This window comes from Lissotriton vulgaris, chromosome 6 (genome assembly GCF_964263255.1).
Source record: "Lissotriton vulgaris chromosome 6, aLisVul1.2, whole genome shotgun sequence".
Taxonomy (NCBI): domain Eukaryota; kingdom Metazoa; phylum Chordata; class Amphibia; order Caudata; family Salamandridae; genus Lissotriton; species Lissotriton vulgaris.
Window position 1 is genome coordinate 1,244,087,136 of NC_141694.1, and position 144,179 is coordinate 1,244,231,314.

Sequence of the window (144,179 nt, forward strand, 5' to 3'; positions counted from 1 at the left end):
TAACCCGTATATTAATGAGGCCCAAAAGTGTTTTCACTCCACTCTTGCTCACAGTTACAAGAGCAAGACATATAGTATAGCTGCTTAGCATTAGTGACACCTTTTAGAAATATGTTGACTATAACATCGTGTTCACCCAGCTCCAATTCCCATGTTCTATAATTTATAAGAACACCAAAAGCTTATTAAAGCTGCGTATATTAAATGATGACAGAGACTTTTATGAATCCTGTTTTCGAATAACTGTGATAATTTCTTTCATATTACTGACTAGCCATTGTTCACACATCAAACTCATGGTGCATCTTTTAGCTTAGGTAAGAGGGTTCCCATTAGAATATTCCCTCATATAAAAAGTGCTGTAGTAATCGTATTGGACATGGCGACGTGAGTACAGACTGTGGAAATCAACAGAAGAGGCATTGTACGACTGATGACACCACCTTGTGACCCATTCTCATTGGATCTCGACAGAAGATGCCTTCAAAATTGTTTCGAAAGTATGAACCTATATTAATGAGCTTCCCTAGCTAGTTAGTACTCATCATTTTTCAATCATCTCATGACCTCTTTATTCCCTTGACTTTGGCTTTGGTACTGCTGGTGGATCTTTCCCTGCCCTGAGACTCTTTTTTATGGAGAGTTGATTTCCTTAGATAAATCCTTGAGGTGACTGATTCTGCTTAATTTAGGATCTTTTTGGATTATTAGTGATCAATGCTATTGTGAGGATCGCAATTTTATTTACAGTTGGTACTGCAGCTGTACGGAACTCAGTTGAGATTCTAGAACTACTCTTTATGAGAAGTTGATCTCTTACTCGCTCTTCTCCAGAGGAACACTTTAGATGGGTTCTATTTAGAAAAGGTCCCTCAGTTAGCTTACTGGGTTTCTTTATAGAACACTTTGTATTTCCTTTTAATGCTTTCTTCTAACTAAATCTATTTTATATTTATGTAACCTGGCTAAATAAAGACTTTTGAAACCTTCACCAACCTCTTATCATTGGCTAACCATCAAATCTGAATGGCTTTGATGTTTTAATTGTTTTGAAAGAGCTTTAATTTGCCTATGGTGGAAAAGGTCCGTCGAGCTCTCCGGAGCCACAAGGATTCTCCACGACTATATTTGTAAATGGGTGTATATAAAGACTGAACGATCTTGGTAAGTCCTTAGGCTCCCACAATGGTTTAAAATCAGAAGCAAATGGAGCCATCCAAACCAATTGACTTCGTTCTGACAAAAAGGAATGGTGCCAGATCAATGCTGATCCACCCACAGTGATATTTTGCAAAGGGTGCTAGAGAATGGAATGGGAGGCCATATCGAAAGCTGCTGATAGATCAAAGAGAATCAATGCAACTTGTTTCCCCTGTTCCACCCCCAATTTGATTTTATCAGTGGTCTCCACCAGACTGTCTCTGTACTGAAGCATAGAGGAAACCTGATTAGGATGGGTGTAATAGCTGCCCATGCTCCAAATAACTTATCTGTTGGTGATTAATGAGCCTTTCCAAGATCTTAGAAAAGGCAGGCAGTAGGGAGATAGGCCTAAAATTATACAGATTGCACCGATCATTGTATGACTTTTTCAGTAACTGTATTAGTTTGACTTGTTTCCAGCAACTTGCAACCATTGTTGTCTGAAGAGAGCTATTTAATAGTGAATTTAGAATGGGATTGATGACCTTAAGACTTATACTAAAGATGCGGGCGGACAAGGGTCATCAGGTGAGCCTGATTTGCATCCTGTCAAGGCCTGTTCAGTCTTGTCTAGAGTTATCGGACACATTCCAGAAAAGAGCAAAACTCCATCTTAGATGGGCTAGTACTTACAACAGCCACATCACAACTGTCTTAAACATCACCGGGGGCAGAAAGGACAGTAAGTGCCCTTAATTTTATTACTGAAGATGTTCAATAGTTGCTCACCCAAATTGAGGGAAGCCACTAATGGCTGGGAGAGGGTATCCGGATGGGAAAACGGCTTCACTGTTTTAAAGATAGCTTTCATTGTATTACTAGACAAAGCAATTTGGTTGGAGAAGAAGGCAGCTTGGGCTTTTCTGGATGGAATGTTCCTAGTCATTCAATCCTTTTTTTAAATAGACTTTGTAAGATAGGAGGTAATCCCTTTCCCAGACACTTTCTAATTTCTTACAATACTTGCACAGCGGCATAAGTTCTTCATGAAACCAGGGTGCAGAAAAGAGTCTATTCGTCGAGTTAGCCAATTTCTGAAGTTTAATGGGCGCAACAGTGTTTGCCATTTAAAATAGCAATGAGTTAACAGTTTTAGAGTCAATCTCAATGTCACCTCTCAGCCGTGGCGTGGCATCATGAAGGATAGACACCAAGTCAAAACTCAAGGCTTTATACCAATTCCTATAGGGAGCAGGAGGTATAACCCCAGTTGCGGCCCGTGGAGTGTGTTGCGTGGGGCAGAAAGGCGGGGCGGGTCAGGGTGGGGGCTGCTAAGCACTGGAATGTGGATAATGTGAGGTAAGTAAACAATTTAATCAATAAAACAAATTTTGTAGCGCGCCCTGCATCTCAAAATGTGCTGCAGGGCGCTCTATGAAATTCGTTTTATTTATAAAATTGTTTACTTACCTCACATGATCCATATTCCGGTGTTTAGCACCCCCCGCCCCACCTTTCTGCTCCATGGAACTCCCTCCACGGGCCGCGGCTGTATAAGCCGTCTACTAATAGGGGCAGAAGCAATCTTTAAAGTGACAAAAATGATGACGTCTGAGTCCACACAATAGTTTTCGAATCATTATCCAACACCTTGCCATTTGAGAAAATGGGGTCAAGAACATGCCCAGGGTAGGTTGAAGTGTCGCAAATTCACACCGATGTACCATATGTTTTCGAAATACTTACAATGTATTGCACAATGGTATCTTAAAACAAGTCTGTACACTGAGTACTAGTAAACAGACCGCCTTATTCGCTCTTGCCTAAATAATTGTTGTTTTGTCTTGCTCTCTTTGGGTCACAGGCTGTGCCCCCTTGACATTACTCCTGATTCTTTGTTATTTGTCACATTTTGTAAAATAAATTCCTGTCCGGCTGGACAAAGAAAAATTGGCTATTTAGCGTATGTTGATTCTTAACCTGATTTCTCATGTTCTAGCGACCCCTGTCTTTAGTAACAATCTAACGCCCAAGGTCCCTAGTGTATTACCTTCGGGTTCCCTTGTTTCTCTAAACAGCAAATTCCAGGAGGTCATAGTGTGTGGTAGTAGTTCGCTTTGGGGGTCAGAAATATTATCAAGATGGAGATTAAGATCACCGAGTACTGTAAAGTTAGAGAATTTCAGGAGGTATTTGGATAAAGTCTCATCTAGAGAAGATAGGGGCAGATTATCAAGGACCGGTGTTAAAATTATCGCTGTTTTATCGGCAGGAAGCTGCCGATAAAACTGCGATAATGGGCTTGATAAAAACGCCCTTGTTAATTCCCGTAGAAGCCCATGTTAACATCAGAACACGGGCTTCCATGGGAATTAACAAGGGCGTATTATCAAGCCCATAGTTTTAACACCGGTCCTTGATAATATGCCCCAGAGTCTATTTCATTTCCCCGATTCATATTTGAAAGCTTTCCTCCCTATTTTTTGGTTTCCCCTTCGTACTACATTTCTTCTTTACTATGTTCTGTTTTGACAATTTGTGTCCTCTCACTGCTTGCATTCAGGGAAATTATTTTTACAAATCTTTTAATACACATCATGTGAATGCCTGCATTTTCTTGCTGTTTGCCTAATATGCTCCTTCCTTCTTTAAATTACCCTCGCTCTTCCTGTTGCTCCACTCTCTCCTCACATCTATTACATTCCCTACTTCTCTCCATCTGGATTTCTTTTTTAGATTTAACCCCCACTGCTATTCATTTTCTCCTCCCGAAGCTGCTCCAGCACTCCTGTTTGTCCTGCGGATCAATGTTGACATCTTACACTAGGGGCCCGATGTAGGTAGGGCTTTACCGATCGGTATCGGCCGAAAATACCGATTTTTGGCCCTTACCGATCGGTAAACAGCCATCGAGATGTAGGGGACCAAAAACAGAACGAATCGGACAGAAAACCGAATCGGAATGTGTACCGAATGTGAAAGAATCCGATACGTACATACCGAAAATCGGATATGTAACGAATCGGAAAAACACCGATTCGGTTACAAAGACCGAATCGGTCCATGTACCGAATCGTTAGTGACACCGAATCGGAAAATCACCGATTCGGTCCCACTACCGATTCGTTAGCGACACCGAATCGGAAAATCACCGATTCGGTCCCACTACCGAATCGTTAGTGACACAGAATCGGAAAATCACCGATTCGGTCCCACTACCGAATCGTTAGTGACACCGAATCGGAAAATCACCGATTCGGTCCCACTACCGATTCGTTAGCGACACCGAATCGGAAAATCACCGATTCGGTCCATGTACCGATTCGGAAAAAATACCGATTCGGACATGATCCGATTCGGAAAACATGCCGATTCGTATAAATCTCCGATCGGGAAATTCCCCGATTCCGACAGTTGGGGAGATGTAGGGAGGCACAGAAACACCGAAATCGGCTCAAAATCGGTAGAATTCACTCGGTATTTACCATGGATTGCAATCAGGTGGTAACCAACTCCAACCCATATAAACAGTCCCAAAATGCATTGCAACTTGCAGGATGGCAGCTTTCTATGTCATTGCGAGGCGGCTACGGCTACAGCAGGAAGGACTGAGGGAATGGCTAAGAAATGAACAGGTCTACAGACAGAGGATAACCCTGTTCATGCTCACTGAGGCTGAGATCCTACAGAGATACAGGCTGGACTCTGACACCATACTTGAGCTCATCAGGGACCTTAAGCCATACTTGGACCACCACACCCCAAGGGCACACGCCATCCCTGCGCACGTCCAGGTGCTATGCAGCCTACACCTGGTAGCGTCTGGCAGCTATCAAAGTGGAGTAGCAGCAGCAGGAGGGGTGAGCCAGAGCAGCCTGTCAAGGTTCTTCCACATATTCCTTGACGCCATGATAGACAGGATGGACCAATACATCTCATTCCCTGCAACCCACGCAGAACTGCTACAAACCAAAGCGGACTTCTACCAGATGGCACACTTTCCCCAAGTCATCGGTTGCATAGATGGCACGCATATTCCGATTTGCCCACCAGCGGACACCGAATACATATACCGCAATCGGAAATCGACACACACCATCAACGTGCAGGTGATCTGCAATGCCAAGTGCACCATCACAGACCTGGTAGCAAAATTTCCAGGGAGTACCCATGACTCCTATATATTCCAACAGAGCGGCATATATGCACGGCTGATGGCTGGCGATTTTGGAGAAGGATACCTCCTAGGTGAGCCACATCATCAGACCCCCATAACACATAGTAGGTAGGTGTAATACATGTATGCATGTGTCTAATGTGACCCCTTTCTCTTCCAGGCGACAGTGCATATGCCCTCCGCTCATTCATACTCACCCCCTACCTCAACCCCTCCACACCCAGCCAAAGGAGGTATAACCGGGCCCACATACGCACAAGGAATGTTGTTGAACGGACCTTTGGCATCTGGAAAAGTAGATTCAGATGCCTGCACAAGAGTGGAGGTGCAAGGCAGTATACCCCCATCACCTGCTGCAAGATCATAGCTGTATGTGCAATGTTACACAACCTTGCGGTCAAGAAGGGCACTGAGGTGGAGTTGTCTGACTACGAGGACTATGACGACGACGAAGCTGTGCCACTGACACAGCCAGCTGGGGTGTGTACGCCATGTGATGGCAGATACAGACGTGAGGAGATCACTGAGAACTATTTCTGACTGAGTACAGATGCAAAGACAGCTAAATGTTGCTTGGAAAATAAACTTTTTAATAGTGATGCACCACAGTTACATCACTGAAGTGCATAGAAAAATGGAGTCTGTCAAAACAAATAAAGTCCAGGGTTCTGGTATGATCATCCCCCCTTGCCAGCCTATTTTTTGGCCCGCTTTCCAGACCCACTGGGGTGTCCCTCGGCCCCCTCCGAATGGCCAGCAGCATCAGCGGAGCGCCTGGTGCTCCTCCTTGGCTCTGATGCAGCGCTGGCCGGGCTGCTGCGGCTGCTGCTGTCACCAGCATCACCCAGGTCCAGGGCAGGATTGGAGGCGGCGTTTGAAATTAACATGGCCTCCATGGCCGTGGTGATCCTGGCCATCCCCCTGGTCAGCTCAGCAGTATGCTGACTCTGCACCGACTCCTGATTTGCGCTACGATGGCACAGCTGTGCAGTCGCCGCTGCAAGGCGGGCCATGGCCCGGTTGAGCACCCGGGCATCCCTCCTGCGCGCAACCTCATGCTCCTCCTGCCTGGCAGAGGAGTGGGTGATGGCAGTGGTCAGCCTGCCCAACCCTGCTGCCACCTCCTTGTTGCTGTCCACAACAGCCTGGAACCCCTTCACCAACTCCCCCATCTGCAGGTTGTGCTGCAGGAGCTGGCGTTGGCAGGCCATGGTGGATCTGGCCTGTTGGCGCTGGATCTTGACCATCTGGCCCTCCAGGCCCAGGAACACACTGCCCTCCCGTGCTGGTGCAGCAGTGGTGGTGGTGGTGGTGGTGGTGGCACGGCGTCTGGCACTGCTGCCTCCGGCCTGCTGAGTGGGCTGGGGTGCCACTGGTGGTGGTGTGGTGCTGGCCGGTCCCGGAGCCCCTGCTCCCAGGACAGGTAGGACGGGTGGCAAGGCCACGGTTGTGGCAGGAGATGTTGTCGGCGGAATGGTCTGCCTTGTTGGGGAGTTGTATGGGGAAAATTGCAAGGGGGGTGAGCTGGGCAGTACTGGGGAGTGCACTGCCTGGAAATCAATCACCAGGACTCCCTCCATTCCAAGCCCTGGGGTGTCTCCTTCCTCATCCTCTTCCTCCTCCTCCTGGCCAGGCTGGCTGGTGCTCGGCCCTGCCACTGCAGTATGTGAAGTCGAAGCTCCCTCTGCTGCCACAGTGGTGCCGCCTGATGGTGCCCCTAGGTACAAAGAAGCATTTGTAAACTGAGTGCCGATGTATTACAGTCAGTACAATTATGGCATTCCACATGTCCTTGCATCTCCTTACACCGTGTCACACTGTTTCCTGTCTTGTGATTCTGCACTGACATATTTGGCTAACTCCTGCTGACTACATGTACCATGATGCTTGTCTCTTGTATGTTGGTGACAGTACAGTGCTGGTGTTTGCCTATGCATTGTGTATAATGGGGAGGTGTCTGGTAGGGTGTGTCATGATGCGCATGCTTCTTACCTGTAGCTGTGGCCATCGCAGTGCTGTCCAGGGTCCCGATCCCTACAATGCTCTCCCTCTCGATGGTGCTGGAGACAATTTCCTCCAGCTCGGTGAGGGGTGGCGCCGGGTTCTTGCCTCCTCCGGTGAGTCCTGCCTGCCTTTGGAGGTCGGCCAGCTTCCTCTTGGTGAGGCTGCGGAGGTCATAGAACCTTTTCTTAAGTTCCTCAATGGACCTGGGGGTGACTCCAGCAGCATTTACCTTCTGGGCGATGTCTGCCCACAATCGCCTCTTGGTGCTGTCTGGCACGTTGAGGGACAGCTTGCCAAAGAGCTGGCGGTGCACCCTCACCACCTCCTCAACCAGCACCTGTAGTTCTGTGGTGGTGAATTTGGGCTTCCTCTTTTGGGAGGACTTCTGGCTTCCTGCCTGATCTGCCATAATCTCTTGCTCCTGCTCAGTCTGCAACCTCCTTCTCCCACTGCTGCTAACTGTGTGTTGGGCTCAGGCAGGCTTTCCAGAAACTTCTAGAAACTTCTTAATTGGCTGCACCTGCCAGGGTTGCCACTCCCTGTTTGGGTGGGGGAGGGGGAGCCACCTCATTGGCTGAATCGCCTATTGCCGAGTCTGGTTTTACCGATTCGGTAAAATCCGATTCGGTAAAATCCGATTCGGTAAAATCCGATTCGGTAAAATCCGATTCGGTAAAATCCGAATCGGTAAAAGCCGAATCGGGTCATGCAATGCATTCCTATGGGCTTTTTCGCCATGGGTCTATGATTGCCGAATCGGTTTTTACCGAATCGGCTTTTACCGATTCGGTATTCGCCGAATCGGAAATATCCGAATCGGTGGTAGCCGATTCGGTATTATCCGATTCGTTGTTGGCCGATTCGGTAATTTCCGATTCGGACCGAGCTGAATCGGAACGTACCGAATCTCATTACCGATGCCGACCGAATCGGTCTTCAGTCGGTATTTTTTTCCTACATCTCGTTTTCCGATTTCAGAATACCGATTCGGCCCGCCTCGGTATTTTGAAATCGGAAAATCCCGTTTACCTACATCGGGCCCCTAGTGCTCTAACTTGTATAAGAATAAGTGCAACCACCAAAGTTTTGTTCAGAAGCCTGTAGCCAGGGCTATCAAATTTCATGGGCACTAAATGCTAAGGCAACGTAGTCCAGATTCCACCTCTTGCCTCTTTTATGCACCACCTCACACTTCTTGCCCCTTAATCTCACTTTTTCAGGTTCCTTTTAATTCCTTCTTTCTTTATTTGTAATTCTTCTTCCATTATTCTCTTCCTCCTTCTTTTCCCGAGTTGTGTTTTTCTGTATCTTGCTCTCAAAGTATGATTAGGAAAAATACTTTCTCGTCCACCGAAATGAGTGCCAGTGGGTGGCACCTGTTGCCACCAGCTCAAATTAAGCACTTCTTCCCCCAACAATCTGCCACTTATTCATTGCTACCGTAACACTCCCGTTATGTTCTTTAAAAATAAAGGTTTTATGCACGGCTTGGCAGCTGCAATTTGCTACTGGGACGTTCCTTTAGCACATATTTTTTTAAATGTACCACTTTAAGATTGGCGTCCACTACCTTGGAACAATAAATAAAAACAAAGTTGTGACTGCATAATAATGTGTGCATGAATATACACCATCACAGTATAGATGCTAGAGGGTCACGTCTTGTCCATGCACGATGACGCATGAGCACATGTACATCAGCGCCCCTTTCATGCCCAACATTAACCATTTTGAGCCTCATTTATGAAAAATGACGCATCGCTGAGCGAAAACAGCGATGCGTCACTTTTCATTGCGCCCTCCTTGCAACACCAATGATGCTTCATATTTACAGTATGAAGCATCATGTCGCACGGAGTTACAGATGCGTCAGTATTTCTGAAGTATCTGTAGGCGCAAAAATGACGCATTGCTGGAGTGTGCCACAAGAGTGACGCAAATCCAGCAATGGGTCATTACACATGGGCAAGTCCCATGTGAAATGTTCATGCGTCAGTCTAATGACTGTAATGAGGCATGCGTAAGATATTGACGCATTTGCATCCTAGAAGTGGTGCAGTGAAATCTTATAGATTTTACTGTGTCACTTCTATGACCTTTTCTTGCGTCAGAACGATCAGAATGCTCCCCCCCTGCATACATTATACCTGGCACAGGTATAATGTGGCGCAGGGGTTTACAAAGTGACGCATATACCTAGATGCGTCACTTTGTAAAAAAGGGGGAACAAGGCTAATTTTTTATGCTGATAGGGCGTCACAAAAAGTGACACACCGGCGGCACAAAAGTGACGCAAAGGCTCATAAATAAGTCAGTTTATTTCCTTCTGCCGATGCGAAAAGGCCAGAATGATTGACTTTGCTAATGTTTGTTTTAAACCTGTGACTACGACATAGGTTCTATTGACAGTGTAGCAGTTTCTCAATGTCCATTGCGCACAGAAAGTTTACTTTATTTGCTGTGTTGTGGATCTTTAGCAGGATTAAAATAGATGAAAACATTAGTTTTTATTAGTTTTGCTGGAGAGATGTTTTTGATTATGAAAATACTTTTTATTAGGAAAATGCAATTTATTTTGTGGCTGCAAAACGATACTGCAATCCCACTTTCACATAGCGATGTCAAAGTGATGCCCATTAACTTTGAAAATAAATATTCTATGAAGATTTGAACTCATCGGGGAATATAGAGGATATAAACTGTTCAGGCAGCCTACTTCCATCCACATTTTCATCAGGAATATACCTTTTCACAGACTTTGTCTGATTAAAGAGATTGCACAGGGGCTGCTGCATTTTAGACTGAAGTTTGTTCAGCCTTACGAGTACAAACATAGGGGGTCATTAGGATGGCGGACAGACTTGTGTCCGTCCGCCACCCCCGAGGTAGAGGGACCGTCCGCATGGGCAGCGGCGGTCCCTCCATGCAAATTAGGATTTGACCGCCACCCTGGCGGTCACATTCCATATCTTTAACCTTGCGGCGGTGCTGCTTGAAGCAGCACCCGTCGCAAGGTTAAAAATGCATGTATTGCATTTACATGCACAAAGCGGCAGGCACCGCGCGGTGCCTGCCGCTTTGTTCATGTAAATGCAGGGGGGTACCATAGGTACCCCCCATGTGCACCCCCCCACCCCCTGACACTCTGGGGGCCCGCAACAGGCCCCCAAACTGAAAAGACCACATGCTTTTCCACGGCGAAAAAGTCGCAGTGGAAAAGCATGTTTCCTGCCCCATCCTAATATGGCTGGCGGTGTCTGATATATATATATAAGAAGTAATGATAAGTAATTTTTTTTAAAAGAAGGTAAAATGAAATAAAATCTGTATTTTTGAAAGAATAATAGAGATCATTGTGCCTTTGTCACCATCATCTTATTAAGTAGAGACATATTTGCATTCATGTGGCTTTGAAGGGAAATCTGTTCTTCGCATTGATAGACCCTACCACCATATCAGAGCTTTTCCGCCACGGTCGGAAGGTGACCGTGGCGGAAAAGCGGCGGACGGTTTTCCCGTCCGCCGATGACCCCCCCAGCCATCCTAATCTGGCGGGGGGTCTTTGGAGGCACTCCTGGGGTGATTCCGCATCCTCCGGCCCGGTGGCGGCTTCCGCCGGCCTGGAGGATGCGGAATCACCGCAATCCTAATCGGCCCCTTAATGTTTGCATCAGTTTATCAGTGCAAACAATGGCTGCTCCAAATGTTACTGCAAATACTGGTCCAAAAGTGCATTGTCACTCGTGGAGTCGCTGCATTTCGGAAATGTCACTGAGATATTGCAGTGATGCAGTGAGGGAACGAACCCCCTCCATTGCACAAAACCAGACTATCTTCTCACTGATATTAGCTGTAGTTCACAAGAACACGGAGTGACTCACTTTTAAAGGGTCAATTCACTAGGGGCGAGAGGTAGGTAATAAAACAAGCATTTGTAATGCAATTGGTCTTGCCTTTGGGACCTTATATGTATTTAGCTATGCAGCACATTAGCCTGGGTGCTGAAACATCTACTTTTCTTTAATAAGCTGTAAAGTAAGCACCAAACTACATAACACGCCAGGTATGGGAACACCTGGAGAGAAATATTGTCTTTCAGCTGGAAATGGTATAGTCCAAAGCTCTGTTTTTTATATAAAATCAGGGACGTCGGTGGTCATATCACTGAAAATACAAGATTCAAAACAAATATTATTGTCTATGATGATCATGGAAGACAATTTGGACTGGAATCTAGAGAATGCTAAAGTGATTCTGGTATTTTACTGACCTCTGCTGGTCATTTTCTATCAAGAAAGTTAAATAAAGGCAGTTGAACAGAAAAAAAAAAGTCCCGAAGCAGAAGCAGACAAGTCCTAGGGCTGATCTCCAGAGCCTACAAAGTATATACACATATAAGTATAGTATGTACTAATATATAAGTATATACTAAAGTATATATAAGAGTTCTTGAATGCTCGACCTAAAAAGGAGGATGCTATTTCTAGTAATAATGGCCCTTTAATCCACACCCCAAGCTTCTATTACTTAATGGACTGATTCGGTTTCTAAAATATAACATCCTTTATATACATTGTAAAGGGCCAATAAAGTTAAGACATGTATGTTGAAGAAATCATCCTCTACAAAAGAAAACATCATTTGTTAAACAAAAATAAGTTGTGGGGACAAGTAATTAATGGCCATGCAAGAATTCATTATTGCATTTTCACAATAGACATAGACGCATATTCTCAAGGCGATATCGCCGCATTAGCAGCACTTTTCTGCCGTAAAGCAGCGATATTTTTATTGCTGTATTCTCAAGCTGTCGCTAACAGCTGTTAGTGACAGCTTTCAGGTGATATCGGCCACTAATAACATCGCCAACAATGTTAGCGACATCTAACGCTAATCATATGCAATGTAGGTGTTCCTGTGTTAAATCACAGACTAACCCCACTTTGCGATATTCTCAACAATCGCCCGGACCGGCGATGTGATAAAAAAAACACATGCTAAGGTCAGTTAGCTGCTGGAACTTAAGATCAGAAAAAAATAGGTCTTAAAAATGGTGATAAAAAGCACTATATAAGGGAGACTAGCCCAGAGTCTCATCTGAAGATCAACTGATGGCATGAAGGTACTGATCATGCAGCTTGGAGTAACAAGAAGGCCACTACCACTGCCACCTCCCCCAGGACCACCACCAAGGCTGCTCCAAATAAGACAGCGGGTCCATCGCCGACGCCTCAGCTCACAAACCTAATGCCAGAGGATGTCATTGCCCACTACAGGCTCAAAAGGACATCCATCTGCCGCATCCTGACCCACATAGCCCACAGGCTGACGGCACCAACAAAGTGGATAACAAGCAACTCTTTGAAAACAAAGCTGCTGGCTGTGCTGCACATGCTGGCCTCAGGTCCCTTCCAACCAACAACTGCCAGAATGGTAGGAATCTCACAGCCAGTCCTATCAAAGTTCCTCACAACTGTCTTGGATGGCATCATCAGCCTGATACCCCAGCACCTTTACTTCCCCAACACTGCGCAGGGACAGCTGGAGAGCAAGCAAGGGTCGTACACCATAGCTGGCTTCCCCCAAGTGTTGGGGACAATTGACTGCACCCATGTCCTACTTGTGCCTCCTGCTGACACTGCACACATATACTGCAACAGAAAGCACACACATTTCATCAATGTGCAGGTAATAGTGGACCACCTGGGCCTGTTCACCAATGTCGTAGCCAAATTCCCAGGCAGTGTGCATGATTCATACATATTCCACCAGTCCATCATCAACCAGTGCTTTCAGAATGGCACATATGGAAATGCACCAGCAAGAGTCGGAACGTCCGTGGGATAATCTGAGTAATAAGATACCACATTATTAGTAAACAAGGAAAAGAGGGTGGGGGCTAGGACACACCCCTGCCGCACTCCCTTGTTAACCAAAAAACGCTCTGTTGTCTCCCCTTGTTGTCCCCACCTTACTCGGGCATAAGTAGAGTTGTGCAATTTAATGATGAATGATGAATGAAAGGATCTCTGTGGGCATCCCAGCTTTATTAAGAGTGTCCTAGAGTTTACTACAGGGCACTAAGTCGAATGCAGACTTAAGATCTATAAATGCTGCATAAAGGGTGCCCCCAGCTAAGATCACTGTGTTGCAATATAACATCATAAATCTAAAGACTTGGTCTATAGTGCAGACATGGGAGCAAAAACCTGCTTGATAGGTGGACAGAATCTCGTTATCAACAATCCACCTGTTTACCCTGCCGAACACTAATCTAGCCACCAATTTTTGCATAGTATCAATAAAACTGATGTAGTTGGATGGGGAGGCTCGGTCCCCTTTTTTGTATATGGGGATTATCTCCGCCCCATGCCATGATTCTGGAATGGGAGCACCTCTAGCCAAACCATTGGCAAGAATGAAGATGTATTTCAGCCAATTCTCCCTGTCAGATTTAAATATGTCTATCGGAATGCCATCCGGCCCCGGGGCTCTGCCTGCAGCCACCCCAACAAGAGCACATTCTATTTCTAGCGGGATAAATGATAATATCGCCTCTGAGGCACTACACTTAAACTGATCTGAGTCGTGTATGTGAGAGGAGAATTGGGACTGAAAATATGTAAGCCAAGCTTCTGGTAAAACATTATTAGCAGGGACCGGGCCCGCGTTGTCACCTCTCCACTTAATTAAATGCCACAAACAACACAATTTTTACCGTTGCATGCTACTAGCAGATCCTTCCATCGGTTCTCATCATGGGCCTTTTTTGCCCGTTGTACTTTGGGCATTTTTGCATTTTTTTCCCCCTGGGGGCCCCCTCCCTGCTTCCTCTTTGAAGCCGGCTCCGGTAAACTTTCCAGCGATAATGTTTTTGGTTGGGGCACAGACCTAGTGGTCACTCTGTGAACCATTGGGATTGCTGAACTTGATAGCACCGGGTCATGCGGGGTAGGGCTAGGTGGTTGCTCCATTGTGGGTGGATTATCCAACGGTAATGAGGGTATTTGGCTACAACCCCCACCAAGTTCAGTGAATCTGAGCCTATGTCCAGGCAGCCCTCTGGAGAGCGTACATAACCACCATTCGGTCATGGCGATTTCATGGGCAAGTACCAAGGTACCTCTCACAATGAACTGGTCCAAGGTCCCAACAACACTCCCACCCGTAAAAATTGGCTGCCCCTTCCCATCTCGTGAGTTCATTGTGAACAAGACTCAATTGCACTTAGAACGTTTTGAGAACAGCCCCAGTCCACAAACGTAAGAAACTAACCTTGAGGAGTTGGCCGACTAGGAAGGGGGGCCCAGCCCAGCCTCTTCCGGTCTCAAATGGGCCCGCCCTTGGCCCTTAGCCCGGGTTTTGGGAAGGTGATACACTAAATAGGCAGCGGGCAATGTGACTCAGGTGCGGACGTGTCCGGTGGCCCCCTGGGACATGGAGTCCCTCTGCAATGCGATAATGCAGCATTAGGTTCCTCTCTCCTGCCTCCAACAACAACAGCGCCCAATTCTCTATCTGCAGGGCCCAGTCCGGGCAGGCCCGGGCAGCCCTCTGTCAGGTGATCAGATCTCTTGTTTTAAAGTAGAGTAATTGAAGCTGGAGAGATTAGATGTAAAAAGCAAACCCCAGGGTGTAATAATCGCTTGTGCTCTTGTGGGGGCGACTATAAACTTAAAATAATTGGATGGCTATTATTTGAGAAGATGTACCCGAATGATTCAGAAAAGAAAATGGCTTCCTATTAATTCCTGTTGATTGCGGGCTTGATTGCAGGCAGTATGGCACAGTAGCAGTTCGCTGTCCTCCGCCCACTGTATTGAGGTGATCATGGCGTCTCCTTCAGTGCTCACGTTCTTGCTCGTGGCTCACTCACCGCAGCTGCACGTGCCGGCCCCGCCCGTGACTGGCACTGTCACTGCCCCCTCCTGTGGCACCAGCGCGGGACCAACGCGGTTTCAACGCAGCAACACGGCAACACAGCCACGGCTTAGATTTGGACCTTTTTTAAGGCTCAGATTCTAGCACGGTTTCCATGAAGCTACCGCTGCCGCTGCTCTCCTATTCTCCCGCTCTCACTGCGGGTATCGCACAAACTCCAGACTGGCCTCCCAGCCAATGCTCAGTTTTTTGGGATCTTTTTGAGGCCTTCAAGGGCCTTAATGGGCCTTCAGAGGTGTAGCCACGGCCCCTTTTTTTTCTCAAAAAGAAAAGCAATGCCTGGCCTTCAGCGCGCAAAGCCGGGCTTATTGAGCACAGAGGACGCTGTGCGCATTGCAGACCCGAGGGGAACTACATACGTTGGAGACTTACTTGCGCTCCTCACCTTGGCGCATCAGTGGTTCCCACCGGTGATTTTCCAGCCCTCACGGCCCGACAGCTGCTCCCTTGGCTCACCTTGCCTCGGGTCATCAGCTCCTCTCCAGCGCGCAGATCCTTGATGAGGCGGGCTGCGCAGGGTCGCGCTGGAAGGTCCCGCACCTCGCCGGCTGCTATACCTGCCCTTTCAGCTGTCACTCGTGCTCTGGGCTCCGGGGGTCCGGGAGCGCTAGTGCTTGGGGCTCCGGCTCAGGCTCGGGCTCATGCTCGCGCTTCCAGCTGTGCCTCGCCGCCGCCACACAAAAAATTCTGGGCCTTTTTTATGAAGGACTTGCGCCGCCGATGCGTCACTTTTTCCCATGTTAAAAGTGACGCACCGGCGGCGCAAGTTCTTCATAAATAAGGCCCTCTGTATTCTGGACAACTCCTCGCACTCACATCGACTTCCGGCTAATGGTCAGTCTTTTGTTATATATAAATGATCTGTAAAGACACATCAGTATGGGGAAAGTAGACACACCCACAATAGGCCGTAGGGCCCTACCTGCCTTGTTATATGCTGACAATTGTGTCCTAATGTCGAGAACTGGGGTGGGACTACAAAGGCTTTTAACTCGTTTTCACGAATTTATGAGTAATCTCGGGTTAAGAAGAAACGTTGCAAAATCACGTTATGGTAGCTGGTAAAGCCCCATCTTAAATGAAAACCTTTTTTATAAAGAACGAAACATTATGTCAAGTACCAATTTTCTCTTATTTAGGAATTCTTTTTAATGAGAAAGATTCTTGGTCTCACCTAGTCAATGCCAGGATTGGGGGTTTTAACAAGAACATGGAGGCCATTTTTAGATTCACAAACAAATTAGGTTCACACCCAATAAAAGCAATTATTGAAATCTATAAAGCATGAACCTGCGCAGTTACTCTTTATGGGGCTGGAGTTTGGGGATGTACCAATGCATCAGACCTCCAGAGATCACAGAGCATAATGCTAAAACGTGTGCTGACATTACCCAAAAGCACGCCGGTCACAATGTGTCATAAGGAATTAGGTGTAACACCATTGTCCTTTCGTTTCCAACTGGCACCCTTGATGCTTTGGCGTAGCATCTGGGTAAAAGAGGAACCAGTTCTGAACCGAGATATAATTTCAGACTGTTTGAAATTGGACCATGTAAATACAATTCTCTGGCTCTCTTACTTGCAAGACAAACTGGAGAAAATGGGACTCCGGGATTGTTTTAGTAGTCCTGGAAACATAACTACAATTCCTAAAGCTAAGTTGAAAAATGATTTCCTTTCACTCTTAAAGCTTGCAAGAGATAGTGGAGATGGCCAAAAAAAGGCTTGTTCAGCATTCGTTGTTGATTATCTCCCAGCGAATTGAATCTTATCTCCCTTTTTATTTTAATCAAACAAAAATGTTTTATTTGATTAGGTTCAGAATGGGTATTGTTCATTTAGTGGTTTCGTATCCATGTGATGTATACTGCGATGCCAAACTAGACCTGTGTCCATGTAACTCAACTTCTGTACAGAGCACTTTGGGCCATATGTATCAAGCTCCCCTTTTGAGATTTTTCATGAATCACAATTTGAGAATCGTAAAACGGTATGAAAAAAAAAAATCTCAAACAAATTGTGATTCAGTAAAAATTGCTATTTTCATTGCAACACCCCAAATAGCGCTTCATTCACAGTAAAAATCGCAATTTTGCGAATTTCGCAAATCTGAGAGTCAGAAACTCAGGTGCAGCTTGATGATATCACAACCAGGAAGTGTGACTACCCATTTTTTTTTTTAAATATCCTTTATTGAATACACAGGAGAAAAGAACACTTGTCAGATACATCTTACTCATTTCCACATCTCAGGGATGTCTGTCATGGTCGCGGGGCACATCACATTACATAGCAGTGCACTGCTTCATACATCACGTTAGTGGTTCATTACAAATGTCCCAGCCATGTTGGCGCAACAAATGAGAAGGCATAACAATATAAACAGCGAAGGAGATAAAAACTAGGGAAGTAAGGAAAAGGGGGGTTATGGTCATTCATTTCGAAAATGTGGTGCGTGTGTCGGGTGGAGGGTGCATCGATGCTTAGGGGGCTCGTGGATGTTATGAAATCGCGGTTGTGGGCGTGGGTCTTGTGTTAGGGAGGGTAATGTGTCGGCGGGGGTGGGTGTCAGGCGTGTGGAAAGCGCTGGGTGGGACATCACCAAGGCGGTCAGTGTGGGATGCCGGCAGCCAACGCATCGACTGTGTCTTCGGGGCGATCGTGCATGGTCCTGTCGGTGGTGCCCAGGTTGTGGCCTATGTGTCCTCCGCCCCGCCCAGTGCCTCTTGGTCTCTCCTAGAGGGGGAATCATTTTGGGGGTCCCTCACTAGTTGGCATTCCTTGTGAAAGGAGCTTAGAGTCGCATCCCACAGCGCCGCGATCGGGAACTGTCTCAGTCCCGCCGTTTCCTCACTGTGTAGGGTGTTGCTTTCCACTTTCGCCCAGTTGTCTAGGGAGGTACTCCAGTGTTCCGTCAGGGGTGGAGTGGCCCGCTTCCAGTGTTTCGTGATCAGCCTTTTGGCCGTGAGGAGGCCAAGGTCCCAGAAATGAGAAGGTACTTTGTTTTGTTTGGTCCGCTGGTATAGGCCTAGGAGGCATGCCTCCCATGTGTGCTGTATCGGCATGGCTGTGCATCTTTCTAGAATCTGTAGCACAGTCTGCCAGTATGCCTGAATCTGTGGGCATTGCCACAGCATATGTAACAAGTCTGCTCCCACCAATGCACATCTGGGGAAGTACTGGTTAATTTTGTCAGGCGAGAGGTACGCCCTATGTAGTATGTAGAACTGAATCAGTTTGAAGCGCGCGTTGCGGGGAATGTTTCTGGGGCCCATGTGTACCATTGTCCACTCCTTATCCGTCCAGTCTCGACCCCTGTCAAGTGCCCATTTGTCACGTAGTGGCTGTATAGTAGGTTGCGTGTGCGACAAAAGCGCCTGAGTCAGCCAGTGTACGACATGTGTGCCGTTTCCCATGACATGTAGGTGTTTTATCAGTTGATGTGTAGGTAATTCCTCGGTAATGTTACCCCACCGTTCCGTGTATGCCATGATTATTCAGGCGTGCTGTAGGAACTGTCCCGCTGGGAGGCCTGTCTCATTGGCCAGTGTCCCGAAAGGTATCAGGGTACCCTCGGCGTACAAGTCCGCCATGGTGTCCACTCCCGTGCGTGTCCAGTGTTCCAGTGCCGCTTCCGTGACAACGGAAGTGGTCTTTGGGGTGCCTAGGATTGGGAGTGCTGGGGCATATGGCTTGGCGTGTTTCGTGAGCCGTAAGCTTCTGGTGTAGCATCTCGCCGCAACTTCTACACGTGGTTGTGACAATTTCCTCGAGTGTGCCAGGGGGTGGAACAAGGCATGTATCTGTGCGGAGGACAGCACGTCCGTTGCCGTGGCCGTCTCCTCCAGGTTCTTTCCCGCAAGCCAAGCAGTCACCCATTGTAGCTGTGCGGCTAAATAGTAGAGTTCTAAGTTCGGTACTGCGAGTCCGCCATCACTGACTGGCGCGTACAGTTTCTGTAGGGCCACTCTAGGTCTCCCAGTGTTCCATATCAGGTCCCTGATCATGGATGCCAGGTCTCTGAAGGTGCGGACCTTTACGTATACCGGGATGTTGGTGAAGTAGAATAGGAGTCTGGGTAGGACAATCATTTTCTTCAACGTTACTCTGCTCGGAACATTGAGTGGTAGGGTCTTCCAGAAGGCAATTTGGGACCTTATGGATGTTATGGCGCGTGTTAGGTTACCGTCCAGAATATCCGGGGGTGTTCTGTAAATATATATTCCCAGATATCTGAATGTGGTTTGATGCCATGGCAATCGTTCGCCATTAATCCTAATGTCAGGATCTAGAATGCCGGGATTGAAGGAATATGCCCCAGATTTGGCCCAGTTCACTTTAAGGCCTGACATGGTCTCGAAGGACCAGAAGATTTCGGAAAGTTCCGGCGGTATGCGGGTGAGGTCCCTGACATACAAGAGCAGGTCGTCCGCATACAGCGAGACAATGTGCACGCCGTCCGCCAGCGGGATGCCCCAGTGCGCGCCCCATGTTGCGCAATATCTCAGCAAGGGGTTCTATCGCGAGTGAAAAGAGCAGTGGGGACAGCGGGCAGCCCTGTCTGGTGCCGCGACGTACCCTGATGGCGTCTGATAGCAGCTTACCCATGCGGACTCTCACTACGGGGTGTCTGTACAACAGTCCAACCAGCTAATTGTAGTCATCCCCTAACTCGAACTTGCGCAGTACTGACAGCAGATAGGGCCATTCGACCGAGTCGAATGCCTTCTCTAGGTCCAGAACCAGGCAACCCGATCTCGGCCAATCCCGTGTTGCATATGTTTGCACCCGGAAGAGTCTCCGTATGTTGTGGGTGGTGTTCCTAGTGGGCACGAAGCCGTTCTGGTCACCGTGTATTAAGGTGGACACTAGGGCTGCCAGGCGACGGGCCAGGGTCGACGCCAGTATCTTATAATCTGTGTTCAGCAGCGCTAGAGGTCTATACGAACCCAGGAGCGTGCCATCTCGACCGGGTTTAAGAAGGGACACTAGGGTCGCCTCATTCATCGACAGGGGCAAGGCCGAGTCTTCCACTGCTGCTGCGTATACCCTGAGGAGCTCCGGGATCAGGATATATAATATTCCGCAGGCAGCCCATCGGGGCCGGGGGCTTTGCCATTCGAGAGGGCAAAGATGGCCTCACGTAGCTCGTCCGCTGCCAACGGCGACCCCAGGTCGTCTCGTTGGTCATCTGTTAGGGTCGGCAGCGCAACGTCATCTAAATACGCATCTATGGTGGGTTGTGTGGTTAGAAGGCGGGACTCATATAGCGCCCCATATTGCGCCACAAAGGTCTCGTGGATTTTCGTTTGGGTGTACACCTTCGGGCCGACTACAGGTTGTATCGCCGTCACAGGCGTTGTGCGCTCCTCACGCTGTATCAACCAGACCATTAGCTTACCTGGTTTGTCTCTAGTGTGATTTGTGCGGGCTGAGTGGGCCGTGTAATTAATATTCTTCAGCCTGTCAATCAGTCTGTCATGCTCCGCCCGCGCCTCTAATAAGTCAGTGTCTGCGCCCGTAGCTGCTGCCTGTTCCGCTTGTAGCAAGCGCGATTCTAAGCGTCTGAGGTCAGCTTCTAATTGTCGCAGGGAATGGGCCTGAGTGCCTAGACATTGTCCCCTGAGGACCACTTTAAAAGCGTCCCATTCTATCTGTGGTGTCGATGCCATGCCAGAGTTGTCCTCAAAGTATTGTGCAGTTTGTGCACTTATAGAGCCTCGAAATTGGCCGTCCAGTAGTAGGTCGGGTTGTAACCTCCATGTTGGTATCGGGGCCCGTGGTTGCTCCCATAACAGCTCTAATAGATGTGGGTTGTGATCAGAGTGTGTGCGGCCCATATAGGTGGTGTCCGCGACATGTGGCAGGATATCACAGGTGACCATGTACCTATCTAGGCGTACATGTAGGGCGTGTGCTCCCAAATAATATGAGTAGACTCTGGAGTACGGGTTGCGAGTACGCCACGCGTCATGGAGACCCCATTGTGTGGACCATGCCTGGAGTGTGTTTGCAGTGTGTTGTGCCTGTGAGTTGGGTGGTGGAGGGTGGGAACGGTCCAGGGCCAGGTCCAATGAGCTGTTGTAATCCCCTCCGAGCACCCAGGGGACACCATGCCAGGGGGCCAATGTGTGTGACAGTTGGGCAAGGAAATCTGACAGTCCTGCGTTGGGCGCATACACTGATGCCAGTACCAGTGGGTTCCCATCTAACCTGCCGTGGACTACTACGTATCTCCCCCGTGATCTATGTGTACGTCCAGCGTGGTCCACGGAGTGCCCGGCCTGACCCACACCAATGTCCCTTTAGCATAAGACGAGAAGCCTGTTGCGTATAATTGCGCGCGCCATCTGCGGCGTAGCGTGGGTGTCTCCGTGGCGCTAAGGTGTGTTTCTTGCAGGAGGGCGATTTGTATGTGGTGGCGTTTGAGGTACGAGTAGATTTGGTAACGTCGGGACGGTGTATGTATACCCCTCACATTCCACGTACAAATCTTAATGGCCGACATTACATTAGTTTAATAGCATCTCCCTCCCAGGGCGCCTACCACCCCCCCGCACAACCCACTCCCGCCATCGAGCAAATATTCCTGTAATCAAACAGACACTTAAGTTGGCACACCACTTCGCTGAGACCAGAGGGGGGGAAGGGAGCATGGCTACAGGAACAACGAGCCAGTGAACTTTATGAACAGTCAAAATACCAAAAGGTCGGATGCGAAACGTGCTCCCGTCCATACTCTCTAAGAGAGCAACCAAATTTAAGTCTAAGGGGTGGTTATGCTATGCGCACTTAAGCAGTTGTTGCAAGTCAGTAAAGTTAATGCAGGAAGGCCCACTGACTTCCCGGGAAGAATGTGCCAGTCTATACCGCCCTTGCATACAGGGGGTCCCATTTGTACATGCATTAAACATTATACGTTACGTGTTCTAATCGAACTGCTACCAGGCGAAGTGTCTCTGCAGCTGCACCCCGGTCGGAGGCGGGCATCCAGTGCTGGTCAATGGCCTCCTGCCCATCGGGGAGGCTCCTGGTGTGTGTTCGCCGCTTTTCCGACCTTCAGGGGTAAGGGGGCTTATCGCTGCTGCGTGTGCTCCCTGTAGTCGCTACGTCTCAGTCCCAGCAATGTGTTGCTCCAGAGCCGTTGTGGTGTCGTTGGGCAATTGTCTCTGAGGATCGCCAAGCACGTCGTATGGTTAGCTGATGTAGTCCGCCGTTTGGGGAGTGACATCCGGTCGTTCTTCCGATGCTGGGGAGTCCGGTACACCATAAATGGCTTCGTCGTCGCTGGGAAATTCCTGCGTGCTGCCGCCCGCCATGTCGCTCTGCGCAGGGGATCTGCTGAGTTCCATTACCAGGCGGAGGGCATCCTGTTTCTCCTGTCGCGCGGCGTCCGCTGGGGGGGAAGTCCTTGTCTCGGTGCTCGTCCCAGCCCGCGACCTCCGGCGGGGTCCACGTCTTCTTCTGTTGCCTCCGGATTGTCGTCGGGGTGCAGGTCCCGCAGTCTTCATGGGGTCCATATCTACTCCACTGTACAGCCATGATTCCACATCCACGGGCTCCGTGAAGAAATGAGTTTGTTCTCCGGCCACGACCCTCAGTTTCGCAGGAAACAGCAGAGAGTATTGTAGGCCTAACTGTCTCAGGCGCTTTTTCACCGCCATGAAGGAATGTCTTTGCCGCTGTACCTGTATGGTAAAGTCCGGGAAGAACATTACTGACGCATTTTCAATCCAGATCTCCTGGAGTTTTCGCGTTTCGCGTAGTATGGAGTCCCTGTCTCGGTAGTTCATCACGCGGAGCAGCATGGGCCTCGGGTTGGAGCCTGTTGCCAGAGGTTTGGTAGGGACTCTGTGAGCTCGTTCTATTACGAAGTGTGGGGAGAGAGATCCCTCCGGCAGTATGTCCTTCAGCCACTGTTCCATGTGTTCCTCTGGGGATCTCCCCTCCCATTTCTCCGGGACCCCGACTAAGCGTACGTTATTCCTGCGTGTCCTGCCTTCCGCATCCTCGGCTCTGTCTTCCAGGAATTCCACCCTGTTCAATAAGTCCTGTATTTGCTTGTGTGACTGGTAGGCCTGAGGTTGTAGCGCCTGCATAGTGCCTTCTAGAGCCGTGGTGCGTTCCGCCAGTTTCTTATGGTCCGCCCTTAGGTGCGTCAGGTCCACGACCACGCTATCAATTTTGGTGGCTAGGGAGGTGCGGGTCAGTTGTATGGATTCTTCCAGCCTCTCCATTGCTGCCAGCATGGTGTCTAGCTTCGCCGTTGTTTGGTCTGGATCGTTGCCTTTCCCGGACTTGTCCATTTTGCCCTTTGAGTTCGTGCCTCCGGTCCCAGTTCGTGTTCTAGGCCCGTTAGACATCTGTACCACGGTGTTGCTCCCGCTTCAGTGGGCAGGCGTCCGTGTCTGTGTCCTCGTGGCAGCGGCTCACAGCGTCCGGCTTCAGATAGGCCGCCGCGTCTCTGTCTGCATGTGGCGTGGGGCCTGGGCGTGCTTCCTCGTGGTGAGTTAGGTGCAACGGCGGGTCGTGCGGGTCACTGCGCCGCTTATGTGGTGCGGGTGGCGCTGTGGGCGCCGTGTTTCCACAGCCGAAGGTGCCTGTGAGTCCCCGCCGCGTTTCGTCTGTAGACGATTGATCTATCTTGTAGGTGGAGCTGTACAGGTCGCCCCGCAGGTGCTTCGTCAGGGCCAGCCGTGTCCGCCACTCAGTCGCGTGCCACCCGCCACTCGTGGCCGTGCTGCTCCTGTCCCACTGATCGCCGAGTGGAGGGGTAAGGTCCCCGGTCCCCCCGGAGGGTATGGGTAGGCCCCCGCAGCTGGTGGAGCAGCCCTCCCCTTCCTACCTCCGGTGCGCGTCGGTCTGGCCAGCTCCCTCCAGCTACTCTCAGTCTGTTGTCCGGTCGGGTATTGAGGCAGCTAGCACATGATGCGTGGGCCCCTCGGCCGGGCTAGGTCTGATCCCGGGCGTCGCCTCCACACCACAGCTCCGTGTGGCCGCCTCGTGCGTAGGCCACAGCCTCAGGCCTTCCGCGTTTGTCGAAGCCTCGGGTTTTCCTGAGCGCCTTCCCAGGTCGGGTGCTTCGTGCGCGGCCTCTGAGTCGCGGAATCCCAGGTGCTCCGTGTGTGCACCGATCCCTCTCGTAATCGGCAGGGTGGTGAAGGGAGATGTCGCTCTGCAGCGCTGGCGGTTTTCGGCCGGCTGCGAGCGGTGGATCCCCGGATAAATGCGCCGGGAAGGGGAGCTCAGAGCGGAGCTCTACCCAAAGGCGGCCATTCCCATTGCACGCTTAGCCACGCCCCCGGAAGTGTGACTACCCATGCTGCACCTGAGTTTCTGAAGCACAGTCAGAGAGAAGGAGTGGTGGAGAGGGAACTCTGCAGTGCTGCAAATAATGGAAGACACTGAAGACATGGACAGCTAGGACACACAGCAGCAGCAGCAGGGGGAAACACAGAGGAAAAGAAAACAAAAGTTCTCTAAAGCTGATTTGGAGGTCCTGATCAAGAAATGGTGATAAGCCATGAGCACCTATTTGGGAAAAAATCACTCTGGGTGCCTGAGACACGCAAGCGGTATATATGGTCTGAAATCCAGTGCAAAGTGAACGCTATTGGTGTCACACACAGGAGTGTGGAAGATTTAACCCCTTCGATGCTGATGATGAGCTCAGCTCGTCATCAGCCACGGGGGGGCATGTGCGGATGACGAGCTGAGCTCGTCATCAAACGCGGCTTTTAGAAAAAAGCCGCGTAGGGGAAAAATAACCGCCACAGCGATGCGGTTAAGAAAGCGCTGGTACGATATGCGCCAGCGCTCCAAGGAGAAGTTGGCTGCCAGGTTGGAGCAGGCCAGGAAGACTGATGGAGGGACCTCCACTGCCACTGACTCCACACCTCTAGAGGAACTGGTCGAGGGGACCCTGCTTCCAGAAAGTGTAATGGGCTTGGCCGACCTTGACAGCTCCGACCCCCCGGTAGCAGGACAAGGTAAGAAGCATGCCATCACATCCCTGATATCCCCCAACTACCCACACACACAGCAGCGACCCAGGGGCAGGACAAAACTAGAAGTCCAGTGTAGGTACACAAGCACACACAGCAATGCATTGTGGGTGATGTAGTCACATGCACATTACAGTGGTGCATTTACACCCAGCCAGTCCCCAATAGCATGTGCACAGCAGGAAAGGCAAATACAAGACACATGTAATCCCAAACAGTGATATTTAATACATCACAAGTGCAAGTCATAACAGGACATTAATTTGTGCTTTTACGTCCACAGCACCATCTGGAACATAGGCAACAGGCAGTAGAAGACAGGACGATTCCCCTAACACACAAGCAGCAGGGCAAGAGGAGGAAACAGAGGTGCAGGACAGCCCAGTAAACCCTCCAAAGCGCAGCGGGAGGAATGTAGTACCACCACTGCCCCCATTGGAGGATAAGGGCCAGGACACCGATGGCGATGTCCAACCTGTCCCAACACAGCCAGAGCCACAACACCGTGCACGTGCTAATCTGATCCAAACAGTTCCAAACAGGCGCAGGGCTCGTGCATCCACCAGTGCTGCAGACCCAGGAGATGGCACAGTGTTCGGCGGACTGGAGATGCACATGTTGCAAGTACGGCGCCTGCAGGCCAAAAACATAAAATTACTATAGAGGGAAGCCAGGGTAGGCTTCAGGGGCATGACAGGTGCCCTGGAGGCATTGTGTGGGGAACTTAAGGCCGATCGCGCTGCTAGGCGCAGGGAGATGCAGCGCCTAGATCTGTACACACGGGCGGTGAACCGCCTGTCCTCTGCAACAAATGTGCTATCAAGGCACAGCATCTGCATGCAGCATGAGGTGGCACACAGCAGCCAGGACGTGGCAAGGGCCCTGGTACAAATCACATCTGCTGTAGATGAGCTGCGGGCAGCTCGCATTACTGGGCCAGGAGTCCTAACTCTCACTGATGAGGACGCACAATTAGGAAGGAGCAGCATCACCCCCCTCCCCACCCCCCATGGATCGGCGCCGTAGTGGGCGTACCATTAGGCACGGTGGGCCAAGTGAGGAGGACACTGTGCAACCCCAAACAGGGGCTTCGTCCCGACAGCGCCGCATTTGAGGTGCACTAAATAGGACCACAGGATGGGTGCAGCTATGCACTTTACATGGACACTTGCTCCTGATTACACAAATGCACTGTGACTGTAACATGTGCTGGACATTGGGAGATACATTGTATGACACTCAGGCTGTGTGCTGTCTTTCTTCCTGAAGTTAAGGAAATAAAACACAGTCTCACAAATTAAATCTAGCATTGTGTCATATTTTCCTACCTAGAAATAGTTGCGTGTAATCTCATCTCGCCTCTGGCAACCAGTAGCTGCGCCAACTATACCGGCTGGCATGCATCCTGGAGATGGCCCCTCCACATCTGATGAATCCAATTCACTGAGCTCCACCTGTGTGCCTTTTCTAGTGGCGATGTTGTGCAGCATGGCACATGCTACTACTATCTTGCAACAGGTCTGGGGTCTGTATTGTAGTGCCCCTCCGCTCTTATTTAGGCATCTGAATCTGCTCTTGCGTATCCCAAAGGTACGCTCAATGGTGCCTCTGGTTGCTATGTTTGCACTGTTGTACCGCCGCTCCCCTGCTTTGGCTGGATTCAGGTAGGGAATCAGTATGAACTTACGGACCGCATACGCACTGTCACCTGTGGGGTGGGAGGAATATGGTTAAACACTGTCCTGCACATGCTATCCTTGACTAGTGTGTCCTCTGTACACAATGGATCACCCACAGCGCTGATGAATTAGCACCCTTGAAAAACCATCAAAACAAGCCAGGTAGCAAAAAAGCCCCATGGTTCAATGACGACCTTAAGAACTCCAAAAAGAACTGCGCACCCTCGAGAAGGCCTGGCGAAAAAACCCAACCACAGACAACATGACCGCCCTCAAGAACGCCACCCCCAAACACCACCAGCTGATCAGATCCACCAAGAAATCAACTTTTAAGGATTGACTCGACAACAACGCCCACAACAGCAAGGAACTGTTCAACATCGTCAAAGAGCTTACCGATCCCAGCGCCGGCACCAATGACATCACTCCCTCTCAAGACCTCTGCGACTCTCTAGCATCGTTCTTCCACAGCAAAATCGCTGACATACATAACAGCTTCGGTGACCAGTCCACCCCCCTTACCTGCGAACCGAAGCCCCCCACCACCATCCTTTGCGCCTGGAACCCAATCAGCACTGAAAGCACCATCCACTTGATGAACTCCATCGACCCCGGATCACCAACTGACCCATGTCCCCACCACATCTTCAACAAAGCCGACTCCATCATCGCACCCCATCTCCGGGATATCATCAACTGCTCCCTCAACACCGCTACCTTCCCGGAAAGCTGGAAACATGCCGAACTCAGCGCCCTCCTGAAGAAACCCACAGCAGACCCCACCGAACTTAAGAACTACCGCCCCATTTCGCTCCTACCATTCCCTGCCAAAGTCATCGAGAAAACCGTCAACAGTCAGCTTGCCGCCTTCCTCAAGTCCAACGGCTCCCTTGACCCTTCACAGTCCGGCTTCCGAGCCAAACACAGCACCGAGACCGCCCTCATCGCAGCCACAGACGACATTCGAACACTACTTGACAAAGGAGAATCAGCTGCCCTCATCCTACTTGACCTCTCTGCAGCGTTCGACACAGTCTGTCATAGCACCCTTATACAAAGCCTCAGCAACGTCAGGATATAAGGAAAAGCATTGGACTGGATCATCTCGTTCCTCGCCGGAAGAACCCAGAGGGTCCGCCTCCCCCCTTTGAGATCAGAGGCCACCGAAGTCATCTGCGGCGTACCACAAGGATCATCGCTCAGCCCCACCCTCTTCAACGTCTACATGAGCCCCCTCGCATCAATCGCGCGCCAACACAACCTCAACATCATTTCCTACGCAGACGACACTCAGCTGATCCTCTCCCTCACCAAAGACCCAAACACCGCCAAAACCAACCTACACGAAGGACTGAAAGACGTAGCCGAGTGGATGAAGAATAGTCGTCTAAAACTGAACTCAGACAAGACGGAAGTCCTCATCCTAGGGTCATCCCCCTCCGCTTGGGATGACTCATGGTGGCCTCCGGCCTTGGGCAGCGCACCCAAACCAATGGACCACGCACGCAACCTGGGCTTCATCCTGGACTCCTCCCTCTCGATGACCAGACAAGTCAACGCCATCTCATCATCATGCTTTAACATCCTACGTATGCTCAAAAAGATCTTCCGCTGGATCCCCACCGAAACAAGAAAGACGGTCACCCAAGCACTTGTCACTAGCCGACTGGACTACGGAAACACCCTCTACGCCGGAACCACAGCCAAATGACAGAAAAAACTCCAACGCATTCAAAACGCCTCCGCCAGACTCATTCTAGACATCCCCCGCCACAATCACATATCCAGTCACCTGAGAGACCTCCACTGGCTCCAAGTCAACAAGAGAATAACGTTCCGTCTCCTCACCCACGCACACAAAGCCCTCTACGACCTAGGACCTAAATACCTCAACACGCGCCTGACCTTTTACACTCCCACACGCCAACTACGATCGTCCAATCAAGCCCTCGCCGCAATTCCACGCATCCAAAGATCCACCATGGGAGGAAGATCTTTCTTCTACTTAGCAGCCAAAACCTAGAATTCTCTCCCCACCCACCTCCGCCTCACACAGAACAACCTCTCCTTCAGAAAACAACTCAAAACATGGTTATTTGATAAGTAACGAACACCCCCTCCCCCAAGCGCCTTGAGACCCTCTGGGTGAGTAGCGCGGTATATAAATTTTGACTTGACTTGACTTGACCTAGTAGATATCCCTCACCAAACTCCCCACTTGTGAGTCAAAGGTGTATCCCACTGTGGTGGAAGATGAAAGCGTTGTGTGTGCTTTCTGGGTTTTTAGCCACAATGTCGGTGATGATGTGTTTGGCGTCACACACCACCTGTATATTCAGGGAATAGTAGGATTTGTGATTCCTGAACACATACTCATTCTGGTAGGGGGGATATGGCGACATATGTCCCATCTATGCATCCAATGACTTGGGGGAACTGTGCTATTTGATAGAACTCCTGCTTGGTCTGATCTAGTGCCTGTGGGGTGTTTGGAAAGTCGATGTGGTGATGCAGCCCCTGTACCATGGCATCAAGGAACGTGTGGAAAAGCGCAACAATGCACTCTGTGACACCCCTACTGCATAGGCTATCACCCCCCTGAAAACTACCTGATGCCAAGAGGTACAGTGACCACAGGACCCTGATATGGGTGGGGATGGTGTGCCCTGCGAATGGGGTGTTTAAGAATAGGTTTGAGTTCCTCAATTAAATCAAGGATGCTCTCTTCATCCAGCCTGTAGTATGTGTGGATGTCCTCCTCAGTCCGCTGGAACAGGGTAATGCGCGCACGGTATATCCTCTCCTAGCGTCTCCTCCTCTGTGCATCTCTGAGTCGCAGCCTCCTGGCTATCACATACAGCCCAGTCATTGTGGAAAAATGTGTTGCATTGTGGGACTCCTTAAATAGTTTGTACCTGGTTACCACCTGCTCATACTTGGTGGTAATTGCGATTCTCTAATTAGCAAATTTTGTGAAATCGCTATTTGCAATTTTTTCATACATTGCATAGCGATTTCTTAATTTGCGATATTCCGTTTGCGAATTTCGCCAACTGAGGAAATCGCAAAATAAGAAATTACTAAGGAATTCGCAGAATTCTGGTTCTCGCAACGTAAGGTATCGCTATATTTGCGATTTCTACTTTTGCGATGCGATTGTGCCTCATACATAGGAAATAGCGAATTTTTAATCGCAAGCGCTGTTTTTTTGTGAATCGCAGCGTTTGCGCCTAAAAATTAGGTTGATACATATGGCCCTTAGCACTTTATGTTTTTTGTACATTGTATCTTAATCCGAGACACACTTTTTAAAAACCATTATTAAGATTATTAAATATTAGAAAGTGTAAACCTGCATTATGCCATCTACTTCTTTTAAACAATGAATTCACCTGTCTTACGGTTTATAAGTTTATCTTCTCTGCAGTGCGACTTTGTAATATTGTTGGAAAATGAACTCTCTGGAATTAATTTGGTTGCCTGAAATTTTATTATTTTCTCATTGTTAAATAATGTTTTTATTTGTTCTTTTGTGGCTGTCATTTAAGCCGAATAAAGATCTTCTGACTGACTGTTTAGGGTGACATTTGTCATAAACTAGACCTGTTAGGGTGTCAAATGTTGTCTGATATTCTAATGTTCAGCGTGTCACATGTTGATAACAAATTCATATAGGGTGTCAATAGTGGTAAACTATGAATATCAGGTTGTCATTTGGGGTCTATTATGAAAAAAGGGTGTCATTTGGGGTCAATTATGAAATTAAGGGTGTCATTTGGGGTCCATTTTGACATTAAGGGTGTCAATTGGGGCCAATTATGAAATTAAGGGTGTCATTTGGGGTCAATTATGAAAATAAGGGTGTCAATTATGAAAATAAGTGTGTCTTTTGGGGTCAATTATAAAATTAAGGGTGTCATTTGGGGTCAATTATGAAAATGAGGGTGTCATTTGGGGTCAATTATGAAATTAAGGGTGTCATTTGGTTTCAAATCAAGGTTTTCATTGTGTTCTCTGGGACAAGAAATTAAATGTCATCCAAGACTGTACATTTGTGTAGGAACTTAAACTTAGCGTTAAAAACTGCCTGCAATTCTAAAAATGCGATGAATTTTTCATACTAGTGATGGAAAAAACATCACCAAACACATTAAACTATATGAAATGTTACCCCAAAGCCTTTTGCTTGAAGAATTTCATCACTAAGTCAAAAAATGGGCCGCAAAGACACAGGAAGTGATGTCTGCATGCTTCCTGTTTACTGGAGGAGTGCTGTGCACTTTCACTTTCTTTTTTGAGCACATTGCTGGTGATTGTGGAGAGTGCTGGAGGTGTTTGGTGGTTTGTGCTGCAGATTGGTTATTTGGAGAGTGTTGCTGTGTCCTGTGTCCTTTCGATTGTGTCCCTGTGAAGCGTGTTGCAGTTGTTTTTACTTGTTTTATAGTTTCTTGTCCTCAATCTTGTCGGGTGTTTATCTTGGGGTAGTTAACTTACTTTGTAGTTGTTGGGTCTGTTATATTGGGTTTTGATTTGTTGTAGTGTGTGCAGGGAGATGGTCGGTGTGGGCAGGGAGAGCAGGATGTCTGAGGGAACATTGGGGCTTCTTCTTGCTGATTAATGTTTTCCTGCCACGGATGGTGGAGATGGGAGGCCGTATCCTCTCCGGATATGACGTAAAGGTGCAGAAGATCAGGTAGGAGTGTTTGCGGGACAGATGCTGCGTGTCTTTGGGGTAGACAGAACTTTGCACCAATGGAAGCACCACTGCCTACAGTGTGACGATGTTTTATTGAAGTCATAAGTGTGTATGAATCAGTAGGTTAAGGTGGAGCTGTGCATTTGTCTTCCAATCGTAACTTTGCACATCCACAGTCAGTGATATACACATGTGAATTAGGTCTATGGGTTCTGTCACTACAGCACATGCATGTGGATGACAGAGCGCACTGATAGGATAGGAGACATGTAAGTGGTGTAGCTGATAAGTAATAGCACACATGGAATGCATGTTCATCCTTGACTGAGATGACTGTGCAAGTGTGACTGATCATGCACAAGGAGGCTGTGGCTTTCAGGCCGTGGGTGCTCAGACACAGGTTGTCAAAGGTATTTCGTAGGTAAGCTGCATACCAGTTTCACAGATGTAGCAATGCGTAGTTCTGAGCCAAGCATATCAATGGCATGTTCCACAAACACCTAGCAAAGATGGCCCAAAGAATCACACAGGCATGTTTGGCCACTGCAATGGTGTTGTCATGCATCCTCCTTGGGGTAATGCCCTGGTTGACTCTGACTTAGGTGAATGAGCTCCTCTGTACAATTTGGTGACATCACTCCGCATGCATTTACCCCACATGCTTCAGTCTTGCAGTTATTGCTGTGCCATATATTTAACAATGCAGGCCTCTACAATGCTATCTGTGAGAATGAATTGCCCATTATAACACAATAACCATTATGACTCCTGGTTGATGTTACAATGGGGAATACCTTGAAACAGTTTGCGTTGTGAAGGACTGCATAGCGAAATTTACTCCAGAGTGACAATAGTGGATCCAAGACATGCATGATTGACAATTCATATGAAACAATGTTTACCCCTCTGGGCTGCTACATGTCACCTATTGTGTAGTAATGGTGGAGAGAGGCCTAGTGCCTCATGTCCAAGTCAGTGTTCAACCAGCTGACGTTTTCCCATGTGTGCTGTATGATGCAGCACAGATGAAAGTGTGAGTTGGGCTCTCCCAGTATTGCTCTTGTGCCAATAGGGTAACCTTCCTACACATTAACAAGCCCCCCTACACACAGACACCCTTGCACTCTTGCACAAGAGTGTCTATGTTTGCACAGACTTGATGCACTGCACACAATCGCTGGGGGGCACGCAGGGCTGCACAAGAGCAACATACATATGATGCTGCACTGTGTTGCAGGAGATGATAAGGGTGGCACTACACACGACGGGAGAATGCCTCCCTCCTCCGATTCCTTGCATATGTCATCCTCAGTCAGGGTATGTCACAGCACCATCATTTTACACTGCCAGCCTCATTTGTTTCTGACTATATATGTCCCATGCCATGCACTGGCATGTCAGTCTCCCCAGCATTTAGTCACTGATCCAGGATTCAAGACTTTGTTGTGCATTAACTCTCTGAATACACATAGTTACGCCATAGTGTAGGCTCCCATTTTTGAGTGATCATGTATGCCAGATTTGTATGGAGAACATTGACATAGTCCAAAGGACTCACAAATTTCCATTGTTCATATTTTACAGACAACATGACGCCAGAGGAGTCCCACGCCTTCCAGGTGAGGAAGGACAGGTACCTCCACATAAAGAAGGTCGCAAAAGGGTACATCAACATGGAACGGAGGTACCAGGAAGACAAGGAAGCTGGTACTTGGAAGTCGGTGCCCAAGGTAGCAACACATGGGCAAAAAAGTGGCACACAGGCCATCCTAGGAACCTCTGTGGTGGGTCCCAGTATGGACAGGCAGTGTCCCATCCCCCTACAACCTCACACACACAGGAGACAATGGCACCTGTACCTGCTGATCAGGTTGTGACTTTCACTTTGCGGGACAGGAGGACTTTGATGGACAACAATGTGATGCTGGCAGGGCTTAGGAGGGAGATTTCCGAGCAGACCAGGCTCATGGAGGACATGAGGAAAGCCCAGGGACTCCCATGATACCTGCCCATGTAGAGCCCCTCTTCTCCCTTCCCTCAATGTTTTAACTAGTATTTTAGGTATTGTTAGGTAAATATTTTAAGTGTTAAGTAGTGTAGTTTTAGTGTAGGCATAGGTAGTGTTAGATTTTAAGGTAGTTTTAGAATATTACTGTTATATGGTATGTGGGGATAAGTTTCCTTCTTGTTTGGGTGGGGGGTGATGTCTTTGTTGTTTACATTTTTTTCTCATCCCAGGAAACTGAGATACGGTCCCGGTTTCCTAACTGTACGATTGATATAACAATCTACTACAGGGCAGAGAATTGTCCTGACCAGCTGGTATGAATGGACATAGCTGGTTGAGGTTTCCTATCTAAAGATGTCCAACATTGGTGCGGTGACAAAGTGGTGAACCCTGATGAACGTGCCATAAAGTCTACCGGGCAGTGAAACATGTTGGTTACAGGTAGTGGTATGCGACAGTAAGCTACCAGCCTTTTTTAACTCACCAGTACACACCTGAGGTAGTAATAAAAGTTGTACAATTGGTGTGTCTGTTGATTTTAATCTTCACTTTTCAGCACCTTCATTTATGCTTTGACACTTTTCTTGGAAAAGGAATGGCAACCAATGATGAGAAAGGGGGCTGAGTATTGGTAACATCTGCCAAGATCCCGAGGGTTGTTTGCCCGTGAGGTGCCTTCCTCTCCGCCACACATTTTTTTCATCTTTTTATGGTTTGAGTGTGGATGGATGGACTGTTTCAGGAATCCTACCTGGAGTCTCCTACTTACATTTACAAACAGTGGTTTGGTATGGATAGTATGGCATTAGAGAACGTACACCGAATCCTAAATTGAAAGGAGGTGTGGTTGGAATCTAAGCAATGGTCCATCAGTTTTTGTTCTCATGTCGATTAGACAGTTGCTAACTTAAATCCAGGGTACAGGGATTTTTTGTTATTGAATCTCGTTGAGTGGAGGGCTATCCTGTAGGTACCCTACTTTTCCCTCTGAGCTCCTGTGTGATTACACAAAGAGGCAAATGTATCAGCGGATTGAAAAGTAAGGTGGTAAATATATACACTCCTGGAAGATGCAATGATAAGCAAGCAAAATTATCTTTTGAAGGTCAATAGTGCCTACCTTGATATAGTGACATACCATTAACAGTAAGAGAGTGGTGTGGAGGGTTGTGGAGGGTTGTGGGATGTTCAAGGTTAAAATGGCTTTTATGGCAATCTGTCAGATGGGCAGCACTGACAGGTCTGTGCGTTGGCCGCTTTTTGGCTGCTTGAGGGTATCTTTTAAGGTCTGCTGGGATGGTTTTTACTGCAGATGTTTCTGATATTACCCCAAGCTTTGCCTGCAGCAAGCAGAAATACATATGCAGTCTCATGGGTGCAAATCACCTATACAGAATGTCTTTACCAGTTCAAACGGCCCCGTTTTCCAAATGTGGACGACTTATTTTGATATCTGATTTGCTAACCTGGGACACTTTTAGTTTGGTGCCCGGGCCTTTTACCAGTAAACAAATAAACAACCATTGGTTTCATGGGACTCTTTTCTTATATACTCAAAATAGCTCTCTCTTGGTATGCATACTATATTGCTCCATTTACTGTCAATCATATGAATGAATTGAATATCAACAAAAACAATTTAAGTGAAGACGGCGCAGTGCTCAAAAAGTGCAGCGGTGTGCAGTATTTACAATGATACATGTATTCATTGGTATTTCTCTGACCTATTTATTTCCTGTCACAGTCCCACCGAGGGGATGTCCCACAACATCATCAAAACCGCCATCTGAAGAGGAGGAGGAGGAGGAGGGGGATTTCAAGTGGTGGCAGTGGTGGGTAGCAGCACTGAGATACCAATTCCGGATGATTCGTTGTGCTATATTAAGTTTTGATACCATAACATAACATAACATATGAGAGAAAACAGCTCAGATCGAGTGGAGGCTCCTAAGAGAAGAATAGGATGCCCCAAAAATGAGATGGAGATTCTGAAATGAATACCTGGCGTATTATCTCTTACTGTTGTTTACTTCAAAAGAGTTGCTTTATATGCCTCATTTGTCTATGCACTTGATGTGCGAGATTTTACCGCTGGTTTTGGACTTGCTGTATGTTTTTTTTCTTGGCACTCTATAGTTGAACTACAGTCTCATTTTAGGGCAGTAGAAATGTGATTTGTGCAAAACGTCCTATATTAAATTGATTACATTTTCACTGAGGAACGTGCATTAGAAGGATCGCTTCACCTACTGGTTGGTTAAACTAATGACATAAGAACCCCGAGGTGCTCAAAAGGGTGATTTGTTAGCAACATTTGACATTTTAACACGATTTCTGTTTTACTGGCAAATGCCCATTTTGTTACTAAAAGCTTTTAGGAGTACATAGAAACCGGGATGAATCCTGAAACTGTGTGGTTCATAAAATAAAACATCACGTGATGGGAAGCATGGACTTCAGAGGTTAACAGTTCTATTTTATGTTATGTTATGTTAATATAGTCTTTTATAGCGTACGGCTACTCCATAGAGTGTCCCGGCGCTTTTATTGACAAACCTGTAGCAGAAAAAAACACAACACAGTAAAATAAAACGGACCAAGCAGAAAGAAAGGAGAGCGACCTAAAGGGCAAAAAGACAAGTTTTAAGGCCCTTCCTGAAGTGCTGCAAGTTAGAGGTGCTGCGCAATGCTAGGGGCAAAGTGTTCCAAAGCTGTGGCGCAAGCAGTTTAAAAGAGCGGCCTCCAATACGAGCCCTTTTTACTCGTGGGACCACCGCAAGGAACAGTGATTCAGACCTCAGAAATCGGGCCGGATGGTAAAAGGCAAGCCTCTTTTGGAGATATTTTGCTCCCGAGGCGTGAAGAGCCTTATGGGCCAAGGTCAAAGCCTTAAAAACTATCCGCTTCCGGATAGGCAGCCAATGGAGCGACTGCAAAAGACCGGAAACTCTGGCTCGCCTATACAGACCACAAATGGCCCGTGCGGCCGAGTTCTGGACCACCTGCAGCCGTTGCAGGAGATATTCCGGCAGGCCGCGATATAAGACGTTGGAATAGTCCAACCTTGAACCTATTAAGGCCTGCACCGTCGTCTTCCTATGATCCTCTGAAAGCAGAGGGAGGAACACAGGATGCCTTCCTCTGAAAACATAACATCTTAGGTACATTTTCACTCTACACAATAGAACATCTAATAAAGTATGCTTCTCTGAATGAAGTATTCCGGTGTGCTTGTATACAGTTTGGAAGACTTAGGGGGATATTCACAAGGGAGTGGCGGAGAGAGGCATTAGCCTTCCTGGCTTCATGGCTCTCTCTGCCACTTCTGAAATGCAAGGCTGTACCATATTTACAACGATCTGGGGCAGCCTAGAGAAGAGTAGCGCCAATGCAGGCCCCCTTGCACCGTAGTGCACCGCACCGTAGTGCAAGGGTGTCTGCGTGCAGGGGAGAACTGTTTATGTGTAGGAAGGTGTCCCTTCTAGTACATAAACAATCCTAAAATGGCATTTTGTCACTTTCATGTGTGCTGCTTAATGCAGCATACTTGGAAAAAGCAATAACGATGAAAAAAATTCATTTCTCCTCATTTTGCCAACTTAAGACCAGGTTTTCCTTCGTCTTAATTTTGGCGCTGCCTCCTATGTACACCATTCTTATACATAGGGGCCAGCTTAAAAAACAATGGGTGTTGCGGTGGAATGTCCACTGCAACACCGACTGCCCATCTCTTTCACGCTAACCATAGCTTGAAAGGGGGCCTTATTTACAAGGCAGCATTAAGCCACGTTAAATGGCTTAACGCTTCCTTGTAAGTAAGGCTAAGCTCCTATCGCCACCACAACATCGAAAAAAGTGACATTGTGGTGGCTATAGGGTTTGTATATATGCCCCTTAGTCTCTCTGTACAGGTTACTTATCTACCGTGAAGTAAAAAAGGCAGGGATTTTAGTCTGCCTCTAAACTCAATAATGGGACCAGATTCAGAAGTGTTTTGCGCACATAGGAGCATATTTAACATTGTTTTGCATCGCCCTAACACCGCCCAAGATAACACAAGGGCAACGCAAAATCTAGATGAAATTTACCATGCCCACCTTGCGTGGCCCTGCATGGCATGGTCAATCTGGAGAAACCCCAGTTGCTGCTTTGCGTTACTCTGCATGGTTAGGGGCTTTACATGGGTGGAGCATGGGTGTTCCCACAAAGCCACTCATGTTTACCAAGGTCTATTTCCAGATTTTGAAAAAAGTGGTAGACCTGGAAATGCGCCAGAATATTACACCTTCCTATCAAAGGCACAACAAGGAGAAATATTTATTTCTACTCGTTCTTTCCTCTTTCTAAGTGTTCTGGATTCTGCAGCACACTTAGAAAGAGGAATATGCCTTTAAGGATTGTTTTTGTGCAGGAAGGTGACCTGTCTAATATGATTCTTGAGACTAACTTAGGAACCCACGAAATGTGGAAGCATTATTTTATGATGAGCTTTCCACGTTTTGGCTATGGTTGATTAGAACAGGTCTCAAACAAGTGAAAAAAGTTGATGTCTCGACCCCAAATGAACATGGTTGTTCAGTCCTTACTACGGGGTCTTCCTCAGGACCCGAAAGGGGCAACCTTAGTCATGACACTGTTCAGAGTACAGTGTATAATGGTAATGTCGTGGGATGGGTCGCTCCAAACAAGAGAGGGAGACACCAAGGGTGCCTAAAATGGAAAGAGTATGCCTTATGGATAGAATCTGCTGCTTGGTAAATTCGGGAAACGACTTGTTCAACCGATTCACTGTGGGTTGAATTAATCAGGTGACTTCTTCTTCAGTGTTTGCCGGACTCTGCAAAGCACCTCGCCTTTTAATCCTGTAAAGATTGTATATTCTGTATATTTCTGAATGTCCACATTTCACACAATTCCTTCACTTCACGAGCAATATCTTGAGCAGTAATTGTCACTTTATCACCATGGAGCAACCTTTGTAAAATTTACTCTATAAAGGAGCATTTTGACAAATACATGTTTACATAAATGGCGCATGGATAATCAAGTTCAACCTGGCTCAGCTAAGTTTTTACTGTTTGGGGCTTTTTCATAAGTGTGTGCCTCTCACTTTCAGGATTTATTGGTCAGTTGGAGTCTTGATATATGTATTGATGTACATTTAATAGCATAGATCAAAGAAGTTATGCAAACTCTGTTTTATGCAAAGACGCACACGGTGTCAGCTCATTCTACAAAAATTCCCTCACGACCTATATTTATTTTTTTGCAATTCACATAGAATTAAAAAGTGAGCCAGTCCGATTATAAAATACTGTCAGTGCATCATTATTCTTTATAACTTTGTTTATTCATTTTTCATTATTGTTTATTCATTTTTTAACAATTTTCTTTAGATATCAAAATTAGTTATCAATTCACAATTACTATTCAGTAAACATATACACTAAATATCTTCAACATATTATAACATAATGCACACCCCAGGTAAAATAACACACACACAAAGAAACACTCTCTCATACATTCACACTAATTCAATCAGCAACCATACTACATTCATAAGCGCACAAAAACTCTGGAAAGTTGAAGACATAAGTATGACATTAATCTCCATTGACCAAAAAAACAACTGCAATAAGCAGGATCTAAATGAGATATGATATGATATGAGAGTGACTTTTTATAGTGCACGGTCACTCCAGGGAGCATCATGGCGCTTTGACTCCATGCCTGGAGAGATGGTGACGTTTACTGTTCCCACACATTCAAAGATAATTTAGATTAGTGTTTTACATCCGATAAGCCATAGATCCAGGTTTTAAGGGATTTTCTAAAATTCTGTTCGCAGGTGATTGCTCGAAGTTGGTGAGGCAGTTTGTTCCATGCCTTGGCGCCTATGACTGCCAAGGTTTTTCCTCCTTTAGTTGCCAGTCTAAATTTAGGGACCGTCATCAGATTTGCAGTTGTTGACCTAAGTTCTCGTGAAGGGTGATATCTGTTGAATTTATTATACAGATATCGTGGTCCCCGCTTGTGAAAGGCCCTGAAAGTAATCATAAGGACCTTAAACAGGATGCGCTTCTGGATAGGGAGCCAGTGAAGCGCAACTAGCGCGGCTGAGGCCGAGGATTTTCTTGGCCATCTAAGGACCAGCCTCGCTGCCGAATTTTGGACCATCTGTAGTTTATGCAGGGCAGATTTAGCCGCCCCTGCATATAGGCTGTTACAATAATCTATTCTAGATGTAAGCAGCGCAACCGCAACAGTGCGACGGGCTGATATGGGCAGTAGATCGAAAAAATTCCTGAGGCCCTTTATGATATTAAAGCACAGGCCAGCAACTTCTCTAGCCTGTTGTTTAAACAAGAGAGTCTCGTCAAATTTGATTCCTAAATTACGGGCTACCTTGATGATATTTGGTGGGGCTTCTGATTCTTTAGGCCAACAGGTAAGAGGGGAAAAAAGGTTGTTTTTACCAAACGGAAGGATTTCTGTCTTGGCAGAATTACATTTGAGGTGGTTGTTGTTCATCCAAGCAAAGGTTGCCGTCAGACACTCTTTCAGATCCAGTTCGGCTTTTTCTGAGTCTTTGTCAAGAACTAGAACTAATTGAGTGCCGTCTGCATACACAATGGTGCTGATGTTAAAGGAGGAGATAAGATTAATCAAGGGGGCCATATACAGATTGAATAAGGTAGGGCTCAAACTTGAGCCCTGAGGTACCCCTGACCCAACCGGCTTCTCTTCAGAGCAGAAATGGCTTAGCATGGTGATCTGTCTTCTGTGCATCAGAAAGTTTTAAAATCATTTTAACACGGTGCCCGCTATGCCTGCATTGCCCAGGCGATGTAATAAAATAGCATGGGACACCATGGCAAATGCTGCAGATAGATCTAAAAGGATCAGGACTGCCCTCCTACCCTGATCCAGTGCAGCTCTTATGGTCTCTGTAGTTGGCAGAAGTGCAGATTCTGTAGAGTGATGTGCTCTAAAACCAGCTTGGTTAGGGTGAAGAATATTATTTCCATCTAAATAAGCAGAGAGCTGCTTGTTCACAGAGATTTCAGCAAATCTGCATAGTGCTGGGAGTAGTGAGGTGGGCCGTAGATTTGATAGAACTGAGGGATCCCGTAAGGCCTTCTTCTGTAGTGGTTTAACAGCTGCAACTTTCCAGGATTCAGGAATCTCTCCTGTTTGAAGTGATGAGTTAAGAATTGAGTTGATCACAGGGTTGACCTCCTCTTTTATTGCTTTTAGCAGAGCAGGGGGGCAGGGATCAAACGGTGATCCAGATTTAATTGTGGAAATGGCTTGAGAAGATTCTTCCATACTAATCAAAGCAAAGGTTTCCAAATGTGCTGACCGAGACACTTTGTTTTGAGTGTTCTCTTCTTCCTCCTGAATGACTTGGGGGAAATCTTTAGTGAGATTGATTATTTTTTGATCGAAGAACATTGCTATCTCATTGCAGAAAGTTTGAGAAGGCGGAATTTCCTGGGAGAGAAATTTGGGGTTTCTGAAACTATTAACAATTTGGAAAATGTCCTTTTGCTTATTTTGTGAGGCTTTAATCAAATTAGTAAAATAGGTCGATTTTGCATATTTGATAGACGCATGATAGTTTCTCCTAGCTATTTTGAAAGCCTCCTGATCATCACTATTATAGTGTTTACGCCATCACCGCTCCAGTATTCTCACTTTTCGTAATGTGTCCTTTAATGCATTAGTAAACCAGGGAGCAGATATTTTCCCTTGTCTAGATTTCAGCTTTTGTGGTCCCCGGGTGATCATCCTATCCCCAATGGATCTCATCCATCCCTCATAGCTTTGATAGTCATATATCTCCTCCCCCTGTAGAGATGGTCTGGTCTCTTTCACCCAGCTGGTGAGGTCTGGGTGGTCTATAATTTTCGTCCATCGTGGGACAGGCTTCTGTTTCAGTGGTGGACGCGTTTCGGTGGCACAGGAAGAAGAAGAACACCACCTTCATCAGGACCCGCAAAATAACCAACCAAAGTAACAATACCTAGGGAGTACTGTCAGAGTTCTTATTATCTATGAGATAAATAATTGGAACAACCCTTTGATATTGGCAACAACTGCTCAATTCCTTTGTCTCCAATATAACTGCTCCTCCTCACCAATAAAAATGTGTTTATTTTTGCCCAAATCTATTCTTCTTATCACTCTCTAGGACACTCAAAAAGGGCAAGCCTTTCGTCGAAAGTGCCTTCGATGGTATCTCGGCATCAGCAGATAAGAAATAATGTCCTAGTGACCGTCATGTTACTTTTGTTTAAAAATGTTTATAGTTCTGAATAACGGCCCTCCAGGAGAAGCGAGTCACAGAGAGGTACGCGACTGGACCTGAGGCTTTGCCTCCTTTGCTCGCCAGTATTGCATCATTGACTTCTTCCAAACTAAAGGTGACCATGAATGGTGTCTGAGGGGAATCTACAGTTGTAGCATGGCTGTTTCCCTGCTCTGCTGCAAAAGCCACAGTAGGTAAAGAGTAAATATTGGTAAAGTGCTTTATCCAATCTACCTTTGTTATGGCTATCTCATTCACGGAGACCTCTTCTGCTCTCAATGGTGCAGAGTTTATTACCCTCCAGAAATCACTGTTATCATTACTGGTGCATGCTTCACATAAGGATTCCCAGGCCTTTTCCCTTAACTGTGAGTTCCTTAACTTCACCACCTACTTCACCACCAAATTCTACCAGCTGCTCCTCAATACTACTTCTGGAGGTTTTATGTAGAGCCTCCTTTAGCTGTTTATGTGCCCTGGTACATGTTGTGTTGAACCATCCCTTACTCATCTGTCTTGCTTTTTTGTTAACAACAGAGAGGCTCTCCTTCACGCCTTGTGTGATTGACAAAAAGGCCTTAATATTACTATCATGAGGCACAGCTGAATCATCTAGGCAGGTCTCAAAAGCCTCTAGTTTATCAACTATCAATTGCTTCAGGAACCCCTCCGGAACAATCTGTGTCTAGCGCAGGGTATACCCATTTAAGCGTTCTAACTCAATTTCTTTTACTTGTAAGGTTGGTTTGTCATGCCGCCTCCTGAAGAATAAAGTTGACAATAATTCAATACTCAGGGGGTAATGATCACTTAGTGAAATCGAGTGAGTATAGAAGTTGAGAGCTTGGGCCCCTCACCTATTAGAAAGAACGTGATCGATGATACTGTGTGTATTTCTCCTGTTGAAAGTATACTTATGTGGGACATAGAGGGAGGATATCTCATTTGAAAGGGCAAGATCAAACTTGAATATTAATCCTTAATCTTATCCCTATAAATATTGTGGTAGAAGTGGGTTTGATCAGAGTCTTTTACATTTGTCATACCACAAATTTTTGTTGACTGTACATTGCACAACCGTAGATAAAAATCACCTCCCCAGAGAATTACAGTATACTTGCTATTGTGTCAATGTGTTCCAAGTCATCATTAAGTTAGTTATTACTAGGCTGGCGGGATCGTGTGGGTCATATAGTATTAATTGATAATGGGGGTTGTGTGCTACCATGGGGATATTGGTGAATTCTGAACTATTAGATACATATGTGCATAGTCCCCCCCTTTGATCTTCCATGCAGAGATGCGATGGCAGGGGTGAAGTATGTTTTGTACCCATTCATATGGATGGGCTCCGTGAGCCAAATCTTGTTTACATATGAAGTGGAAACCAACTACAAACTCTAGCCATTCTTGATTTTGGCCCTTGCCTTGCAGACCTGCCATTTTCCAGAAAACAAAGCCAAGCTGTTCACAGGTGACTGATGCAGGATTGGACGTATCATTGATGCTCGAGGCAGCTGGCAGATTACTTCTAGGTGGTTGAACGGTTCTATCATGTGGCGACATAGATCCCCCTCTGTCTAGGTTGAAAGTGATTGTTTGGATTTCCTTCCTAAGTAAAGAAACCTCCCTATTAAGTCCCTGTTAGACCTGTCTGCTTCTGGGAAGACTCTAACCACCATGATTTAGTTTTGTCCCCCTTAGCCTCCCAGAATTTCTATTTTTATTTTTACATGTGTCCATCAGGAGTTTTTATGCTGTCAGGGGGCTAGGTGTTCCTTGGCGATGACGCCATTTTTCCCTCATCACTTGTGAGGCCTAGTCACCCCCTTGAAACCTTAGGGATCTCCAGAGACCTAAAATGGTGTCCACCAACTGTCATAACGGACACCACTGGAGGACAGGTCCATAGGATAGCATTAGGGAACTTTCTGGAATCTACTAGAGACTGCTGCAGGTCTCAGGCCAGCCTATATAAGGCCAGTGACCAGCAGCCATTTTGTGCTGACCCTAGAGTAGAGGAGTGAGGCAGTGGTGAGAGGAGGTGGACATACTGAGAGCAGCTAGTTTGTCACTGAGGCTGACAGTTACTTCAGAGGATTGTTCCCCCTTCAGCCTTTGACCGATCCCTCTCTCAAAACATCAACTATTGGAAAAGAAATCGAGCTACTTGAGGAAGCAGCCACTCACATATTGGAATCCCATTAAATCCACTCAGGATACCCCTAACTGAAGATATTCCTGGCTACCCCTAATCAGCGCTGAGCTTACCAGGGGACGTGGAGTAGCTGAAGTGAGTGCGGGGGTCTGGGGCACCCTGGCGACCTGTGGAGCGGGGGCGCCGTGTGTGGACATCCTTCCTATGAAGCCCCAGTGAGAGACGACTGGAGGGAAGCAGCGACGTTGCTCTGATCGGCATCGGGACCCCGGGGGCACCGGCCGCGTCAGAAACGAAGAGATCAGCGCTTCCGCGCATGACCGGCAACTAGACGCTTTTCGTGAGGCAGGAGGGGCCTATGATCGGGCAGGCCCGGGAGAGCAGCGTCACCAGAAGACCAGCGTCCTCCCTGTGAAGTGAGTGCAGAGGCGGGAGAAGAGCGAGCGCTTCCGCGCATGCCCAACGGAGTAGCGCGACTGAGGAGAAGCTGAGCGCGACGGAGCACCGGTAGCTGTTTCCCCAGCCTGAGGAGGCAGAAGCGCCACTACAGTTGACCCAGTAAAGAGCCGGTGGGCCAAGAGAAGCTCCCTCGATCCCTCCCGACCGCCGACTGCTGCCAGGCTTCAACGCGAGTGAGAAGAGCCCTCGCAGCACTTCCAGGAAGCTTACAAGTAAGCCGGGTAGAGTGGGGACGGGAGGCAGCAGCACCAGGGGAAAGGATTGAGACAGTGGGACTGCAATTGAGAGACACACTGAACTGCACACAGAGGCATAAAGGAAGAGAACGGGCTAGTGCTCAGCCCAAACCCTACTAAAATAACCCCAACAAATAACTGAACAGTGGAAAGCCTAATTGAAGGGAAAACAAACTAGTGAACTGGCCAATAAAGAGTAAAACCGATCCAATAACGGTGCAAGTGGGAGAGAGGTGAAAGTGGAAAAGGGAGCCACAGGGTTCCTGGGCTAAAGCCCTTACAGAGCTTTTGTAGCGGAGGGAGTAGATCCTCTACCAGTTAGGTGTACCTTGCTAATATTATTGTGTCTTTCCTTCTAGTCCCATTATTGGTGGGAAATGCTGTGAGGTTCTACAACCAGGTCATTCTGTTGGGCTGAACAGTGCTTAAGAGCTGTGGGGTAATGTACCTGCAAATGTGTCTTTAAAAACATATTGCTCTGCCAGACTGTATTTTGCCTTCCTGTAAAATTATTAGTGAAGTGTCTTGTGTCCTAAATAACTACAGAACCTAAATGTACCTTTGATTCTCAAATTCTGAGCAGGAGAAATATTGAAGAGTGATTGAAATTTCATGTAGATGTGTAATTTGATTGTCTTTTATCCCTGACTAAAAAGCATAACAAGAAGAGCATATTATTTTTATAAAAGGTACCGGTATTTTTCCAAACAGAGGTGTTGTGTCTTTATTTTAGTGGTTCATCACTGAGTTACTGTGGGTAAGATTTGTAAGTACTTAGCCAACGCTTGGAGTTAGCTGTAGACCACTACTGTGCCAGGCTACCATATGTAGGCTTGGGTAATCTAGGTCCAACATAATTGGTGGCAGCGGTGGGATAACGGATCTGTACTTACACTTACTTATTAGTAACGCAGTGCCAACCACGAGACCCCACCTGGAGTTTTCTCCCTGCGGCCCTCCTAATTTACATTTTTGGTTTTTCTAAATTGACTTCTGGCGGTGGGTGGAGGTTGACCTTAGGTCACTCTGTGGATTTCTCCTGTGTAGCATTTTATACTTCAAATAAGAATGGAGATAAATGTGGAAGAGCTAGACAATTATACTGTGCCTCAATTGAAAGAATGGTGTCAGCAGCAGGGGGTGTTTTTCAAGAAAGGCGCCAGGAAAGTTGAGCTGCTGACCAGTATTCGGGCATGGGTAGAGGCTCATTCCGGGGAGGAGGTAGATCCTGAAGAGAGTGACAAGGACACTGTCCTGGAGACCACAACACTGTACCAGGCGGGAGGGGAGAACCTAGTAACAGGTCCTAGAACACCTTCTAGAGTGGGCAGTAGTGTGTCAGAGAGGGGCCTGACCGACGCCGAGTTAGAAGACAGGAGGGAGGAGAGGAGGATGAGAATAGAACTAGCCAGGATGGACATGGTGAGGGAGGAAAAGAGGTTGGAGCATGAGCGGACCATCAAGGAGATGGATTTGCAAGCCCTAAACTTACGTACCCCCAAACCAGAGAATGGTGGCAGCGATAACCAAACCAACACCCGAGAACCTAGACCGTACCTACCAAAAGACATTATGGCTTGTTATGTACCCAGCGACGACATTGCTAAATGGCTAGCCGCCTACGAGGTCTCGCTGAGGGCCCATGGGATTCTGGAAGTCCACTGGGGAGGTGGGTTATACAAATACATGCCCCCCACTGGCAGGGATACTTTGTTGGCCCTTGACCAGAGTGAACAGACCTACTATCCGGCTATGAAATTAGCGCTGCTCAAGAAGTTTGGGTTGACCCCCGAGAAATATAGACAAAAGTTCCGGGGCAGCTACAAGCTGGGCACACAAAACTGGGTAGATTTCTTGGACTACTCCAGGAAGGCCCTGGAGGGTTGGGTAAGAGGCAGCGAAGTAGGGGACTATGAGGGACTATATGACCTCATACTCAAGGAACACCTACTCGAGAAGTGTCTTCCCGAGCTAAGACAGCATCTGGTGGACAGCAAGCTGACCAGCCCCAGGAAGCTTGCTGAGGAGGCGGACATCTGGGTTAGTACCCGGGTGTCGACTAAGGGGACTGGAGGGAATTCCCAGAAGCAAGGACAGGGCGCCCCCCAGAAGAAAGAGGGAGGGGAAATTAAGAGGGAGTTCTCAAAAGGGCCACAAAATACTTCGCAAGGAAGGGGCAGAGGATTCATCCCTAGGAGTAACCCCCCTCGCAACCCTACCCCTGGCCAAAGCCAGCAGCCAAGGGTTGTTCATTGTTTTGAGTGTGGTGGTGTGGGACACTATAAAGGAGATGTGAGATGCCCAAAAAGACCACCCCCTCCCACTGGAGGAAAAGCCCCGGGAATCACTAGTGTAGTGCTCGGGGAGGAGATGCTTTTGGTTAATGGAGGGGAGCGGGCGGGTGTCACTTTAGTGTCCCTGGGAGATAAGGAGATGGTTCCCAAGACCCAGCTGCCCTCCAATACTATTAAGTATGAGCAGTGGGTCACCATCAATGGCCGTAGAGGGGAGGCTCTGAGAGACACAGGAGCCAGCATGACTATGGTAAGGAGTCAGCTGGTGTCTCCAGAGCAGGTCATCCCAGATGTACTCCATCCCGCCGTAATGGCTGACGGCAGATTGGGCCACTACCCTGTGGCTGAGGTTCCCTTTGAGTGGGGAGGGGTTGCAGGTCCACTTCGAGTTGCCGTAAGCCCTGCCGTGCCTGTTGACTGCCTGTTAGGGAATGATATGGAGCACAATGCTTGGAGGAGGGTGGAGTACCAGACTCACTCTGAGATGCTGGGACCCCCTGACTGGACTTGTGTCAGCACAAGGTCAGCAACTGCCCGAAGGGAAAAGTTGCTTACGCTGGAGCCTGGAACAATGGCCCAGCCGGCTGCCAGAGAGGAGAAGGACAAGAGGCCGGAGGACCCTGCCTCGACATCTCCACCTCGTGAGACAGCTGGACCACCTGCGGAGGTGGATCTGGAGTCCACAGGGGAGAGTGTTGCTTCCTTGGAGAACCTACCCATCCCTACTGAATGGCATGTGGAGGGAGGTCCTTCCAGGGAGGAATTCTGTGAAGCTCAGAAAGAGTGTCCTACTCTCGAGGGGCTGCGGCAACAGGCCAACGCCCAGGCAGCAGGAAACATTGAAGGGAGTTACCGGATTTACTGGGAGGATGGACTCCTCTACAGTGAGCCCAAGGCACCTGGCCATGGTTCAGCCAGAGCCTTGGTGGTCCCTCAATGCTTTAGAGCCTTTCTACTGGAACTGGCTCATGAGATACCATTGGCAGGGCATCTAGGACAGGACAAGACCTTTGCCCGGCTTGTCCCCCACTTCTATTGGCCTCGAATGAAAGTGGCGTCTGACACATACTGTCGGACGTGTGTGTCCTGCCAAGCTAGTGGGAAAACAGGAGTGAAGCTTAAAGCTCCCCTGGAACCACTACCTGTCGTTAGCACCCCCTTTGAGAGGGTGGGCATCGACATTGTTGGGCCATTGGATCCACCAACTTCAGCTGGTCACCGGTTTATACTGGTTTTGGTGGATCATGCCACACGGTACCCAGAGGCAATACCTCTGAGGACCATCACTGCACCTGTGGTGGCAAGGGCCCTGATGGGGATCTTTTCCCGAGTGGGTTTCCCCAAGGAGGTTGTGTCCGACAGGGGGACTAACTTCCTTTCAGCGTACATGCGGGCTATGTGGAAGGAGTGTGGAGTTACCTATCGGTTTACCACTCCTTATCACCCACAAACCAATGGTCTTGTGGAAAGGTTTAACAAAACCTTGAAAGGTATGATCAGGAGTCTACCTGAGAGCCTGCGGAGGAAATGGGACATCCTCCTACCCTGTCTCTTGTTTTCTTACAGGGAAGTGCCACAAAAGGGAGTGGGCTTCAGCCCCTTCGAACTTTTGTACGGGCACCCTGTACGGGGACCTCTCAGCCTGGTGAAAGACGGATGGGAACGGACTCCCAGAAAGCTTCCCCAGGACGTGGTGAGCTACATGCTGGCCTTCCGGAGCCAAATGGCTAAGTTGTGGAAGCAAGCTTCAGACAACTTGGAGGCCAGCCAAGCAGTGATGAAAGAGTGGTATGACCACAACGCTCACCCAGTGGAACTGGAGCCTGGACAGAAGGTGTGGGTGATGGAACCTGGAGAGCTAAACGCCCTCCAGGACCGTTGGACAGGCCCCTTTGAGGTGTTGGAAAAGAAGGGGAAGTCCACCTACTTGGTGGATCTTAAGGCCCCGAGGCAGCCCCACAGGGTGCTGCATGCCAATCGCCTCAAGCCACATCATGAGAGGCCCGCGGTTGTCTTGATGATGGTAACCGATGGAGCAGAGGAAGAAGAAAGCGAACCTCTCCCTGATCTTCTCTCGTCCCAAGAAAAGGATGGGTCGGTGGAGGGAGTAATTCTCTCGCCATCCCTAACTCCTGAACAGCAGAGTGATTGCCGCCAGATCCTGGAGCAATTTTCTTCTCTGTTCTCCCTTGTCCCGGGTAGGACCGACCTGTGTACCCATGACGTGGACACAGGAGACAGCCCACCTGTGAAGTCTAAAATCTACCGGCTGTCGGACAAGGTGAAGGCCAGCATCAAGGGTGAAGTCGCCAAGATGCTGGAACTGGGAGTGATTGAACCTTCTGGAAGCCCTTGGTCTAGCCCGGTGGTTTTGGTACCAAAGGCTGCCCCACCAGGCACCACACCGGAATTGAGGTTCTGTGTGGACTACCGAGGCTTGAACTCAGTGACCAAAACTGATGCCCATCCTATCCCACGGGCGGATGAGCTGATTGACCGGCTGGGAGCTGCTCAATACTTAAGTACCTTTGACCTAACTTCAGGGTACTGGCAGATTTCCCTTACGGAGGAGGCGAAGGAAAGGTCAGCCTTCTCTACACCTGAGGGACACTACCAATTTCGCGTGATGCCCTTTGGGCTCAAGAATGCCCCTGCCACTTTTCAGCGGCTGGTGAACAGGGTCCTTTCTGGAATGGAAGCTTTTTCTGCTGCATACCTGGACGACATTGCTGTCTTCAGTAGCAGCTGGGAGGACCATTTGCAGCATCTGCAAGCTGTTCTTCATGCCCTGCAACAGGCTGGATTGACAATCAAGGCCAGCAAGTGTCAGATCGGACAGGGGTCGGTGGTGTACCTAGGTCACTTGGTGGGCAGAGGGACGGTGCAGCCCCTCCAGGCAAAGATTGAGGCTATCATCGCCTGGGAGCCCCCCAAGACTCAAACAGAGGTCCGAGCCTTCCTGGGCCTCACTGGATATTACCGTCGCTTCGTGAAGGGGTATGGTACTATCGTGGCCCCTCTCACTGAGCTTACTTCCAAGAAGCAACCCCGACGGGTAGTCTGGACGGAGGCTTGCCAGCGAGCCTTCCTGACCTTGAAACAAGCATTGTGTTCCGCTCCCATTCTCAAGGCCCCTGATTTTGCTAGAGAATTCATTGTCCAAACAGATGCGTCAGAACATGGCATTGGGGCAGTGTTATCGCAGCTAAATGATGAGGGCTTGGATCAACCCGTGGTCTTCCTGTCCAGGAGACTACTCCCCAGGGAAAGGAGGTGGAGTACAATTGAGAGAGAAGCCTTTGCGGTGGTTTGGGCTCTGAAGAAGCTGCGACCATACCTGTTTGGTTCGCACTTCCTGGTTCAGACTGACCATCGCCCCCTTCGTTGGCTGATGCAAATGAAGGGGGAGAATCCCAAGCTGCTAAGGTGGTCCATCTCCCTACAGGGAATGGACTTCAGGGTGGAACACCGACCTGGGGCAGACCATGCCAACGCAGACGGTCTATCCAGGTATTTCCGCCTTAGTGATGAGGACTCCCAAGGGGTTGGGTAGTTCTCCCCACTTTCAGCTGGGGGGGACGCGTGTTAGACCTGTCTGCTTCTGGGAAGACTCTAACCACCATGATTTAGTTTTGTCCCCCTTAGCCTCCCAGAATTTCTATTTTTATTTTTACATGTGTCCATCAGGAGTTTTTATGCTGTCAGGGGGCTAGGTGTTCCTTGGCGATGACGCCATTTTTCCCTCATCACTTGTGAGGCCTAGTCACCCCCTTGAAACCTTAGGGATCTCCAGAGACCTAAAATGGTGTCCACCAACTGTCATAACGGACACCACTGGAGGACAGGTCCATAGGATAGCATTAGGGAACTTTCTGGAATCTACTAGAGACTGCTGCAGGTCTCAGGCCAGCCTATATAAGGCCAGTGACCAGCAGCCATTTTGTGCTGACCCTAGAGTAGAGGAGTGAGGCAGTGGTGAGAGGAGGTGGACATACTGAGAGCAGCTAGTTTGTCACTGAGGCTGACAGTTACTTCAGAGGATTGTTCCCCCTTCAGCCTTTGACCGATCCCTCTCTCAAAACATCAACTATTGGAAAAGAAATCGAGCTACTTGAGGAAGCAGCCACTCACATATTGGAATCCCATTAAATCCACTCAGGATACCCCTAACTGAAGATATTCCTGGCTACCCCTAATCAGCGCTGAGCTTACCAGGGGACGTGGAGTAGCTGAAGTGAGTGCGGGGGTCTGGGGCACCCTGGCGACCTGTGGAGCGGGGGCGCCGTGTGTGGACATCCTTCCTGTGAAGCCCCAGTGAGAGACGACTGGAGGGAAGCAGCGACGTTGCTCTGATCGGCATCGGGACCCCGGGGGCACCGGCCGCGTCAGAAACGAAGAGATCAGCGCTTCCGCGCATGACCGGCAACTAGACGCTTTTCGTGAGGCAGGAGGGGCCTATGATCGGGCAGGCCCGGGAGAGCAGCGTCACCAGAAGACCAGCGTCCTCCCTGTGAAGTGAGTGCAGAGGCGGGAGAAGAGCGAGCGCTTCCGCGCATGCCCAACGGAGTAGCGCGACTGAGGAGAAGCCGAGCGCGACGGAGCACCGGTAGCTGTTTCCCCAGCCTGAGGAGGCAGAAGCGCCACTACAGTTGACCCAGTAAAGAGCCGGTGGGCCAAGAGAAGCTCCCTCGATCCCTCCCGACCGCCGACTGCTGCCAGGCTTCAACGCGAGTGAGAAGAGCCCTCGCAGCACTTCCAGGAAGCTTACAAGTAAGCCGGGTAGAGTGGGGACGGGAGGCAGCAGCACCAGGGGAAAGGATTGAGACAGTGGGACTGCAATTGAGAGACACACTGAACTGCACACAGAGGCATAAAGGAAGAGAACGGGCTAGTGCTCAGCCCAAACCCTACTAAAATAACCCCAACAAATAACTGAACAGTGGAAAGCCTAATTGAAGGGAAAACAAACTAGTGAACTGGCCAATAAAGAGTAAAACCGATCCAATAACGGTGCAAGTGGGAGAGAGGTGAAAGTGGAAAAGGGAGCCACAGGGTTCCTGGGCTAAAGCCCTTACAGAGCTTTTGTAGCGGAGGGAGTAGATCCTCTACCAGTTAGGTGTACCTTGCTAATATTATTGTGTCTTTCCTTCTAGTCCCATTATTGGTGGGAAATGCTGTGAGGTTCTACAACCAGGTCATTCTGTTGGGCTGAACAGTGCTTAAGAGCTGTGGGGTAATGTACCTGCAAATGTGTCTTTAAAAACATATTGCTCTGCCAGACTGTATTTTGCCTTCCTGTAAAATTATTAGTGAAGTGTCTTGTGTCCTAAATAACTACAGAACCTAAATGTACCTTTGATTCTCAAATTCTGAGCAGGAGAAATATTGAAGAGTGATTGAAATTTCATGTAGATGTGTAATTTGATTGTCTTTTATCCCTGACTAAAAAGCATAACAAGAAGAGCATATTATTTTTATAAAAGGTACCGGTATTTTTCCAAACAGAGGTGTTGTGTCTTTATTTTAGTGGTTCATCACTGAGTTACTGTGGGTAAGATTTGTAAGTACTTAGCCAACGCTTGGAGTTAGCTGTAGACCACTACTGTGCCAGGCTACCATATGTAGGCTTGGGTAATCTAGGTCCAACAGTCCCTCACTGGCTAAATTAAAGGATGTCATTAGATCTTCCTCATTCACAAATGAAGCCTCTCCGTTAAATCAATCCTGCCCATCCACGTTTGTGAAGCTTTGGAAGCGGTTACAAGTTGGTATCGCAAAGTTAAAATGCTGTGTGTGTCCTGGGTTTATAATTTTTTTTATTTTAAAAGTTTTATATAGCGCTAGCTTGACCCGTAGGTATCACTGCAATCTACACCTATTGTCCTATTTTAAAGGTTGATAGAGATAACCCAGGGGGAGGGGAGAGAAGTTGTGGAAATGTTGGAGTCCCTCGTCCTGCGCAAAACAGTATCCACCAAGTGTGGCGTTTTAAAAGACAGGAAAATACAATCACCATGGAGAATTATTTTACCTTTTCCCACCCATTTGACTCTCCTTGCCATTTTAATATCATTAAATAGCAAGTTGGTTAAACCTGTTCTTACACCCAGCCAATTTAGCGACTTGTGTCTAAAAGCAGTCCAATTCTCCATTCTCTTGGTGGGTAAAGGAGGAACATTGGCCAAAACAATCATGTATGGGGTAGTAGCTGGGGGAGGTCAAGCCGGTCAGCTAGTTGTTCCAATTATTCTTGTGGAATATGAACTATAGGTGAAGTTACTGCTACAGAGTCTAAAGATCTCCCTCCACCCATCCCGGGGCAAGGGGCATCCTATATTAGGGTCTCCCTATCACGCATTCTATGAGACTGGGGACTTGGGTTGACACTTGCATAAATGTTAGGGTGCAGACTGGAGCCAGCTGAGGATGCTTTATTTGCTGCGGGCTAAATCTGGGCCTCTGCAAGATGCTGGCAGGTCAAGGAGTGTTTTACATTTGATGTTTGCCCCTTTACCAGAGAATTTAGCAGGTCCAGACAAGAGTTGGTTTTAGTTTCCACTTTTGTTAAACGGTTTTGTATAGCCCCAGTGCATTATTGAATTTCTGCTCAAATGACTTAAATGCCTCGCCAAGGGCATCTAACTTGCTAATTATAGAAACCGGGACCATTTCGATTTGTTGTGAATCTTTATTTTGAATCTTTATTTTCTTACTGCGTGCACCTTTCTTTCTTGGGCAGGTGTTTACAGATTCATTAGGGGGCTTTCTTTATCGTTTCAGTAGGGGTGGTGAGTTGGATTCAGGTTGAGAAATTGACTGATAAATAAATTGAATACACCCCTTATCCCTTGTGCCCGCAGTCACATCATTGTCCATTCTTAAACCCCTTCCTTCATCATTAGTTGTGTAACTTCAGTGGGGTCCCTTGGATCATTAAAGGAGACACAGGTCAAAGTTGCCGAACATATTACAGGTTCTCCACATGTTAACAGTGATTCTTCCACTGAAGATATTTGCCTATCTATAGCCTCCATTGCTCCTGTAATACATTTTATTAAAGACAGTTGTGATTTGTCTGGGGGTTGAGTCAAAGACTTGTTCTCAGAAACAGGGTGTTTTCTCTTACCCATACTCAAAGAATACTTTTATAGGGGAGAAAAATAATGACAATGAAACCAACAAATTAAAAAGTCAAAACAATAGGATAAAAAGTAAGTGCAGGTTAATGCAAAAAAGATTTCCAGGATATCAATGCACCTCCCCAGAAATCATGATCCTATTTCAGGCCCTACCCGCCTGATATTCGTAAGGCCAGGACCAGCGCAGCACAGCACAGTTCAATGCTCCCTTACGGGGCACAAGAGTCAAAGCTCCCCGCCCCTCCATTCTAGTGAAGTTACGTTTTTAAGTCCTGTAATACATATACAGGAAGTATACTGAGGGTGACTCGTAAATGCCGAGTTCCTGTCAGGAAAATCACAAGCAAAAGAATAGAGATGAAGAGCAAACATCGCAAAGTACCTTACTATCGACGCAGCTAGGTGGTATTTTCCTGCTTATGAATAGCTTATAGCCCTGTGCTCCGACGTTGGTTCCCTCCGGGTTGGGGCCAGCACGTGCAGTCTAAAATGACCGGTCTCGGGGAAAACTGAAAACATTGTATAGAGGATGACCACCCTCCAGCCGAGACCAATATTAGGCAAACCAAGAACGACATAGATCATAACCATCAAGGGGGGTGGCCCTGCCCCACCTCCTCCTGTGGACGACTGGCGCATGACAGGCCTGCCGTTGGCATGGGCACAGCCTGGGCATATCCTGCACCATGGGTGGTTTTCCACACTTTGTGCATGGCGCAATGATCGCGGCCCTCCTCATGGGCACAGCAACGGCTCCTGGGATTCATACTCTCCAGCACTCGCCCAGCAGCAGTGGCAATGTTCAGAATAGGCGACCTGCGCCGTGGGTGGTTTGGCGCACTTTTGTGCATGGCACAGTGATCATGGCCCTCTTCCTGGGCACAGCAAGGCCTCCTGGGGTTTGTAGTCCCAAGCACTCTCCCAGCTGCAGTGACAACATTCATATTGTGCGTCCCATGCCACGGGTGGTTTCGAGCACTTTTGTGCATGGTGCAGTGATCCCTGTCTTTCTCCTGGACACAGCAATGCCTCCTGGGGTCCGTAGTCCCAAGCACTCTCCCAGTGCAGTGACAACGTTCATAATAGGTTGCCAAGTGTAAGAATGCTAACTCTACTGTTACATGTTGCAAATATAACTATAGCAACTTCCTTAAGTAACTGACTAGCATACACTGAGGCAACAATTATTGGGCCATTTGTAATTGGAATGCCAGAGGGTGTTTAGAAACCCCTTTATGATGACTGCTGCACAAAATCATGAACCACTCCAAAACCATATTGACTATCTGTGTATATTGTAATATTCAATCCATTGGCCATGCAACATGGTCTTAGAATGGCTATTTTTGCAGATGTTACATTACACAACTACTATGCTTCAATCAGGCATGCAGTTGTGCAAATTGAACATGATGCTCTCAACATTTCTTAATGTTCTCTCAGACACGTTCAATCTCCACATACAACCAAACCAACCAATTTGAGTGATACATCTTAAATGTCTGGTCCTGTTTTGGTACATAATTCTGTCACATTGATAGAGTCATGGTCACGATCAATGTCTCCATGATCAGTGTCTTTCCAATTAGGCATTGCCAAGAATGTGGCAGAATTCAGGGCATTGCAATGTTTGATTTTCAGCTACAAAAATGGTCTACTCACACTTAGTTATTCAACTGCTTGTTAGATGATGAGTTCATGTACCAATCAGGAAAATCTTAACTGAATGCAGGACTAACACAATAAATGTATAACCCATCACAATCCCTTCACTCTGCTGAAGGGCAAGACAGATTGCAGTGATGCTCCTCAGGCAACCAGATGCGTGGAGGCTACAGGATCTTATGTAACTGAGAAATAAACCACTGGCCGCTTTGCTCCTCTGTGTTGCTGAGTAATTACTGAAACTGAGCACCCTTCTCTCCCATCTCAAAATAAATATAAAAGCATTTTTGTAATTATGTATTTCAGGCGTGGGTGTGGCACAGAGGCTACATTTTCGTCACATCATAGTAGATCACTTACATCACTGCAAATACGCATCTGTAAAGGGTATTCAGTGAGGGAAAAGCTGGGACTTCTCTGATAACGGTAGCCAACCATTCCCAAAAAACATCGGCATTTTTTCATTTTCAGAATCACAGTCATGCATTCTGTGGACACTTTCCTTAATCCTGTCTCAATTTTGTGACCCACATAAATAACTTATTTTTCACAAAATGTCAGTTGTGTTGGAGACACTTTATAGCAAGGCTCTGCAAAATGATACAGTGGTGCAATTGAATCAAGCGTTCAGGCTTCTTTTTTTAGATGCAACCCTCAGATCGTTAATGTACTGCACCAGTATTGAGTTACAGTGTAACTCTTCAGAATTCAGGGGGAAGATCGATTGACGTTCTGTATACCCCTGTGGTATTTGACACCAAACAATTACTCTATTTAAAACTCTGAATGCAAAGAGATTCTGGCTATCCTCCTGGCCCTTCCTAAGGGCACATCTGTTTATAATTGCCACGCTGAATTACCTACTGGCCCTTCCTAAGGGCACATCTGTTTATAATTGCCACGCTGAATTAGGTATGGGCCATTTAACTGACCTGATTAGAATTCAACCAATCTTGCTGTGGCGTAGAGTTTGGGCGCCACAAGAACTTGGCCTAAACCAGGGTATAATCAGAGACGTTATCCCCCTTGATAATGTAATGCGCATTAAAAGGCTTGAGTACGTCAGGAAGGTCCTAACCGACATACAAAGGTCAGAATGGTATAGTAACCCTAAACTAATTGGGGAAATCCCAAAGAAAGTCTTGAAACAACTATGTATGGAGCACTTTAGCCTAATAAGGCTTGGAGGGGAGGTCATCAAGAAAACTGTGGTTGAACATCAATTGTTACTGACCACCCATAGAATACAACCATATTTAAATCTTGTAACTTTGGGGTTTGAACGTTTCATCCTGACCAGATTTAGGTTTAACCTATTCCACCGCCTAGTGACGTTCCCAGCTAAAAATGATTGGAACAGAACTCTGGCCGTATGTCCATGCGACAACATGTCATCTCAAAACACTTTCCATCTGGTTTTGTTTTGCAAAGTGTATAAAAAAGAACTTTGTAGATGGATTAAACAATATTTGAGATATGGTGCTTGGCAGCAATGTAGGCCAGCGTATTTGAATTTGCAGCAATTGGGGAACCCTGTATGTATAATGACTATGACAATGTTTTTAAAAAGTGTTTTAAGATTACGGAATTCATTTTTGAATAGTTAAATATTCGATAGATTCACTGCAATGATTTAATATCTTTTTAATCTAACTGTTATTTATTGGTATTGGATTGTATAGATGTATTTTTGTATGCACCTGCTTTTATGATTTTAATACTGTGAAAATCGAATAAAGCTTATTGAAATTGAGTTAAAATTGAAATTGATACAGTGGTGCAATTGAATCAAACATTCAGGCTTCTTTTTTAAGATGCAACCCTCAGATCGTTAATGTACTGCACCAGTATTGAGTTACAGTGTAACTCTTTCTTCAGAATTCAGGGGGAAGATCGATTGACGTTCTGTATACCCCTGTGGTATTTGACACCAAACAATTACTCTATTTAAAACTCTGAATGCAAAGAGATGCTGGCTATCCTCATGAAGAAGAACGGAAAAGAATGCTTGAGATAAATTGATTAGGGAAATCCACTCTGTGTCAGCAGGAATTTGGCCCAAGATAACAGCATAATTTGGTACTACTGAACAACATGGGCTCACAATATTGTTCATTTTACACAGGTCTTGCACTATTCTCTATTTTCCACTTGTTTTTCTAATTCCTTTAGTAGGGGAGTTGCAAGGACTTCCTTGTACTTCTTTTAGTATGCCTCCCTCAATAATTTTCTCAATAACAGGTGCTATTCTCTCCTTTGATTCACAAGCAAACTTGTACTGAGGAAACACCGCGTTTGTTTCACTTTAATCTGTACTAGCTCTGCACCATTTCTTCATCTAATTTATTTTTCAGTAAAATTCCACACCTCCTCTTTCATTATGTGTCTCAAATTAGAAGGCCATTTCTCTTTTGTGAGAACTAGGAACAATCTCACTGTTGGCTACTGTGATTTCAACTTGAAATCTAGATCCACATAAGGTGTCTGAATTGTGTCATCATCCAATCTGCAATAAATTATGCAATTCATCCCGCACAAAAGATCATGGCCCAACAAAGTAAGTGGACTCATATCACGAATTATGAATTGTTGATAATTTTTTATAGATCCAATTTTTACAGGGACATTTCCCTTATTAGTGATCAACTTGTTACCAATGCCTACAACTTGGCCTTCTTTTCCTGTGAGGGGTAGGTTTCGAGCCACTACCGGTTTGACCATTGAGCTAGTAGAGACTGAATGGATCAGGAATGATACTGGGGTGCCATCCACCCTACCATCTTTGAATGGCCACTCTGGTCTATCTCTAGGACTGCACCAAGCATGCAATCGTCCTCCCCCTCTGAAACAATTATAGTACTTGCATTTGACTCAGTCTAGTAGGAATTCCGAGTGTCAGTGCAATTGGGAAAACTATTGCACATCACTGAAGGATTGTGCTGAAAACCACTCTTCTGTTGAACATTCTGTTTTTTATTCTGCATATTATAATTCATCATTAGGCATGTAGGTAACTTTCCATTAAACGTACATGTTCTGCACAGAGTCCAGTTGGACTGGGGCAGCTGACTGTGCTAATCCATTACTTGCCATCTGATTCATGTTCTGTTGTATCTATGAAACTGTTTGCAACTCATTTTTCACCCTTTCTTTATTAAATCTACATTCCTGTTTCCAATTGCCAATTTTCTCAGAGATATGACAACGGTTGGTCTTTTTCTGCACATTAATGTTTGCATTAGTCACATTTTGATTGTTAATAAAACCTGTGCCTTGAGAATCACCCCGTGAAAATATTGCTCCATCCTACACAACTTAGAAATCTTTACTCAGCATACCAACTCCCTGCAAACCAGAATTCACACCGGAATTGGAACCAGAATCAAAGCCAGGGTCTGACATTTGAGAAGGGTTTCCTTTACTGCAACTTTTCTGAAAATACTCTGTCTGTGCCACCATAAGCTTTTCTTAAATCTTCCTATGCTTTAAATCACACCAATCACTGTAATACTTGGCATACTTCAAAATCGAATCAAGAGGTTTTGCTTGCCAAAACAGCACATTCTGCTAAATATGGAAACTAATCTCTGGATGCTAAGGCAGACGAATAACAAAACGGATATGCTAACACCTTTTTCAGGGTCATCAACTCTGCTGTATAGTCTATATGTCCACCTTAATCTCTCATAGTATGAATGCAATGATTCTGAAGGCTCCAGTTATACCCTCATCATTTCCAAGCAATTCTTTTTTTTACAGCACTTTAGTCTTCAAATGTTCAATCACTCATTTATATGTATCCATCACAATAGGAGATGAACCATTCTGAGGAGGGATCCTAGGAGGTTCTTCATTTCACCACTTTTATCTACCTATGTATACCACTTGTCTGTTTCTTCAGAACATTCTTCATAAATGTCAGTAAATCAGATCTTGTCCACAGCAGATGAACATATGTACCTAGTTATCCTTTCTTTATCTTCTTCCTCTTCCTCCTTTCTTCATCCACTTTTCACAGAGTCATTTCAAATTTTCCCAACAATTTATGAGTTTTATTAATTCTCACATTTATTCTCAAACATTTTCCATTTCTAGTAACTCACTCAATTTGGATGGTACTAATAATCCCAAAGGTTTATGCAAATTATGCAAAGGTGGCCAAAAAGATTTTCTACACGTTTTATTAATATGTCCTAATGTGAGCATAGTTGCGGCTCGTCAACGTTATATAACCCTAATTCAATTAAAGTATAACGCAGTCTCTGCCCAAGACCTAATCAAATTGTGTAATTCTCCCATTAATGAATTTGTCTTTCATAACCTGTTTACGTTTTTAAAAAGCTTTTGCAGCTGTTTTTAGTTATGATCACAAAACTGAAGATTTCACCATATCTAATACTATCGAATGCTGTATGAGTGGGTGGTAGAATATTGCTACTGTACCAACTTGTAGTGAGCCCAAAAACAAAAAGTCTTTTATCTAATCATTTTTATGAGTATCTAAAATAATTTTAATTCTGTATTTGTTGATCTGGTGATCCTTTGAAGGGAGCTATAATCACCTTCACAAACAGCAGCGGCAGATGTTTTCAAAGCAACACCCATTTTCGGTCAAGTTAGGATGAACAATGCTAACATTTTATATTCAGCAGTGATTATGGTATGGCACAAGGCAAATATGAAATCAAGACCATTTGTAAGAAAGACAGCTCAGTAAGGTAAGATATAAAAAACATTAAATATATTCTGAGTTCTGATCAATGAAAGGCTTGACATGAGGTCTGCCACTGAAAGGATCATGTTGAAATCTCTGGCTCATCTCCCACAAGAGGAGATTTTGTACACTTTAAAAAAGAGAAAGTGTATAATTAATGTGGTATGCTATTTTAGTCAGACATGGTCATTCAAAAAGAACAAATCAGTTTGAACTGGTAACATGTGTAAAATACAACGGGCCCAATTCACAGAACTAACTTAAGACAAAATCCTAAACTTACTACTTTTGGTATTCACAGAAGTTAGGATTTTGTCTTAAGTTTGTCTTAAGGCAGACTTAAGACAGACCTAAGTTAGGATTTTGTCTTAAGTCTGTCTTAAGACAAACTTAAGACAAAATCCTAACTTCTGTGAATGCCAAAAGTAGTAAGTTTAGGATTTTGTCTTAAGTTAGTTCTGTGAATCGGGCCCAACATGTTTAATAGTAACGTGGGTCAAGAAGAAAGCTGGAGTTTAAAGACTGTCAATGGATACATATCAAACATATTATTATGTAAACAAAGATAATGATAAAGAAATATAGATAGATACCAACATCAAAAGATAAAGTTGCCTATGACACAGCTATGACCCATTTTCTGAAGACTACACTAAAATCAGAAAACAAACTCATCGCTAAACCTAAGAATTAACACAAATTAATTTACATTCCTAAAGCTTGTATTTTCATAGGAATACCAACTAAATCTTACCCAAATACGGTCACATTTGTTAATAGATCAGAGCCCCTCGATTTAGCCAAACCGAGTTCTAAATCATAGATTTGCTGCAAACTAGCCCACCATTCAGTTACCCTAGGATGTAATGGGGAAATCCAGGCTCTGGCTAGGCAGAGCCTGGCAGTAATTATGATTTTAGATAACATTTACTCTGTCCATATTCATCATCCATTCTATAGCCTAACGTAATTCCCTTATGCATGAATTATATAATGCTACTGATACAGGAGCTAAAGAGCTGCGTTGCACCTGCCCAAAATTCTTGGAGCACAGGGCATACAGATAAACCTACATCTTGGGTAAACTACTTGGTCTCCTCTGGATTCATATCTTCTTTTACCACAACACAAACATAGGTAAAATATCAGCCGCTATAACACCGCACTTGGGGCATTTGGTCTTGTCCGTTAGGCTACTCCCAGCCCATTTTTCAATTCTGTCAAGCACGTAATATAAGAAACATATAGTTTTAAATTGTTGTGGTTTTAAATTAATAGATTGTGTAGATCGATAGCCTCCAAATCCACAGAGATTTCAGAGAGTAAAACTTCATTAGAGAGGGCTGTGTCCATTTGGTGGCCAGGCTGGTAATATCACTAGACTTAGGTTGGGAAAGAGCTTGATATACACTACTAATAAGAGACTGCAGAATTGCTTTGAGTAAAAAGAATGGTACATCCAAGCAGACCACCAAGGTTGTACATTTACTTCCAATCCAGAGGTAATCCCTAATCTGTAAATACTTAAAGAAAAAAAGTGGGGGAGATTGAAGGATGGCTGAAGCCCAGAGAACGAGCAAAAGCCATTAAAATCATAGATATTCCCTAAACAATTGATACCAGACCGAGCCCAGGCTCTGCTCACCTGGTCGTTAAATAGAGCAGGAAAAATCTGGTTAGAGCGGTGTGTCCGGATACGTAAGTGCAAAAGTATTTGTAATGGAGATCTCCTGCCATATACCTACTATGTCCTTAATAAACTTAACTCTAACCAACTTAAAATAGTTGGGATCCCCAAGTCTATACAAGAAGAATCTAAAATCTGATCCTAGCGCAAAATGAAAACAAAAATCAGTTGGGTCAGGGTGACCAGGCATCAAAAGACTACGGAGACGTTCAGCGAACGCTACCCAAAAGTAAAGCTTAAAATCAGGGAGTAAACCTTCCTCTTGATTGTACTGTAATTCAATAAACCGTATTGCACGCCTAGCCTGTCAGTAGCCGAAGATAAAGCTGCCAATGATTCCATCGGCCCTTTTTATTTTTTTAAGTTTTTTATTAAACAATCTTTAGTTGCAGAAAAGAGTGTCACCTTAACAGGCTCAATAGTGATATGCACAATTCATTGCACTTCAGTGCTTACATCCGTCTCACTCAACATTGGTTCAGAGCCCTGCCCTGGTTAACAGTCAATTACAGATAGTATTATCATTCCATCTGGTAGGGCTCTGCTTGCTCTCCTCCACTCTTTCCCACGCCATAGAATTCAAATTCCCCTATATTCTACCCAGCGACCCCATACCTTTCCCCATTTCAAAGGGCAGCCTCTGCTCTCATAGACCACTCTTTCTGCAGCACAGCACCAGTCTAAGTCGGATTTCCAATGACCAACTCTCAGAGGGAGGTTGGCCCCCCAGGCTCTGGCAATAAGTCCATCAAGCCAATTGAAGAAGCAATTTGGAACCCCTAGTGGAATTGTCTGAAATAAATATATAAATTTGGGTAGGACTTTTATTTGAATTATGCTACATTGGCCAATAATAGAAATGCGGAGATTATTCCACACACAAAATTTCCTTTGCACAGATAATAAAAGCGGGTCATAATTTAGTTTGCTAAACTGTGCCACCTGCAGAGTCAGATGGATACCGAGCTGAGTGGCCGACGAGCAGAGCCCTGGTATTGGAACTTCAGATTCAAAGTTAAGGAGCAGCTGTATTTTAGTCGTATTGAACATATAACCAGCACATTTTCCAAATTCACCAGCTTCATCGAGAATGTAATTAAGAGCAATAGATGAATTAGAGGAGAAACTCAGCATACGCAGTGATTTTAAGTTTACAGTCATCAGAATTGACTGGCTGAATATATTCATTAAAATGCCAAGAGTTCAAGTGTGGTTCCATATGTAGGGCAAATATCCGTGGGGGTAGAGAGCACCCCAGGCCGGGTGCCATGATAAATCCACAAATGAATAGGGGATGTCTCTGCATATGCTAGTTCGCCACAAGGGTTTTGATATAGGGACTGCGCCCATTTTTTTAAACTGTCCCCGATGCCAAGAGCAGCCATCGTTGCCCTGAGGCATGCCCAATTTACCCAGTCGAATGCTTTCTCCACGTCTAAAAGTATAATACCAATATTCATGCTACATTTTCCTGCTACATCAAATACGGCCACTGTGGTGTTAACAGTGTCAAAATCAGTAGTGCTACTCCCACCATTGACATCAGTATTTTACCTACAAAACTTTTCCCTACGTTAGAGAACCAACTACCTATTGAAGAGAGACCACTAATTAGTCTCTTCCATGCACTGTCAACCTCCAGTGGTTTCAATTCTCCTATCAAATGGGTAATATTTCTCACATACTTCTTAATTTCTGAACTTTCGTCTGGAATGTAAGTGCAACAATGTTGCATCTTCAACATGGCAAGTGGTGTCCCGCACCACCTCCCGTATGAGGTAGAAACGTCTATGTGTGACCATTTAGTGGACATTAATTGCAATATTCTTTTGTCTATGTGTGTCTACAATATATATTTAATTTTGTGCAGCACGTAGTATGATTAGATAAACTTGAGGTAGTCTACTTTACCATCATTACTATGGTTGCTGGTGCTGTTAGCAGTAGTAATTGTAGCTGCAGTATTACTATCACTGTTATTACAAAGCACTGTTTTACTGTTGCAACACACACAGAGTTGGCAGGGTGGCTCAGTGAGTCGAACAAAAAGTTGAAACAACAGAAACCACTCATCCTTCTATGGTTGGTAAACAGAATATCATTAGGACATATTAGTAACTTCTCTTGTGTTTTGCACTAAGAGACGGCTGAAGTGCTGCTTAAATTCTGTTTAAAAACATGTTATTTAAGTTTGGGCGCCCACTTTCAGTGCTAGGTACTATGACACATAAGCCTTTTGAGATGGAAAGAGAAGAAGGGTAAATGTGTAGCACAGCTCAATATGAAAGATGCTGCAGATGCATTTATTCCTGGCAGCATACAGAAGAAGATCCTTTGCAGCTTACATCTTTTCTGGGCCAGTTAGCAGTTCATGTGAGAGATGCATTCACCTTCACTCTACCTGACTCGTTTCCCCCTTCCCATTACTGGTTATGGCCTTGAAGCCTGCAGTTCTACCGGACAAGTAGGCTTTGTAAGCAACCACCCTCACCAAGGTAAAACGTGACATAGAAAAAGAACTGACCACCGCTGAAGTTCGGACTCCTCCTTCCATAAGTACCTTACTTCACCTGCAGCACACCATAGCTTGATTTTGATCTCTATCCAATATGTTTTGAGAGACTACCTGGAATGCAGACAGTCACTCTCAGTCGCTGCTCCCCTGCTGTGCCCCCTGAGATTTTGCATAAACACTGTCCCTAAGTGGAGGCAAGCTGTAGCCCTGCTGGGAGCCTGAACAAAGGGAGAGTGACTGCTACTTACCTCTCATCATTCATAAGAAACCAACCCATCTAACACCCAACAGACCCTACTTCCCACCCCAGCCTCCCTTATCAAGATGCCAGCATCACAACAGGGCCATTTGGTTTGTAAACTACTGGTGTGGAGTTTTGCCATCTCCAGACAGAGGACTGCTTTGATGGCACCCAGACACATGTACTCACTGGCCATGCAGCGATGCCTGACTAGACTGAGGTTTCACCAAGATATAGCTATGTAAGAGATTGAAATAGCAGTGGCAGGTGTTCAGTCTGGTCTTTCCCACTATAGCATCTCTACAACTGGACCATTTAAATTATCCTCCCCACTTCTAAAAGGTGCCTCTTTCAGGCTACAGTTATCATGTCATACTTCATACTGGAGGATAGTGATAGTGCGCTGGCTCATCTGCTCGTTTTACCATACTCACCTGGGCCCATAAACACATACACACTTTGAACAGGTGAACCTACACTTAACCAGAATTTTACTAATTTACCATTTAGGACCTATACCATTTGTCTTACCAATCCTTGCCACTGGTACCTAGAGTCCTAAAAGGATCAAGGGTGTTAGCATAATAGGACGAAGAATAAACATTTGCACTCATAAAATAACCACAGACTCTGGAAAGATTTAAACACTTTATCTAATGTAAATTCTTAAATGTCAGAGTCCATACCAATTCAATCAAAGCTCGTTCAATTAGGAAAACTTTATCAAAGCAAGATGATGCAAAATTATTGAGACTTTCTTTAAGCATTGAAACATAGGAAGGGTTAGAAAAAGGAAACAATACAATGACACACCCACACTAATTTATATTTACCTAGAATGGTGTGAAGACCAACCCTGGCCACAGGCTGGGATAAAGGACGGAAACCCGATAGTTCAGGTGCCAACAGGATAGAACAGGTGCAGACCAGAATCAGGACAAGTACGGACCATATCGGATCAGAGCAGGACCACCGGAGGTCAGGACCGGCACCCACAGCTAAAGTGCAACGCTAGCGTCACACCCCTTTTTGCAACTAACAGTTGGACCCCGATTGGGTTATCGAACTCCTTCCCAGAACCCCGATTGGGTTATCAAACTCCTTCCCAAATTCCCGATTGGGTTATCGATTCTTTTGACCGAGCGCTCCGCCTGCACCTCTGTTCTCGATCGCCTATTGAGTGCGTTGGGTCAGTGACAGGTCAGCTATTCGGACAAGTTGGACAAACTAACTAGCTAAGCCTACCTTATTTATACCATTTTCCAGGGCAGTGTACCACCCCCCAATGTTGCAAGTTCATGTATTCCCTCAATTTTATTGGTCAAAAGACGAGGAGAGGTCATCACCCCATACCAGTTATGAGGTCACTTGATTTAATAATGCAAATTACCTTCCCGCCCATAACTTTATTTTTTCATGTGTTGTATTTCACCCAACAATGGATGTTTCAATAAGAAATACATTGTATAACTTTAGGTACATCCAAGCTTCCTTTGAGAGGTTAAGGGGTGAGTTTCTCACGAGTTTCTCAGGCAATTCTGTTGCTGGCATTGATTCAATGTCATGGCTTGTGGATTCAGAGATTTCTATTCATGCGCAGTTGCGGGACCCAAGATGGAGCAACATTGTACTTGATTGGTCCAAACACAAGCTAATAGCAAAGTCGAAAAGAATAGTTTTAAAACAAAGAATAAATGAATGCACTGTATACCACTTATCTCTACTCTATTCCCATTACTTTATTTTAACTAAAGCATTAGTAATTAGGCAGAACGAACAATTTAGTAAAAGCAGCATTGCAAGCGTTAGCAGGTGAAAACATAGAGCAGCCATCTTTAGTTCTAGCAAACAAAACAGGTGATGGACAGAATGTGGATCAATGTCACACATTCACCCCAGTCCAAAGATCTGGGCCCAAATCCATCTTTTTTTGCATTCCACACCACCCTGGGTTAGACAATGGTGATATGCAAATCAGCTCTGACCCTGTGCCCCATGGAAACAGTCCAGTCCGAACTACAAAAGCCATGTCCTTCCCAGAACGGAATCAAGCATCCGAGGACCGGACCGGTTTCGAGGTAACACCTCTCATCAGCCCGGCTAGCTTGACTCCAGTGGTGTGGAGTGCCTGGGACCCACGTCTGAGCATCCCCAGCGCACTTATGGCGGTAATTGCAAACAAAACAGGTGATGGACAGAATGTGGATCAATGTCACACATTCACCCCAGTCCAAAGATCTGGGCCCAAATCCATCGTTTTTTTGCACTCCACACCACCCTGGGTTAGACAATGGCGATATGCAAATAAGCTCTGACCCTGTGCCCCATGGGAACAGTCCAGTCCGAACTACAAAAGCCATGTCCTTCCCAGAACGGAATCAAGCATCCGAGGACCGGACCGGTTTTGAGGTAACACCTCTCATCAGCCCAGCTAGCTTGACTCCAGTGGTGTGGAGTGCCTGGGACCCACGTCTGAGCATCCCCAGCGCACTTATGGCGGTAATTGCAAACAAAACAGGTGATGGACAGAATGTGGATCAATGTCACACATTCACCCCAGTCCAAAGATCTGGGCCCAAATCCATCGTTTTTTTGCACTCCACACCACCCAGGGTTAGACAATGGCGATATGCAAATCAGCTCTGACCCTGGGCCCCATGGGAACAGTCCAGTCCGAACTACAAAAGCCATGTCCTTCCCAGAACGGAATCAAGCATCCGAGGACCGGACCGGTTTTGAGGTAACACCTCTCATCAGCCCGGCTAGCTTGACTCCAGTGGTGTGGAGTGCCTGGGACCCACGTCTGAGCATCCCCAGCGCACTTATGGCGGTAATTGCAAACAAAACAGGTGATGGACAGAATGTGGATCAATGTCACACATTCACCCCAGTCCAAAGATCTGGGGCCAAATCCATCGTTTTTTTGCACTCCACACCACCCTAGGTTAGACAATGGCGATATGCAAATCAGCTCTGACCCTGTGCCCCATGGGAACAGTCCAGTCCGAACTACAAAAGCCATGTCCTTCCCAGAACGGAATCAAGCATCCGAGGACCGGACCGGTTTCGAGGTAACACCTCTCATCAGCCCGGCTAGCTTGACTCCAGTGGTGTGGAGTGCCTTGGACCCACGTCTGAGCATCCCCAGCGCACTTATGGCGGTAATTGCAAACAAAACAGGTGATGGACAGAATGTGGATCAATGTCACACATTCACCCCAGTCCAAAGATCTGGGCCCAAATCCAATGTTTTTTTGCACTCCACACCACCCTGGGTTAGACAATGGCGATATGCAAATCAGCTCTGACCCTGTGCCCCATGGGAACAGTCCAGTCCGAACTACAAAAGCCATGTCCTTCCCAGAACGGAATCAAGCATCCGAGGACCGGACCGGTTTCGAGGTAACACCTCTCATCAGCCCGGCTAGCTTGACTCCAGTGGTGTGGAGTGCCTGGGACCCACGTCTGAGCATCCCCAGCGCACTTATGGCGGTAATTGCAAACAAAACAGGTGATGGACAGAATGTGGATCAATGTCACACATTCACCCCAGTCCAAAGATCTGGGCCCAAATCAATTGTTTTTTTGCACTCCACACCACCCTGGGTTAGACAATGGCGATATGCAAATCAGCTCTGACCCTGTGCCCCATGGGAACAGTCCAGTCCGAACTACAAAAGCCATGTCCTTCCCAGAACGGAATCAAGCATCCGAGGACCGGACCGGTTTCGAGGTAACCCCTCTCATCAGCCCGGCTAGCTTGACTCCAGTGGTGTGGAGTGCCTGGGACCCACGTCTGGGCATCCCCAGCGCACTTATGGCGGTAATTGCAAACAAAACAGGTGATGGACAGAATGTGGATCAATGTCACACATTCACCCCAGTCCAAAGATCTGGGCCCAAATCCATCGTTTTTTTGCACTCCACACCACCCTGGGTTAGACAATGGCGATATGCAAATCAGCTCTGACCCTGTGCCCCATGGGAACAGTCCAGTCCGAACTACAAAAGCCATGTCCTTCTGGAGTTCTGGACTTTTTTGTTCCGTCCAGAGGTGTCAGGGTACAACACCCAAAGACCCCGGAGTCCCACCTGCCTTGGTGCACAAATGAACAGAAACACGGGCTTCTCGATGGTGGCGTCAAAGACCAAAGGTTTATTACTGCAGGGACACAGAAGTCACAGAATCTACACACGGGCAGAATCTAGGAGACTGTTCGATTTGTACAAAGTGGGTTGCTCCTTATATACATAAAATTGTGCTCTAGGCAAATATTTCACATGTCGGTACATTCCCAAACCTTTGTGTCTCTAAACAATAAATATTTGGCGTTACACAGGAACTGTCGATAATATCTGATACCAAACATCACGAAGAGGGGTTCCCACCAGTTCATCACAATCCCTTGTCAATATTGCATTCAAGACCCGGACCGCCTCATCGTAAAGTTCGCTACCTCCCCCTAATAAAGGCCCAGAAGGAAAGGAGCAGAGCCAGGTGCAGAAGATAGAAAAGCGGGATAAGAGATGTTTGTGGGTTGTAAATGGGCAAGGCTACCGGCTTCGGCCGCCTAATCATGATCAGGTACAATGGACAGGAAAACCAGTTCAGGTGGGCTGGCCTCGGGCAGAGGAGGCAGCCTTTGTCGAGTCATGCAGCTTCAGCGTGATCTGGTTTAAGGTGCACGTGTCATGTAAGAGGTGAATCTCCGGCTAAGGCTACGTGTCCTTAATCAAAGTGAAGTGAATGAAATGATCAGAGGCTATTGCATATGTGAGGGCAAGGAACCACAAAATGGCGGTCATGATCTAAGATGGATGCCGTGTGTATATCAGAAATGTGTCAGTGGAAGGAGTGCTCTTGCTCGTAGCGTAGCGAAAACACTAGGATATACTAAATGGATCATTTGCGGTTCGCTGATACTAATTTTATGTATTTCCGACAAACTTGAAAACACGGGTTCAAGTCGTCACGCAACCGTCACGGAACCTCAGACCCTCCTTTTGCCCTTACATAGGCAATTACTCAATCTATGTCTGAATCTAGTTCTATGCTCATCAGGTCAGTGACATGCTGTTGTATCATCATCCTTTCTCGTGTCTTTTCTCCAAATGCAGGTGGTTTCCTAAAACAGGTTGTAGCACAAAGACTACACAGAGCAGGACCACACTGGATAATCAGACAACATGAGAATAGTAATATCAAGATGACACCAATGACCATTAGAACCTTCCATCCCCACGCTGAGATCAGAGTCCAAACCCACTCCATAAAGGACCAGTTTCCCTCATCTACATGTATGGAGTCCGAAATCTTGTGCAACTTAGAGATCGCCTCGTAAACTGTTGGAGCATTATTAGGAATAAAGACACAGCAGCTCGATTGGATCATTCTGCATACCCCACCTCGATCTGCAAGTATAACATCTAGAACCATACGGTTCTGCAATGTCATGAGCCTATCCGCCTGAAGCTCAGCTGTCAGATTGCTAAGGGCACCAGCAGTTTCGGTAATAGTAGATTCAACTACCCGTGTTAGCTGACGTATGTTTCTACTATTGGCCATAGGCCCCCAGAACGGAAGGAAGCCTTTGAAGAAGTCTCCAGCTTCCTGACCAGCTGTATCTTCCTTGCTGAAGACACCTCTCGCTACTCTTGTTCTGTGGTAATCAGGTGAAGCAGTGTATGTCGGAGGCAATAATCGAGCAATATAACATGATCCTGAGAAGTCGACAGGCAACCATGTATAAGCTCTGTCTCGACAAATGAAATAGGTACCCCTAGCAGTAAGAAAGGCAGGGGAAGAGTTAGCCGGAAACACATAAGTCTCTACGCACTCACTCCTCCCTAGCTGAGCTCTCGGATTTCTCCCATTACCTTGCAAACAGACCTGACCTCGGTGAGGTACGACCCAGATTGGAGTTGAGCTTTTACGCTTGCTTTCTCCTAAACTAAGGCGATACTCTGAAGTATTCCAACTTAAATATACTCGCAATTCGTCTCTAGGGTATGATGGAGTATTATTGACGTCTTTGACCATGTCAATAATTCCCTGGACTAAAGCTTTGTTGGCAGAGTTATATTTAGTGGAACGTGGTGGACGTGGAGGATAGGTCTCAAGAGCATAAGCAAAGATGGTTTGAAGGGCCTGAAATGATCCATTGTAGCTGAAAGGCAAAACCAGATAGGGAATACCTTTATCCATAGTGTGGGGTATCAAGCCACACACCCAACAGTCTGTCGTGTTAACTACCAGTTGGTGTTGGTGCAAGAGCTGTACAAAAGTATTATTAATGAATTCTGAGCGTCGAGCTTGCTCATGTTCCGGAAACGAGTGAAAAGAGTGTATAGAAGAAACAGTAGAAATAGCAGGATCAAGGGGAGGTACTGTAGATACTGGCACAAAAATCAAATTTATGCTAAAGACAATTCCACCCACCAGTGTTGCTAAAACAATCAAAAATGTAATGGCACATTGCATCAAGAAACATTTGCTATGAAGAATTCTATTTAGTCTGTTTCTGCGAACGTAAATCACATTTTCTCGTTGCAGCGCAGGAAGTTCCATCTTCTACAATCCGCTCGCGACCACTGATGATGTGTACGTAGATGAAAATGCCTCTGTCAGCCCTGGGAGTTCCCAGTACTAACAGAAAGATCGACCTTGTGTCAGACCCCTGCAAATTCAAACTAGGCACACAGCCACGACCCTACGGCTACCCAGACGGCAAGGCAATTTTAAAAACAATAAACAATAACAAACTTCCTGGCTGAAGGCAAAAGTTCAAAATATATATATATATATCAAAATCACAGTATGCAGTTGCCTGCTTTATTAGTCCTTTTTATGGCTTCTAAGGTTGTATCTTTTCTTCGCTGGTACTGTTTGATCGGAAAATAGTGTATCACTAGCAGCTGTTGCAGAGTTTACGTTCGCAGATGGCAAAGTTTCTTCTGATGCTGGAGACAAATTTTCAATGTTCAAAGCAGTCTTTTCAAGAGGAGAGTCACGTTTCAAAGTGTCAGAAATCAAATCGGCATCGCTGAAAGGGACAAATTTTGGAGTTATTTCAGATTCGGAGGCACCAATTCCCTTCTTCACCCAGTCGTCGTAGGGCAGCGGCAGTGGAACACGCTTTACGTGAGAAGCGTGGATCCAGTTCTTCCGGCCAGCAACACGTACAGCTGTCCTCGTCGCCAGCAGGATTTGGAAGGGGCCGATGTAGCGAGGCTGAAGATTCTTTGTCCTCGCAAAATTTCTGACCACCACGTGGTCGCCGGGTTTCAGCTGATGCCCTGGACTCTCCGGAGGTTTTGGCAAAGCATCAAAGACCTGTTGATGAATAAGACTTAATTTAGCAGTCAAGTCGTAAAGATAGTCTATCAACATAGGATATTCAATGGAGCAGAATTGTTTAGGCCTTGGCACACCCCAGACATTTGCCGGGCGGCCAAATACAATCTCATATGGAGAAAGCCCTATTCTAGAATGCACTGTTGCTCTCGTTGATAACAAGGCCAAAGGAAGTGCGTCTGGCCAAGCCAAACCTGTGGATGCTTGAATTTTGGCTATTTTAAGCTTGAGGGTGCCATTGTAACCCTCGACTAAACCAGCAGACTGGGGATGGTTCGCACTATGAAATTTTTGTTTCAATCCTAGACCAGCACACACACTCTGCATAACTTTCCCTATAAACTCACTTCCGTTATCTGACCATACAATCCGTGGCATTCCAAACCTAGGGAAAAATTCTTTGAGAAGAATTTTGGCAGTTGATAAAGCAGTGTTGTCCTTTAGTGGGTATGCTTCTATCCACCTGGAAAAAGCACAAACCACCACCAGGACGTATTTTAAATTGTTGCAGCGTTCCATGTGAATGAAGTCTAACTGTATTACTTCAAAGGGACAGGAAGGAGGAGCAAAATGACCAGCTGGAGTTGGAGTTCCCTTGCCAGGATTATGCATCAAGCACACCATACAATTTTTCACCACTCTCTCTGCACACTTACTGATTCCCTCATTCTTCCAAACCGGAGCTAACATCTTACATATCCCTTTAGAACTTATGTGCGCCACTCCATGCGCCATCGTCACTACTGCAAGCACATACGCATCAGGCAACATCCAACGCTGCTGTTCTGTCAAATCGATCCAACATCCATTCGAGTCCAATTTGCCCGTACTTTCTCTCCATACGCGTTTCTCTTCCTCAGTCGCTTCTTTCTGAATCTCTTTTACACTTTCCATTGTGTCTTCACACATTCCAGACTCAGCAATCCATCTTGCAGACGTAGCAACATACATTCTACTCATCATGTCTCTAGCTGTCTGTTTAGCGGTTTCATCAGCAAAGGCATTTCCCCGACCAACATCATCCGTGATTGCTTTATGAGCACTGCACTTCACAATCGCAACTTCAGTCGGTAAGGTTAGAGATTCTAACAAGTCGTTAACTAGCTGACCATGTTGAATCTTAGTCCCATGGGACGTAATGAAACCCCTTTCTCTCCACAACCGGCCAAAACTATGGGCCACGCCAAATGCGTACTGACTATCTGTAAACACATTCACTCTCTTTCCCTCAGCTAAAACACACGCTCTCGTAAGAGCTATTAACTCTGCAGCTTGGGCAGAATTCTGACTCACTCTTGCAGTCTCCACAATCGTCTTCAAAGTCGTTACCGCGTAGGCAGCAGTCACATCACCATTCTCCAATTTAAAACATGACCCGTCCACATACAGCGTACCATCTGGGTCGGATAGAGGAGTATCTCTCAAGTCGATACGACCTTTTGTCTCTTCCTCCGTTTTGAAATAACAGTCATGTGGCTCAGAATCACTCGACTCTTGATCAGTCGGCAACAATGTTGCTGGGTTCAATACATTGCATCTTTTGATCTGAATATGACTCGCTAATAACGTCAGCTCGTAACCAGATAATCTCGCACTAGTAAGGTGTTGTGTCTTCGTTCGGTTCATGAGTGTGTCCACTGCATGAGGAACCATGACCACTAGCATATTGTTCATCACCAAACCAGCAGATTGTCGAATGGAAGCTGCAGCTGCCGCTGTAGCCCTCAAACAACTAGGCAATGCTCTAGCTACCGGATCTAATGTTGATGAGAAATACGCACAAGGGCGTTGTTTATCACCAAACTTCTGTGTCAAGACACTCAACGCGCAACCTTCTCTTTCATGAACGTAGAGCGTGAATGGCTTACTGTAATCAGGTGTGCCCAATACAGGAGCTGAACACAAAGCTTTTCGTAATTCAGCAAAACTCTCTTGACATTCATCAGACCATGGCACCGGACTCGGAACATTTTTCCCAGTCAAAGCTACCAATGGTTTTGCTAAAAGTGAAAAATTTGGGATCCATTGCCTACAGTAAGAGGTAATACCTAGAAAGGCACGTACTTCCCTCTGTGTGCGTGGAACACTCATTTGCATAATTGCTTTTATTCTTTCTGGGGTCAACTTCCTTCCCTCCTTTGACAAGAGATGACCTAAGTAGGTTACTTCTTGGCAGCAATATTGCATTTTGGAAGGTGACACCTTATGATTCAAATTAGACAAATGATGCAATAGTGAAATTGTAGCTGCTTTGCAAGTTTCCTTGTCATCGGCAGCCACCAAAAGATCATCTACGTATTGTACTAGGGCAGAACCTGGAGGAAGGACAAAAGAATCTAACTGACTTTTTAAAGCTTGACTGTAAATAGATGGACTTTCACAGTAGCCTTGTGGAGCGCGTTTAAATCTGAAACTGCGACCTCCTAAACAGAAGCCAAAAATATCTCTGCTTTCCTCGGCTATCGGAATGCTGAAAAAGGCATTCTTCAAGTCGATGACTGAGAACCATGTAGCTGTAGCAGGAATCAATGTTAACAAAGCAGTAATGTCTGGCACTACAGGAAACTGCGGAATTACAATCTTATTAACTTCTCTAAGGTCTATGACAAACCTATAGACTGGAGGCTTTGTAGGATCTGTTCGTTTCAAAATCGGCAATACAGGACTATTACAAACATTTCCTCGCGTTTCTTCAACCACACCTTTTTTAATCAAATCTTGCACAATCAATAAGAGTGCACGCTCACCTTCATTCGATATTTTATATTGAGGGATTCTTGGAAATTTCACATTCGCTTTCAAAGTTACTACATATGGTGGAATCTCTAGTAGACCTACATCATTGGGACCAGTCGCCCAAAGAGAATCAGGGAGTGAACGTAGCTCCGGCGGGAGTTCGTTCATTGACAAGTACATCGGAGAGGTGAGTCTTTTACCCAAAGTAAGCTGTACTCCTTCCGGAGAACAGTACAATGTCGCATATAGTCGTTTTAACAAATCTAAACCAAGCAGATTTTCATTACAACCTGTCGTCAAAATTAAGGGTGCTTTCAATTGACACGGTCCAACAGAAATAGACAAAGGACCAGATATCGGGTTGTACACAGGGGCGCCTGAAAAACCTACGGAAACATTTGTTGAGCCAGACAAAGGTGCGCCAGGGAGTTTCGCATGCATGATAGAACTTTTTGCGGCACCAGTATCCAACAGAAACGGTTCGACTACACCTGATGTTGCTACTGCGACATAAGGCCCACTCTGATCCACTGGAACTGATACTACTCCCTCTCTCTGTCTATGGCTGTCCTAGTACCCATTTTGTTGAAATCCCTCTTCAACTTCACAATAATCCTCAACAAGATATTGCTGAGATCTATTCTGTTGAGCTGACTGTACATTTCGCTGATCAAAGTGATTAGAAGGACGATCATTAGTTTGTGGAGGCATAGCACCTCGTCCCCGACCTCTAGAATTCTGTGCAAAACCACCACGACCTCTCTGAGCTGCTGCCGCATTATTTTGCGCTAAAATCTGACAATCATTTTTATAGTGACCATCTTTCTTACAGTACGCACACTGATTCCACTGGTATTGAGGCCTGGTCGAATTATAATCTGTCTTTTGATACGAATTCTGTTGCATATTAGTCTGATTCGTGCGAGGCGGATACGCCTGCTGTAAAAGAACTTTAGTCTTTAAATCTTTCGTTTTCTTCTCTGATTTCTCCTTTTCCTCTTTATCCCTATTTTCATAGTACTGTGCAGTCGCAAGTATTTGCGCTGTCGTAGATACAGCCCACGCACTTTCTGAGTCTTTCAATTTATTGCATAATTCGGGTAACAAATTATGCACAAATTTATCGACAAACAATCTCTGTCCTCCTTCAGTGCTCATATCCTGACCACTATGGTCTACAAAAGTCTCTTCGAACCTCGTGAAGAAGTCGGAGACACTTTCGTCTTTCTTCTGCTTGCATGCGGATAATTTATCCCAATTAACACGCAATGCTGGCATCAGAGTCTTCATTAAATCTATTATTCTACCTGGAAGATTAGCAATTAGGGGTTCGGGTTTCGCACCACCTGTTTGTTGAGCATCTGCTGCAGTGATAGCTGCCCAATCACCACCTAAAGCAGCCTGATGATCCTCTCTACGAATTTTAGCCCACACTGGTTGTGGAACTACATTACCAAACAACATATCAATGTCGGCTAAGTTCATTATACAAGCCTCAACTGTCTGTGTCAATTCCTTGTAATATCCGGCTGGATTCTTACGTGGATCTGGCAAGGCCTGTTTCACTGCTAACACTTCTGCTCGCTTCCATGGAATATATATCCATACTCTTTGGAACTGTGCTGGAGCAGCTGCAATGCCCGCAACCGCATCAGCTTGCACGGCTTCGCGCCAAATTGGAGGAACCTCCCTCATAGGATATTGGCGACTTAGCTTCACTTTACCTTTTTCTAAATCTCTCGGTGAACGAAGAGATGGATCATTCCTAAAACTCAAAATGAGTTTCATCGCTTCCTGTATTTTATCACCCACTATCATTCCTGCCGCAAACTCCTTTTGAACTTTAATTAAATCTTCCAAATCTGATTCGACATCGTCTTCTTCTATTTCCTCACGTAACAACGAGCACATCTCATCAAAGACGTACCGTTGCGTTGGCTCTCCCCATTGCATAAATGTCTCTAACACATCTCTCGTACTATATCTTCTAACTTTCGTAATCCATCTGAGAGCCGTGGAGTCTAAAACTCCCCGTTCTTCAGTACTTGGAAGCTGACTCCGTCTCTGAACAGAGTCAGGAGTAGGAGTCTTAATCAAGGTTTTATATATAGGAGACAGCATATTAGTAACAGAATCAGTAATTCTTCGACGAACAGAAAGTGGAGTTAGTACACTCGCAGACATAGAGAACGCAGTAGAGGTAGGAATAGATGACGAAACAGTAGGAGTATCGAGGAAAATAGTTTGAGGACCAATAGGTACAGTGGTAGGTATAGGAGCGGGCAGTGCAGGAAGAGGAGGAGCTGTAGGAACATTTACATTCACCACAGGAGGTATAGGAACTTGATTCTGAGGAACAAGAACACCAGGTTGTCCAGCAACCGGCAATTGAACATCCGGTATAAGTGGAGCCGCAGCACCTTGTGCATACGGTGGAGGCGACCGTAACAGATAAGATAGCAGAGGATCGTTTTCGGAATCCTCCAGTATCTTAGCCATTTTCGATGGCAAGGCAGGATAGCACTTGTCAATCGCTAAGTTACGCTCTCTAATGGCTACATCTATGGCTTTCTCACACTCGTTAGCCTGCAACTGCTTAGTCGCTTGCTCTAGAGTTAACTCTTCTAGTTCTTTTTGCTCTTTTTTCAACCTTTTCATTTCTCTCTGTTTGGATTCTTTCCGCCAATAACGAAAAGAGTCAAACATTGCCGGCCGGGCTTTCTTCCTAAACAATTTCGCTTCTAAATTGTCGAGAATCTCTTGTTCAAAACTACCATGCAGTGGCCAACTAAGGACACCATCCTTCTTACAATAACGGACCCATATCTCATTATAAGTTATAGGACCCACACCATACTTACAATATAGGTCATATAGGGGAGTCCCAATCGGAGGAACCAGACAGGAATCCTCTAATTGTGAGTCACTGTTGCAACTAAAACAAGACAACATTTTCCGACTTACCATTCTCAGTCCGGAACACAAAACAAACAAAACACGAAACAAATTGTGCACTTGAACCAAGAACTTAGGCCTACCAAAACGAACTGATGTATCGATACCCAAAACTGAACCAAATAGATTATCGTAACCAGAACAACTAGTGATAATCTTACAAAACCAAACCAAACCAAGAACCGATCAAGGATTTTTAACAATCCTCACAAAAGTAACCAGCTAGCTATCACTAAATACTTAACTGAGGCACTGAAGACGTCACCAAGGAGAAACCCGTCACGTTTCGCCGTACTAAGGACTGCACCACTTCGGGTCCAAGACAGGGCGACGGTCAAGGCAACGGCCCACTGCAGCCGTCCTGAACGGGAACCCTCGTGGAAGAGAACTTCAGGGCCACTTTTGCGATATGCCGGGATCGATGAAGTGGGGCGCCTCCCTCAGGAATCTTCACACGAAGCTTCTCGAACTCTTCAGGCTTTTGGACCGGTACCGAATGACGTCGCCCCACGTTGGGCGCCAATTGGAGTTCTGGACTTTTTTGTTCCGTCCAGAGGTGTCAGGGTACAACACCCAAAGACCCCGGAGTCCCACCTGCCTTGGTGCACAAATGAACAGAAACACGGGCTTCTCGATGGTGGCGTCAAAGACCAAAGGTTTATTACTGCAGGGACACAGAAGTCACAGAATCTACACACGGGCAGAATCTAGGAGACTGTTCGATTTGTACAAAGTGGGTTGCTCCTTATATACATAAAATTGTGCTCTAGGCAAATATTTCACATGTCGGTACATTCCCAAACCTTTGTGTCTCTAAACAATAAATATTTGGCGTTACACAGGAACTGTCGATAATATCTGATACCAAACATCACGAAGAGGGGTTCCCACCAGTTCATCACAATCCCTTGTCAATATTGCATTCAAGACCCGGACCGCCTCATCGTAAAGTTCGCTACCTCCCCCTAATAAAGGCCCAGAAGGAAAGGAGCAGAGCCAGGTGCAGAAGATAGAAAAGCGGGATAAGAGATGTTTGTGGGTTGTAAATGGGCAAGGCTACCGGCTTCGGCCGCCTAATCATGATCAGGTACAATGGACAGGAAAACCAGTTCAGGTGGGCTGGCCTCGGGCAGAGGAGGCAGCCTTTGTCGAGTCATGCAGCTTCAGCGTGATCTGGTTTAAGGTGCACGTGTCATGTAAGAGGTGAATCTCCGGCTAAGGCTACGTGTCCTTAATCAAAGTGAAGTGAATGAAATGATCAGAGGCTATTGCATATGTGAGGGCAAGGAACCACAAAATGGCGGTCATGATCTAAGATGGATGCCGTGTGTATATCAGAAATGTGTCAGTGGAAGGAGTGCTCTTGCTCGTAGCGTAGCGAAAACACTAGGATATACTAAATGGATCATTTGCGGTTCGCTGATACTAATTTTATGTATTTCCGACAAACTTGAAAACACGGGTTCAAGTCGTCACGCAACCGTCACGGAACCTCACTTCCCAGAACGGAATCAAGCATCCGAGGACCGGACCGGTTTCGAGGTAACACCTCTCATCAGCCCGGCTAGCTTGACTCCAGTGGTGTGGAGTGCCTGGGACCCACGTCTGAGCATCCCCAGCGCACTTATGGCGGTAATTGCAAACAAAACAGGTGATGGACAGAATGTGGATCAATGTCACACATTCACCCCAGTCCAAAGATCTGGGCCCAAATCCATCGTTTTTTTACACTCCACACCACCCTGGGTTAGACAATGGCGATATGCAAATCAGCTCTGACCCTGTGCCCCATGGGAACAGTCCAGTCCGAACTACAAAAGCCATGTCCTTCCCAGAACGGAATCAAGCATCCGAGGACCGGACCGGTTTCGAGGTAACACCTCTCATCAGCCCGGTTAGCTTGACTCCAGTGGTGTGGAGTGCCTGGGACCCACGTCTGAGCATCCCCAGCGCACTTATGGCGGTAATTGCAAACAAAACAGGTGATGGACAGAATGTGGATCAATGTCACACATTCACCCCAGTCCAAAGATCTGGACCCAAATCCATCGTTTTTTTGCACTCCACACCACCCTGGGTTAGACAATGGCGATATGCAAATCAGCTCTGACCCTGTGCCCCATGGGACCAGTCCAGTCCGAACTACAAAAGCCATGTCCTTCCCAGAACGGAATCAAGTATCCGAGGACCGGACCGGTTTCGAGGTAACACCTCTCATCAGCCCGGCTAGCTTGACTCCAGTGGTGTGGAGTGCCTGGGACCCACGTCTGAGCATCCCCAGCGCACTTATGGCGGTAATTGCAAACAAAACAGGAGATGGACAGAATGTGGATCAATGTCACACATTCACCCCAGTCCAAAGATCTGGGCCCAAATCCATCGTTTTTTGCACTCCACACCACCCTGGGTTAGACAATGGCGATATGCAAATCAGCTCTGACCCTGTGCCCCATGGGAACAGTCCAGTCCGAACTACAAAAGCCATGTCCTTCCCAGAACGGAATCAAGCATCCGAGGACCGGACCGGTTTCGAGGTAACACCTCTCATCAGCCCTGCTAGCTTGACTCCAGTGGTGTGGAGTGCCTGGGACCCACGTCTGAGCATCCCCAGCGCACTTATGGCGGTAATTGCAAACAAAACAGGTGATGGACAGAATGTGGATCAATGTCACACATTCACCCCAGTCCAAAGATCTGGGCCCAAATCCATCGCCGGGCTGATGAGAGGTGTTACCTCAAAACCGGTCTGGTCCTCGGATGCTTGATTCCGTTCTGGGAAGGACATGGCTTTTGTAGTTCAGACTGGACTGTTCCCATGGGGCACAGGGTCAGAGCTGATTTGCATATCGCCATTGTCTAACCCAGGGTGGTGTGGAGTGCAAAAAAACGATGGATTTGGGCCCAGATCTTTGGACTGGGGTGAATGTGTGACATTGATCCACATTCTGTCCATCACCTGTTTTGTTTGCAAATTCCGCCCTAAGTGCGCTGGGGATGCCCAGACGTGGGTCCCAGGCACTCCACACCACTGGAGTCAAGCTAGCCGGGCTGATGAGAGGTGTTACCTCGAAACCGGTCCGGTCCTCGGATGCTTGATTCCGTTCTGGGAAGGACATGGCTTTTGTAGTTCGGACTGGACTGTTCCCATGGGGCACAGGGTCAGAGCTGATTTGCATATCGCCATTGTCTAACCCAGGGTGGTGTGGAGTGCAAAAAAACGATGGATTTGGGCCCAGATCTTTGGACTGGGGTGAATGGGTGAATGTGTGACATTGATCCACATTCTGTCCATCACCTGTTTTGTTTGCAAATTCCGCCCTAAGTGCGCTGGGGATGCCCAGACGTGGGTCCCAGGCACTCCACACCACTGGAGTCAAGCTAGCCGGGCTGATGAGAGGTGTTACCTCGAAACCGGTCCGGTCCTCGGATGCTTGATTCCGTTCTGGGAAGGACATGGCTTTTGTAGTTCGGACTGGACTGTTCCCATGGGGCACAGGGTCAGAGCTGATTTGCATATTGCCATTGTCTAACCCAGGGTGGTGTGGAGTGCAAAAAAACAATGGATTTGAGCCCAGATCTTTGGACTGGGGTGAATGTGTGACATTGATCCACATTCTGTCCATCACCTGTTTTGTTTGCAAATTCCGCCCTTAGTGCGCTGGGGATGCCCAGACGTGGGTCCCAGGCACTCCACACCACTGGAGTCAAGCTAGCCGGGCTGATGAGAGGTGTTACCTCGAAACCGGTCCGGTCCTCGGATGCTTGATTCCGTTCTGGGAAGGACATGGCTTTTGTAGTTCGGACTGGACTGTTCCCATGGGGCACAGGGTCAGAGCTGATTTGCATATCGCCATTGTCTAACCCAGGGTGGTGTGGAGTGCAAAAAAATGATGGATTTGGGCCCAGATCTTTGGACTGGGGTGAATGTGTGACATTGATCCACATTCTGTCTATCACCTGTTTTGTTTGCAAATTCCGCCCTAAGTGCGCTGGGGATGCCCAGACGTGGGTCCCAGGCACTCCACACCACTGGAGTCAAGCTAGCCGGGCTGATGAGAGGTGTTACCTCAAAACCGGTCCGGTCCTCGGATGCTTGATTCCGTTCTGGGAAGGACATGGCTTTTGTAGTTCGGACTGGACTGTTCCCATGGGGCACAGGGTCAGAGCTGATTTGCATATCGCCATTGTCTAACCCAGGGTGGTGTGGAGTGCAAAAAAACGATGGATTTGGGTCCAGATCTTTAGACTGGGGTGAATGTGTGACATTGATCCACATTCTGTCCATCACCTGTTTTGTTTGCAATTACCGCCATAAGTGCGCTGGGGATGCTCAGACGTGGGTCCCAGGCACTCCACACCACTGGAGTCAAGCTAACCGGGCTGATGAGAGGTGTTACCTCAAAACCGGTCCGGTCCTCGGATGCTTGATTCCGTTCTGGGAAGGACATGGCTTTTGTAGTTCGGACTGGACTGTTCCCATGGGGCACAGGGTCAGAGCTGATTTGCATATCGCCATTGTCTAACCCAGGGTGGTGTGGAGTGCAAAAAAATGATGGATTTGGGCCCAGATCTTTGGACTGGGGTGAATGTGTGACATTGATCCACATTCTGTCTATCACCTGTTTTGTTTGCAAATTCCGCCCTAAGTGCGCTGGGGATGCCCAGACGTGGGTCCCAGGCACTCCACACCACTGGAGTCAAGCTAGCCGGGCTGATGAGAGGTGTTACCTCAAAACCGGTCCGGTCCTCGGATGCTTGATTCCGTTCTGGGAAGGACATGGCTTTTGTAGTTCGGACTGGACTGTTCCCATGGGGCACAGGGTCAGAGCTGATTTGCATATCGTCATTGTCTAACCCAGGGTGGTGTGGAGTGCAAAAAAACGATGGATTTGGGCCCAGATCTTTGGACTGGGGTGAATGTGTGACATTGATCCACATTCTGTCCATCACCTGTTTTGTTTGCAAATTCTGCCCTAAGTGCGCTGGGGATGCCCAGACGTGGGTCCCAGGCACTCCACACTACTGGAGTCAAGCTAGCCGGGCTGATGAGAGGTGTTACCTCGAAACCGGTCTGGTCCTCGGATGCTTGATTCCGTTCTGTGAAGGACATGGCTTTTGTAGTTCGGACTGGACTGTTCCCATGGGGCACAGGGTCAGAGCTGATTTGCATATCGCCATTGTCTAACCCAGGGTGGTGTGGAGTGCAAAAAAACGATGGATTTGGGCCCAGATCTTTGGACTGGGGTGAATGTGTGACATTGATCCACATTCTGTCCATCACCTGTTTTGTTTGCAAATTCCACCCTAAGTGCGCTGGGGATGCCCAGATGTGGGTCCCAGGCACTCCACACCACTGGAGTCAAGCTAGCCGGGCTGATGAGAGGTGTTACCTCGAAACCGGTCCGGTCCTCGGATGCTTGATTCCGTTCTGGGAAGGACATGGCTTTTGTAGTTCGGACTGGACTGTTCCCATGGGGCACAGGGTCAGAGCTGATTTGCATGTCGCCATTGTCTAACCCAGGGTGGTGTGGAGTGCAAAAAAACAATGGATTTGGGCCCAGATCTTTGGACTGGGGTGAATGTGTGACATTGATCCACATTCTGTCCATCACCTGTTTTGTTTGCATCTTTAGTTCTAGTGCACAGAAGCAAAGTTTTCCCACCAAGTAAAGAATATGTCACGTCACGTTAGTGTGACAGACGCATACGCAGAAAAGTTACCGCGTTGCGATGGCCATTTTAAGATATTCGAGTTACGGTTAGTAGAAAGCACATTGACAAGCTTCCCCTAGATACTGAAAATGTCATGTGGTGCATTGTTAGTAAGACAAAACATGTGTATTAGAGTATTATATATTATTTCGAGAGTTTTGAGTCCGAGCATGTCTCTTTACGAGCGAAACCTTTCTTCATCAATCCCCTCTTTGATGATATTTTATATCATCACATATTACAGAAACGGGTGCCAACTTCTCAACATTTACTCATTTCTATTCCTTCAAACACTCTTTTAGGTTTTTCACCATTATTCATGTGGAAGTTTTTCATCTTTTTATACAGATTCCTATTTATTTCTTCAAGCTCAATTTCCCTGAAGTTTCTTTTCTTCCCTTTCTTATTTACTGTACATGCCTTTTTATGTTTGCGACATTTGCAACAAATTATTATCCATAAAATCAGTAGTGCTACTCCCACCATTGACATCAGTATTTTACCTACAAAACTTTTCCCTACGTTAGAGAACCAACTACCTATTGAAGAGAGACCACTAATTAGTCTCTTCCATGCACTGTCAACCTCCAGTGGTTTCAATTCTCCTATCAAATGGGTAATATTTCTCACATACTTCTTAATTTCTGAACTTTCGTCTGGAATGTAAGTGCAACAATGTTGCATCTTCAACATTCTACAGACTCTGCCCTCTTTTGCCAATAATATATCAGGAGCAAGTCGATTTTGTAAAACCATTGATCTTACCGCAACTAATTCCGTATTGATCATCAAAAATCCACTAGCAGTGTCAGTCGATAAGCAATCCACCACTTTTGACAATTTGCAAATTCTTTGAGTGTTCAGAACCACACCCACTGAAGGTATTATTGCACTAAATATGTCACCTACTATTTCAGCAAATTATGCTCTTTTACTACGAGTTAATCCATTAGTTTCTTCATTGCTTTCAGTGATTTTCTCCTTTGGGAATACTATTCCAAAATAGCAACTCCCATACCAATGATCAGGATATTTAAAATAGGCCTTGTTCCCACAAATGTAATAAATTCCAGGATAAACTGGTTCAGTTCCATCTTTGAAACCCCAACCCTCAATAACTTTGAAATTATGTCCACATTCACTGGAACCAATGAATATATGGTTATAATAATCTGATTTTTTCTATCTATGGAGACAGAGTTCACCTTTCTTTTTGAAATCCAGCAAAATAGCAGCTTGAGTCTCGCCATTAGAGGTAAACTCTTTAATGTCAGCCCATTTAGGAACCTTTCGTTTATAATCAATGGTTTTTCTATGGAAATCCTGTCTCCATTTCTCTACTAAATCTAGAAAAAACTTTTCTTTCTCCTGTAATGTACATGTTCGATTGTTTTTGTGTGCTTCAGCTATGTCTATTGATCCTACTGTTAGAAAATAGTCTCCCATGAAGTGTGTAGAGTCTCTAGTACTAGAAATACGATTCAAATTTCTGCGTAAAGGAGCTTCAGAAAAGATTACATCAAAATTAGAATAATAATACTGCAATTTTCCAGTTCTATAAAAATAAACTAGGTAAAATGCTACATGAAATACCAGAGGCCAGAGGTAAGTGATGGTAAGTGACCCTTTCAGCTACTGATGTGGGAAACCTCATGCACACGTAGCAATCACTGATTTCCACAGCTTCTACATAATGTACTTACAAATTAGCAAATACATTTAATTTAGTTCTATTTCTAGCTCTTCTATAATGTAAGTCTCCTTCCTCTTGTGCTTCTAAACCTACTCCAGGTTGCTCAAGACTAACTGCTTTCTCATGTGTATGTATATCTACTTTCTAAGGTGAATCTACTTGCTCATGTATATTAGTGTTATTCTGCATTTCTTTGTTCATTAGGTAAGGTATAGCTAATGTCAATCCAAACCATACTATAACTACTAATAATATACTACATGTGCATGTTCTACAAAATGTCTTTAGACAATTTCTTTTCGGTCTTCTGTTAACATTATAATCACCATTTCTGACCAAGGAGACTTTATCCCCTCTTTGTAACTTTTCCACAGACTTTAAACTGTGAATTTTTCCAAGTTGGTCCCACTTCTTCATCTATCTGATCAACAATCAGTTTGTCATCACTTAGTTCCAGATTTTCAAAATCTTCAAATATGACGTAGGTCCACTCAGGTCCTTTGAGCTTATTATTCAGTCTTTTCAAATGTGGGCTTCTCCTTTTTTGTTGCTCTGTGGATTGTCCAGCTTGACTTGATATTTCATTTACTTGCTCTGGCTCTTCATTTATTGTTTTAAGGTGAAATTTTAATCTTTTGCCAAACCTAGGCCATGTATCTCCCTTTTTGAGACTTTTAGCTGGCACTGTGCTTTGACTTTCTTCAGTTGTTCTTTAATTTTCGTTCAGTTGTGACACTTCTTGATTTTCGTCAGCTTCAGAATTCCTCTCTATCTGACCTGGTCCAGGGCTTAATTTTGGTTCTTCTGCCTGGATACTATTCTGGCCTTGTTCAGGAGTTTGCTGTATTTGACTTTGACTCTGAATTGTAGCTTGACTTAGTTTAACTTCCTTTTCCTGAACACGTTTGTCTACACCTAATTGGTCATGGTCAGGTCTTTGTATTTGTATTCTGCCTGAGCCTTCGCCCTAATACCTATCTGTCCCTCCTTAGACTCAGGAGTTCTTGCTGGAGTTTCAAATGTCTGAGTATATTAATCTTTCCTTATCTGATCCTCCTCAGAATTACTATTGGCTAGGATTTCTGTAATCTGAGCACCTTCTTCTATTCCTGACTCATCCTCACTATCACCCTGTCTCTATAAATAAATTTGACTTCTGGTTCTCACAAAATCTGCAGGTATGTTGACTACTGGAATCCATTCATCCTGACTGGTGCTCAGTTGCTCTTCATCAACTACTTCGGGATCAACTTCTCGAGACCCCTCAGTTGCACAACCTTACCTTCAGGTCCTACCTCATCAGATTCAGTCACCTTCTTGGTATGACTCGCGTGGATCCAGTTTGGAATTCCCCTGCTCTTTACAGCTGTGGTGGTAACCAATATCACTTGATGTGGCTCTCCCCACTTTGGTGCTAGGCAAGATTCTCGAGTATGTTCTTTTATCTCTACCCAGTCACCTGGATCCAGATCATGTGCTGGAGTTGATTGTCTGGCGACAGCGTCTTCCCCAACCGGGTGAGAGATAGAACGCACTTGGTCAGCCAGTTCTTTGCCGTACTCGAGCACTAAATCATCAGATATTTTTATCAGCTTGAGTCCTGGTACCCATGCCTGCCTCATTGCTCTTCCCATGCGAATTTCATGGGGACTCAAGCCTGTGTTTCTGTCTGGGATGCTTCTGAGTCCCATCAGAACAAGAGGTAAAGCATTGGGCCACTCCAATCGGGTAGATTCATACATCTTTCCCAATCGTGCTTTGATTGTCCCATTCAGTTTTTCTACCACTCCAAAAGCTTCTGGGCGGTATGCACAGTGCAGCCTTTGCTCAATTTGGAATGCTTCACTGATCCGATAAATTATTTCATTATTAAAATGAGACCCTCGGTCTGATTCAATCGTTACTGGAATTCCATATGCATTCATTTTCTTATTTATTGCCATCTTATGTTTGGCACAATGCTGAGCTAGTTGGTACGCATATCGGTTACCTGCTGTCACTCTGTCATTTCCAGATTGGTGAGCAGTACACTTGACCACAGCCACTTCTTTTGGTAATTGAATTGCTTCTAGTAAATTTTTACATAATGTCCATTTTTAATAGAAGTACCTGAAGTAGTCAGAAACTCCCTTTGCATCCAAAGTTGGTCAAAGTCATGCACAACTCCGTAACCATACTGACTGTCAGTGTATATGGTTACTTTCACATTTTTCCAACAATTTGCAGGCTCTTGTCAATGCAACTAATTTGGCTACTTGTGCAGACTTGACTCCAGGTAAATAGGATGATTCAACTTGACCCCACAAAGTACACACAGCATAAGCAACACTTAATCCTCCTTCCTCATGTCTCATGCATGAGCCATCCACAAACAACTCATATTCAAAGGTTAACAATGGCTCTTCTTTTATGTCTGGACGGGGCTTAGTACTGTATTCTGTAAGGTCGATGCGATCATGCTCGACTTTCACTTCTTAGAAGTGTGAATCAGGTAACAGTGTGGCTGGATTTAAGACAGCACATCTAGCAATGGTCACATTTCCTGCACCTAGAAGAATTTGCTCATACTTAGTCAGCCGACTAGGAGTCAAATACTGAGTACGTGTTCTGGTTAACCGAATCACCACTGAGTGTGGGACATACACAGTTACAGGGTGTCCCATGATGATTGATTCACTTTGTTCAAGACTCATGTAGGTTGTAGCTACTGCTTTCAAACATCCTGGCAATGCAGATGCCACCCGATCTAGTGTGGATGAAAAATATGCCACAGGACGTCTCATTAAACCATGAGTTTGGGTCAGAACAGACAATGCACAATTGTTGCGTGCATCACAAAACAATGAAGATTCTTTTGAATAATCAGGCATCCCTAAAGCTGGAGCTGAGCAGAGACAGTCTCGCAACTTCAAAAAGGCAGTCATGCTTTCATTATCCCACTCTACTGGGTCTTTTGCTCTTTTCGTTGTCATCTGTATTAGAGGTTTAGCTAGGACTGCAAATCCCACAATCCACTGCCTGCAGTAACCTACAACCCCAAGGAACATTCTGATTTCTTCTTGCGTTTGAGGTAGATTCATGTTTCTGATTATTTTGATTCCTTCAGAGGTAACTCGTCTGACACCTCTCTCTATCTGATGCCCCAGATACTTTACTGATGTGGTGCAGAATTGTAACTTTTCAGGTGACACTTTATGCCCTCATTCAGCCAAATGATTTAGGAATGCAATGGTATCAAATACAGTAATTTCAAGTCTTAGACCCCACCAACAGGTCATCTATATATTGCACCAGGATAGACTGTCCGAGCAGAACCAATGATTCAAGACATTTTTTCAGTATCTGATTAAAAATTGATGGACTTTCTGTGTACCCCCGAGGGTAACGGTTCCAAACACAGACATGGTCATCAAATTTGAACGAGAAAAGATATTTGCTATCTGAATGTAATGGTATGGAGAAAAATGCATAGCACAAATCAATGATCGTGAACCATCCAGCTCCCCACAGTATTTGATAAAGGATTACTGCAGGATTTGGCACAACTGGACAACATGGGACGACAATTTTATTAACTTTGCAGAGGTCTTGCACAACTCTATATTTCCAGCTCGGTTTCTTTATGCCAATTATGGGTGAATTACATGGACTGCTCATTATTTCTTGTAAAATGCCTTGCTCAACCAAATGCTTTATTTCTGCTGCAACACCTGCTTTTATTCTGGGCTCATCTTGTATTGTCGAATATTTGGGTAAACTGCAAATTCTTTTACAGTCACTTTTACCAGGTCAACATTTGCCATTAATCCTACATCTTTCCCAGTGAAATCTCACACTTCAGGATTCACCGTATGCTGTAACTTTTTTGGGAAGATCTTCCACTAGCATCCTTTTATTTTCAGGTTCTTGTTTGGCTAACATTAATTTATAAACTCCATCTTCGTCTGGGGTTTGTATTTCAACACCACTTGAGGTACAAAAGATTGTGCAATTCATTTTGCACAGTACGTCGCTACCTAATAGGTTCACTGGACTGGAGTCTCAAACTACAAACTTGTGCATTTCTTTAAAATGACCTATTCTGAATCCATAGGTTCTGTAACAGGGGTACTAATCTGTTTATTAAAAACGCTCACTACTTGGATCGCTTCTCCCAAGAGGGGTAGGTTTGGAACATCTGCTGTTCTCACAGTAGAACGGGTAGTGCCAGTATCCAACAAAAAGGTAACATAATTTCCCTCAACTTGTCCCTCAATGTATGGACCTGACTGATCTACTGGCAAGAATGCGCCAAGCACGCACTCCTCGTCCTCCCCTCTCAGGCACCGTCAGTAACTATCGTCCTCAAAAAATGCATCACTCAAAAGAAATTGTGATGTCACTGCGTCTCTCCTTTTACTTCCCTCCATATTTGTGGTATCCACTTTGTAATTTGCTTGGCTCCTAGAATCTGGCATAGGTGCAAGTGGTAACTGGTTCTGTATTACCTGTTGCTGTGGGTTCCCTGACACCCCATTCTACGTCTGTGGATTCAAATTGTCGTTTTGCACATTGTTACTCAATACAGCCTTACACTTGTTCCTCCAATGCCCCATTTTTCCGCACCCATGAGAAGGAAACCTTTTCTTGGCCTCCTCTCTGTTCATTCTACCTCTTGGTCTACCCCCATTTTCATCTCCTTGATTCTGATTATTTTTCAATTGATTTAACTGGAGTTCTTCTTGCTCTGCTAATTTTACCTGTGCCCACATTACTTTTTCTTCTAAATTCTTTTGTTTATTGTCAATTTCATCCCCACAATATTTTGCATACTGAAGTATTTCATGTTCCGGCTTGGCCTGCCAGCAGATTTTATGATCTTTAATCATTTGTGAAATTTCTGGCTTTAACCCTGAGACAAACCGATAAATAAAATATGTCATGTCCTTCGTATCAATGTTTTCCAATCCACTGCACTGCTTGAATACCTGTAAAAGGCGTTCATAATATGTATGTACTGATTCATCTTTATTTTGGGTAGTTCTGTCTATTCTTGTCCAATGTGTTTCATTCAGGGCTACTTTTCCTCTCAGAAATGTTATGACGTGATGATACTTTTTCATTACTTCATCTGATGGTGCCCCTGTCTTTGGATCTCTAGGGTATTCGTCACTGGGCCAGCCAATAGTAATTTTATATTCTGTCCATAAATCTGCGGGTACAACAATGTCAAATAACTTGTCTAAATCCTTTAATAGTACTTTTGAAACTTTTACAAATCTTTCAACTTGTCTGTACTACTCTGCAGGTTTCTCCCTGAGTTTCGGGAAATCATTGGTGAATGACAAAATATCATGTCGGGACCATGGGACATGCACATAACCTCCTAAGGGCACTTCTCTCATTGGGCACAACCTTTAAACTTTTTCTGGTTCCTTTAGTAAATATTCAGATGCAGTGCTTTTTCCCTGGGCTTCCTCCCTTTTCTTCGTCCATCTTGCTTTCCAATTGTCTAATTCACCCCATTTTTGTAACAGTGACAATAATTCTTTAATTTGTAATTTACTTCCTAACACATTCATGCTTTCTAAATCTTTATCCATAAATTCAGCTCGGTGTAGATGGTTTCTGTAACACTTTAGATTTTCCAATATCAATTCCCATTTCAGAAGCAAAACTCATTAACTTTTCATGAAATGTTTTTGTATTTCTAGTGATACTTTGACATGTAAACAACAATTTCTCTTCACTGAAAGTGTTTAACCTGTCCAATCCCACATTTCTAGCAATCATTTCTTCTAATTCAACTCTTAATTTAAAAATAGCCAATATTTTTGGCTGTGATTTTGGCTTTTCTATTTCTCAGGACCATCTCTCTATTTCTTTCGGAGATACTACAGTAGCAATTCTTTTACCTGATGGTGTTTCCATCCGTACCTCTCTAGAGCTTCCAAGAGTGTTTTTCCTGATTGAGACACCCATCGGTTCCCTTATAGGTAAATCCATCAGGGAAATCACTGACACGCATTCACTTGCTTGATCATCAATTATCAAGGGTTCCTTTCTAGATTGCACTACAGGTGTAGTCAGAACAGGAGTTTTAGGACAAGACTGCTTTTCTCCATATAATGGAACAACAGGACCTATGGTTACCAGAATAGTCAATGCTTTGGGATTAGTATTCAACTGGGAGATTTTCTAAATGAATTCACATCTCTGTTTATTTATTGCTTCTCGTTTCCTATCCTGTAACACTTTTTCTAATGAGGTTTCATGCACAACTTGCGGAACCAAAGGTGGTTTTAAGAACGGGGCGCAAGGGTTAACTCTATTTGCTTCTTTATGGTAAGGCGGCAGATTTTTCATTAACAAATCCTCCAAGTAGTCATCATCCGATTCACCACTAGTCATTACATTTCTCGTTTTCTCTGGGCACTTGATTTCTGATGGTTCTTCCAAAGTCAGTACAGGATATAATCCTTCCACTAACATAGACTGTCTCCATTTCCTCATTTGCTTATCTCTTGTTTCTTTAGGAAATCTGGGATAAAATTTACTCCAATTTCTGGTGCTTCTGGGTCTATCTCGCTCAAAAGCCTCAGTTTCCCATTCTTCTAATGCTTCATACTGGGTTAATCTAGGTCTGGGATCTAATTCATTCATGCGTATTCTCAAATTGTACAAAATTCAACCATTAAAGGTACCATGTTCTGGAAATGGCAAAACACCATCATCTTTTGTGTTCTCTGTCCAGTTCTCTAACCACACACATGTGTGGTAGCCCCTTTCTACCATCATGTAGGATGCAGGTGTATTAGGTTGTGGAATAATAATCCATTCTCTAGTTTTAATGGTTTTATCTTTCTTAAAGAAATTTTTAATTTTCTTAAAAAGCGAAATTTTTCTCTCTCCTCCGTGCATGATATGAGGTCATCCTCTTATGTATTGCTCTTGCGTGAAACCTAAGTACCTCCTGTCGGGTCTGTTTCCTACAATTGCTGGATCTATATGCCACATATGATTTGCACTGATAAATTTAATATTGCAGCTACACTTTATTGTTTACTAAATGCTTTACCAATACCAGCGTGTTTCTTATTTTCAAGAACCAATCAGTAATTAGAACTCAAATAAATTTCAACCAATAATTGCGATGCTTTTCTCATGAGACAAGTTCCCACGCTCCTGCACTCACCCCTCCTTTACAATTATTACGTCAGCTACACACCCGCTGTCTCAACCAATACCAGCGCGGCTCTTGGTGACGTCAGCGCAGCATCGCGACTGACTCCCTCCTTTGCAAGGTAATATGAAAACTTATTTCTTTTCACTTTTAAATGCAATTATTTATTAATTAACAAAGTAAAAACATTCGCCACTGTGCCTAAGTGCCTATTTTTAAAGACAAGATGATTTGCACCTACTGCGAGTAAGACCTTTTCGCTTGCTCTTCGTACACTGCGAGTAGATCCCTTCCACCTACTCTTCATACAAGCATTGGGGAACCTGTTACTCCCTCAGGCTTACCCTTTCTAGGTGATATAAGGCCCAAGTTTCACCAGCGAACTCCTTTGCTATCATTTACTCACAATTTTATGCAGAAAATCCCTAATCAGTGCTTCCAGTTTTACCTAACCATGCACTTACTTCCTTAGACAAGTGACCTCACTGCAAAGTGGCTTCCATTTACCACCCGCTATTCGGCCCCCGGGGATTCCAAAACAAACATAGAACAATACAAACGGGTTTTGATTAATACATAAAATCAAATACAATCAACTGATCAATATACGATTAACTACCTATCATAACTGAACCCTAACCACTGCTCTGCTACCAAAAGAATACTCATAGAGCGAGGACTCACCTACTCGTTTTACCATACTCACCTGGGCCCATAAACACATACACACTTTGAACAGGTAAACCTACGCTTAACCAGATTTTTACTAATTTACCATTTAGGACCTATACCATTTGTCTTACCAATCCGTGTCACTGGTACCTAGAGTCCTAAAAGGATCAAGGGTGTTAGCATAATAGGTAGAAAAATAAACATTTGCACTTATAAAATAACCACAGGCTCGGGAAAGATGTAAACACTTTATCTAATATAAATTCTTAAATGTCAGAGTCCATACCAATTCAATCAAAGCTCGTTCAATTAGGAAGAATGTAATCAAAGCAAGATGATGCGAAAATATTATGAGACTTTCGTTAAGCATTGAAACATAGGAAGAATAAGAAAAAGGAAACAATACAATGATATACTCACATTAATTTATATTTACCTAGAATGGTGTGAAGACCAACCCTGGCCACGGGCCGGGATAAAGAACAGAACCCCAATAGATCAGGTGCCAACAGGATAGAACAGGTGCAGACCAGAATCAGGACAAGTACGGACCAAATTGGATCAGAACAGGACCACAGCAGGTCAGGACTGGCTCCCACAGCTAAAGTGCAACACCAGTGTCACACCCCTCTCTGCAGCTAACAGTCGGACCCCGATTGGGTTATCAAACTCCTTCCCCTGAGAGTTTTGAGTCCGAGCAAGTCTCTTTACGAGAGAAACCTTGCTCCATCAATAGCGATTACGTCAGTGTATATCACCTTCTTTGTTTCTGGATTTCAGCTTTGATGGGCACTGATTGAAGGGCAGAGTCACTGATAGGATAGGAAATGGGCACAGCAGAATGGATATGAACCTGTCAGATTTCGATAGTCCATACTAGTCTGCAGTCAGTGTCGAAGAATGGCCTTGAAAGTGACAGAGACTGAGATACAGCACCCAACTCATTGAGATAAACAACATACATATATATATATATATATATATATATATATATATATATATATATATATATATATATATATATATATATATATATATATATATATATATATATATATATATTACCTACTGGCGATAGCCAGTAGGTATATATAGTTAGGATTTTTTTCCTATGGGACTTTTGAAAATTCTATGTCTAATAACTTTGGCGTTTGTGGACGGAATCGGCTGAAATTTTCAGGAAAATGGCACATTTTGTTTCTGAGCAGCTCCTGAAAATTTGGGGGGGGTTCGTCAAGGGGGGGCCGAGAAAAAAGGGGGGTCCCAAAACACGTTTTTCCCATGTTAATTTCCATAGGGCGGTTGGACTCACTTTTAGCCCGAACGGCTGAATGGATTTCCACGAAACTTGGCAAAATTGTAGGGACTGTTAGCCCGATGTGCCTTTGCTAGGTCTCAATATATGTGCTTCAGTGGATTTTGAGAAATTAACGTTTAAATCAAGATATATATCTGTAACAGCGCTCCGGGCAGCTATCCGGTTAGCGAACCTTTCGCGTATCGGAACTTTGCAAAGCGAAGCTGATTGGCTCTCCGGTGTCTGTCAACATTCTAAACAGTCCGGTGCGGCCGCCATCTTGTCTCTCGGTAGGATCGAGAGACAAGAGGAGGCCAAAACAAAGGGGGAAATGAAGGAAAGGGGGCAAGGTAGACCCCTCCTGACCCCCTAGGATTGATGAGGGGGATATTATAGAGCCACGCCGGGCCCAAAAAAAAAAAAAAAAAAAATCCGATTTTTTCGCCGTAGAGACGCGTCTTGGTTCGCGAACCGGGCAGCTAACCGGGCAGCTAACCGGGAAGCTAACCGGCAGTGTAACCCAAAAAAAAAAAAAAAATCAGATTTTTTCGCCGTAGAGACGCGTCTTGGTACGCGAACCGGGCAGCTAACCGGGCAGCTAACCGGGAAGCTAACCGGCAGTGTAACGGGAGTCTGAGGAGTAGCTGATTGGCTGTCAATATTGTAAACAGTCCGGAGCGGCCGCCATCTTGTCTCTCGGTAGGATCGAGAGACAAGAGGAGGCCAAAACAAAGGGGGAAATGAAGGAAACAGGGCAAGGTAGACCCCTTCTGACCCCCTAGGATTTATGAGGGGGATATTATAAAGCCACGTGGGGCCAAAAAAAAACAAACAAAAAAATCCGATTTTTTCGCCGTAGAGACGCGTCTTGGTACGCGAACTGGGCAGGTAACCGGGCAGCTACCGGGAAGCTAATCGGCAGTGTAACGGGAGTCTGAGGAGAAGCTGATTGGCTGTTATCATTGTAAACAGTCTGGTAGCCGCCATCTTGTCTCTCTGTGGGATCGAGAGACAAGAGGTGGAAAAAAAAAAGGTGTAAATGAATGAAAGGGGTAAGGCAGACCCCTCCTGAACCCCTAGGATTGATGAGGGGGCTATTAAAGTTCCCTGGGGGGTGAAAAAAAAAAAATTTGCGATTTTCGCGGTAAAGGTGCTTCCTGGTACGTTAACCGGGCAGCTAACCGGCAGCGTAACGGGAGTCCGACATATTGTGTTTTTTGAACGTTTGTGATATGTGCACGTGTGGATTTTGTCTAATTAAGGTTAAAAAAATATATATATATCTTTAAGCGTGTTCTGGCACGCTTACGTTTTGGGTTTGGTTTGCGCTGCAGAGACGATACGTCACGGTTATGCGATGCATCATGAGGCGTCTCACGGGCTACGTGATACGTCACTTAATAAAGAATATATTTTACAGCTATAGATATTAGCTTTTAAAAAACCAATGAAATTCACAGAAAAAACCATAGGTTATAGACCATATATAGTTAGGAATTTGCATTTACAAAACCTTGAAAATTCACTGAAAAAACCATAGGTTATAAACCATATATAGTTAGGGATTAGCATTTAAAAAACCTTATTTTATTTGCACAAAACCATTGAAATTCCATATATAGTTAGTTGCACTAACTATATATCGCGGACCCGCAATCCACTGCTAATGATGTCACATATTACATCATTCATGACATGGTCAGTGACATCACTGATGACATCACTGATGACATCTCAAATGACATCACTGATGACAACACCCAGTGACTGTATGTTTCTGTAAAGTTAAAATATGTCTTACATATTGAAGAATGAGTGGATGTATAAGTGTCTGGATGAAGGATTTAGTAGGTGCATGACTGACTGTATGAGAGAATGATTAAATGTGTCTCACTGAGTGCATGGGTTAGTGATTAAAGTGTCTTAATTTGGCAATCAATATTTATGTTCTTCTGTAAACTGCTGCATGTTTAAATCAGTAGCTATATCAGTAACTATATGGGTTATTGAATGGTTGCCCAAGTATTTGTATGGGAGACTGAGTGTGTGTGTGGGTGGCTGGGAGGTGTATAACTCTGTGCATAGATGTGTGAGCGGTTGATTCCCTAGGTGTATGGGTTCAAAAGTGCATGTAGAAACAGCTGTATGGACAGTTGACTGTGTGCATGAGTATATTGGTGAGTGAATGGATATCTCAGTTCTACATGTCAAAGTAAGTACATATGTAAAACACACTCCATGTGAGAGTTGACATATATAAATAACTGAACATAAGAGTCAGTGAATGTGAGAGTGGCTGTATGAATCATTGTGAAGTTGTATCAAGGATTGTATAAGAGAGTAAATATGTGTTAGTATATGTTTGAATAAGTAAGGTGTGTATAACTGTATAGTTAAGGAAATGGAGATGTGATTGACTCTTTGCATGACTGAATAGGTGTGTGAGTAACTCCATGGATGTGTGACAGTCTGTGAGTGCCTGTTTACACTGAGTGTATCAAAGGTTATATTAGAGTCTGAAGATGTATTATCACATAAATGATATCATCAGTGATGTAATCAGTAATGTCAAATGAGATGTCAGTGATATCATCAGTGATGTTATTTGAGATGTCATCAGTGATGTCATCAGTGATGTCATTTGAGATGTCATCAGTGATGTCATCAGTGATGTCACTGACCATGTCATGAATGATGTAATATGTGACATCATTAGCAGTGGATTGCGGGTCCGCGATATATAGTTAGTGCAACTAACTATATATGGAATTTCAATGGTTTTGTGCAAATAAAATAAGGTTTTTTAAATGCTAATCCCTAACTATATATGGTCTATAACCTATGGTTTTTTCAGTGAATATATATATATATATATATATATATATATATATATATATATATATATATATATTCACTGAAAAAACCATAGGTTTCACACCAGTTATAGTTAGGAATTAGCATTTAAAAAACTTATTAAATTCACTGAAAAAACCATAGGTTTCACACCAGTTATAGTTAGCTGGAAATTTTACTGACATAAAACCATTGAAATTCCCAAGTTATAGTTAGTTGGACTCACTATAACTTGCGTGCCTGCGAAGCACTGCTGATGACGTCACATATTACATCACTCATGACATGGTCAGTGACATAACTGATGACACCATCCAGTGAATGTGTGTCTTTCTGAAAAACATATATGTTTTATATATGTATTTGTAAAGGACGATGGAAGAATAAATGGTTAAATAAGTGTGTAAATGGATGTTTGTTTTTATAAGAATTGATTGGTTAACTGCCTTATTAAGTGTATCTTAGTGAATACATATATTAGCAAGTACATTTTAAATATTGAAATGTATGTATCAGTGTTTCACTTTGTGTATAAGTGGCTGTATGGGTTGGTGACTGACTCACTGTATGTGTTTTGAAGGCAGCATATGTACAAAACTGTATGGATGGATGAGTGTGTATATGTGTATGTTAGTGAGTAAACGACTGTCTCACTATTGTCTTTTTCAGTAACAACATATGTTTTAATCTAGTATATGTGAGTATTGATTTATATAAGTGAGTATAAGTGAGAGTGAGAGATTGTAAGAGTTCCTGTTTAAATAAGTATGTGTTTCTATAAGTGATTGTTTAAGAGAGCAAGTATGTGTACGTTTCCTTAGAAGTAAAGTGGTAGTGTGTGTATTGCTGTATATGCAAATAAATGGATGTTCAATAGTTTTTTTGCATGTGTGAATATGTGTGTGAGTAACTTTTGGTTGACTGTCGGTGTGTAACAGGATGTATGGGTGTATCACTACGTACAATGAGTGAGTATATGTATGAATGACTATATAGAACTGTTGGTGAATGAGTGGATGTGTATATAGATGGTGGAATTACTGAATTGCTTATTGTACTGGTATGGGTATCCATTTTTTTGAAAATGTTAAATACTATTTTTGAATATGTGTTTCAAGGGTTACATTATACTGAAAGGAGGTCTGTCACTCTGTCACAAGGATGGTGTCATCAGTGATGTCATGAGTGATGTCACTGACCATGTCATGAGTGATGTAATATGTGACGTCATCAGCAGTGCATCGCAGGCGCGCAAGTTATAGTGAGTCCAACTAACTATAACGTGGGAATTTCAATGGTTTTATGTCAGTAAAATTTCCAGCTAACTATAACTGGTGTGAAACCTATGGTTTTTTCAGTGAATTTAATAAGTTTTTTAAATGCTAATTCCTAACTATAACTGGTGTGAAACCTATGGTTTTTTCAGTGAATTTCATAGGTTTTTTTAAATGCTAATTCCTTTCTATATCGAGTTTCTAACCTATGTTTTTGAAAAAATTTGCTGTTTTGTGTAAGTAATAATTTTTAAGTTTTTTTTTTTTTTTAATCATTTTTTTCCTGGGGCGCTCTGGGTGCGCGCTCCGGTAAGCTCTCCGGAAAGCGCACCCAGAGCGCTACTTTCGTTCGGGAAAAAAATATGAATGAAAAGTAAATAATAACGCAAAACATTTCGTACCATACAAATAAAAGCAGTTTTTTTTATAAGGAAATGAAAATGATTTTGCATATCCGTGAAACTATCAAGACGTCACTTCGGCGTGCCACGTAAGCGCACCCGGAAGCGCCTACGTTCGCGCCACATATGCGCCCCGGAAGCGCCTACGTTCACGCCGCATATGCGCCTACGTTCGCGTCGCGTGTGCACCCCCGGAAGCGCCTACGTTCGCGCCGCGTATGCGTGCCCGGAAGTGCTCCGGTGCGCGCAGCGTCAACGCGTCAAGTCATGTGACCTTAAAATAACACTTTTCATTGGTTGCTAACAGTTTTTTTTGCAAAGAATGAAATCCCCACCCATTTCCTTCACTTCTTCTTTCACTTTTGTGACTGAAAGACCTGTTTTTTTGCTCCTGGATCTTTCTTAGTTTACCATGGCTGCCAGAGAATCCAGCAGTGATGAAGAGCCTGAATTCATCAATGAAGAGCCTCCTCAGCCAAAGGTGAAGGAGCATTTTATTTGGAAATTTTTTAAAATACCACCTACCCAGAAAAAGGTGAATGCTCCAAAAGTGGAGTGCAGGATCTGCAAACAAGTCCTGTCACGGGGTGACCCCCAAAAAAATACTCTTTTGGGAACTGTACAATGATCCGGCATGTGGAGAGGAGGCACCCCCAGAATTTTGTCCGGGAAAGTGTCAGGGCTCTGGCACAATAGGTTCCCAGTGATGGGGCCTCTACATCCACCGGAGGAGCAACTACTTCTGGGAGCGGGCAATCGCAGGAGATCGTGCCAAATATTCAACCTGCTTTTAACAATGCTGTCCTGAGATGCAGATACTGCAATCAACTCCTTACCTATGGGGAGAAAAGTGTCCTGCTCATGGTTCGAGCATTGGAGAATTCAACAGAAGGAGGTACCCCTGATGTCTATAACAGGGAAGGGGGTCTTTGTATCAGAAAACAAGAATCCCTGTTTAAGCAATGGTAGGCTAAAGTGGCCAAACAAAATAGTACTAAGAGGGGTAGAAGACAAATGAGTAATTATCCTTATGATAATTTACTCATAGTGACCTATTAAAGAAGGCAGGGACTAAGCATTCACACAGCAGTATTTGAAAGTATACTCCACAGATCAATTTTATGTTGGTTTGCAAAAAGGTTAAAACAATTTATTACCTCCCAGTATGGGTTACAGTCTACAACATGATAAAAAACATTAAGATTAAAAACCACCAAAGGTGATAAGGCAATGATTATATAGTGGAACAAAACAGTCGACGCGGCGTTTCGGTGTATTTCTAATTCTTCACACCTTCTTCTGGACTTTTGTAAAATATTCACTCAATATCTATAAAGTTAAAAGATACATTTTACTATATGATTTCATATATATGCGCGAACCAACAACCTTACATTACTACTGCCTTGCTCAAACAATACATGACTAATATTATTAAGTGCATTTCTTATCTACAACCCCTAGACTAAACATTTCTTGATCAGAAAAACAGTTCATTTATAACATTGTTGATAGTATCTCATAGACAATATTTTCTATACAATCCATGGATTTAGTGAGCTATCCACATTTACCCTACTACGTGTGGGCATTATTGAACAATTACCTGGTTTGATACGGACAAGGCTTAAAATTTCCTTTCCTTTACACTCGAATTGCTTTCAATAGTATGTCATGCGCTGTTTGGAAATAAACATAGAGTACTATTTTAGTGATTTTGCCCTTATTTTCACATTACCGAAATAGCCGGTATTGTACATTTAGATACGGGATTTTACCTTCGTATTTAATTGAAGAGAGCCTACATGTACACGGAGGAGCCACCGTCAATATGAAGGAATGGTCATCTTTTTCATAGGATCTAGAAAGGTCACATTAATTATAGCACTCATTAATTATGCACACTAGGGGTCTCCATTCACTATCATGTTTATAATATGACCAGCGCTACTGACCTGTTTCTGTTTATTATTCAGAAAATCTTTGAAGATATTGACCAAGGTACGATAATTTCGTTTTGCCAATCTTCACCTTCTTGATGTGATGAAGTGGTCTAATATCAAAATAAAAGGGAATATATGTTTAGAATCCTATCCCACTATATATTTGGGTTATGAGTGGATTTCCTAAATTTACAAAATGATTTCTCCATAATAATGTTGACCCAGTTATATACGATAAAACTAAAAGCCAGTTGTCTCTTTTTAATTGTCATGGCTAGTTTGCTTATGTTTGCATTACTCAAGGCTAATGTAGTTTTAGTTTTTACTTAGCCTTTACAAAAATTTCAATGAGAAAACGGCGGAATTTAAATGTTTACCGCTTTCCAGAACACCACTTATATTACTGTTTTGGGTAGAGTCCTTGAGTTACATCTTGCTAAATTATCCATCTCCCATAGGAATAGTTCGCTACTAACACCTAGATCTCTTTAGGTTTTTAAATAAATGGGAAAGCCGATGACCATTCCTTCATATTGACGGTGGCTCCTCCGTGTACATGTAGGCTCTCTTCAATTAAATACAAAGGTAAAATCCCGTATCTAAATGTACAATACCGGCTATTTCGGTAATGTGAAAATAAGGGCAAAATCACTAAAATAGTACTCTATGTTTATTTCCAAACAGCGCATGACATACTATTGAAAGCAATTCGAGTGTAAAGGAAAGGAAATTTTAAGCCTTGTCCGTATCAAACCAGGTAATTGTTCAATAATGCCCACACGTAGTAGGGTAAATGTGGATAGCTCACTAAATCCATGGATTGTATAGAAAATATTGTCTATGAGATACTATGAACAATGTTATAAATGAACTGTTTTTCTGATCAAGAAATGTTTAGTCTAGGGGTTGTAGATAAGAAATGCACTTAATAATATTAGTCATGTATTGTTTGAGCAAGGCAGTAGTAATGTAAGGTTGTTGGTTCGCTCATATATATGAAATCATCAGACAACTGGCTTTTAGTTTTATCGTATATAACTGGGTCAACATTATTATGGAGAAATCATTTTGTAAATTTAGGAAATCCACTCATAACCCAAATATATAGTGGGATAGGATTCTAAACATATATTCCCTTTTATTTTGATATTAGACCACTTCATCACATCAAGAAGGTGAAGATTGGCAAAACGAAATTATCATACCTTGGCCAATATCTTCAAAGATTTTCTGAATAATAAACAGAAACAGGTCAGTAGCGCTGGTCATATTATAAACATGATAGTGAATGGAGACCCCTAGTGTGCATAATTAATGAGTGCTATAATTAATGTGACCTTTCTAGATCCTATGAAAAAGATGACCATTCCTTCATATTGACGGTGGCTCCTCCGTGTACATGTAGGCTCTCTTCAATTAAATACGAAGGTAAAATCCCGTATCTAAATGTACAATACCGGCTATTTCGGTAATGTGAAAATTAGGGCAAAATCACTAAAATAGTACTCTATGTTTATTTCCAAACAGCGCATGACATACTATTGAAAGCAATTCGAGTGTAAAGGAAAGGAAATTTTAAGCCTTGTCCGTAGCAAACCAGGTAATTGTTCAATAATGCCCACACGTAGTAGGGTAAATGTGGATAGCTCACTAAATCCATGGATTGTTTGGAAAATATTGTCTATGAGATACTATCAACAATGTTATAAATGAACTGTTTTTCTGATCAAGAAATGTTTAGTCTAGGGGTTGTAGATAAGAAATGCACTTAATAATATTAGTCATGTATTGTTTGAGCAAGGCAGTAGTAATGTAAGGTTGTTGGTTCGCGCATATATACGAAATCATATAGTAAAATGTATCTTTTAACTTTATAGATATTGAGTGAATATTTTACAAAAGTCCTGAAGAAGGTGTGAAGAATTAGAAATACACCGAAACGCCGCGTCAACTGTTTTGTTCCACTATATAATCATTGCCTTATCACCTTTGGTGGTTTTTAATCTTAATGTTTTTTATCATGTTGTAGACTGTAACCCATACTGGGAGGTAATAAATTGTTTTAACCTTTTTGCAAACCAACATAAAATTGATCTGTGGAGTATACTTTCAAATACTGCTGTGTGAATGCTTATTCCCTGCCTTCTTTAATAGGTCACTATGAGTAAATTATCATAAGGATAATTACTCATTTGTCTTCTACCCCTCTTAGTACTATTTTGTTTGGCCACTTTAGCCTACCATTGCTTAAACAGGGATTCTTGTTTTCTCGAGCATTGGAGAACCATCACTGCCGTTCCCAGCCCTAATTTTTTTTTGTTTTTTTGCTCCTGTTGAGCAGTTTCCATTCCCTGTTTTTGTTTCTGTTCTTAAAAAAAAGAAGAAAAAAAAGTTCTTTTCAGAACTACCTCCAATTCTCTTCAAAGAGCTATATTCTTAAAAAAATTAAAAAGAGTAAGTGAAATGGAGTGCATTGATAATGTAAAGAAAATGAGTAAGAAATAACAGAAAGGTATGAGAGGAGAAAGGAAGTGAAGTAGGGGGACTGAAAGAAGGTGAGTGTTGGGAAGGAAAGTAAGGGGAAGAAGAGTGAATATGGGGATTGTGGATATTCAAAGAAAATGTTGAAAAGGAACGGGGGTGTGGAAGGGTAAGAAAAGATGCATTGCTGGAGTTGAAGACTGAAGGCCTCATTTATGAAGCCATGCATCACTTTAACGCCACCAGAGCATCACTTTTTGTGAAGCATCAGTCCAGTAAAAAATGCACCTTATTCAGTCATATTTACAAAGTGGCACATCTAGGTAGATGCGTCACTTTGTAAGCCCCTGCGCCACATTATTCCTATGTCAGGTGTAAGTAATGCAAAAGGGACGTATTGACGCAAGAAAGGGTCGTAGAGGTGACGCAGTGAAATCTATGAGATATCACTGCATCACTTTTATGGCGCTGTTGCGTCCAAATATTACACCTGTTTCACAGCAGAGGTGCAGGCCCTTTCACATGGGCTTGGCCCCATGTGAAAGGATGCATTGCTGGAGTTGCATCATTTTTGAGACACACTCCAGCAATGCATCACTTTTGCGCTTACAGATACGTCTGAAATACTGACATATCTGTAAGAACTTCCAACATAATACGTCATAAATTTAATATGATGCATGAGTAGAAGACTAAAGGCCTCAGTTATGAGGCCATGCGTCACTTTAACGCCACCAGAGCGTCACTTTTTGTGACGCACCAGTGCTGTAAAAAATGCACCTTATTCAGTCATATTTACAAAGTGACGCATCTAGGTAGTTGCTTCAATTTGTTAGCCCCTGCGCCACATTATACCTACGTCAGGTGTAATGTATGCAAAAGGGACGTATTGACGCAAGAAAGGGTCGTAGAGGTGACACAGTGAATAAACTGGGGGCCTCATTTATGAAAAGTGACTCATCGCTGCGTGAAAACAGCGATGCGTCACTTTTCAGTGCGCACTCCTTACGACATTCCTGATGCGTCATATTTAATGTATGATGAATCATGTCGCAAGGAGTTACAGATACGTCAGTATTTCTGACGTATCTGTAACCGCAAAAGTGACGCATTGCTGGAGTGTGTCACAAAAGTGACGCAACTCCAGTAATGCGTCCTTTCACATGGAGAAAGCCCCATGTGAAAGGGCTTGCGTCAGTCTTACGCCTGCTGTGAGGCAGGCGCAAGATTTTGACGCAACAGCATCCTAAAAGTGACGCAGTTAAATCTCATAGATTTCACTGCGTCACTATTATGAGGCTTTTTGTAGGGGAACGCCCCCTCTGTATACATTATACCTGACGCAGGTATAATGTGGCGCAGGGGTTTAAAAAGTGACGCATCTACCTAGATGCGTCACTTTTTAAATATGGCACAACGAGGCGCATATTTTACACCGCTGGTGCGTCACAAAAAGTGATGCACCGGCGGCGCAAAACTGTCGCAAGGCCTTCATAAATAAGACCCTGGATTTTCCCCATGCTTCGCTCCCCGGTGCGCTTACCGGGCGCTCCCCCCGCACAAATCTAAATTTTTTTTTAAATGCCCCGCGGGACCCTATTTTAGCCCCCACATCAAACCTAGGGGGTCAGGGGGGGTCTACCCTGCCCCCTTATAGTCATTTCCCCCTTTTTTATGCCACCTCTTGTGTCTCGATCCTACCGAGACACAAGATGGCGGCCGCTCTGGACTGTTTCGAATGTTTACAGACACCCGTGAACCAATCACCTTTCCGTGAGCAAGCCCGGTGCGCTCCCCGGTGCGCGTACCGGGGCGCGCCTATAGATATATATATTTTTTTAACCTAAATTAGTCAATATCCACTGGAGCACATATCTTGAGACATAGCAAAGACACATCGGGCTACCAGTCCCTAAAATTTTGCCAAGTTTGGTGGAAATCCATTCAGCCGTTCGGGCTAAAAGTGAGGTCAACCGCCCTATGGAAATTAACATGGGGAAAACGCGTTTTGGGACCCCCCTTTTATCTTGGCCCCTGCTTGATGCATCATCCCCCCCATACTTTCAGGGAAGGACCGGAGCTCGACGAGGCCATTTTGAGGAAATTTTCAGGCAGATTCGTCAACCGGCGCCAAAGTTATTCCAAATAGAATTTTGAGATTTAACATTGAAAAAAATCCTAACTATAACTACCTACTGGCGATATATATATATATATATATATATATATATATATATATATATATATATATATATATATATATATATATATATGTATATGTATATATATATATATATATATATATATATATATATATACATATATATATATATATATATATATAATATATATAAATATATATATTCACTGAAAAAAACATAGGTTTCACACCAGTTATAGTTAGGAATTAGCATTTAAAATACTCTGCTGTTCTTTTAAATTTCCATTTCATCGACTTTCTATAAAAAAAGATTTAAGAACATCTGAAATAATTCTCAACGTTTTAATTTTCCACCTTGTGTTAAGTTTTGACTCATTGCTCATACCTTCAACTTTCCTTATGGCCAAATAGTGTCAGATATATGAGTATATTTTTAAATTTCTCTAATTAAACTCTGAAATTACCGTTTACCCGAAGTTTTGAAAGAAAAGCTCATATGACATTTTCACAATGTTTAAATATTCATATTCCCTTTTTTGATCACTCATGTTCAACATTTCCTATAATACTGATATCACTTACTATGAGATCCACTTACAGTACCTATATGAGAACTGGATTTTTTATATTATGTTGATCACTTTTATTCACAATATAATTTTAAACAGTAGACTAACTTTTATTAACTGCTCCCGTCTTCATAGGCCAATTACCTTTACTTAAATTTTGGTTCTAAAAACACTAGGTAAGAATTTTTTAAGGCAAAAGGCAAACGTTGTTTATAAGTCAAATGAGTATCATTGCAGTAAGTCCAACCTTTTCGACATTTTAAATAAGCTGTATAATGCCCTGATGTTGTCGAAGGACCGTCATGATAAATAATAGCTACAGTTGCAAAGGTTCTTCCTGAAATTGATAACTGAGAAGCCACAAAATTTTTGATACAAGTTGTCAATTTAGTTCCATCAGGTCTACATCGTTGGAAAACTAAAATGACATACTGACCATAAGTTTGTATAAATAATGTGGACAGCATTGGACACTTACATTGGGTACACACCATATTATGATCAGCTGCTTTAACTAGATTATTAAATGACACTGATTTGCAGCCTGGCAAAAAGTCAAATATATAAATCTTTCAGTGTCTATTCTAGTAGTACTTGATAAACTACAATTGTCGCAGTCATGCTGCCATTGATAAGAAAGGCTAAAAGGATTTTCTACATCTACACCTTCATCTTCTAAAACACCAAACATATACATTAAAAATTCCTGACAATCCTGCTGAATGTTCTGTGAAAATTTATCTTGACCAGAACATATGTCTAAAATATTTCGAATTTCTGTTACACTTTCTATTTTTGCTCTATCACTGCTAAATTTCTCAAACACAGAATCTCTGGAAACAAGTTTCTCTTTTTCCATCAGACAACCGTCTTTCACCTCATATGCTCGACCACTGGTGTCAACTGCATGCACCAAATCGTTCTCCTGAAAGTAACTCTCCTCATTAAAAAATGGCTCAGAACTTGAACTATGCATCCATTCTCCTGAAAATACTTCACAAAAATTAGTCCGATTAATTATTCTTTTCCATCTACTGTTCGATTTGAAAACATCAATTGCCTTGTTAAGTATACTAATTCTATTGATTACTAAAATAAATAATTTTTTCTTAACTTCCAAAGCCTGATCAACAATCTTCTCTACACTTTTCTTTTTCTTGTAGAAAGCAGCTCTCTGTGTACCTTTCTTCATATTTTTTAACAAATTTAAAACTACCCTATTACGAAACATTCGTTTACGAATGTCCCTAAATTGGTTTTGTCTTCTATTACTATACATACTGTTCTCTCCTGGTCCAGTTGTAACACTTTTGGGGGGCCTCTCCTTCCTTTTCAAATGTGCTCTCTCCTTCTGTGTATTCTCTTTCTCATTAACATTTTTTTTGCACTACATATGGTCCGAAAAAAAGACTTAGTTGTCTTACCAGGAGCTTTTTTGTGTTATTTGAAGTACTTGTTGTAGGGGAGTGCTTTAATTCCGTTGCCGTTTTTTTTTTTTCCGTATGACATCTTTCCTTCTCCTCTGCCTTGAAGGCATATTACCAAAACGTTTGAATTGCTGAGGTCAATCTGCGGTATAATTCACAAAATCAACAACATGACCCATTGCTCCATTTACCAGACCTCTTTCAACATTTAAATTCCTTCTCAAAATAATACAATTAAAACACACATTGAGAGTCTTTTCAAAACCAGCTGTTTTAGATATACTCTTCTCTAATAAATCCAATTTTGATTTCAAATTTTCTGACAAAATAATTGCTGCTCCCATATGCTCAATTTTATCTATTGCTTCTAGTTTCACAATCTCTTCATTTTCTAACTTTAACATTTTGTTGTTGAAGATGGAACATTCTTGCAGAGTTGGCATCAAACATATTCCAGATTTGTTCTCAGTAATTTTCTTAAAAATATTCTCTGGAAGAATGTTTTCATTTGGATACAAATTTGAAATTAATCGTGCATGTAAAGCTTCTTTCCCATGCTCGCTTACTTTTCCGATTCTTATATCTTGTAGAATTTTTTTATAATCTTCATCCTTTGCCTGTCGCATATTTTGAAACAGTTCTGCATATTTGAAATGTAACCATATATTAACGTTTCCAATGCTTCCAAGGGACTTCCTGGTATCTTCATGTGTAAGCATTTTAAACACTGGTTGTCCTTTTACTGGAGTCAACTGCAATAGATCTCCAAAAACAATAATGTGTTTTCCTCCAAATAACACATCATACTCTGTTCCAAGAATTTCTTGCATTCTCAAATGCACAAAAGCAAGCATTAGATTTGAGACCATGCTTACTTCATCAATGATAAGAAGTTTCATTTTCTTCAGGACTCTGGAAACTTTAGAACACGCATCTCCAGATAACTTGTTGTAATGCAATTTATTATCATGCTCAACTGGCAGCATCAGTAAACGATGTAGAGTAATCCCTTTAGTGTTATGTGCTGCCAGTCCAGTTGGAGCAGTTACAAAACAAGACAGCGGTGATTCAGTCCTTTTCTGCAGATAACTTGCAATTGCTTTAATCAGAAAACTTTTCACTGTTCCCGCTTCTCCACTTACGTACAGTCGGACAGGTTTAAATGATGTACATGAGCACTCTCTTTTCTCATGCCTGAATCCATGTTCAATCTGTTCTGTGACTTCGTCATATATATTTTTCTGCTCAATGTTTAGTTGCTTTACCAATTCTTCTAAGTTAACTACATCCTCTTGAGCTTGTTCCATAGCTCTTTCCACCTCATCCATGGCAGTGGCAGCTTCATTTTAGATAATTGGTCCTCCTAGTGGATCCTGACCCAATGAAGTAGAACTCTGACTGTCTTGAGAACTGTCTCTAGCAATCTCTTCAGCAATTGTGGCTTCTTGCTGTATTTCTTTGTTCAACATTTGCAGATAATTTGGAAAAACAGGACATTCTATGGTATCCTTGGTTGCATTAAAAGAATCTTCGTAACAGAGAAAATCTCCAAGTAGTTCCTCTTCTGTACGCCATGGCTTAAAGAGTTGCAAAATAGCTAAATAGTAAAATTCTCTTTTGTCTGGAGATTTGTAACTCAATTTTCGATGATTAATCAAATGTCCTTTTCTCTGCTTCACTAGACATCCTTCATACCCAATGACAGCATATTTTCCATTATTTATATCTTCTGTGATGTTCCTCTTATAACTATAGTTTTGCAGAACTTCATACAAACAAGTGTTCTCAAGGTGAGTACTTCTATTTGGATAATATGTATCCAACATGTTTGTCTTAAAAATATCTGTACTGTTTGGTTCTTTCTCCGCCAAATACTCAATTTCTTGTACAGATTTCAAAACTCGGTTTCGTGTTGCAGCAAGACCTAGACTCACCCAAATGATTGTTCTAGATTTGGCATAGAGACTTGCTGATGATAACCGATCAGAACATTCATATGCTCCAATTTCTCGATGCGATAACATCTTCAGACTGAAACTGTATAATTTTTTACTTGCACTCTTTTCATGTGAAATGTCCTCCCACATTCCCTTAAGTTCTGTCTTTTCTTTTTTTGTGATGTAAGACGTCACATATCGAGCCACAGCAATAGAGTTGTCAACAACGAACTTAATATCTATGTTAGCATTCCACACGGACAAAATCACTGGGTTGTAGTCGTTAATATACTTGGACTCTTCGTTTCTTTTTAAATTGTATGTATTTTTTGGTGATTTCCCCGTCACAGTATGTCGCAGAGAAGACATCAAATTATTTACTCTTCCTTTAGAAATCACTGGTCGTGGAAACGCGAAACGACATTGTGTGTAGAACTTGTCCTTGTTTCTGAATTTCCGACGACAGTACTTTCCACAACAATGGGATTGAAAGCGTAAAACTTGTTGCCTTAAATTGTTTTCTTCAGTAGTTTTCGGAACAGCACATGTTGAATACTCTTCAATGAAACTCATCACTGCGTCATCCGAATCAGTTCCAAATTTGGCTGCATCTTTAATCCATAACAACATAAGTATGTGAGGAGCACCTCTCGCTTGATACTCCTTCCTCCAAAAGAAATCCAAAACCTCTCCAAGGGGAGGATCTTTTTTGTTGGTAATAAAAGACATCATAGCTTCAAATCTATGATTGAAATATCTGCAAACATTCACTGGATCCAAAGAACACAGTTCTCCAGGTGTTTTGAATTCTATATTTTGTATGTTTCCATTTGCCTCTCATAGAAATTGAAGTAAGTCGTCCCATGCATACTCAGCACAGCTAAGAGTGAGGAACCATGTAGGAGTTTCTAAGTTTCTTAGCATACATTTCAATTCCCCATGACGACGGAACCAATACTCGTTTGTTCCACGCTGACATGCCATGAGATTGATTAGCTGAGATTCCAAAATACTGTCTTGCAGATTGACTTTTTCCATAAAGTCCCTCGCCGAAACATTTTGCAGATGTGCTCCACTTTTCAGTATATGGTTCACTGCATAAGAAAGCCCAGACAAGTCATTTTCATACAGTAGATGAAACAATTACGGAATGCATTGACGAAACCTTGTATCTTCGGCATATAATCTTAAATTCCGGTATACAGCTGCAGGAATTTGAACTGGTCGATCGTCATATCATCCACCACGACCTGTTGGAAATAACTGTGGAAAACAACGAGCTTCCAAACTTTCTTCCCATACCCTAATGGGACTTCCTTTTGCTGCTTTCATTTGAAACAAGTCAATTGCATTCCCCATTACTTCTTTGGAATGCAAAGGATGAACAGTATAATGTTCATATATTTCTTCACTTCTAGACACATCAACTTTTTCTATTTGGCCAACTGAACAATCACTGTCTTCTTCTGTAGCTGTTTCTTCTGCTCCAACACATACATGTTTGTAGTACTCATTGTTTTTGACCAAATACAACGTTGCCTTTCAGACTTTCCTAACATCCACTAAATCTTGCCAAATTTTCTTACTCTTTGTCGGAACTCCATTAACTAGAATAACCAGAGGATCCTCTTCTACTCTTTCTACACCAATTGTATCAATATTTTTCTTGATATCTAGAGGCAAATAAACAACTCTTCCCTTTAATCCTCTTTGTAAATCTGAAGTAGGCAATGTCCCTATCTTAGGCTCCATGCGAACAATAGCCTGTAAAGGATGGACACATTGAATCAAAATAGATTCATAAGTATTTAAATCCATCAATTCAGAAGGAATATCTACCAACTGAAGATTATTATGAAAAGGCTCTAGCAGGCATTCGGTTTTCATTTAATTTTTTAAAACAATAATTACAAATACGCTGATCAGAACTCAAATCAAAAGAATTCTCCACCAACAAATAAGTTACACAATCCTGCCATTCACTATTGTTTTCCATTTCACTTTTTGCATATAAATCAACTAATCTAGTCTGAATCTTATAATGAGTCCGTCGACAACACACAGAAATAAAATTAGGCCTTTCACTTGATTTCACCTTAAACTTGGTAATCTCCTCGTCAAACTTTTCTGTACTTAAAATCTGTACATTGTCTTCCACTTTACCATCTATTACTATATCCATTTCTACGCTATCCTCTTTGTCCCCAAAACAACAAAACTCAATTTCTTCACAAATGCTCTTCACATCTAATTCAGATGCATGCAAAAGAGCACTGTTTAACTGTTTAAGCTTAAGTGCTGGACTTTTTGCATAATACAACCTTCTCATTAATTTCCTCACTTTATTATGATGCACAGCTAACATCCTAAAATGATGAAAAACACTCTGACATGCTTTTCTAGAAAGACAAGCCAGTGAATGCCCATGCAAACCTGTGTTTTCTCTCACTCTGCAAGGATCTAACTCTTGCAAGATCTTCATTTTCTGTTTTACACTTTTCTTACTATATGTACGTAAGAAATTCGAAGCAAATCGATTGAATCCTGTCGCACACTACAAAAACTACTACACTTCCATGTGTACACTGGACCCTTAGTACGTCTCCCTAAAACTTCATCAGCTAACACCTCCTCTGCATCTCTGGAAACAAGTTTCTCTTTTTCCATCAGACAACCGTCTTTCACCTCATATGCTCGACCACTGGTGTCAACTGCATGCACCAAATCGTTCTCCTGAAAGTAACTCTCCTCATTAAAAAATGGCTCAGAACTTGAACTATGCATCCATTCTCCTGAAAATACTTCACAAAAATTAGTCCGATTAATTATTCTTTTCCATCTACTGTTCGATTTGAAAACATCAATTGCCTTGTTAAGTATCCTAATTCTATTGATTACTAAAATAAATCATTTTTTCTTAACTTCCAAAGCCTGATCAACAATCTTCTCTACACTTTTCTTTTTCTTGTAGAAAGCAGCTCTCTGTGTACCTTTCTTCATATTTTTTAACAAATTTAAAACTACCCTATTACGAAACATTCGTTTACGAATGTCCCTAAATTGGTTTTGTCTTCTATTACTATACATACTGTTCTCTCCTGGTCCAGTTGTAACACTTTTGGGGGGCCTCTCCTTCCTTTTCAAATGTGCTCTCTCCTTCTGTGTATTCTCTTTCTCATTAACATTTTTTTTGCACTACATATGGTCCGAAAAAAAGACTTAGTTGTCTTACCAGGAGCTTTTTTTGTGTTATTTGAAGTACTTGTTGTAGGGGAGTGCTTTAATTCCGTTGCTGTTTTTGTTTTTTTCCGTATGACATCTTTCCTTCTCCTCTGCCTTGAAGGCATATTACCAAAACGTTTGAATTGCTGAGGTCAATCTGCGGTAAAGAAAATAATAACACATTATAGACCACTATTAGCAAACAACAAAGGAATGACAATAAGCAAACGATATAAACACAAGTTTACAACATATCTACATGATTGCACATTTTACCTGTGTTTCCTCAGATTAGGAAGCAGTTTGTACAGATGAGGTCAGGCCTGTCCAGAAGCGCAGAGGAGGTGAAGCCTGTCCAGGGGAGCAGAGATGGTGAGGCCTGTGTCTAAGAATGCAGTCGACTGGACTTCATGAAGCCTCTCCCCCACTGCATTCTTAGACACAGGCCTCACCTCCTTTGCACCCCTGGACAAGCTTCTCTCCCATTACACTCTTGAACACAGGCCTCACCTCCTCTGCACCCCTGTACAAGCCTCACCTCATCTTCAACCCTAAACAGGCTTCACCTCATCTGCACCCCTGGACAGGCCTCACCTCATCTACACTATTTATTCCTTCTCAAAAATATAAAAGCTATTCATTTACCCCAAAATCGTTTTTTAAATAACATTTTAGAAACACAGCACAGGTCCTATGTATAGGCATTCCATGTCACTAGTGAAACTTCTCAATTTTACATAAAGCAATTCCTCTATGCAGCAAAATCTATTTACCAGATTAGGAAGCACATTAAGCTTTTTTATTCTTCCTTTCTGTCATATTTCTTGATAATAATTAAAAAAAATGTTAGTGCATAAAGAAATTGTATTTTGTAAAAAAGTGAGGTTTCAGTAGTATAATAAAATACTTGTACATATGACCTATGCTCTGTTTTTTAAATGTTATGTAAAAATTGATTTACAGCATATGAATTGCTTTTACATTATTCACAAGGTTTAGATACTGAGTACATGATTGCACATTTCACCTGTTTCATCAGATTAAAAAGCATATTGTGCAGATGAGGTGAGGCCTGTCCAAGGGAGCAGAGGTGGTGAGGCCTGTGTCTAAGAATGCAGTGGACTGGACTTCATGAAGCCTCTCCCCCGCTGCATTCTTAAACAGAAGCCTCACCTCCTTTGCACCCCAGGACAGGCTTCTCTCCCACTACACTCTTGAACACAGGCCTTTCCTCCTCTGCACCCCTATATAAGTCTCACCTCATCTGCAGCCCTGAACAGACTTCACCTCATCTACACCCCTGGACAGGCCTCAACTCATCTACACTATTTATTCCTTCTCAAAAATGTAAAAACCAATCATTTGCCCCAAAATCGTTTTTCACATCACATTTCAAGACCCTCAATCTGCTTCCTAATCTGAGGTAATGCAAGTGACATCATTGTAAAAGGTTCTAGTATATTTATTTAATGAGGCAAACACTATTAATTCCTTTTCAAAAACATAAAAACCATTCATTTACCCCCAAATCGTTTTTTAAATAACATTTTAAAAACGCAGCACAGGTCCTATGTACAAGCATTCAATTTCACTACTGAAACTTCACAATTTCACAAAAGACAATTCCTCTATCTTGCATATGTTAATATCAAGCATTTCCAAAAAACATGCCACAAACCAACAAGAAAGAATCTCAATCTGCTTCCTAATCTGCGGTAATGCAAGTGACATCATTGTAAAAGGTTCAAATATATTTATTTAATGAGGCAAACACTATTAATTCCTTTTCAAAAACATAAAAACCATTCATTTACCCCAAAATCGTTTTTTAAATAACATTTTAAAAACGCAGCACAGGTCCTATGTACAAGCATTCAATTTCACTACTGAAACTTCACAATTTCACAAAAGACAATTCCTCTATCTTGCATATGTTAATATCGAGCATTTCCAAAAAACATGCCACAAACCAACAAGAAAGAATCTCAATCTGCTTCCTAATCTGCGGTAATGCAAGTGACATCATTGTAAAAGGTTCAAATATATTTATTTAATGAGGCAAACACTATTAATTTCTTCTCAAAAATATAAAAGCCATCCATTTACCCCAAAATCGTTTTTTAAATAACATTTTAAAAACACAGCACAGGTCCTATGTAAAATCATTCAATTTCACTACTGAAACTTCACTATTTCACAAAAGACAATTCCTCTATCTTGCATATGTTAATATCAAGTATTGCCAAAAAACATGCCACAAACCAACAAGAAAGAATCTCAATCTGCTTCCTAATTTGAGGTAACGCAGGTGACATCATTCTAAAAGGTTCAAATATATTTATTTAATGAAGCAAACACTATTAATTCCTTCTCAAAAATATAAAAGCCATCCATTTACCCCAAAATCGTTTTTTAAATAACATTTTACAAACACAGCACAGGTCCTATGTACAAGCATTCCATGTCACTAGTGAAACTTCTCAATTTAACATAATATAATTCCTCAATGCAGCAACATCTTTTTACCAAGCATTATCAAAAAACATGATACAAACCAACAAGAAAGAAGCTCAATCTGCTTCCTAATCTGAGGTAACGCAGGTGACATCATTGTGAAAGGTTCAAATATATTTATTTAATGAGGCATACACTATTAATTGCTTCTCAAAAATATAAAAGCCATTCTTTTATCCCAAAATCGTTTTTACATAACGTTTTACAAACACAGCACAGGTCCTATGTACAAGCATTCAATTTCACTACTGAAACTTCACTATCTGCTTCCAAATCTTCTCCGTAGAGCAAACAAGTCTCTATCTAAATTAAATGAATCATTACTTACCTTTACAAATGCTTTGGGAGATTGAGAACAGTGTCAGACACACACACCAATTTTTCTTTAGCAGAGCAAAAGGTATGCACTCAAGACACTGCAACCATGACTGGCACAGAAAACCTCTAATTCTACACACATATGCCTCATTTCAACCAATCAAAACTCTTCCCTCACTATTTTCAAACCAACACCCTTCCCCCTCTCAGACCTTTCTACCTGTTACCATAGCAACTCCCTCCTAACTGAACTCTCAGGTTCAAAAGTGTATTCTACAATGTTGCAAATGAAGTCAGCAAGGATTTTTGACCTCTCAATACACCAGCTTATCTGGTGCATTATTGCTTTAATTGACTTTTTCTTAACCATTCAAATTGCTTCTTTCACAAAACACAACCATGCACCCTAACTTTTAGTTTTCAGCTATCTCAATCCACCAATCATTGCTTGTGATTCAAGAGCAGGGAAACTCCACAATAATTTGTTTGTAAACTCCTACTGTTCCAACTGCCATTTCATTCCCACACTTCATCTGACTGCACCAGAACCTTCTCTCACCATGTATTCTGTCTGGATTATTGGACATAGCTACATCCACTGGGCTCAAAGGTATGCAGCTTGCAGAAATGTTCCCAACCTTGATTTATCAAATGTGAAAATCAAATGGATTGGCCAGAGAGGATTGAGATGTCAGCAATTGATACCATTGGTGAAAACCTTTTTGCATCTGCCAAACCCTGACAACTGGATGACACTTTTCCACAAACTGCCTTGGCATATTCCAATATATGTCAAAGACAGAAATGGAACTGGTCCAATCAAATTTGTCCACAATTTGAGAAAGCACGGAAAGATGAGAATAAATCTGTTTCTGCTTACATGAGAGACTATGGAATGGGTTCAATATACAACAATAACTTGCGTTACAACATGCAAGATATCTACAGAGGAGATGGTGTGCACTTCTCAGATGAGGGGAATAGAATATTCCTCCTGAATTTAAGACTGTGCATTGAAACCTACTTGTAGGTACCTAAATCAGACACAGAACCCAAAAGCTCTTTTCAGGGCTACCCTACCTCTGATCACTTAAAATGATTATTTTACTCTAACTTTTTTCACTATTTTCCCCCTCGAAAACTTTTAAAAAAACAAACATTTTTTTGGCCTACATAAGCCTCCTAAGCCCCCCTCAGAAAACCTAGGGGGTCAGGGGCTGTCTACCGTGCCCCCTTCTACCCATTCCCAACGTTGTTTGTCCTCCATCTTGTGTCTCAATTGTAGCGAAACACACAATGGCGGACTCCTGTAGCGCTCCCGGTGAACATACCGGAGCGCGCACCGGTAAGCGCTCCCTAAAAAATTGTGGGAAGTTAATTTTCATAAAAACCACAGGAGACACTTTCACCAAATATAGAATAGGCCCAACTACATAGCAGTCCCTACCATTTACCCAAATTTGGTGGTATTCCATGGAGCCATTTAGGCTGTAGCCCTGCCTAAATATCCTGAGGTAAATTACATCACAAAAACACATATGAAAGTGTTGGAATTTACAACCAATTAAAATGTTACTTACATTTGTACTTTTATGTGCTGACATTTGATTGGTTAAGTACATGAATATATATGAAAAATGAGAAGGAAACACAGCCATTTTGACTAATACTACCTGAGGTACATTTGGAAAGAATTTTGACAGAAAACTTCAACTACTTTGAAAAAGGAGGTTGTTAATTTGGAAGGGGAACTATGTTATGCACTTTAAGTTAATTTTGGAAAACGTTTTCTGATAGTTATATACTGTCTCTCTGTAAGAGTTAGAGATTGAGATAGACTTCTCTGTTATAATTATGTATTGAGTTAGGCTTCTCTGGTATAATTATAAATTTACTTAGGCTTCATCACATGCACTTTTTAATAGTTCTACTTCCTGCCTGATACCATACACTGCCCAAAAATTACTTCACTGTTAAAAACTCAGAAGTACCTTTCTGAACTTAAACCCAATAGTACCCTAACTCTACTGATATAGTTATTTTTTATGCAATTTTCAGAAAGAAAATAGAAGGAGAAAAACAATCAACTGTTATTTCTTTTGAAGTAAAGGTGGAAAATCCAGAAGAACAAAAAGATGAATTTAATTTCATGGATGACTCTTTGGACCAACAGTTACTAGAATGTTTGGAACAAATAGAATCATGTACTAATTATTATGAGGAAATTCCGGACAATATTATGTTAGAAGTTGTATTAAATTTTGAAAAAGAATCAGAAGAATAAATTTATATTTAATAATTTTAAATTGTTTGAGACATTATTCATTTTAATATGTAATTCATGAAGTAGTACCAAAATGATTATATTATAAAGTGAGACTTATAGTATACTGTGCAACTTTTTTGTGTTACATAGTAAGTTTACTCATAGTTACCACCTTTCTCCCACTATATTATCTCCAATGTGTATTTTACATCTCTTTTTCATCATAAGGGAGCAGGATAGATTACCCATGATCCCCTAGGACTTCTCAGGGAGTGCTTAAATGATCTGTTTCTGCTTTCCTGACAGACTATGGTATGGATTCCATATACCACAATAACTTCTATAACAACATGCAAGATATCTACAGAGGAGACGGTGTACATTAAATTTAAGTCTCTGCATTGGTACCTTCATGTAGGTACTTAAATAAAAAAAAGATAACAAAAATAATTTTTTTTTAAAACAGCTACTTTTTTTAAAAACTGTCATTCTTTTTCCCCATGGTACGCTCCCCGGTACGCTCACCGGTGCGTGTACCGGGCGCTCCCCCGGCGAAAATCGAAAAAGGCTCTTTTATTGCCCCCACATCAAACCTAGGGGGTCAGGGGGTGTCTACCCTACCCCCTTTTGGTAATTTACCCCATTGTTTTTGCCACCTCTTGTGTTTTGATCCTACAGAGACATAGGATGGCGGCCACTCCGGACTGTTTGGAATGTTTACAGACACCCGAGAGTCAATCAGCTTTCTGCGCGCAAGTCGCGTAGCGCGCCCGGAGCGCTCCCCAGTGCGCGTACCGCAGAGCGGCCATAGATAAATATATTTTTTTTTACCTAAATTACTCAAAATCCACTGGAGCACATATCTTGAGACATAGCAAAGGCACATCGGGCTACCAGTCCCTACAATTTTGCCAAGTTTGGTGGAAATCCATTCAGCCGTTCGGGCTAAAAGTGAGGTTGACCGCCCTATGGAAATTAACATGGGGAAAACATGTTTTAGGACCACCCTTTTATCTCGGCCCCCGCTTGACAAATCCCCCCCAAACTTTTAGGGAAGGACCGGAGCGCCGTGAGGCAAATTTGAGGAAATTTTCAGGCAGATTCCTCAACCGGCGCCAAAGTTATTCACAATAGAATGTTGAGATTTTGTATTGAAAATAATCCTAACTATAACTACCTACTGGCGACCGCCAGTAGGTAATATATATATGTATGTATATATATATATATATATATATATATATATATATATATATATATATATATATATATATATATATATATATATATATATATATATATATATATGTATATATATATTACCTACTGGCGGTTGCCAGAGGTAGTTACAGTTAGGACCTATTATCCATTGGAAATCTGCAAAATTCTATTTGGAATAACTTTGGCGCCGGTTAATCAATGTGCGTGAAATTTTCCAAACTTTTGGCCAGCTCAGTTCTGCTCCTTCCCTGAAAGTTTGGGGGTGATTTGTCAAGTGGGAGCTGAGTAAAAAGGGGGTCCTAAAACGTGTTTTCCCCATGCAATTTCCCATAGGACCTTTAGCCACGGCTACAGCCCGAACGGCTGAACGGAATTACACCAAATTTGGAAAATATGTCGTCCTTGGTTCAGACTTGTGCCTTTTGGTTATTTGGTGTAAATCCGTTCTGTAGTTTTTGAGAAAATTACATTTGAATGTACATTTATATCTATGGGTGCGGAGGGTCTGCGGATAGTCAGCGCACCTTAAGCGCAGCCTACAAGCACCCTGCCGTGCACGAGATGAATGCCATCTTGTGGCTCGGTAGAACAGTGGCACAAGAAACCAAAAACAAATGCTGCAAAATGCAAAAAGGGGCAGGGTAGACATACCCTGACCCCCTAGGCCTGCTCAGGGGGTCCCACAAGGACCAACAGGCCAAAAAAAAAATTTTTTTTAAACGGCCTGATTTGCGCACCCAGCGTGATTTTAGGCCGGAATTAAAAAAAAAACGAAGAGCGGGCTCCCGCACTTCATTGCTATTTAGCCCCCGGGTTGGCCAAATCCTTGCGGGCAATATTTTAATTGTTATGGGGGCCCAAAGGGGCCCCCAGCCCAGGGGACTGCCACACCCCTGGGCTTATTCAATTTGGGTGGGGGGGCTCTCAGGCCCCCTCAGCCCCGCAGAACGCCACCCCCGGGGCTTATTCAATGTGGGTGGGGGGGCTCTCAGGCCCCCCCAGCCCTGGGGACCACCACCCACAGGGGCTTATTCAACGTGGTTGGGGAAAATCAGGCCCCCCAGCCCCGGGGACCGCCCATTCAATTTGGTGGGGGGCTCTCAGGCTTCCCCAACCCCAGAGACCGCCACCCCGGGGCTTGTTCAATTTGGGTGGGGGGCTCTCAGGCTCCCCAGCCCCGGGGACCGCCACCCCCCATGGCTTCAAACAAATGTGGGCGGGGACTGCACTGCCCCCCTCCTGGAGCCTTGTACAGGCCCCGGGGACCACCACCCCCCAGTGCCGGCTCCTGCAGTGTCCCGTGGTGCCCACCGTGGGACACTGCTGTTTGCAATGACAGGGTGGGAGCCTCTGGCTCCCACCCTGCCATTGCAAACAGCTTTGCTTCATTGAAGCGAGAGCAGGGAAACCTGCTCTTGCTTCAATGAAGCAAAGCAGATTGCTTTTCCATATGGAGAGCAGCATGTTAGCTGCCCCCAATATGGATAAGCAATGCCGACTCCTGCAGGAGGCAGCGAGCCGGTGGGACCATGGTAGGATTGGGGACCCCCATGGTCCCCAACGGTGAGGGCCAGGTCCCCAGGGTACAAGTGGCCTGGGAGGGGGGCCACGTGGCCCCCTCCCCCATAAATAAATAAATAAATAAATGCAAGAATAGCCAGCCCCGGGGGATGGGGTCCCCGGGGCCCAGAATTGGCCACGGGAGGGGGGAGCCACGCGTTCCCCTTCCCGTAAATATTTTTTTTAATTTGGGGGTAAGGCCCTGGGGGATGGGGTCCCCAGGGCCCCAAAAAAGAAAAAGGAAAGGGGGCTACACAGCCCCCTACACAAAATAATTTCTTTTTTTAAACGGGATCAGGCCGGAGGCCACGCCCCCTTATTGCACTACTCTGCAAACGCGCCCCCTGGCGCGTTTGCAGAGGGGGAACGAATTCCCCTTGATTGCTGGGGGGTCTCTGGGGGCCAACTAGCCCCCAGAGACCCTCAGAGATGTCCCGGGACTGAATCCAGGATCCAGTCCTGTGGTTAGAAAAGTAATCCAAAAAGTAACTAATTGCATTTAACTAGAAATTCACATTGACCTCAAGTTGCATTGTGACTGAAATTGTGTTGCGCATTACAACAACTGTAACTACTATACTTAGAAGACTATTGCAAAGTATTTAAATTAAAGTAATTCATTCGGAGAAAGTATATTTTGTAATGTAATGTATAATGTAATTATAATGTAATTTTAAAAATAAAATATCTAATAATAAATTGTTTAAAAAAATGTAGAAAATCAGTATAAAAAATAAAAATAACAAATAATACATTTAAAAATTGTCATTTACAAAACCTTTGAAATTCACTGAAAAAAACATAGGTTTCAGACATGTTATAGTTGGGAATTAGCATTTAAAATAACCTTTGAAATTTACTGGAAAAAAATAGGTTTTAGGGGTGTTATAGTTAGCTAGACATTTCACTCGTATAAAACCATTGCAATTTCCCCGTTATAGTTAGTTGTACTAACTACAACTTGCGCACCCGCAATCCACTGCTGATGATGTCACATATTACATCATTCATGACATGGTCAGTGACATCATTGATGACATCACTGATGACATCTCAAATGACATCACTGATGACATTACTGATGGCATCATCCATGTGAAAAACTGATACACCTCATCATACAGTAGCATATCAATACATCAATCATGCAATCACTGAGTCTTATGTATACTTATTTATATACAACAACTGTCACATACACTGCCTTTTATATTTTTAGTTTGTTGGACATATATCATTGAGAAATATATTTACTCATCACCACACCCATAAAGAGATTCACTCACCCAAATACCTGTTTCCACATACAGTCTTAACCTCATATAACTACTAAATCAACTATTTACACATCTTTTGACAGTCACACACATCCCACCCAACCACACACACATTCATTCACTATCCCATAAAAATACTCACTTAACTAATTATTAACTAATGTAGACTTTCACATAGCTAGTAAGCAACGTATGTAGTAGTTTACACAAAAAGAGATCGAGTGATACAGGTATTCACACAGTTTAATCACTATCCCATATATTTAGTGAGACACTTTAAATTCGTCACTTAGTCAGCCAATCACATTGCTACTAAATCCTCCATTCAGACACTTATACATCCACTCAGTCTTCAAGGCAGATTGCTATATATATATATATATAATACTTATTTAAATATCAAACCAAACTACATTCACTGGATGATGCAATCAGTGATATCATCAGTGATGTCATTTGAGATGTCATCAGTGATGTCATCAGTGATGTCACTGACCATGTCATGAATGATGTAATATGTGACATCATCAGCAGTGGATTACGGGCGTGTGTGTTATAGTTAGTACAACTAACTATAACGGGGGAATTTCAATGGTTTTATGTGAGTGAAATGTCTAGCTAACTATAACACCCCTAAAACCTGTTTTTTTCAGTGAATATATACATATGTATATATATATATATATAATGTAATTCCACCTTGCACGCAATTGTATGTCGCGAGTAGTGCTCACCCGCGACATACAATTGCTCTGTTTGAAAAGAATTTGCAGCAGTGTAGAGGAATTGGAGAAGTGTACAGCAGAAGCCCTTAACAGATTTAAAGCTAAAGGGTATAATAATCAAACTCTCAAAAGGGCAGTTAGCAAAATGAAGCAAAGATCCAGGGATTCCCTGTTAGAGCGAACTAACGAGACCACTAGGAACAGGGAAGAACCTGAGAACTCGGCTATCAGGTTTATACCATCATTCAGCTGCCAGGATAGGAAGATTAGGTCCATTCTGACAAAAAGTTGGCCTATTCTCCAAACTGATGGTGTGTTGGCTGCTGAACTACCTGATAATCCCAAAATCACGTTTAGGAGGGGACCCTCCTTACGTAGTCATGTCTCCAATTCATTTCCCGAACTACTAAAGAAAAAATCCTGGTTTCCACCACGACTTGGGTTCTTTAAGTGCTCAAGTTGTCGGGAGTGCAAATTTGGTGTTAACACCAGCACCTACATGACCCCATTCAGTCCGGTGCCATTGCAGATCAAGGGCAATTACAGTTGCAGGACAGAATATGCTGTTTATGTCCTGGCGTGCACATGCGGCCTGAGGTACGTTGGGAGTACACGGCTTGCAGTGCACGCCAGGATATTACAACATCTTCGGGCGATTGTAAATAATGACAACGTGTATCCAGTGGCGAGGCACTTCAGGAATGTGCATAACAACAACTTGGAGTGTCTCAGCTACTTTGTGTTGACGTCGGTCCCTCAACCGCGTAGGGGAGGGGACAGAGACAAGATGCTGCGTCAACTGGAGTCCAAGATGATACTTGAACTGGATACCAAGGTGCCGAATGGGCTCAACACCACAGAAGATTTGTATCACTTTTTATAGGGTTGACCAATTAATTATGATTAGTAAAAACTTGCACCCTAGCCCTCAACTATTTAATGGAAACACCATCAACCTAAGAGGCCGCTCTCACATTGTAATATCCTTTTATATTGCCCAAATGTTATTTCCTTTGCTGTTTATTTTAAACTTTTCGTCATTCACCTTTATTTTTCTTTGACCTGTTGAGAATGTAGATATGGATTGATAAACCAGTCTACAATATTAGTTTTGCACTCGTTATCATAGGTGTTAGGGGCACAAATAGTTAAAAAGTAGATATTTACTAGACGTAGGCGCAATATCTGAGAACAGAGGTGTTGCCATCATTAGTAGATGTCCCCGAAGCATTATTACTAGCAGAAGGGGTTGCCATCAATTTTAGATGTCCCCGCAGGATTGTAAATAGTGTTCATGGTCTTAACAGTACAGTATTTATTAGCATTTTTTGCACAGAGTGTCAAGTTTACATTGCGTAGGATTGCACATCGTTAAAGGACAGTTTTTATAATAACAATTCATTTTTGTATTTAAAATGTTTTTAAGTATTTACATTATACTTTTAAACTAAATTGTCTTTTTGCACTGAGTGTTATGTTTACATATTGCGATGATTTGCACAAGATGTGCATCGATAGTATTATACTGTTTTGACCGTGTTGAAGCATTTATGCAGAAACAATCTTGCTATAACCTATGAATTTATTCAGCTGAGAATTTGTATCCGTGTGATATTAACATTGGATGTGGTTATTACTTACCTCTGTACTCCGGTGTGCCATATAAACGTAGAAGTATTTCTTCTATGTCGAATTTAATCACATGGTGTGCACCAGCATTTTAAAAATCCAGGCATTGTGGGTAAACATTTGACTGTGATCAAGGGCATCCGACAGAAACGCGTCAGTTCGCTTTGCTGCTAAGTTTGCCTCAATAAAATTTTTCTTGCCTTATATTGGATTCATTTTGGTCATCTGTTCCGTTCTTGGGAACTGGAGTTGCAGTCTGGCTACTTTGTGCATATATATATATATATATGTATATATATATATATATATATATATATATATAGTAATGTAAGTTAGCTTTAGTATCACTCTCATTTGTTCCTTTCCTCTTTGTGAAGACATCCATGCTTCATCTCCTCTTCTGGTGTATGGCCCTCCTCTGGAGCATGAACCAAGTACTTGTGTCCTTTCACTGCTCCCTATTTTTTTTTTATGTTCAAGCACTCCATATGAGTGTTTGTGTTTTCAGGCCTTCCCCCATATCCCCATCCATGTTGCTGCGTTTTCTTCCTACCTGCCCCATACCTATTGATGCTTTTCCCTCCCAGCCCCCCTACCGCATCTGTATCTTCTCCACCCCACCCGCCCTCACTTGTTTGTGTTCAGCTTTTCTGCTGTCAATTTGTTCCCTCCCTCTCTCTATTATGTTGACTTCTTCACTCCCACCCATTTTCTATGTGCTGCCCTCACTCCCATTGTCCCAGCCACAATAACAAAACAAAGCGCTATGACATGGACATCACTGGCCACGTTATAGTGCTTTTGAACCTTCTCCCCACCATCTCTCCAGCCCCTCACTTGTTGTGTTGCATGCCCCGCCCCTCCTGCTAGACAAAAAAGCGATATGATGTGGCAAGAGCTGGCTGTGTCATATCACTATTTTCTATGATTTTTAGCCATGCTAATATACAACATGGCCTAAAGACACTGACAAAGGCAATAGCTCTTGCATTGCTGAGACCTGTTGGCTTTGTCATGGTTTGTTTTATGTAGCTATCACACACATTGATAAGCACACAGCAACGTCTGAGGTTGGTCTTAGTAGCATGGCTTTGGCAATTAAATTGCATGGACAGTTCAAGAGATGTTATCAAAAGTTTAACCCAGGAATGAATTTGAGTTACTTTCATTTTTAATTATCTATAATTCTGTATATAAACACGAAGCGTTCTAGCACACCTCCACTCAGGGCTGGAATGGGAACTCAAAGCAGCTCTGGCAATTATGTCGCACCAGGACCCGAGGGATGGGTGTTGTGCAAGGGAGAAACACTGCTGCTTTTTCTACTGTGGGCTGATATTGCAGCACTGCTCCAAACCTGCCCCCCACCCAGTAACGAAAGCAGCCCCCACTCTTCCATCCTCCTGGGAAAACGCCTGATACCCGCTACAGTCAGTCCAGCCCTGACAGCACCTCTTTTCTGTGTGTGCCTTTTCAATGTATATAGAAGGTTGTCTGCATGGCACATGTAGGTTTTCCCTTATGCGCTTTCTTATAAGTGAAGACAGCATATAGTTTTAAACTTGATTTTCTAATGGACCTTTTCCCACAACTCCCTTATCTGTTGCAAAGGACACCATCAAGGCACCCAGTCAAAAAGTCCTGCCCAATTTAAACAAGAAAGTGTATTTCTTTAGTCAAGGGTCTCAGACAATTTATTATATTTGTTTCTAATTATGTTTTAGGGTATTTCTCCTTCACACATTTAGGGCTGTGTATAACTGGAGTTGAAATCAGCGAGAAAAAGTACATGGTGTAACCATGATGGGGTTGCAGAGTTGCAAGGACATCACATCAGGGGAATTTATGCATCATTGGAGAATATTGGAGAAGATTATATGTGATGGAGGAGATGGATGTGAACTACCAAAGTCTCTTATCGGGGCATATTACCAAGCAATAGCGATAATTATCACTATTGCTTGGTTAGAGACAAAAATGTACCGCTGAGCTGCAGCGATTTTTACCGCAAATAAACCTTGGTATTACCAAGGTTTATCGCAAATGCGATAAAAATCGCCGCAATGCATGAATATCGCTGAAAAGTCAGCGATAATCATGCATTACCGAGCTAATGCTCTTAGCCATGTTATCCACCTCCCATTGGATAACATGGCTAAGAACTGCTCAGGGCAGGTGTTAGCTTTTGGAGATATTCACGCTTAGCGCGAATATCTCCAAAAGTTGGTAATAGGAGATAGCGATGTTAGCAACTGTTTTCAGTCGCTAACATCTTGGCACGCCCACTTTGCATGTCATTAGTGATAAATATCACTGACATGCAAAGTGGGGCCCAAGATGGTCGCTATCTCCTACTAGCTGTCGCTAACTGGTGTTAGCGACAGCTAGGTAATAGGGAGATAATTTTATCTCCGCTTTCTTGTCTTTTAAAGCCAAAAAAGCGGAGATAAACCCCCTTGATAATATGCCCCTTAGTTTTTTCATGATTATGTTTCTGAGTACTGCTGTGTTTAGTAAAGGGATTGCTAATTAAAGCTTCAAAGTATGGCAAAACAGTCCTGTGTGAAATGTTTTCAAATGAGAAAATATATGCTAAAATAAATGTAAATCTGACAAAATAAATGAATAAACAAGATTGAGCAATTAATAAACTGACTATATACTCTTTAGTGTTTTCATTCATTACAATTTGTTATGCACTTTATGCATATTTTGTGGATTCTTTAAAGAGATTGTATGAGCCGTAAACATTGACTACATCTCCCAAAAATGTTTTCCTCCTTAGCACAGCAACTAAGTTTGCCCTTGTCACTAAAAAGCAGGGGGCATATTATCCACAACTAGCGATATTTATCGCTAAATAGGCTTAGCGAAATTTTTTTCATCGCCGCGCATCGCCGGATTTTATTGCAGAGATAACGTGCTATTAGCAACGTTTATCTCCAAAGCGATAAAATATCCGGCGATAGCGGCGAAATGCGTGAATATCGCTGGAAATTCAGCGATATTCAGGCATTATCGCTCATAGGGAATTAAACTGAATATCCACCTCCCATTGGATATACAGGCTAAGAAGTGGTCTGAGCAGGCGTTAGGATTTGGTGATATTCGCGCTTTGCGTGAATATTTTAATCGCTATGCCTTTGTTGATAATAGGCGATAGCGATGTTAGCGACTAACAGGTTGGGTACGCCCACTTTGCATGTCATTAGCAATAAATATTGCTGACATGCAAAGCGGGCCCCAAACCGCTCGCTATCACCTAAAAGCTGTCGCTAACTGATGTTAGTCACAGCTTGCTACTAGGGCCATGAAATTATCGCCGCTTTGCGGCCGAAAACGGACGAAAAAGCTGCGATAATTTAATTTCGCATGCCTTGGTAATATGCCCCTAGATGCTTCAAATTCACACTCTGGGAAACACATAATTGAAGCCACAAAGAACACATGAAGTTACTTATTTCGCACACACATATATAAAATGTATAGGGCATTCTTGCAAAATTTTAAAAACTTGGATCATTGTAAAGCACGAACAGGATATTGTGAATTGTTCCAGTACCCTTTGTGGATAATTTTCTTTAAGTACACAATATACTAGGTAAGTTCTCTGATGTAAACATATCTGTTTCATATTACAAAAACCTTGGTGATTGAGTTCTCAATACAAGGCTAACTGCTTATGAAGGGTGTCACATGAGAGCACTGGCATCTGGGGACTGTCAGTTCTATTAACATGGCAAATGTGTGCATATCCTAAAAAAAACAGGGACAGAACTAGAGTGCAAATCTTCCGAAGCCGATTCTGCTGTCTTAGCGTTGCGATATGCAATGCCCAGGTTAATTGTCACGATATCAATTACAGAGATATCGTGTTACCAGACTGTTGTAGCAAAAAATCGACAGCTAAAATTTTAGTATCATGGAGGTATACATATATTTGCAAGTATAGATTTACTATTCTTAACTACACATCTACATAGATTGAAAATATGTATATCATCTAGGTACTTAAATATGGAGTCAAGAGCAGTAACCCCATAGTTACCTATATATACGTACCTTGAGAATATTTTAGCCATCGATTTTTTTGCTGCAATATTTTTTTAGCAGGATATTGACACTCTCATACAATTAGATGCACAAACTTTGGGTTTCAGTTGTTACCGACTCGCAAAATAGGGTTTCCTTAACTTGCCCATCTGAGAAGTGCTATTTGAAATTCCTAAAGCTTTACACTTTCACCTCTTGATCTGGAACTCTTTATAGGTTCTAAAAGACACCTTTCTTCCATTTTATAGACTTAGAATAGGGATTTGCCTTTATGGAATGCGCTTCATGCAATTGTTCTGTATTGTATTATTGATGAATCGATTACTTATTAATGACTAGCAAAGAAATACCAAGAGATTTTAATAAAACTCTTTAAACTCATACCAAAATCTCATTATTGACTCACAAATAATTGCTATTTAATTGTAAAGTGCCATTTGAATTTTGATGTGCAGTTTCTAATTAATTCTTTACCTATGGCAAAGATCTAGGGCCCAAGTACCCAGCAAGAGCAGGGACTTTATTTCCAGGTATCCTTAGTGACAAATTCTAAATCGTAAAACAAATATTTATTAAGGTCCTTGCTCCAACACTTTGTATAGGTGGAATTCAATGTGGTGATATACCTACGGCTAACAGTAATTCTGGCTGTTGGGAATCTCTGCATGGAATTCTTACCAACTTGCAATAAGGGCAATATCATGATGGGTTAAGCTGGCTCAGCACAGAGTATCTTGTTTTCATTCCCCTGCAGTGTCTAAATTAATGTAATCCAATACTTCTCTGTGTGAGTGCATTATTCTTTACAGCACAGCTCAGAAACAGAAAAAGGCAAACCTTGATCACTGTTTCTGAGCTGCACTGTCAGAAAATTAGGCTCTATCTCCGTGAAATATCAGGTTAAATTAATTCACCTTACATTCTGCAGGCACATTTAACATGCATAATACCGCCCTTGGGCCTATGGGTTTGCTGTTATCATTCTTTCTTCTTTCTTCTTTGGTTCCAAATTCTGTCCCCACCCAGTCACACACTTCTATCACTGTGCCAGCACCAACAGATGAGTCCAAAGTGCAGGTTGGAGAACATATGTCAACAGGCAAGATGAACATAGGATAAGGTGTAGGATAATATGTGTGAGCCATCCCCAAGCTTGACTTGAATCCAGGTATCAGTGTGCAACTAGATGATTAACCACAGGAGTTTAGCTGGAATACGTCATTTTGTTAATTTTGCCCACTTTGCTTCCCTCGGCGACCGATAAAAGGCTGCTTTGAAATCCACAAAGCAGCAATGGTGTAATGTGGACGAGGTTTGTGCTTTATCAATAACAATGATAGGGCTTGAAGATTGGCCAGTGTACCAGACTGCTACGAAGCCGGAGTGATTTCTGGGATCAGTCCTTTAGCTCAGCCCACTGTCTCAAAACCTCAAGGAGAAGGCTGGCAAAATATTTGGATTAATTGTCGATTAAGGCTATCAGCCTATAGTTACTGGGGGCTAATCGAGAATCTGACTTGTAGATTGGATGGCTTATCGCCCCACACCAAGAGTCAGGTATGATTGAACTCTGCAGGCTGTAGCCGGAGAGGGTTGTTAACTTTTTGGCCCAAAATGGGATGTTGAATTTAAAAAGAGTCTGTGACAATCCGTTTGGGCATGGTGCTCCATCTGTTCTTGCCTTACATATTATTTTGTCCAGCTTTTTTGGCGTCTAGTGAATTTCTACGCTTATAGATTGCAGTAGATCTTGAGATTGGGGTGGACACTCCCTGGGGTTTGCTGTTGGGCTTATTGTTGTATTAGTCATAGATGTTTGTTACTTTCACCTGGGTGAAATTGACTGGTCAAATATTCTGCCCATTCTTGCCTTAAGATGTTAGCCACTGGCTAGGCCGATGCTTCTGTTTGTTCGCCTATCATCAGCACGCACAACTTCCATGAATTCAAGTTTTTTCCGTTCTCTGTTTTACCTTCTTCTACTCGTTTTTCTGTCCTCTGTTCTGCCTTTTCTGCTAGTTTTTCTGCCCTCTGTTTTGCCTGTTCTGCTTGTTTTTCTGCCCTCTGTTTTGCCTTTTCTGCTAGTTTTTCTGCCCTCTGTTTGGCCTTTCCAACTCGTTTTTCTGCCCTCTGTATTGCACTCTTTAGCTCTCTATTGTATTTTCTGCTCATTTTCTGCCCTCTGATTTGCCTTTTCTGCTTGTTTTTCTGCCCTCTGCTTTGCCTTTTCTGCTTGATCATTTTTTGTTTTGCCTTTTCTGCTTGTTTCTTCCCTGTTCCTGCCATTTCCCCAAAGCGTGGCTTTTCGACGGAGATCTCGTACCTGAGTGCCCAGATACCCCCAAGGGGTGACAGTGCAATGCTCTAGAAATGCTGATAGATTGATTGATTAGGCAAAAAAAGTATGGGCTGGAATATGCCCCAAGTAATTGCAAGTGGCTTAGATTAATTACATTTCTCCACCCATCACTTTTGTTTATGTCCTTTGTTTTTGCCTGAGCTGATGACACAGAACAAACTAAGACTTAGGGGGCTGTTTGTAACTTGGTAGACACCAACCCGACAAAACTTGACAGTTCCTCTGCTCCATTTCGTAGCAAGGAGAAAGCACAGTTTGCTTTGGTAAAGCCTCAGTCGGAACCACTGTGCAAATACTTGACCTGACCACCTTTACGGCACTGGGCTGCTAGGCCATAATGTGAGAATACTCCTAGTGAAGGCTGCTTCACTTTTTTTAGGGTGTGGTGACTACCAGTAGGTTTCCCTGGCAGTGACCACCATGCAGGGCAAGAATTTCCCAGGCTGGGAAATCAATTAATGGCCCTAGCATGCAGTAAGAAATCTCTCTTCATATCAAGGCCTTTGAATGGTTGTGTCTAAGAAAAAAAAACTCCTGCTGTGAGAGTTTTTTTGGAAAAAAAAGCACAAATACAGAGCGGAGTGAAATTGCTTTCATGTTGCCATGGTGGCGGCTCAACAATTTCCCCAGCATAAAGTGGAGAAACTGGTAAGCCAGTTCATTGTAGGCTTGAAGTCCCCACCAGGCAGGTAGTGAACTCTAAAAAGGCCAGAGATTGTCCACCAAGAATGAAGGCTATACCCTTCTCTGGCCCAACAAGTCAGCTGGGCTCCTGCCCAAGGCAAAATGAGACCCTTAGTCCTCTTCATTCTTTTTGGAAGTAGTAAAAAGTAGGACATTCATTTATTTTGAATTATAGGTTTCTAATTACCATTTCTGGCTTTTGGCTTTTAATTTGTAATAGCTGAGATGTAAATTTGCATCCATCTTAAATACAAACTGGACAAAATAGTTTTCTTTGGCTTGCCTTTTGTGAGCAACTGAAGTCATTGGTGGCCAGAGGAGTTGTCTCCTCCAAGCGTTGCCCAAAGTACGGCTACAAACCTGGGCATCTAATTTGAAAATGCCCTCTCTATGAGATCCCAAGTCCAGGCCCTGGTGGGAACCTGTTTTGGCTTACTTCGCGTGCTTAAATAATTCCTTCCGCTCCTCCCACCTGATGGCAGGAAGATAGACGTTCAGGCTTTGGTGACATCTAGATTAGACTATGCCAATGTCCTTTACTTGGGCTTGCCGGGTTACCTCCTCCAGTGACTCCAGGTGGTGCAAAACTCAGCGGCCAGGGCGATTCTTAGGCTGAAACCCTGGTCTCATATGACATCTCAGGTCAAGGCCTTTTACTGGCTTCCAATGCAGTATAGGATAAAGTTCAAGGCCAGGGTAATATTCTTTAAAACCCTTGGCGGTAAAGGAGCAGGATACCTTAGAAGGTGTGTTAGCCGCTATGCATCCATCAGATCACTAGGATCATCCTCCTCTGACCTCGCCCGCATCTGCAAAGTATGCTTTGCGCACAGGGGTGGTAAATCTTTCGGCATCCTGGGCGCTCAAGCATGGAACCAACTTCCGGCCAGATTGAGCGCAACAATTGATTTGACATCATTTAGGAAACAGCTGAAACCCTGATTCTTTAAGAGCTAAGTCGCCCTCTCTGTGTAGTCATGCGTGAATCCTCAAGTACAGGGACACTCCAGCGGGAGTAGCTACACGCTTTACAAGCTCAGTTTATTCATTCATAGAGAGCCCTCTTGCCGGTTACACCACAAGAAACATATTGAAATCTATGACTCGGGCTACCACTGTCAATTCATACTGCAAATACAGTAGTTTGGATTAAGTTAATTTTTGACCGTTTGATTGTACTGGAAGCCATAGAATCTCTGTGAGGAAATTAGTTTCATCAGGAGAGCAAATGTTGGTGCTTCAATCAAATTTCTGTTTTAAATTGGACACTTTCTGAGGTTGTACTTCACATGCTTTTTAATATACAATGATACATTTAAAATCATTTTGATATGCATATTACCAATATTAGGACACACATCTAAAACCTAAATTTCCTATTGGGAGCAAAGCTTACTTGAATGCAGTCCTCTCAGCCAATAAATAATAAATATTGTGTAAAAACTGTGGGAAACTGCCAGCTTACTGCTTGCTTGCAGTGTAATATTCATTTGAAATAGTTTAATTTTACACAGAGATAGCCATATTGGTATCAATCAGCCTAACTTGAAATCCGGAATCCAGACCCCTTAAAAACATCTAAGAGGTGGACTATGGGCATAAGGTTTTGAGCATTTAACCTCCATCCATCTCTAATTTTGCTATTGTGCATGTGGAAAGGAACTCATACAAGCAACCCCTTTATTAAAACAGACCTCTGCATTTCAAAAATACAATACAGAATTCTAACCAGAAAAATATTTGGGATCGTACGTGACCAATTCCATAATATCCATCTCCTCTCTTGCGAACAAAGTCAATTTTAATGATTTTGTTAATATCCTTGCATCATAACATTAAGAATAATGGCCATCTCCCTTGCTTGGGCAATCTACCCACGTCAAAGGAAACAATAAAAAATGTGGGTTTCTGGCTCGATAAGGACCTAACAATGGCAACCCAAGCCAAAAAACTAACAGGCACATGTTTTGGACTACTTAAAATGCTCTGCAAAATATTGGAGTGTATTCTCTTGGAGCTCTAAAAGACAGTGGTCTACTCCCTGGTCACATCACGCCTGGACTATGGAAATTCACTTTTTCTAGGGGCACCCAAATATGTGAAAAACAGACTCCAGGTGGTCCAGAATGCTGCAGCAAGGCTACTGTGCCAAGCTCCAACCCAGGAGTCAGCTAGGAAGCATCTAAAACCACTACACTGGCTCCTGGTGGTGGCCAGAATCAAATTCAAGGTACTCGTCATGTCCCACAGAGCTCTACACAACAAGGGCCCAAGTAAAATTAAAAACCTATTGACCGGTTACGCCCCAATTAGAAACATGAGCTCCGAGTCCAAGCGACTAATTAAAACTATAAGAATCAGACAAGCCAGATGGGGAGGTCAATTATTCTCCCTCCTGGCGCCCAAGATTTGGAACTCACTATCACGTGAATCTCGGGTACTGACAACGGAAACAGCATTCCGGAAGCCGATCAAAACATGGTTATTCAAGCAGTATCTCTAAGCGATCCCTAGCAGTCGTGAAGTGGGAATCTCATAGTGCTGGGAAGCCCTTGGGCAGCCAAGAGCTCTATAAATCTATAAAATCTTAATCTAAACCTCCCCCCCCCAGTATATACTTCTCGAGGAAAGCTGCAGATCCTCACCTCACTCTAGCAATTGCATCCAAGACACTGTTGTCGAAGAACATGCAATTGCTCTCTGGCTTAAGAACTGAAATGCATTCTTTAACCAAATTATTTTCCCAGCTATCCCTAATGCTGAAGCTATCCCTAATGCTGAACATGTTTACTGTTGACTAAAAGCATATAATGCTGACACCATCTTCCTTAAGATCTCTTCACTCATTGCCAGCTAACCGTTTCCTTCCAAGATCATGATTTATATGTGTCCATGGAATTAGTAAAATTTCCCTTTGAACCCAGTTGTTGAGACAGTTCCAATCCAAGTTTAGACCAGTGCACAGTACTTAATAATCCATGCTCAAAGCCATTGACTGAGGCAAATCTTCCACCTACAACTTCAATACCAGCCACCATAATCCACCATAATATTGTACTACGCACTCTTGTGTGGGCATCGAACGCTCCTTACTGAATTGGTCCAAAGCTTATCTAATTAGCAGATTCATTGACTTTGATAATGTAATTCCTTATCATTTTCCACAGCTGTACTATAAGGAGATCCCATGGCTCAATTTTTTGCCCTTACTCTTCAGTCTATACTTTAACCCCTAGAGGAGATCTCTAAAGCAATATTGCCTTACTCAAGTACACTGATGATGCTCACCTCTAAGATAAGATAGACAGCACAGAATGTATTATCTTCCATTCCACCTCTCTCTCAGATATTTCTCCTGGCTAGGTCAGAAAAAACTCAGGCTCAAAACATAACACAAGTAAGCTCTTCCTTCTCTCTCCAACCTCATACAGGGACTTAAGCATGGATGGAGCAACATATTAGAAGGCCTAATTATTTTACCTAAGATCATAACACCTGTCAAATCACTTGACTTCACTCCCGAGAAATCACATATGGCATAATTTGGATTTGGGGAATGGGATACCCCTTCTTACCCATGACTGATATCATGTGCACTGTAATACAAGAGCCATAGGATATAATGCACTTGTAATACAGTAATGAGGGAGTATCCCTACTACCAAAACATTTAACTGAAGCCTTTAAGCTTGAACTACATAGGAATTGGAAACTGCTTAGCATTCAAGATATCAAGTGAGGCTATTGTTTCACATTAAACACTTCATCCCCTTACAAGATTTCAAATAGCTCGTCCTAGTCCTAGTATTATCTCTTATTGAGCACAAAACTTCTAAAAACTTGCCTTGCACCACTTAAAGCAATCCTTTCCCATCAGACCAATCACAGACACTAAGAAATGTGACAGAATCTGCTCAGTTTTTGACCGCCTGAATTGGTTGCATCTAAAATGTCAAACTATAGGTCAGATAGCACGTCAAACACACAAGGTCATAACTCTCGGTCTTACCTCTCACCATTACTCAAGATGTCAGGCAAAACCTGCATAGTTAGATGTCATTCACTAAAATGTCTCCAGATGCTTACATGAAAGAACATGAGCAGCTTCTGGTGTTCTTCTCAAGCAAAGACATTAACATATGGAACACCCTCCTCACACAAGACCAACCTCTCCCAATAGATCTTCAAATCAAAACTTAATTCTTACCTATTTCACTTTGCCTAGTTTTTCCAGTTGAATGGTGGGCTTTCATTCTACAGGTTTATGAGTCTGACTTGGCTTTGGCAAAGCTAGAGGTCTCTCCTCCTTGTAGATGCTCAATCAAATCTGTGCAGGCTTTAGCTTAGATTCCTCAAACTATAATGTTGATTGAATGTATGCCTATTAGTCTATATTGGGTATAATTATGCTGCCTTTTGTGATTCCCATGCTCTAGACTATATTGTAAATCATGTAGGTTGAAATCTTTATTCTCTATTGTATCTTTATTTTTTTTCCCAATATAACTGGGACTGGTCCCCCTTGTTTGGAAATTTTAATATTTTGAATATTATGTATGGAACCTATCTGACTTGAAACAATAAAAGTTTTTTTAAGGGATTGCAGGGTGATGGAAGGAAGAGGGATTAGGTTGAATCAATGTGTTGATTCAATGCTCAATTTCAGTCCATCCTACCTGCTGTAATCTTGCAATTACCTGCGCCTTCAGGCGATGCATATTCTCTGCACACATATTCTGTACATTTCTCTTTAGTTCTGGCACATTAGGGATTCTGAAAAGTCTTCTACATTTGGAAAATTGCTATTATATACGTTCTCTCTTATGTACGTATATGCTTCATAGCTCATTCTTGTAATTATTACAATTACCCTTTATTTTTTCTGCATAATATACTGAATGCTGCACTGAAGAATGTCAAGCGCTTTGACATCCTTTCGGTTATTGACATCTATACCTCTATACCGCGACTATAAAAAGAATTAGAAAATGGATGCTCAGCTATGATAGACAGCATGGTATGGGTGATATTTAAGACAGCAATATTTACTGGAATACGGGTGCAACTAAAGGACAAACTATCAATCAGAAATCTAGTATTGCATAGCTCGCAATTAAATATATCCTGTGCTCAGCCTCGCTGAGAGATAAGTCTTACAGACTTAAAAAGAAATGCCCAAAAGGGTTGCACTTGTTTTGGAGTGATCAACTTAATGCTGTTTTTAAGCAACTCTTAGCATTACCTCAAGCCACAAAACAATTTACCCATTGTTAAGATAGGAGGCAGCTGGAGTTCAGACACTTACATTTAATTTCATTTTTCTTTGTACTGTCCCGATATTTTGTAATTGAATACTTCAACAATTACGCAGAGAGGGGTTTTATTTCCACTGTCTAAGTGTTTATGAGTATTAGATTACCCAGCCAAGATTAAAGATATTAACTATAAGTGTGTCAAAATAAAAAGAGAGTCTAATTTGGGTGCTATGAACTTCCCAAATATCTTGTTCCTACATGCAATTTTTCGTAAGAAACTATGAATATATTTTGCAGGGAACAGGACGGTGCTCATGTCTTCCATCCGTCCAAATTCCGCTAGTAATTTTGGGCACATCCATTGTCTCTGGTACCAAAGACAAAAGCCTAGGTGTCAGTATTGAATCGAGAAAATTACCTGCTTGTTTTTGTAGGTGTTGTACTGCACCATCATCTCAGTCTGTCCCAGGAGCCTTCAAACTGGGGGGTGGGCCCCCTTAGGGGGGCCTCAAGTAATCCCAGGGGGGGGGGCTCCAGGCTCTGGCCAAAAGAAGCATTATGCTGGTAGGAGTACTATGGGGCATATTAGCAAGGACATTTTGCGCTAAAGCGGCGATATTGTTATCGCCCTATTAGCAAGCTGTCGCTAACAGCAGTTAGCGACAGCTTTTAGGCGATAGCTACAGGTTTGGGGCCCGCTTTGCATGTCAGCGATATTTATCGCTAATGACATGCAAAGTGAGCGTACCCAAACTGTTAGCGACTGAAAACAGATGCTAACACAGCTATCGCCTATTAGCAAGGCAGGCGAAGCGATAAAACAAATTGCGCTAAGCGTGATTATCGCTATAAACTAACGACTGCTAAAAAGTTGGCTTACCTGTACAGTCAATGGGGGGTGGATCAGATTAAGCTCCCAATGGCGTTAATGCGAGAATATCGCTGGATTTCCAACGAAATTCTCGCATTTCGCCGCTAATGCTGGATATTTTAGCACAATGGAGAAAAACGTTGCTAATAACATGTTTTCTCCGCTAAAATATCCAGCGGTAGCCAGCGATTAAAAAAAAGTTGCTAACCACGTTTAGCGATAAATGTCGCTATTTCTTGCTAATAGGCCCCTTTGTTTTAAGTGGGGGGGGGGGAATGAGAGCCAGTAAGCCACTCTTTAATGGACCATCACTAACATATTTGTCATTTATATCCTATCTGGGAGTATGTGTCAAAAGGGAAGGGACTCCAAATATTCTTCAAACACCCCACCCCCATTTCCAAACATCCCACCGTGGATACTTTTAAACATTAGTAAAGCTTGCCTGACCAGAATAGTATGTTTGGCAACATTGTATTTGATTTCATTTTAAAATGGTACCATAATTTAACTGCCCTGTTTAAATATGTCTTGTGTTTACATAAGGTGAGACATATTTAAAGATTGTCAACATGATAGAATAATTGTAAAAAACTGAGGAGGGCCTGATTAATTTTATTTCTTTACTGGGGGGACACAGCATTAAAAGGTTGGAAGAGCGCTGATGTATTCATTGTCTACCTTATGCCACTGACTGCAGGTTGTGGGCACCGGCACACATGTTGGAGACCATGACTTATTTTTTCATATAAGACTTTGACCCAGAGCAAGAAAGAGAAAGGTGTAAAAGGAAGCGAGAAGAAAAAGTTAGAAAAACGGTGCCAAAAGGAGAAAGCCTGCAAAAGCGAGATAAAAAGATTGGATTTGCAGGATGATGGTAGGAAGAGGGATGAGGTTGAATTAAAACTAGGCAGACTAAAACTAGGCAGACTTAACATTTGTAGGCCCTAAATGTATTCTCCCCTTCATCTTCACCAAAGACCAGTACCGTCATTGACTCTCAAATACTCCAACTTCCGCTACCCTGTCTTGGCAAAACATCCACTCTCCCACCTCCTGGTACTCTGCTGAAAGGCGTGTAGTTGGCAAGTGGCCTTGCAACTCCTTCACCAAGCCATTCCCTGAGGTCTTGAAATGGTCACACTGGAATCCTGAAGCTCTTGGAATCACGTTCAGAATCCTCTGTCTCAACCCACGCATCCCTGGCCTAGATTAGTGCTGGAATTTCAAACCCATCAACTACTAGTTGCATAAAAATCAAGAAAGAACATTCAGTACATTCCTGGAAAGAACACTCATTTGCATCATAGTTTAATTTACACCGAGAAAGGAATATCACGTTTTGTTCTTGTTGTCAGCATTTTAACAAATCACTTTTGGATTCTATGTCAAGCGGAGCAAACCCCTAGTCCTCCCTGCATTTTGTTCTCTTTTCATTCCACACACCCCTGTTCCTTTATGACTGGCCCCTTTTGAGTCTCGTCTCATTTCCTTTCACATATCTTTGATGGTCATATCACATCCTGTTACCTTCTTCAGTTCCTCTTCATTCACTTCAGGGCAGCAGCACTCTTTTCTTTCCTACACAGTTCTGAATGTGCCCTGTATCTTCCTCTAGGCCAAGTCTCTGATGCAGTTCACCTTCAGACAATTGTGAGCCCCAGTGGTCCCTATGCTCTAGGGCCTTTGCACTGTCCTCCTTCATGTTCGGTAACATTTTCGACCTCCTTTTCACCTCCAATCTCCATTTTTTCCTCACCACATTTACCGCCGCTTAAGCGGGACTTTTTGCGCTAAAGCGGCAATATTTTTATCGCCCTATTAGCAAGCTGTCGCTAACAGCAGTAACATTTTCGACCTCCTTTTCACCTCCAATCTCCATTTTTTTCTCACCACCATCTGATCACAATCTGAGACATTCCTTGTCCTCCCATTTCTACCGACAGGGTCCCCTGCATGTTTCACTTACCTCCTCCACTGTGTTTTTGCACCTCTACTTGTCACAGATTACATTGATCCATCCCTTGTAAGTTCAATGCTTTGCTATTGCGCCCATTTTTGGGGGATGGGGGGGCAAAGTGTTTTTTCCTAAAACGAAATACAACACGATGTTACTATCTTCTTTATGTAAGTCATTAACTCGTGGAAAGACCGCTATATGTTTAAGCAGAAAATTACAGCGCTGAAACTTTACATGAAGCCAAGGCATGTCAGACACAACTTTTTCCAAATCACAGAAACACAATAAAGCTGGAAAGGAATCAGATGTAATGGGGTCTAAATTGACCCAGCTTTGGAGCACACTGGTAATTTCCATCTGTATCGAAGCCAACTACATCACCCACATTAATCTTTCTAACCTCTTCAAACACCCTGTTAACCCAAACACAAAACACTTTGTGGAGATTTACTTTGTCATGCTACACAAGTGCATACATTCAGTCATCCAGACATTCACCTCCTCCATCCAAATTGTAAGGTATTAATGTTCCCAAATGCTCATAGCATCTGTAAGTAGGGACTGTAATGGCCAATTAAAGCAATCGACTCTTTGACAGAGGTCGTTGCACAGACAAATGTTTGGAGCCATCATGGCGGGCTCATGGTGGGCACTGTTGTGGATGCAGGCTCACACATTTTGTCAGTATATTAGAATATTGATACCCAAAATAATAATAATAATAATGAGATTTGTAAAGCGCATAGCTACGTCAGCTGACATGTCCGCACGCTAGGGTTTCAGACTTACAACGCAGAGCACGAATGTGAGAACCCTAATCTAAGCTGATTTGAAACACCATGGGGCTTCTTTATGAGCCCCATGCGACACTTTTGCGCCACGGGTGCGTCACTTTTTGTGACGCACCAGCGGCGTAAAAAATGTGCCTATTTGCACCATATTTACAAAGTGGCGCATCTAGGTAGATGCGTCACTTTGTAAACCCCTGCGGCAGGTATAATGTATGCAGGGGGGGCATTTCCCCGCAAGTAAGCCTCGTAGAAGTGATGCAGTGAAATCTATAAGATTTCACTGTGCCACTTCTAGGACGCAAATGCATCAATATCTTACACCTGCCTCATGGCAGGCGTAAGACTGGCGCATGCCTTTCTTGCTGGACCGGCGTCACTTTTGTGACACCCTCCAGCAATGCGTCATTTTTGCGCGTACAGATATGTCAGAAATACTGACGTATCTGTAACTCCTTGCGACATGATGCGTCCTACTGTACATGTGACGCATCATTGGTGTCGCAGGGAGGGCACAATGAAAAGTGACGCATCACTGTTTTCTTGCAGCGATGCGTCACTTTTCATAAATGAGCCCCCTTGTTTTTAGATTCTTGCAAAAAGCTATTTCAGGTTTTTCTTCCCTAAGGCAAAGGGGAAGGAAATTCCACATCTTGATTTCCAAGTAGTTGAAGGAGCGTCCTCCAATACATACCCTTTTAATTATAGGAAAGCATGCAAGAGAAGCATCAGTTGATCTCAGATTTATTTTAGGAAAGTAAGGTGTAATCAGAAGGGCAGACATTTAGAGCCTTTGTAGTAGAACATTTTGTGGCAATAACACATGGCTTTAAAGGACATCTGATGCCTTAATTGATGCCAGTGCAACAGTGCCAGAGCTAGGGCTGACAGGCAGATTTAATAGCAGCCGAGGTGCCATGTTCTGCACATGCTAAAGTCTTCTTAATCGTGCCTGCGACACCCTGAGATACAGGACATTGCAGTCATCCAGTCTCGACATATAAAAGGACTGGACCGCTGTCTTTAGAATGGGCAGGAGTCGAATGGTGCAGAGAAAGAGAAAGAAAATGGGAAAGATAGATGAATATGAGCATGTAGTAGGAGCGCAAGCGGCATAAGAGGGACATGGAGTAGATGGTATGAAGGAAACAAGGAGGAGGGGACAAGTAGATGAAGCACCTATTTGAAGGGTGCGTGAAGACCACACAGACGAAGAGGAAGAACGCAGAGAAGAATTGGAAAGGAGGAAATAAAGATGGTTGGGGGTCTTGCACATCAGAACCAGTAAACATGTTGAAGGACCCAGTGGAGACTGTCATAGCTGAAACACAGCAAGAGAGATGGGTCATTATCAAGCATGCGTCATAAGAGTTGACAGTATTTTGTGCGTAAGCTGCAATACATTTAGGGGCTTATGCCGCCGGTGTGTCACTTTTTCCCATGTTAAAAGTGAACCCACCAGCCGCGCATGGGCCTTGTAAATAATCCCCTTAGTTTGCTCACACACATACCTGTGGAAGTGGACGGTAACTATGCCTTAGATTTTGACACTACTGAGAAGAAGTGCCCAGGAAACAGATGCACTGGAACATTTTGAACTGGAGGGCCCTTCTGGCTACTGTGATACATACTGTTCCCCGAAAAAGGCCTTACATGGCAAGAAATATGGGGAGGAGAAAATGAAAGTTTATGAATATAGTAAGATCTGTGCTGAGTGCTGTGTCTATAAACAACAATTCAGAAGGCACACTAAGAACTCAATCAACAATCCAGCTGGCTTTCCCAAATTACAGGTTCAATGCAAGGAAAAAGCCTTGTGATTCCTTATTAGGGTATGAGCACAAAGCTATTAGTGAAAGGACACAGCCGCCAGTGAGAAAGCTTTTTAAAAGTTCTACACAGGCCAGTGTATATTGGGAAAAAGAAATAGGTTCCTCCCCTTTTAGCAGAAATAAATATTATTGAATGAGGGAAAGTAGGATGGGGACAGGATCAAAAGCGACATAGGGGAAGGACAATGGTTGTCTTTTCTCAAAAATACCTACAGCATGGTTGGTGAAATGGAAATGGCTAATGTCTTAGTTGCTGTCACATAAGGATGGAACAGTTAATTGTTTACCAGTTTTTCAGTGGAATGATGGCAAAAGTTTGGTGGTTTGGCTTGGAGCATAGGCAGTACAATTTCTGTTCTTTCAAGATCAAGGTATTGTATTGTATTGTAATTGCATTTATATAGCGTTACTACCCCTGACGAGGTGTCAAAGCACTTTTTTGGCGAGTAGCACGCTACTCCGGGACCCATAAAGGATTAGTGTTTAATTAGTATAGAAGAAATATGAAAGTAATTAAAGTGGTGGATAGATTAGTCAGTTATTTGGATTCTGAAGGATAGCGGAAGAATAGAAGAGGAAAAATAGTTAGTATTTTTATAGCGCTTGTTACCGCATATGGGGTGTTGAAGCGCCTTTTATTTTTTTATCTTTTTGGGCGGTAGTACGCTACTCCGGAAACCCATAAAGGATTAGTGGTGAATTAGTATGGTGAAATATGAAAGTAAGTTGAGTGGTGAATACTAGTCAGTTACGTGGAGTGAGAAGGATAGTGGAGGGTTAGAAGGGGTTGAAAGGTTTGCATTCATATAGCGCGTGTTATCCCTGATGGGGTGTTGAAGCGTTTTTCTGGCGAGTAGCATGCTACTCCGGAACCCATAAAGGATTAGTGTTGAAAATTAGTATATTGAGATATGAAGTAATTTGAGTGGTGGATATGTTATTCAGTTATTTGGATAGAGAAGGGTAGAGGCAGGATAGAAAAGGGAAAGAGGTTTCTATTTATATAGCGCTTGCTACCCCTGATGGGGTTTTCAAGCACTTTTTTTGGTGAGTAGCATGCTACTCTGGAACTCATAAGGATTAGTGTTGCATTAGTATAGTGAAATATGAAAGTAATTTGAGTGGTGGATATGTTAGTCAGTTATTTAGATTGAGAATGGTTGGGGAGGGGTAGAAAAGGGAAAAGGTTTGCATTTATATAGCGCTTGTAACAGTGATGGGTTGTTGAAGCACTTTATTGGCGAGTAGCACGCTACTCCGGAACCCACAAAGATACTGTTGAAAATTAGTATAGTGAAATATGAAAGTAGTTTGAGTGGTGGATGTGTTATTAAGTTGGATAGAGAAAGGTAGCTGAGGGATAGAAGAGGGAAAAAGGATTGCTTTATATAATGCTTGCTTACCTCTGATGAGGTGTTGAAGCGCTTTTTTGGTGAGTAGCACGCTACTCTGAGACCCATAAAGGATTAGTGGTAAATTAGTATAGTGGAATATAACATTTGAGAAGTGAATATGTTAGTATGGTATTTTGATTGAAAAGGATAGTGGTGGGATAGGAGGTGCTTGAAGGATTTTTTTTTTTTTTTTGGAGGTCATAGCAGTATGAGGAGGCTTTTGGATGAGTAAAAAGGGGTTGTGGATAGGAAGAGTCAGAGGGAAGAGTTTAGAAAGGTTTGTTTTGGCAATCGTTATAGTAAAAGAGGTGTCAGATGATGCAAGGAGGGGTAGAGCAAGGGAGAGTCTAGAAAGGGTTATTTTGGGGATCATAGTAGTAGTATGGGGTTTGGGATAAATAAAAGAGTGGGTGTAGAGGATGTATTGATAGGTGTATAGGGTGAGAAATAGGGTAGTGCATTGGAAAGAGTAGTAGAAAGAAGTTTGAAATGTGTCAGAAAGTTGGGATAGAAGATATATTGAGAAAAGTATAGGGTGTGAAATAGGGTA